The 143,728-nt window shown below is 41.5% G+C and overlaps 3 protein-coding genes and 1 long non-coding RNA gene across 10 annotated transcripts in view; 3 read left to right on the top strand and 1 right to left on the bottom strand.

Annotated features, from left to right (window-relative positions):
- The window catches only part of VAX1 (ventral anterior homeobox 1), a 3,769-nt gene extending 2,081 nt beyond the window's left edge, over nucleotides 1–1,688 (top strand). Inside the window, exon 3 of the mRNA XM_040564071.1 lies at nucleotides 989–1,688. Within this exon, the coding sequence (XP_040420005.1) occupies nucleotides 989–1,555 (567 nt within the window). The 3' untranslated portion in view covers nucleotides 1,556–1,688. The remainder of the gene's footprint in view (nucleotides 1–988) is intronic.
- Nucleotides 1,689–28,945: 27,257 nt separating this feature from the next.
- LOC121073466 lies at nucleotides 28,946–41,445 on the top strand. Its single transcript, XR_005821736.1, has 3 exons — nucleotides 28,946–29,031; nucleotides 30,646–30,773; nucleotides 41,082–41,445. It is a non-coding gene; the product is annotated as an uncharacterized LOC121073466 (long non-coding RNA).
- Nucleotides 41,446–50,348: 8,903 nt separating this feature from the next.
- SHTN1 (shootin 1) lies at nucleotides 50,349–112,048 on the top strand. Of its 2 annotated transcripts, XM_040563922.1 has the most exons (17): nucleotides 50,349–50,515; nucleotides 58,679–58,731; nucleotides 65,943–66,003; nucleotides 70,421–70,515; nucleotides 72,657–72,825; nucleotides 75,659–75,756; nucleotides 76,764–76,845; nucleotides 78,895–78,989; nucleotides 90,059–90,205; nucleotides 91,486–91,639; nucleotides 92,553–92,658; nucleotides 94,348–94,430; nucleotides 97,788–97,897; nucleotides 98,577–98,630; nucleotides 100,828–100,948; nucleotides 101,846–102,029; nucleotides 110,091–112,048. In XM_040563922.1, the coding sequence occupies exons 1-17, from the start codon at nucleotides 50,458–50,460 to the stop codon at nucleotides 110,302–110,304; spliced, it is 1,884 nt and encodes a 627-aa protein (XP_040419856.1). In that variant the 5' UTR covers nucleotides 50,349–50,457; the 3' UTR covers nucleotides 110,305–112,048. The 2 variants fall into 2 exon arrangements, with proteins under 2 accessions (XP_040419856.1, XP_040419855.1); XM_040563921.1 differs by lacking the exons at nucleotides 50,349–50,515; nucleotides 58,679–58,731 and adding an exon at nucleotides 64,181–64,445.
- Nucleotides 112,049–112,167: 119 nt separating this feature from the next.
- ENO4 (enolase 4) lies at nucleotides 112,168–132,595 on the bottom strand. Of its 6 annotated transcripts, none has more exons than XM_040563924.1 (14): nucleotides 132,080–132,593; nucleotides 130,851–130,979; nucleotides 129,495–129,685; nucleotides 127,857–127,981; nucleotides 125,605–125,774; nucleotides 125,236–125,367; nucleotides 123,684–123,749; nucleotides 122,887–122,949; nucleotides 120,318–120,485; nucleotides 118,798–118,923; nucleotides 116,391–116,586; nucleotides 115,341–115,408; nucleotides 114,687–114,804; nucleotides 112,168–112,816 (listed from the first exon to the last, which is right to left on the bottom strand). In XM_040563924.1, the coding sequence occupies exons 1-14, from the start codon at nucleotides 132,224–132,226 to the stop codon at nucleotides 112,641–112,643; spliced, it is 1,875 nt and encodes a 624-aa protein (XP_040419858.1). In that variant the 5' UTR covers nucleotides 132,227–132,593; the 3' UTR covers nucleotides 112,168–112,640. The 6 variants fall into 6 exon arrangements, with proteins under 6 accessions (XP_040419858.1, XP_040419857.1, XP_040419860.1 ...); XM_040563923.1 differs by having other exon boundaries at nucleotides 125,236–125,373; nucleotides 132,080–132,591; XM_040563926.1 differs by having other exon boundaries at nucleotides 125,236–125,373; nucleotides 130,851–130,951; nucleotides 132,080–132,264.
- Nucleotides 132,596–143,728: the final 11,133 nt, after the last annotated feature.

The following is a 143,728-nucleotide window of genomic DNA, read 5'->3' as shown; positions in this document are numbered from 1 at the left end:
CGCGCAGGCCCCGGGAGCCGTGGCGCAGGGCTGGAGGGGCAGAGCCGCCCCCGGGAGCCCACCCACGCGTGTCCGGCCGTGGGGGGCCTCGTGGGGGGGAGCAATAAGGGGAGGCCCGCGAGGATGCGCCCGGGGTGCCCCGGGGGATGCGAGGGTGGCCGGGGACACGCGTGTCCCCGCGGCTGCGTGGGGCCGTGGGGGCTCGGCCCCGCAGCCAAATCCGCCCGTGGACAAGGGGAAGAGAGGGGAGGCCGACCCGAGGGCTCCTAAATTTGGGGGGGGGGGGGTGCGCCTTCCCCTGCGGGCTGCTGGATTTAGGGACCGGTCCTCTGATGGCCGCGTCCTGCTGGGTGCCACGGGTCGGGGCCGGGGGCTGCAGGCTCCGAGCCCCGCAGGGCTGCCGGGGGGGGGCTCGCCCCGTCCCACCGCCCCCGTCCCGCCGGGCGACGCAGGAGCGGGGCAGAGCCACCAAAAGCCGGGCTTGTGCGAGCCGGTTTCATCCTCCTGCAAAATATCACCCAACAAGAAATCCCCCTGACAAGCTAATTAGCTTTTTTTTTTTTTTTTTTTCTTTCCCCTGCCGGCTGGGAGTGACAAGTTCAATAGCTGGGGGGTTCCGGGAACCTCCGTGCTGTTGGGTTTGGGCTGGTTTTTTAGGGGGACGCTTTTTTATTTTTATTTTTATTATTTTTTTAAGGGAGAGCAGGTTGCTTTTTAAAGCCAAACATTGCGCAAAAGGGCCAGGAGGTGATGAGGCCCGGGGGTGCCCCGAGGGGCTGCTCTCAGCCCAGGACCCGCACCCTGAGCAGGGCCAGGGGGGCCCTGCGGGGACCGGGGGGAGCACCGGGGGTCTGCCGGGGAGACGACCCCCCCCGAGGGCACCCGACGGGGGGGGCAGCAGGCGGGATGCGGGGCGCAGCGCCGCGGGACCCCCCCCCCCCATTTTCCCCTCTGACCCTGCCTTTTCCCCCCCCTCCCCGTCCCGCAGGTAAAAGTGTGGTTCCAAAACCGGCGCACCAAGCAGAAAAAGGACCAGGGCAAGGACTCGGAGCTGCGCTCCGTCGTATCCGAGACCGCCGCCACCTGCAGCGTCCTGCGGCTGCTGGAGCAGGGCCGCCTGCTCTCCCCGCCGGGGCTACCGGGCCTCCTGCCCCCCTGCGGCACCGGGCCGCTGGGCTCGGCTCTGCGGGGACCCGGCCTGGCCGCGGGCACCGGCAGCTCGGCGGCGGCGGCGGCGGCGGCGGCGGCGGCTCCCCCCGGGGGCTCCCCGCATCCTGCGGCCGGCGGCAGCGCGGCGGGGCCGCCCCCCCCGGGGGCGCTGCACGGAGCCGCCGCCGCCGCAGCCGCCGCCGCCGGCCCGGGGCTCTTCGGGCTGCCGGTGCCGTCGCTGCTGGGCTCGGTGGCCGGCCGGCTGGCCTCCGCGCCCCTGGCCGTGGCCGGTTCCCTGGCGGGCAACTTGCAGGAACTGTCGGCCCGCTACCTGAGCTCGTCCGCCTTCGAGCCCTACTCCCGGACCAGCAATAAAGAGAGCGCGGAGAAAAAAGCGCTGGACTGACTCCGAGCGACTCGGCCCGTATTTATATTTAGAGTATCTATTTGTGGCGGTATTTATGGGACAGGCGGCGGCCCCCTCCCGCCCAACCTTCCTCCCTCCCCTCTTCCCCTTCCTCCCTCGCCACCGCCTTCCAGCCCCGCGGCTCGGCACGGCACGACGCGGCTCGGCACGGCACGGCACAGCTTGGCACGGCTCGGCACGGCTCAGTATGGCACGGCTCGGCAAGGCACGGCTCGGCACGGCACGGCACGGCTCGGCTCAGCTTGGCACGGCTCGGCACGGCTCGGCACGGTTCCCTCCGCGGGCCGGGGCACAGCGAGGGGCGCGCCCCCCACCCCCCCCCACCCCCCCCCCCCCCCCCCCCACGGCTCTCCCTTCCCCGCCGGGCCCGGGGCGCGTCTGTCGGGGGGTCAGTCTGTCTGTCCGTCTGTCTGTCTGTCTGTCTGTCTGTTCGGCTGCTCTGACACCGGGAGGAAAGGCAGAGCGGACGGGGCGAGCTTTGGCCGGGCTGTCGGGGACCGGCTCCGGCCAATGCCGAGCGAGGGAGAAGGATTTCGGGGAGAGGAAGATGGAGCTGCCAGGTGACGCCCGGTTATTTTTATTTTCCTTTTTTTTTTTTTTTTCCCTTTTTTTTTTTCTTTTTTTTTTTTTCATTTTTTCCCAGACTTCAGTGACTCTTAAGCACAAAGGTCGGGGGGCTCCACCTGGGGCCCCGTCCCATACACACTCGCTGCACTCCGCACCGACATCCTCGCTGCCTGCCCTTCGCACCAGCCAGGAAAACGTCCAGCAACTTTTTTCTTTTTTTCATGACAAATCTTGAATGTGGGAAGGGCCGGAACGGACTGCCTCGAAAATACACGCACGGAGCGGGGAGACAGAAACCAGTGGCTGTAGAGATTTGGGATCAAACCCTCTCCCTTCGAGAAATCACAGCGTCCCTTTTTGTATTCCCACGGGTCAGTCCTGCCGACCTGTTCTGCAAAAGCAAAGCTGCAGATAAATAGTGGAAGTCGCGACTCGATTTGCTTCCACATCTGTTGCAATGGTAATTTTTTTTTTCCTATTTGATTTTTTTTCCAAATAATTTCAATGCGCATCTAAATCAAAAAAAAATCGTTAGCCTTTCTTCCTCCTAAAATAACCCTCTCGTATATCGCTCACACTTCAATTAAAACGAACGTAAAATATACGAAGCATATCTTTTCTTGTTATTTTTGTACTTTAAAATACACCTATGTAACATTTTTTTTTTTTCTTCTTCATGATCCTTACTGCTGTTTTCTCCACAGACATATGTATTTCATCTTATAGTATTCCGGATCGATTTCTTGTTCAATTTCAGTACTTGAATTTGCCAGAAAAGGGATGCTGTACTTAGCTAGTTACTCGGGAAAATTATTTCTTTGCTTTGGTTTTAAGTTTCTTTCCTTTCTTTAAACTTTAACACATGGCGTTTACAAACTGTACAAATACGTGCCACCAAACTGTAACCAAAAAAAAAAAAAATACAAAAAGTGGAATGGTTGCTGTAGTATATAGAATTAATTATAGACCAGAACTGGACAGAAAGAGCTGGACAGAAAGAAAATAGTAATTTTATTGTAAATTATTTACGTCTGAAGTTTCTAGGCAACTAGTCGGAAAAATAATGAATGAATCGAGCGCTGAGCCCTTGCTACTAACTTTTGTTCTGAATGTTTTGGATATTTGGATGTTTTGTATTTATGTGGTGAGAGTGAAATATATTATATCTATATGACGACGGAATTAGGTGTATTTTCGTCTTATATTTGGAGCACCCAACTTACCTTCATCTAATACTTGCGCTGCCAAAAAAAAATCCTATCCCTCCATAATAGTCCTAATTTTAATTTTTTATTTAAATTTATTCCTTTTTTTGTTGTTGTTAAATTTTTATTTTTTTGTAGTCGGTGGCTGTGAGGTCTGTCTCACGGGGCGGGAGCTCCTCTCCTTGCCCTGAGCAGCCGGGGTGGTTCGGGGCACCACGCTCCCCTGAGCCCTGGCATCCCCGGCTCCCACCCAGTGTCCGGGGTGCCCCCAGCCCCATCCCCGGACCCCATCCCCTCTCGGGGAGTTGAGGGGGTGCCTGGTGGGGCAGGGGCTGGGCCTGGTGCGGACCAAGGTCCCCGCAGTGTGCGTGTGCCGGCGTGTGGGGATCCCCACGCGTACGTGCACATCTCTGGGTGGGCAGAAAGGGGTTGTATGGGGTTTATCGCAGCCATTGCTCCCAGCCCGCTTAGCAGCCCAGCCCCGAGACTCCCATGCAGGGCAGCCGGAATGGGGCAGAAACCACGTTTTTCAGAGCCCCCCCCACAGGCCCTGGCTCTTGCAGGGCCGCTGCGAGGCGTCAAACTGCGGCCACCCTGCACCAGTACCACCCAGTACCACCCCACAGCACCCCATACCATCAGCCCTGCCTGGTCCTGGGCTCTGCTGGGCACCCAGCCCACACTGGGCACATGTACTGCTCAGGGAGAAGAGGGAACGGTGTGGTGGTGATGGTGATTTTTTTTATTATTATTTATTTTTTATTTTTTTAAATGTGTTGAAATGATTTGGGGATGGAAAGGCAATGTGGGCGAAGGAGGGTTTCACAGGTGACATTTGAAGAGGTGACGTAGAAATTGATGGTCAAGACTGAAAAAGTTTATGGGGTGGGGAGGGTAAGCAGTGTTAAAAAGAGCTGAGTGTGACAGCACGGACCTGCCCGGGGAAGATGATAGTTTTTGGTCTCTGCTTTGCCTGCATGGGCTGCATGGCCCCAGACAAAGAGAGGAGCCCTGGCTCAGGCTGCCCATGCCAAGGAGGTGATCCTGGGCTCCTCTGCCATGAATTTACATCGCCTCGCAGGGACCTCTCTGCTGCTGAGACAGGGCCACTTTGTCACCCAAATCTGGGGTCACACCACATCACAGAGCTGCCTTGTGTGCCTCCACCCCAAAAGAATTTCTCTGCTATTTAATTTTTTTAGCTGGAGGCAGTGGGGTGTTTCATGTCTCCTCACATATGTACTGTGAGGCCCTTTCTCCTGGCCTGAGGTCCCTGGGCTGGAACCATGTTCAGTGAAAGCCCTTTGCTCCTCACCTAAGGCAATTTAAGCCAGTGTCCAGCTAAATTGTCCACACAAACAGTAAAGCAGCAATTTTACTTATTTTATGGCTTCTCAGTATACACATGAAGAGTAAATATTTACATTATTACCACTATTATTAATTATTTCTAAATATTTCTGAATAAATACATGCCTCTAGGTGCAATGGGGACTTGTCTAAGCATTCAAGTAAAGGAACAGTTGAAGACTTTTTTTTTTTCCTTGTCCTTTTTTTTTTTTTTTTTTTCTGTCTCCTTCAAGTCTCACCCGTCCCAGCTTCCTCCTGGAGGCTGCCTTCAGCTGGAAGCAGAGCAAATGCCTCTCCACCCCATCAGGGAGGGAGGCAATTTGAAGCTTCCCGCACCTCCCTGGGCTTCCTGGGTGCCCGAATACCCTCTGTGCAGCAGGAAAAACTGAAACATGTTGGTCTGATTTCTGTAAAACGAGGGTGGAATGCCACCTGTGGCTGCTGTTGCACAGAACGAGTTAAAAGCCATGCACACACACATCCCCGTGTGCAGGACGTCTGCATCAAAAGGCTGCTGATAAGCAGTAGTCCCATTTCTTTTTTTGCCAGCTGCACCAAAGCTGTCCCGAACCTGCGTGCTTGTGGTTATTGATATGTTGAATTTCGTGCTCCTGGAGCAACAAACGCGAGCCACCTTCCTGAAACTACCTGCTGCTGAAGGGCTGTGTTGCGTCTCGTGCAGTACCTCTATTTGTGCCCATCACCGCAGCGTCTGAGCTCAAACTGGGGAATACTGGGCTCGTGCAGAGGGAGCACGAGTGAGTGTGAGTTGTGGGGGGTATATTTAGCAGGAAAGCAAGTAAACAAAATATAAACCTATCCCCAGTGTGATTTTTTTAAAGGAAATCACAAAAAGTATTTCTGCGGCCGGCAGACTTTATCAAACTTTCCTTTAACAGCAGCCACACTTGGGACTTAGGGTGGTGAAGCAGTAACAAAGACAAAGGACTATTTCAGTTCATTCAGCTGCACCCGAGGAATATTTTCACAGGTACCTGGACACCATGCCTGGTCCTGTGGCTCTCAGGAAGGCAAAACTCCCAGGATCAGCTCCGGAGCACCCACGGAGAACACAAAACAATGTTAGCCAAGTCCATGTAGGGAAAAGAGGAATTAGTCTATTTAGAGGATTTTTTCAAAAGCATTTGCCCACCCACTTAACATAGGCCCTGCTTTATTTGCTGCTCCTCCGTATCCCTCATGCCAGGGATTAGTGCAGCCTCTGGCCACTTTGTCTCCATTTGCAACCCTGTCATCAGCCCGAGATACATGACCTTGTGACATGTAAAAAAGCACACAAGGTCCCTGATTAACTTCAGAGTATTTTATTTCTTTAGAGAAAAGAAAAACACTTCAAAAGAATAACTCTTGAACAGAATCAAGTCACAGTCACTGGCAAGTGTTTAACAAAATTACCGGGGAAGCTGAAGTGACATCCATCGATGTAATGCTGTCGATGCAGCAGCCATAATACGAACCGTGACCCTGCATCATAGCCGTGGTCCAGAGGGCTGCCAACAAGAACCATCTCTGATGCATATGTAAGAACTCTCTAATAAGTACTTTATTCCCCACATTATTTTTTTTATAATAATTACTCAGAAACTTAAGCACAGTGTTTATTACCCTTCTATACGTTGCTGTTAGTATCAATGTTTTTCTTCCTATCAGTATGAATGACTCATTCTGATTCGAATGTTAACTCTTAAAAATTTCTAGTGGCAGTGAGTTGCACAGTCAATCATAAAGAGAATAAAAATATATTACATTTTGCATATCCATCTTCTACTTTTTACCACCATGACTAGTTCCATGTTCTGTCATTAAAAGCAGGCGAAACAGATGTTCACAAGCTACCTTCTGAAACCACTTCCTTTTTAATTCTCTTTTAATGTTACCTCTTCTTAGTCTCCTTTCTACATGAACAATCAAAATCCTTTCAACTTCTTTTCATACACAGTTCTTGCAAACTGCACTTAATATAACTGTTTGCTGCCTTTTCTTTCTTATTCTCGCCGTGGAAGAAAAAAAAAAAAAGTGATAAATTCCCAGAGCCTTTTTCTCTTCAACTATCTGCAGCCCATTCTTCTGTTTGATCCCCCTGCTGTGAGCAAAGATGAAAACATCACACCAGTAAGGACTCACCCAGAACACAAACCTGGGCCTGGCACATGCTGTTATGGCCAACAGAAGAGGACCAGATCGCAGGCCTCATCTTCTGTGTTGCCAGAGCCTGGGTGAATCAAATGGGATTTCTATCTTTCTACTGAAGCAGCTACTCGAGGAACCAAGTGTAGCAGAGGAGAAATAACGCAGCCCAGCCTAAACAATGTTGAGCCATAGGGTTTGTTGCAAAACAGGGTACGTTTATCCCATAGCAATGTCTTGCTGAAACACATCATGGAAAATGCATGAAAAATAGACTGTGAGATTGTCTGAAAACCAACGTGAAACTGATTTTAAATTTATCCCACCCACTCCCCCTCCCCCCGAAAAGAAAAGGAAAGGAAAGGAAAGAAGAGAAGAGAAGAGAAGAGAAGAGAAGAGAAGAGAAGAGAAGAGAAGAGAAGAGAAGAGAGAATGAGAAGAGAAAGAGAAGAGAAAAAGAGGAAAAGGAAAGGAAAGGAAAGGAGGAAAGGAAAAGGAAAGGCAAAGGAAAGGGAAGGCAAGGAAGGAAAGGAAAGGAAAGAAAGGAAAGGAAAGGAAAGGAAAGAAAGGAAAGGAAGGAAAGGAAAGGAAAGGAAACGGAAAGGAAAGAAAGGAAGGGAAAGAAAGAAAGGAAAAGAAAAGAAACGAAAAAGAGAGAAAAGAATAGAAAAGAAAGAAAAGAAAGAAAAGAAAAGAAAAGAAAGGAAAAAAGGAAAAGAAAAAGGAAAAAAGAAAAGAAAAGAAAAGAAAAGACAATGAATGCTAACACAAATTTGAATATTTTCTAAGGTGGGTATTCCTTACATATTCAGTAATTCTCTTTCAATTTCTATTGGCCTGTTTGCACATGGTGACCTCTGTGAATCTATAGAACATTTTGCAAGGAAAACCTCATGGTGTTCCTGTTTTGTTTGTTTGTTTGTTTTAACCTTTGTGGGTTTTTTTGTTTGTTTGTTTGTTTGTTTTCCCCCCGGAAAATTCCTCTCCTTAGTTGTTTTGTTTGTTTGTTTGTTTGTTTGTTTTGTCTTAATTTAAAGCACAGAAAAGGCAGAAATATAGAAAGAAACTCATGCATGTCAGGGGCTGGATCTTCAGGGATTCAGACTGGACATTGGGAAGGAAGCCAGCTAGAACAGACAAAGCTGAGGAAGGTTAATGAGATCACATCCAGGAAAAGGTTGAAGATAGCCATACAGCAAGTCAAATGAAAGAAGCCCTCAGCCTGCAAACAAAAATGCTATCAGAGAGAGAAGGGGAAGGACAAAATTGCTTGTGTACAGAAGAATAGAAGGATGTCCTCGTGGCTTAGACCCTAGCCTGAAATTAAGGACAGGAGACCAGCCATTGTTTCTGTCAGATTTTCTGTCTAACCCTAAGGTCATTGTCAGCTATTGGTCAGCTACTTTCTTGCTGTCTTTCCTGTGGAACAGGAATACCGATACTCATTTAAATGTATGTAGAAGGTAGTATCAATATGCATTACTTCAATGAAGGTGAGGCACTGTGACCAAAAATTTAACAACCACCATGGTCAGTTCCAATTCATTGCTTGCCATCATTCCCTGACACTAGCCCTGATCTTTCTTCCTTCTTCTTTTCCAGCCCAGTCTCCATAATTTAAAGCCTCCAAAGTGTGCCTACTACTCGATGGTCATAATCTCCTTGAGGCCTTTAAAGAATTTCATGAACCTAATCCTAAATGGAAATCAGAAGTAAGTAGGAGAAGAAATTGTGTCTTTCCATAAAGAGCTAAGGAGGGATAAACAGGCAATCCTAGGCATTCTGAGTGCACACTCCAAGATAATCTCTATACTTCTCTGGACACGGCATTGTGAACATCTTCAAGATCAGCTGATTACTGAGATGAATTAGTAAATAAGAACCCATTTCATCAGGTGTTGAGGAGGACTTTAATTGTGCTCAAGCTCCAAATGTGAAACTTCATACCATGGCCACAGCTGTTAAAACAACAGAGTCTTATGGAAACAGTCTTGGATTACTGGCCCCATGGAGTGAAACATTTTTAATGAAAAGGGATTATGCTTATTATTTCTTAGTGCCTAGTGTCTTCTTAGATATTCTGATTGTATTATTTTTATTTACTGAGAGAACTGATATTCACTCCCACTTAAATGTGGTTTTGTGCGTATATAATACTTTCTTTCTTGGCATAGTTTTGATATGGTCTTACAGAAAATAGTGTGAGATAAATGAATTAGTTGTTCTTTATTAAGTCCAAGATCCCAAGAAACTCGAGGTGTTTATTTCCCTCCCACTTGCCAATTCTGCTATTGATTTACTTGATGAAAGCAGATCCCTTGTCACATAGAATTTAAATAGTGTTTTGTGAGCAGATGATCTCCACAAATAATATGGATACTTCAGTCTTAGTACAGGCCCTTTATGTTCTGAATAACTTTTATTTTTCAAGTGCATTAAGAGAGCCAATAGGGGAAAAATCCAGGGAAATTATTTAAACTTTTAAGCATGAAATTTATCTCTTGCTAAGAGAAAGCACCAGACATATAAACTGTATTTCCAGCTCCTACCTTAGGCTGTATTACATTTCTAATATGAGCTCCTGAAGTTTTTATTCAGAATCATGGTAGCCAGATTTACCAGCAAAAGTTCTCCAGGGAAACTTCTTGTACTGTTTACATGGATCTTCACAGAAACAAAGTCTAAGATCTATACATAAAAGAAGAAATGTCTATATGGCTACCTCATCAGGCAATGGAAACTTTCCTATGGCACGTCTCTTAAATGTCTAAGTATGTACATCACTAACAACAAACATGTGAAAGCTATTTGAGCAGGCCAGATTAATGGGAAAAAGATTAAACTAAACAAATATAGTATTTGCTATAAATCTACTCCAAAAAACAAATAAAGAAGAAATATTTTCAGTCTAATCGAAGATGCTGAAATTCTGTTCTTCAGAATATGTCCCCAGAAATTTCTATGAACAGGAGTTCTGACTATGCAGTTACCTTTTGTGAGCTCTGGGGGACAGTAAACACTGCCTCTGTGATAGGATGGTGTTACTGTCTCAAAACTTTTTCATGCTGAGCCAAACCTTGCATCCATGTGGACATAATTAGTATGAAACCTAAGGTTTGAGCTTTATCTCTGTCTTGTCATCTGTTGGACAGCCTGTCCCATGAATCTAAGTGGGGAAAATGCAATGCAATCCTTCAGAGCGCCAGCTCAGCCAATGAGTACAGAGGGCATGACACTTTCAGACGAAGGCTATCATCTTTTTCTACAAGAGTGCCCTGAGCGCCAGTGACGCTACAAAAATAAATAAATAGCAATATCAATAATATTCCCAGGATGCCTTTGTGTATGCTCAGAGAGAAACCTGCTCCCATGCAGGGTAGCAAGCCCAGTCATGCCTGGGAAGCTGCTGAGGGTCCTCACGTTGTCTTTCTCCACAAGGAGCCCAACGAAGGCACAGACTTAACCGCGGCTGAGAGCGTGCCCACAACCTGCCATCTCCACTGAGCACCGTCACAAGAAGTGTGCCAATGAAGCACACCCTCCTGTTTCCACGCAGGGAGACAGCAGAGCCCCATGCCCTGCATCTCCAGTAGCCATCACATTCCCTGCGTCCCCAGAAGCCCCACATCTCCCGCATCTCCACATCCTGGAGCTCAGCACCGCGGACAGCGGCGGCCCCAATGCCCGGCTCTGGCTGAGCCCGGCGGGCACTGGGCACAGTCCTGGCCCCCCGGCCACCGGCCAGAGCAGGCTCACGGCCTCGGCATCGCTCACAACAGGCCTCTGAGAGCTCTGGGCATGCGAGGTCTTTAATTAGAAGTGTTCGTAGCTCTTTCCAAATCTACAGTTGTTGCACGTCTGGGAATCTTCCACAGGGAGGTTATCAAGTGTTGGTAGAGCCCGCGGGACCAGGACATGCAGGTCTTGACTGGCGTTCACTGAGCCCCAGTTCCTACGCTGTGCCCATTTGCACTCCCTACACACTCTGCTCCCACACTTGTTTAGTTTATGCTGTAAGATTTGCAGGTATAAACTCTCTCCTGCTATGCATTTGCATAATTAGGCCAGTCAGTAAGCAGTGCTTTAATATGAATAACAATAATGCACAGCTTTTCAACACCTGAACATATAGTAAATACTGAAAACTCTACAACCGGAAGTTCAAGCCCTTCAATGAACTGTAATGCTAGTTTATATTAAAACCAAGATAAATGATAATTTTCTACCTGTTTGTTTGGTCTCATGGCCTAGAGAGCAGATACAACCCTTAACAGATGCTTGTGAATACGCACCACTATAAAATACCACTATATTAACAACAACAAATAAAAGGTTTACAGAATTCATCTCTTTGAGATCTTCATTTACTCTCTGGCTGTATTTGTATGCTTTATGCTTTTGCTAAGAAGAATCCTTGAAACAGCCCAAACTTCATAGGTAATTGGTGTGCTTCTGCAGGTAACACAGAAGGCAAGATGGAAAATTGCATTGACAAATTAGCTTTTCAATGTTCGTTTGTGCCAGCCAAAGCAGTGACAATCCCAAGAGCAGAACAAATCCAGGGCAGACAGTTAACAGTAAAGGAACAAATGCACAAAGTGACTGATCTCCTGAAAGCTGCATCAGCATGGAGGGGTCCCTGAGGAAATATTTCTGCCTATTTACATAACTTCCAAAAGTATATAGATGGGAAATACTGGCTTTTTCAGACCAGGATCTTGAGATGGCTCTAGTGCAGTAAACTTTGGTGGAAAGCAGAGTATTTTTTACCTTGGGTACTCTAAACTTTATTGCTTGAGATTTAACAGCAAAGTCAACAAAACCTTTAGCTAGGATTTTCTTGACATTTCAGAAAGAATTATTACAAGTTTCATTGTAAAGGATGTGGGAGGGTCTGTAGCATTAGAGGCAATATGTCACAGATACCAGAAGAAAGAGAAAATATAACTCAGTTTATGCAAAATAAAATTCTTATATGTGATCTGCTTCCTGTTTATCAGATTCAGATTAACAAAGTGAGGGACTCTGTACTTGCAGGGTTTGATTGGGCAGTCAGTGGTGGTCAGTGCAGCATGGGATTACCCAATAGTGTGTGGGTTAATATCAAATCCACTAGCTACAGGCAACCTTTTCTTGAATACCAGCCAAATGAGATAGCTGCCTTTTAATACATCTTGCAACTAGGATAGCAAGTAATAATTTTAGTCTTGATTAATGTAAGAGTTTATCTGCTGGAGAATACCTAAAGCAATTTTCTAGAACCACTGCACTGCAAAACAGTGTAGGACTTTAATTCATCTTTTTCTGTAGGTAGAACTGTTTATTAGTTATGGACTAATTTCTCTCTGCATTTAGGATTATTTCTGGTCCAGAACTCAATGGGATTCAGTATGTATGCGTTGCTGTGCTTTAATCCACATAATAATTTTGAGAGAGATAGAAGAAACTTTGCTTCTGGAGCAAAGTATTCTATAACTTACTAATTGTAGGTCAACTGAAACACTGGACACTGTCTAAAATAGGATGCTCACTAGATGATCAGTAGTTACTATAGTTTGGTCTATGCTATGTAACAAATACACAGCTCCACGTGCATCTGCACACAGTGTGCTTTGATGGAAAGAGACAACAGCACAGTCAGCATCATTTTTTTCATGGGTCATGTTGGGACAAAGTAAAAAAGAGTCATCGGTGAAATTTTCCAAAATGTTGTAGAAAAAATAAATATCCTTACTGGCAGAATATAACTCACCAGTCTTATACGGCTAGCCATTTTTTACAGGAGAGTAAAATTTTAAAAAGAGAAGTTTGGAAATCTCTCAGTGGAGAACTTTTAGCTTGTATTGTAGAGATGCATTAGAGAAAGCCGAAGGGAAAGCAAACGATTTCAAAGCCTTGGAGTACAAATTACCATTTAGCTGGTACTTAATACTGGAGCATGATCCTGTAGCCCCATTTACCACGAATTCTTGCTGGCTGTATTTGGCAGCATAAGGCCTTGGGGGTCAAGGTGCTCAGTTTCCAGTTTTGCCCTTTCGGTCTCAGAAGTAAGGAAGTATTTCAAACCTTGTGCTTCAAAAAGAATTTAAGAAATGCACAAGAGAGCCAACTTTTAAATGAACTGGAAAGATTTTATGAGGACAGAAGATCAACAAGTGACCAGGACTCCAACTGTGAAAGAAAATGTGAGAAACAGGCACCTCTTCTAGTGTGAAATTGGTCTAATTCTTGGGGCCTTTAGAGTGGCAGTATCAAACAACTGGCCAATATCGTGTACGCTTTCCACCATCCACATGGCATCAACTCCATTACCACATTCTGTGAAGCAGTCAAATTTGCCACAGGTTTGTTTAACCCCTCATTTGAAAGTGGAGATGGAAATTTCTTCCCTCACTGAGGGCTGAATGTGCTTTTCCTAACATACCTGGGAAGCCTGTCTTAGCACACAGCTCTGTCTTACACAAAAACAACTCTCCAGAAGAAAAACAAAACAAACAACAACAAAAAGCAACCCGCAACCTTATATATCCAGGAGCCATATGAAGCAAGGATACAGATGTATCTGATCCCTGGGGTGAAACTGATTTTAGGGGGCTGCAGGACGGGCATGTGGTGTGTAAGCCCCCTGAGTACATCTGTGTCTTGAAAGAAGAAGCACCAGCCTAGACAAAGGTCCAAGGTAATTATAAGTTGCTGGTCATTGATACAGGGCTAGCAAAAAGGGGGAAGACTGGCACACTGCCTTTTATATTTAGACACAAGATGTGTTCATTTACAAGAACTGATAATGCCTTCTGATAATTTGGGAGTCTTCTAGGTGTAATTAATGAAACTGACTAGTACTTTGATAAACCCAGATGTGATCTATGGTTCACAGGTCTACTGCGTGCTTTTATCCTGTGTTTTTCTCTGCACTGTCACCTGGAGGAATAGGTGTCACTGGGTCTGGTTGCTGGCTCTGTCATCATTTTCATTCTGTGCTTGCACTGTTAGAACTCCAAATCTACCACCATGACTCTATGGTAGCAGAAAATGCAGCATGCATTTCCTCATCCCCTGAGAAGCAACCCTTGTTAGCCCCACCGCCTTTACTGTTTTATTGACAGCATGCAGAAGTAGCCTTGCAATGTGTGTATGCATGTGTGCCTGTGTGAGTGATTATGTCTCTCTCTGGTGGGCAAGCCAGGTAAAACTGCTTTGTAGTAAACGTGCAGAGACACAGAACTGTGAGATTCCTTAAACCACCGACCTGATCCCCTTAACAACACAAATTCATATCAGATCCTGGCTCACAAAGCAGTATTGATCATCCCTCTAAAGGCAGGAATCTCCACAACGATATTATTGAAGGAAGGAGGAACATTTTGTTGAGAAGCTGTATTTCAAGCAAAATAACCCTCCAAAGCGCATTCACTTTCAAATCAGTAACATGCAAGTACAGCTAACTCACAAAACAGCAGCCAGTTATGTACGCAGATTTCAATGAGGCTTTTACAAGAAACAATGGCTCTGTTTTTAAGGGTGGTTGCCCTGTTGAAGTGCATTTCTCTGAATGGATACAATGCTGTAGTGCTGAATGGATTCAATGGTGCTGTCTCAAACATGTCCAGGAGTGTCTAGAAGTGGGTGGAGGTAGAAAGAGCTGGTGGGACCCTTCTTGGGGTTGACTCAGGCTGTCTCCTCCAATCCTTTCTTTGCTCTGGCAGGGGCCGAGGTTTTCTTTCCCTTTCCCTCCACAACAAGCTTCCTTCTCTGTGTGCATATTCCCCGTTTGGAAATAATAGAATGAAATTTAAAAAATGTGGGCTTAAAAAATTCAGGCATAACTCTGCACGAATGAGGTGTCTGGGTAGCAGAAGAATCTCCAAAGAGAAGTGAGTAATATCTTGGCACCTTGGCTATTCGAAACTGGGAAGGAAAAAATACATACAGATAGAATATAATGTAGGAATCAATCCTGCCTTGGCCTCTGTAAGGAAAACAAGTGACCTTAATGATCTATTCTCTCTCTAGAGCACTCACACAGAAAGCTGTGCTCGTTCCAATTCAGCTGTGTGCCCAGCACACAGTACAATGGACCTCACTCCTCGGGAAGCTCTAAGTGCCACTGCAATACAAATAAACAAGTTCTGCACAAGATGGTGAGGGCACCAGCAGCCTACAAAAAGCAGCTCTTGGGGCCACACGAAGACTGGGAGTGGGGGGTTGTGCAGCAGCAGCGCTACTCAAGGAAATTCACTTCCCTCACTGAAGAATACACTTCAGTTCAAAATGCATGCCTCCTTTTTGCCTTTATCAAATTTCACATGCACATTCCTATGTATGTCAAAATCACAACATAATGGCTGCAAGCTTATAGGTGACGCCACCGAACAATGCCATAAAATATAAGAGATGAGGCAGAAATATATAAATAGCTGCAGGCCATGATCTGCTCTCACTGTTTGTGTGCAGCTCTATTAATACTAATAGGAGTTAAGTGTGCAGAATAAAGTGACTGCTATCGTCCCTTAGCTCTGCCAGCAGTTCTTAAGTACTGCACTGGTCCAGCAGCACTTCTCCGTGCTATGCAGAGCTGTGTCAGCCAGAATGCACAAGCTACAGCTGGACCCCAGGAAATAATATACTCCCTCTGGTCTTGCCTTATGTAGGGTGTTTCTGAGGTTCCTGCTTCCAGTCTGACCAGGATCAACTGTAACTTCTAACCAGTAAGAATAATAATGGTATCTTGGTGTGCTTACGCCTTTTCCAGGCTAGTGATTCTTTGGTGTAACTTGTAAATGAGATTGTAAATGGTGTTAGAATTGCAATTGGGTATCCTGCAAAATGGCCTTGTAATTTTCCAGCTAAGAAAGCCACAGTCAATATATGTGGCAGACCTGGCAGGCCTATGTACCACCCATCCCACAGCTGTTTTTTTCTGTGTTCAACATCGTCCATTATCCTCCAGGTCCTGAGGAGGGACGTACAGACCCTGCAGTAACAGACCTAGTCTGCTCTCGAGGCAGCACAGGAGATTACTTGTGACCTACCAAACATCCTGTGAAATAAGCAGCACAGACAGCTGGAGGAGCCACCTTCCTTCTCATTGTCTTTTCATCAACATTTCGTCTTTGGATGTAGGGGAAAGTGGTGGCTGGAGCTGCTGGTGGGAGGTCTGCCCCTGGCTGCTCTGCTCCAGCAGGGCCGTGCGGTGCAGGGCTGCGTGATGAAGGTGAGGCTCTCCTTGCTGCAGGTGCTGGACGGCCTCTGCTAGGCTGGGACGAGGCTGCTGGACACTTGCAGTGCTGGCTGGACACGGCAGGCAGTTTGTGCAGCAGCACAGCATGGGCTTCCCAAAGAAACTCCTGGTCTGCGTTTGGGATGACATTTGAGGGCTGGGGTGTGAGGGGTCCTGAGTGCTTCAAAAGATGGGCAAGTCACTCAATGCTGGGGAGGATGGTGAACAAAAAAATGTATAAAATAGGGAAATAGGGTGGTGTATTTGTTGATGCTGTTGGGTGTGTTTGTTTATTTGGTTTTGGTAGCATGTATTTAAAGAAAGCTGCTGGATAGCTCTCAGGGTGTATCACTCTCCTCTTCGCTATCTTTTAAAATTCGGGCAGCCTGGTGGCACAGGGAAGCTGGTCAGCTAACCTCCCCTTCTCGCTACTTCTCTGCTCTTAGTCCACATTTTCCAAACCATGTTCTGATGTGTTTTCAAATTCACTTTTAAGTACAGCTCACCTAACCTCCTGCCCCGCTCCCACTGTTAGCAGGGGAAGGTTTCTATTAACTTCAACATGCATTGAACCAGGCCTTCGAGGAGAAGTTACCATGTGAGCTACTCAAAGCTTTTTTTCTTCCAGAAGGGTTAAACGCATACACACGTGCTCACACACACCCCAAAAAAGCCTCCTTCTTTCTGCGTGCTCCCCCTTAGAAGACACCACCCTTGGGCGCTGCCTCCAGCACCGCAGGCACCCAGCTTGGGCACAGGGTGAGGCTGCCCTGCTCCCCCTTGCCAGCACCATGCCGTACTGCTCAGCCCCACACAGCCACAGCCCTCACGCCCTTACAGACCCCAGATGAAAAAGCAGACACTGTTGGGGGCCTGGGACACAATTCACATATCATCCTTGGGGGATTTCAGCGCCCTCGCAGGAGGGGCACACTAAGGCAAGGCAGTTGCTGCAAAATGAAAACTACAGTCAGAGCTGTGAGGTAAATTTGCTTCTAATCCACAATTTAAAGGGAGTGATTTCTCCTTCTTGCCCCTACCGTGATGCCCACTACGCAGGCTGGGTACTTAGACTTGGCTCTAGGAGCAGGAGCTGAAGCTTACTGTGCCTTTTGAAAGAAAATATTGGAGGGCCTGTTATATCTCTTTATTAATAGGTTTCGACTAATCCTCTATTCATTGATGTCCATTATGAGATTATACGGCTAAAATTAAGTTAGTACATACAGTATGTCTACAATGAATTCAATAATTGTGTGTTTCTAAAGGAAAAAATAGTTCAATAATTATGGCTGAGACCAGCAACTGGCATCACAGTCTTTGTTGACGGAGGAATATTGATAAAGTGGGGCAGCTTTTCTTTGCCTTTACACGTTAAACCCCAAAACTGAGGTGGTTCTGCTCACTTGGAAGAAATGTTAAAAAGTGTTAATAGTGTGCACAGGGCACAAACACAAGCCCCAAGCTGGCATCAGCGAGAAATCTGGTGGCAGGAGCTATTCTCCGAGGAGAAGAGATTTATTAGCAGTTACATTTGTGGTTTATTTCTGTCAATAGGATTTGTATTATGGGAAAATATGTCACATGGTCTAAATCCTTTTTGAAATGACTGTATAAGTGAAAAACTAAATAGCTAAATAGCTTTCCCCCCCGCCCCAACGCAACTAATTATATGTATTTTTAAGAGGTCTTTTAAGTGCACATATTTGCTTTAGACTCTGGCTATATCTCATAGCTTCATAGGCTGGCTTCTGCAGAACTTAGCTCCAAGGTGAGCCAACTCCATGACATAATTAAACAGAGAGGGAGGATGTCATTAATTACTCAGTCCCCAAACCTCAGCAAGCCAGGCTTTGAAGCACCAGAGGCGCTGCTGGGTTCTTGGCCCCTCACTTCTGTTTTAGGGTGTTGTATCCATGGAAAGTGCCATGGAGTGCAGCCCCATAGGTCCCCATCTTCCTCATGTCTTGTCTGTTTACATGGGACCTCTTTGAGACAAGGATTTTGTTATTTGAGATGTGTCTGCTGCAGTTGTGCCCGAATGTTGTACGTGTAGTCACCAACAAAACCAACCTGCATTACTTGTTTCCAGGAGGTTTCCTGGATCTGACACCCTCTGAAAGGATTATATCATCCGTGATCTGTGGTCCAAATTGTGAATATCAAGTTTTATATGTTTATGTGATGCCGAACTAGCTAAGGCACTGCTTTGTATTAACCACAGTTTATTTTAAATCTGGTGCTTATTATGATCAGGCTTGGATGATACAGACGGTTTCTATGCTCAAAACATGAGAAGACAAAAATAGCATACCTAGAGTGCTCTTCCTGCCTGACTACTACACACATGGACACAGTCGGGTTACAGGTGCCCACATGAGGAGCTTCCAAGAGATGCAGAAGCTCAGCGTAAAAATAAACAGCCAAGTACAAATGGTAAGTCATGCTTCCAAGAAAAGTCAATACTTTACGTTTCAAATGGCTACATACCATGCTGAGCAGATGAATTTGAAGAACTTTGCAGGACACTTGCTTCTAACTGAAACTGTTTTTATTTCTCCTGAAATCTCTCCCTTGTTTTTGGCAGTTTCACGATGTTACAGCTGCTCTTGCCCTGCTGGCTGTCCCTGCTCGCCCAACTTTGCTGCTTGCAGGCTGCATTACCCCTGGGGAGGCTGCTGGACCAGACCTCAGGCACGGTCACGTCTGCAGTCCTTAGCTCCTATTGACTCGGCCACACCTCTACTGAGCTAAGGGCTGCAGAACCTGGCCTACCCGCACAGGTAATACCTGTGTTTCAAAGGGGAATCATCGGAGGAGCAGCTCCAAGGAGCAGAACAAGGCAACGGTGAGAACCCCCATCCCTGCACCCTCTGTCTTGATAGTGAGTGAAACCCTGCCCTCAGCAAAGTCTGTGAGATTATTGCCTCTGACTTACAGAAGCAGGCATTTCACATTTTAAATGGATTTGATATGATCTTTGCAGACTCCCGAAAGAGCTACAGTGCTATCACAAATGATTTCCCTCTCCGAATATGATATATTGAGCTGACTCATGCCACTCACATTAGCTGTATTGCTTTTTAAATCCAGGCTTTCCATCTAGTCTGGTCCCTAGCATGTGCACCAGGCCTAGACAGATCTTGATTTTATTTTCTGTTGCTCCTCTTTTTGTCCTTGCATTTACTAATAGAAACTGGTAACCTCTGGAGCAATGGATGACCACTACAGTGCTCCCAGACTTCAAGCTGGTGGCTCTGAGGAAGCACTACCCACATTTTTCTCATTTAAGTTCCCCCATGTACCCTTTTGCTTTAATTTTTGGTTTTGTGGTGGCAATAGATAAGAGGCAGAGCACCCCAGGCTGGCTAAAGAAACCCTTACAGAGAGAAAGCCTCCCTGGAAAAGCAGGTGAAGCCCTTCACTCCCAAATCCCCGCAGCATCTGAGCAGCCAGCGAGCTCCCTGCCAGCCATGGAACAGCAAGGGGGGAAGGAGAGGTGTGCAGTGGGGCAGGCAGCCGGCTGGGTCTTACAGCCATAAAGTTTCAGACAGTGATTTGTTTTTGTGGAACTGCTTTAAATATTTTTTATTCTTGTCCTGCCAGTCCAAAATCTGGAGCAATGCCAAGCCTCGTGGACAGCTGGTGCCCTCAGTTCTCTTCTTTCGTACACTTGCACTTACCCGATGAGAGTTTGCACTGTGTAACTGTAAGAGCGAACACTAAATCCCTTGCTATTTGCAGTCTACGGAGTGACATTCACGCAAGACATTCACCTAACCATTCTGAATAGCAAACCAATTTGAAAAAAAAAAAAAGGAAGAAAATTCTTTCTCTCATATACCCATGAAAAGAAAAAGAGATAAAGTCCTTGAATACATTACTGGCTATAAATCAGCCCAGCCTTCATAATCATGCACAGAGACAGAGCAGAGGAGAACAAACACAAATGATGTGTGTCTGTTTGCAGAAAACTAACCTGGTGGAGTAACAGAAAAACAACTAGAAAAAAATCCATTATGAAAATATTTTTCATTCTGTCAGCTTTTGCCTTTGTCAGACAAGAAGTAAAAAGGCAAGAGAGCATGATATTAAGATGCCACTACCTAATAATTTCTTGATAATTGCCCTTCAAGAGCAAATGACAATGAAATGAGTAAGGTAGAGCTTTCACCCACTCTATCCTGATTTAGGCAGTCTGCTTTGGTACACACTTCCTTTGAGTAAACAGTACCTATAGTTATACAGGATCTATTCTCCCATTGATGTACCAGGGATTTATGTAGGTGAGTCCCATTAATGCTAATGGAAGTTATGTGTGTAATTCCCCTTTTTCAGCAATGAGAGAATAGACCTTTATGTTTCTAAAGTAATTACAGCCTTAGCTCTGGCTAGGCTGTTCTCCCCACCCTCCCCCCTTTGATAACTTCTTTGCTTCCCTCCCCAGCATTGACTCTGGGAGAAAAAAAAAGGGATAAATTCCTCCATTCAGAAAGGAAAATTGGAGAAATAGCTGAAAGGTGAAACAAATGTAACTAGATCCACTCATTGTGTGGAGGAAATGCAAATACAGGAAGCCAAGCTACATCCCCTAGGTTTGCTGTGCTTTTGGGGACAGAAGTAGATTCATTTTCCTTAAATTGTGCATTCACTGCATATTCACTATTTTCTGGGCATTAAGGTTATTTAGAGAGAATAAGTTGGTTTTCTTGGGGGTGGGATGGGGACTTGGGCACTTTATTCTTGATCTGTTTTATAAAAACGTCACCTCTTGATATTTTTGCAGAAAAAAAAAAAGAAGTAAAGAGTAAACTGAATGGAGATTTTTGAGAACGAATTAGTTGTTTCACAGAAACCACTGTCATTATCTGAGTCTGAGATGGGGGACAGCACACCCCATCTGAGAGCTTAAACAGTCTGGAGTTTCATGACACCTCCTTTACTGGGGGGGTTTGATGCCAGCAGGTTTCACTGTACATACAGTCAGACTCCTAAGTTTTAAATATGATGTTTTTCCATTCCTGATTTTGTGACAGATTATCTCTGAAAGTCGTGTGCTAGTCCTTTTATTAAATCTCTCTATCTTTAAAGCACAGGTACTAATATTTTCCCTTCAGAGTAGATAGATGGAAGTCAATCTCATTGATATATAGGGGGTGTGTAGAGAACAGCTATATTATTTATCTGTTTAGTCACTCTAGACACATCTGTCAAGAAAACCACAGGAGTTACACTTTGCATCCTTTTGGACAGACCAGGTTGTCTCTGCAGCTCCAGCACTGGCTGTTTTGCTATTGCAGCACTGTCTCGAGGACCCTCATAAGAAAAAGGGAGCGTCCCAGGTCCTGGCGTGCCTGACACAGGAGGTGGCAAGGCTGGCAGAAGACCCTTGAAGATCTGAGCTTGCTGCTCCTGGGCTCTTGGTGGCAGGGAGGGACATGGGAAGGGCACCCCTGTGCCTTTCTTCCCTCTGCCGTAGCAGATCGCACCACATGCACCACGAGCCCCCCTCCCCAGCCACAGCACAGCCACCTAGATTTTGGGTTGCTGACATGTACAAGAAGGGACGAGGACATTTCAGCACCCTGGCAATGTGCTGCCCTCCTCTGCTCTGATCTGCCTGTGCCTCACTGCCACAGCTGCATGCAGAGCCAGCAGCACTTGGGAGCTGCTCTGGGCAGGTGTGAGTGTGGCTGATGTTCTCACTTACCTGCCAGAAAAGCCAAAAAATGTAAGTTCAAAGGCAGAAACATACCTTTAGAAATTCATGGAGGTTACGTATCACACAACACAAAGTGTAGTGGTGCAGCCACAGGGGCAAGGACTCCCATGGCACACACTGCCTCCGCTGCTTTATTTCATTTAAATTCTTCATGATTTTTGTAGCTGCAACAGAAATCAACAGGCACAGACAGGACCCAGCAGGATTGTGCCCTCATTTAGGAATCCTATTTTACTAATCTGCCATAAAAAGGAGCTGTATACTCATGCGGGTCTTTGCCACCTGGCAGGGCTAACAGCAAATACCCAACAGCTTCCTACAGGCTAACCCAGAGTTTAATACCCCTCCTGCCACATCAAGAGAAGAAAGGAAGTGTGGGTGGAAACTTTTTTTAAGTATCAAATCAGTCAGAATGCTGATTTATTTTCTTAAAAGCTCGCTGGAGATTAACCCCTGTGACATTTACAACACACATAGATTAACTGGATTGAAATACCACTGGAGCTGTGACTGCGAGGGGGAGCAGAGGGAAATGACTGGAATGAGGAGAAAAAACAAGTTCAACATATGCACTCACCTCCCCGAGTGGTGTTCAGACGCCACTTCTCTCCCTGTTATTTTTTAGTGCAGTAGCAGTGAGAGGAAAACACGGCTTCACATATCTCAGGCTGGTACCAGACCACAAGCCTCGTCTGAAAGCTCACCCCTTAAGCAGCCTGAGGAAAAACAAGAACTGGTGCTCTGGAGCAGTTATTTTTCACTCGTGTTGAAAAGAAAAACTACTAATACGACTTTGTTTTTCCTTTTCCTATTTATCCAGTCTGTTTCTCAGGGAAAACCCTCGCTTTGCAGTAAACTTCTGCTGCTCTGGATCCTGTGCAACTCGAGAGCCCTGCAAGGTCCATGGCAGGCACAGGTGGGGTCACAGCAGCATTTCTTCCTTTGTCCATTCACTCTCTTCTGCTGAAACCTGGTGTGACTTCAGGCCTGGTTTGTAACAAGAACTTTTTATGTTGGAACGCCTCAAATATGCCACCCTTTCCAAGGGCAGACATCCCACTTGTAGACAGCTCCCTGCACACACCTCAGGTCAGGCACGTGGAAGCACACTGCCGCCTGCCAAAATCCTGCTCCCAGAGCCACTCTGAATTCTTTCTTCTTGCCTTTGTTTGTACAGCTAAAAAGTAAATTATAATAGAAATAAACCCACAAAGCATTCAATGTCATTACAATATACTGTGGTCCTGCGCTGTTCCTAGTATATATATATCTTACCTCAACATTTTTAAGCTGCTGGCACAGAAGGTGCCAAGCCAAAGACAGAGCCGCTTGTCTTATGACAGCGGTGGATCAGTTGTTCATTTTGAAAATGATAACCACACAAGACCACACGAGATAACCACACTTGCTATAGTTTCTTTATTTGGGGTTAAAAACCACTCATTTTTCAAAATACAAGCATGGAAAATGCTGGCAATTCTAGCTGCAGACCTTCCAACAGCAAAGATGTTTTAGGAGATGAACGTGATAAAGCATCAAATTTTGCTGTTTTGTCCAAATAGGTACGTGGCATTCTTAGGGCTGGTTTGTTTCGTAGACAGTAATCACACGACTGTTGTGTCTTTTACCTTCCTACAAGTCCTTTTCCTCTGAGCAGCCAGTCTCTGCTGGTTAAGGGATCTGTCATTTTATATGCCTCGGGTTTTTTTCTTGCATTGCAAACACTCATGAAAAAGTACATCTGAGTAGTTGTTCTTTGGTGAAAGAATTGCTACTGTAGTTTCTTTTCTGTGTACATTGATGTTCTGTGGAAGCTTTTATTACTGGGGTTTTTACATTTAACACCTTGAAACACTTCCATGAAAAGAGTCTCCTAAGTGTTTTGCCCTTGCCTAGAGCAGTGTCCAATGAAAAAAATTCATTACGAACAGATGCAGAGATGAAAATATACCAAATGTATTCTGTCTAAAATCTTGCATTCAGCGCGATTATAATAATACACACACTTTATATCTTTCTACTTTATCAGCCTGTGGGAGGCAAACTCCTTTGACCTATGAAGTTGATCTGTGAACTGTGTCAAAAAATTCAAAACCTCACGGTTGAGGTTTGTGCATTCTATTAGCATAATTTACCACCCAAGCTGTAAATGTACACTTTGTACAATGGCATGCTGAACAGATAGCATTTTACAACGTCCTAAGGGGGAGTGTTTATATCTAACATTTCTTGTGCACGTTTGATTATAAGTTTACCATAATAGCTGCCTTTTTTCCCCCCCTTTTTCATTCCTCCCCCCACCCCCAACCCCAACTGCTCTGGAAGTGCCTAATAGAAATGTCCTCTCTACTTCATGCCCTGGCTGCTTATTTGTGCCACGGAAAGGGCGAGCAGAACACCCCGGGAAGTGTGCTTCGGCCTGGCCTTATCCTGCTCCTGCGGGTGGTGGGAGCAGCAGTGTCGGGCCCTTGGGTTGCATTTGGGTCTCTCCCCCAATGTTCCCGGCCTTACAGGACACAGTCCGTGCTTCCCAGGCCCTACAGGACACAGTCCGTGCATCCCCAACCCTACAGGCCCTACAGGACGCAGTCTGTGTGTTAGCAACCACAACGTGGAAGAGGAGTCCGAACCTGGGCCTGACGCAGGCCGCAGCTTTTTGTGTGGAAGGGGCATTTGCAGAGCTTGCTTCACCACTACCACAGCTTTGTACGGCCGGCTCTGAACCAGGAGGATGATGTGTGCCGTCCCCCCTCCGCCACAACCCTCCGGCTACACCCTCCCTTTTTTTAATTCCTGAAATTAAAATGTGTTGGAATGCTCAGTGCCGCTTTTCACTCTCTTTTGAATGGGCCCTTTAGTTTTTCACACCAAGGTGTCCTTTGGGGTGCCAGGTCAGGCTACCAAAACAGCTTCTAGGAGGGGATTAGGACCAATTAACATCTTTGTACACAAAAGCCACTGGCAGCTGAACAGGCGGCCTGGTGGCCTGCTCGGGAGCTGCATTTTAAACAGGGGCCTTCTGTACTTGAGCTCAAGTGGGAAGAGGCGGAGAAAGTTTTTATTTATAATTGAAAATGCTGCTCCTGGATAAAGTCTAATGAAAGGCAGAGTGGTGTTCAAAAGTATCTAACAAATACCATTTGAATATTGGCCTTTATTGTATAATTTCCATCAAGGATAGTGTAACAATATAGTCATTTCTCCTACATATTGAGATGGAGTGATTTTTCTCATAGAGGAAAACAGCTTCATCCGCACGTTGCATTGGGCCTTCTGGTTTTCATTTCTTGTTTTAAATTCAGCTATACATTAAAGGATGGCTGTTCAGGAGTCATACACATCCATAAATTTTGGTGCTTTCTGGAGGGAATTCTGCCACTCATACACCTGATCCACCAAAGCTCAAGCCTACAGGAAAAAAAGAGTGAATTTAAGTACGTGCATTGGGATGGAGGGGGAGGGAGACCTACAAGGGAATCGCTGTGTTTTACACAAGTAAATTTGCATTTACACTCCTCGGGTTTGTGCAAAGGGGGAAAAAAAATAAAGGGCTCCACGTCCAAACTGTTGAATTAAGCCAAGCCAGATCCTCAGTAGAGGTAATGGACTTTGCAGCTTGGCCCTGGGTATTTTGCACCTGACTTAATATCTGTACTCGTGCCCTGCTTTGTTTTCAGCGCCTATCACTTCTAAATCATCACTCTTGCAATCTGATCAGGCATTAAAGCAAGGGAAAGGGAAAGAAATATATGGTGTGTGAATTACTATTGTACGAAACCCAGTAATTTACAAAGGCTTGTAAGTGGGAGTTTTGTGAATTCTAAGCGATACTATGTTATAAAGATTGTAATGAGACTGATTTCTGTATTTTGAGGATGAGTCTTTTTCAAATACAATATTTGTAATCACCACATAAACATCTCTCCTCCCCCTTTCATAATAGTAATAACAGTGCAGTTTCGCATATTTTTATCTCTTGGAATGAAAATTCATTTCTAGAAGTTTTTTTAACCGTGTGTTTGGTAGGAAAAAGACTCGTGATAGGAAATAATAGCATGAATGTAGCAAGTCCTCCAGGCAACCTGGTACCAATATCCTGATTGATATGATCCCTCTGGAAGGATGGTGCACATAAGTTTCTGTGAAACTAAATGAAAGCAAATAAGACAGAGACTAAGAGCCCAGTGGCTCTTAGTTGGCTTAGAGAGAGTTGGCTCTCTATTGGCTTAGCTGAACTGATGTATGTGAAGGATGGGGTCTGTTAGTAGAGCACTGGACATCATTTGTTACAGTGTTTATTCACTCATTTTTGGTACGTAGCTAAAATATGGATTTCTCTCTTGGTTGACGTGAATAGAAAAACCCTAATCACGATCATTTTCAACCTCCCAGTTCATACAAATAATGAGAGATTCCACTTAGTGTGGCATTCTGCAGCAAACATTAATACACTCTATGTGTGGCTTTGCCCCGTCCTACCCCCTCTTTAGTTTCAGATACTGTATTGTATTTCTTCCGACATGTTGATTCTACCTAATGTTAAATGGTAATTGGCAGTAGTATAGGTGGGGAGAGAAACATTGTTATATTTTGTTCATTTTTCACACTTCAGCAGTTATCCCTTTCTCTCCCTGGCTGTACGCTTATTAGTGTATGAAATGCAGGTGTGTGGGAAATGGCAAGCACACATTGACAGGTTATTTTGTTGGCCACTGCCTAATTAGTAGCATAGTGGATGCACCCTGCTAAGCTTTAGTGTGGTGCAGTAGAGCTGGTCTGTTCTAATTTCCTCACAGCTTTGATATTCAGCAAGAGATTGACGGTTAGCACAAAGAGCCAAAGCGCGACGGAGGCCTGCAGAAACAATGGCCCTTCTTGCTTGTAGACACCACAGATGTGAGAGAAAGCTGACTAAAAACAATTGGCCGACACTGTCTAATTGTCTCCAATGTCAGCATCATTAATGTTTTCCCATGTAAAAAGTAAAAGGCCAAGGTTGTATCCTCCCTTTATTTTGAGTCACATGATTATGTAACTTACTGAGATTCAGATTAAGTGTTAATTGTATTTGTGCAATAAAGAAACTGAAGCTACCTTGAATTTAATGAATATGTACTTAATTAATTTTGACAGCCTTTATCTTTATTACCTATTGAATAATCACAATCAGAATTAATAACATTTATAGGCAATTAAAATTACAGCCTATTTAATGATAATATATGTTTACATCTTTTGCTGAGATACAAATTATGAATACTTATTAGCAAAGAAGTTGTTTCCCTGCCAGGAGGGTTTCTTGTCTGTGTTAACAGCAACAAACAACAATAATCAGTTCAATGTGTAATAGTGCCTTTCACATCAGACAATCTCCCAAAGCGCTACACAAGGGCACATGAGAAAAGGCTTCGCAGATAAAGGTAATCACTAAATGGCAAAAATTGTAGTGTGCCTGGAACAAATGCTTCAAAATTACACACAATAAGACAAGTCCGACAATATTTTAGCAGTTTTAAAGCTTTATTTCCTCACAGGAAAAAAAAAAAAAAAGAGAGAGAGAGTAAAAAATATGAAAGGTCCATCAAGGGTGCAACATCAAATTCCTTTCTGACCCAGTAATACCTGATCAGAGTTTCAGCAGCCAGAATGGCTCTGCCGTTATCACCATGCCTTCCTAGGCTGGCAGTAGCTAGCAAGTTTTTTGGCCCCAGAATTTTATGTAGAAAGCCTAGTTCGCTGGTACGGTGGAGTGAGAACAAACACACCTCTGGTTTCACCAGTGCCTGCAGGAGTAGACAGTATGATGGGAAAAACAGTAGCACACACAAATAAGGATGCTTCGGAACTGTGAATTCTCTCTGCCACCAGCAAAGAACAGTAGGATCTCTGCAAATTAAAAGAAAAAGGATATGGAAAGGATCAGGCCTAGGTTTTGAAGGGTAAAACTAAAACCATCCAGTACATCAGAGACAACCACGTGGTGCATAAGCCCACGCTGCATACAGCTGCACACACACACTTACTGTGTTAGCCTGCATGAGTCTCTTCACTCTTTGAATGTTTATTTGTGTCTCTCCCATTCAGAAAACGGCAAGTTGCACTATAACCACACAGCCACTGTCCTCAGAGACACGCACAACATGCCAGACTCCATTATTTGTGTGTTTGTCCCAGTCAGTAGGAGGCCAAGGTGTCTAATGGCTCAGGATGGCCTCCGCTGATGAAAAAGGTGATGGTGGCCTTCCAGGTGAACTTGCTGCTGCTGCTGCATGGCCTTGGCCAGCCTCACAAGGTTACCAGCAACAGAAAGAATATGGAGAGCTCCCAGAAGGCAGCATGTTTGGTGACACCATGCAGTTGGCTCCTCGGGCATCATCCCAGCAGTCTTTGCACTCCCAAACAGTCCCACAGGCTCCCACCCCTCAGCTCTGTAGCACAACTTATCATCTTGGTTAATGCTAATTAAAAAATAATAATTGTCTAGTGAGCTGCAACACAGCCCTCATGTTATTTCAGATATTTAAAAAGTTGTAAAGGAACTCTGAAATTACAATTTCCATCTAAGGCCACAGCATGCCTAGGAGATGCCCAGAGCCACCTCCAGTGAGGTGCAAATTTGGCCTATCAAGAGCGAATGGGCTCTAAGCAGCAAGTCTGTGTCCCTTGTCCTCAGGGATGCTGATATCCCCCGGACCTCTTTTATCAGTATAGATACAGCCTCTGTAACAAATTCACACGGGGCAATCATTCGAAGCCATCAACAACTACCTAACCTGTCTTAGAAAAGCGAGTAACTGTATACCTCCAAAACACTGCCCTGTTCAGTTTGTGAAGAGAATGAAACAAAAAATCTGAAAAAGGAAAAAAAAAAAAAAAAGGAGCAAGTAGTGTGAAGTAGAGAGTTCAAAGGAAAAGGCAGATAGGGTGCTCTAGAAGTGGGTCTCTGAAAGCTGTCAGGGCCACGCTGATCTCAGGTGGTTGCCTGCCTGGGCAGATGAGCATCGGGCTCCTGGGCTGGTACCTGAGCTGTTCCAGCAGAGGCCACCTGGCAATTAGTGGGGAAGCAAGATCTTTCCCTGTCTCCTAGCTACACCTGTGGTTACTCTGTTGAGTGCCATGACTGTATTTAAAGCGGCTCCACAGAGGGGCCTATTTTCATTTGGTTTGTCTCAGGTTGGCTTGAGCATCTCCCTGCTTGGTGTCCTGTGGTTTTAGCTGGTTTCTCCCTCCCTTTGTGTTACTGGTGGGTGCATCTTGGTCTCAGTTTTTATCTTAACTATTGGGATGGCTTATGGCACCTTAGTCTTTTATACATTGCAGTTTATCTCAAATAAGTGATTTTGTATAAAAAATGCTAACTTTCTGCTACTGATTGTTGTGAATACTTGCAGAAGTAAACTGCAGGACATCTGGAGAGTGAGCTCTGGAAAGGATTATAGTGAGGCCCTGGGTGGGGGGAACTGGAAGGCCTCTATCGTCTGAGCAGAGGTCCTAAGCAGGCAGTGCCTTTCTGGAAACTAAGCATGAAGGTAAAAGAGAGGGCCTGTACTTCATGCCATGGTGATCCTAATAGCACACAGATGTTTACACCCAAGTATTTGAGTCAAGCTTAGAGCACCTCCTGCCAGGCACTTGCCAGTCATGGTGCCTATGTGGAGTGAATGGAAGGAGGTGTACTTGAGCTGTGTTTTCCTGCTAAGGAACAGATTGTGTGCTGGGAAGGAGGAGGAGGAGGGGAGTGTGACAAGTGGGCTAGAAGATGCTTGGTGAACAGGGAGCCTACAATTCAGAGAGACTAAAAGCTTTGCTTGCTCATCCTATCAAAATGAGAATGGAAAAGGAGAAATTATTGCTCTTCACAAGTATGCATGGAAAAGAGCCTCAAGGGAAAAAAGCTGCTTAAGCTATAAGGTGAGGTTGGTGTGATGAATAGCTTGTTAGATGCCTTCTAACCACTGGCTTAGTATCTGTGTAGCCTTGCAACCACGGTAAGAATAAGCAGTATCTACCTGGTCCTAAAAGGAAGCTTGATAAGTGTATGAAAGGCATAGTGTGAGATGATGCATAGGGCTGAACAGGGCATCCTGGATGTCGTCTTTTAGCTCAGGCTCCCTGTGCAGCAGATGATCAAGCCAGAGTGGCTGTGTACAAAGAGCTTTGGTGGGAGAAAAAGGAGTTTTCTGCCTGTCCTGGCTTCAGAAGCTGAGCTGTTAAAGTGGAGTGGTAAATGGTGAAGTAAACTTGGAATGGCAAAAATTAACTGAACTAATTCAGATCTCTGAAGAAATGCACGCTAACGTTCACGAGGTTTATGTAGTTCACTTAAGGGCTTTTTACCAACCATTTAAAAATGAGTTGTATGCCTGACTCCCAGGTAAGATTTCTGTTAATTTGCCTCCTGTGCAGAAAGAGATCAATATATGACCAGTTACTGCTGGGCATTGACAGAAAACAAAGCAAACAGTGCATTGCTTTATAATAGCTAAGGCGTATGAAATCATTATACTAACTTATAAAATCAATCGGTGCCTATATATTGTTTTGCTGTTTGTTAAGCTCTGAAGTGCATAAACAGTAGTTACACAGCGTTGAATGCCTGCTGCAATCTCTTGTATTCATGTGAGAGATCCCCTTCTTTAATGCTGTAATTCATCAACTTTGTTACACTTGAGACTTTGGTTTTTTGTTTTGATCAAGAATAAGGAGGAGAATTACTCATCCTTTCTGCAGCGGTGTGCTCTTGCATTGGCTTCTCTCACCTCAGAAATGCATACTTAGTTGTATCTAAGATAATTGGGAGCTCAAAAACATTACTTCAATTTGGGCTGAATATTTACCTTTTCTGCACTGTAAACAGGTGCAAGGAGACTGAACTACTTGCATACCTACTCAGAAAGTGCAAAATAGGAACAGATGCCGCTTGTATCAGAAAGTGACCTGGGAGGCCAGAGGTATGTCAGACTTCTGATGGAATGACAGCCAAAGGTAAGACCTTGTAGGCTCTTCTAGAGTTGATTATTTCCAGGGATTTTATTTGCTGTTGTAAATGTCCTGGGGCTCAGGTTTAACCATGTCGTTAATTTTTGGTTGCTGGTTGTATGAGTGCTTTTCTAACTTGTCCAGTGGTGCAATATACTGCAGACTGAGCATACCTGCAAGTGGTCCAGAGGAGCTGAGAAAGTGCCCTTGCATCAGTAAATAAATGATAATACAAGACTCAAATACAATACAAATCTGGAAGCAATGATGCAGCCTTTTTAAAATGTGGGTCCCTCCTTTCTCAGATACCATTTCCTCTGAAGCCATTCTTCCTGTAATTGTGGTTTGCATTAACAAATGAGTCCTCAGGTGTCTTTTCCTCACTTAGTTTACCCTTTGCCATGAAATTAAAGGTCTCTGAAACTTCTAGGGAATTTTCTTTTCCTTATCGTGGCGGAGTAAACAATGTGCTACTGAATGAGTTGTTCAAAGTGAAGCTCTGTCATTATAAACTGCCCTTTGCGTGCCTCGGAGCTCTAGTGGTTGCACAACACACCCCAATATAGCTATACTTGACAACAAAATGATGGAAAGTGAGCACTTATCAAAAAAGAAATGGCAGCCATACCAAAAATCACAGTTTTTTTTCTGAATTGTACATCACTGGGAAAAAGCTTCCTCTTGCTGCAAGATTTGAAGAAGTCTTTAAGTGGCAGTGCCTTCACCAACTAAACTTCTGATGTTGCTATAGGATACAGGATTCTTTTGCCCCAATGGGAGCTTCTGCACCTAGTAAGTCCCAACTTTCTCTTGCAAAATGGTTGGGGTTTTGCCTCTGGAAGTTACACTGCATTTCCTGCCAAAAGTGCAGACTATCTAGGTTTCAAAAGCCAATCCTCTGCAAGCACTCTCCTTACCTTTTTTCAGTGCCTATTTTATGTTTTTTTAGTGTTCCGAGTATTCACCTGAATGCATTTTGTTTATCTTAATAAAAGGCAGTTTAAATGGTCGTGTTTCATCCATTGCTATGGTACCCATCAGAGATCAATAAATGAAGCAAATCTTACTAGAAATAAGGAGGCCAAGGAAAAGTGTAGGTGAGTTTTATAGTATCATTCACTCAGATAATGTTAGTCTGCAGTAATGTAGGCAAGAACAACAGTATTGACTTGTAATCCATTATGAACCAAGGTGTTAGCTTTGTTACAAGGTCTTGTTTTCATTTTTAAGACTTCCCAGTGGCTTTTAGTACTTTACATCTTCATTAAGGATTTTAAAAGCAAAGATCTTTGCTTACATTTAAAATACTTTCCTAGTGCTGTGATGAAGCACAGTCACCTGCTAATGGATTTCTGAATGCCATTTTCATTATAATATTTTTATAAGACCCCTCTCTTCTTCTATTATTACATTTGCTTTTGTAAAATGGTTGAGACTGCTCATCATGTACTTTAGGTCCTTTAAATATTGTTCCTGTTTACCATTATGGGAGAGAGTTGGTGTTTTATTTATATAAGAATAAAACCATAATCCAGTTTGTATTTGGCAGCTAAGTGTGTTTATGCAGCACCTACATTTATTCCCAGGGCGGATAATAGGCCGTCCTCCTTCAGTATGAATCAGTCATGCAGTTAACTTTGAACTCTATACACAGAATATCGGCTGAAGCATTAGTCAATGCAGTCTTCATACTTGTAAGTGTCCAGGGATTCCATAATGACAAAAGTAAACTTGGCTGCATAGCATAAGTGGTGTTATTTAGGGGAGATGAAGCATCGACAGCTTGACCATCTCAAGCTTGACTGTAGTGTTTGAGTGAAGGTGAATGAAATGCTGCAGTCTTGGCTGTGTATGAGCACCTGCTGATGGCAGAGGAGGCACACAACAATCTTAGTCAAGGTAATCTGGGGCCTCTCCCTGTTCCTAGGAGGGCAGCCTGGGGGCTTTGGTACAGAAACTGCCCTTTATTAATACCCCTCTCATCACTTAAATTCTCTCCTGAACTGTATCACAACAAAGTGGAAAGGCAATTGTTCTTGTTATAATACTAGCATTTCAATAGCACTGTCACTATCCTCTGTGACAGTTATCTTGGTTATTTTCATTTAGTGGGAGGTAGAGCTGATTTTTGTTCCCTGGCTGTAGTTCTCCAAGTTAATGGCCATAGAGATGCACTTGTATCTTGAATAAGAATAATCTAAAATGTATGTGGTTCCTGGCTCCCCAGAATACTGAGCAATTCTATGAAACAATGATGAAGAATGACTGTTGTAAATATCAGTGATCTTGAGTTAAGATAGAGAATTTTATTGCAGAGCTTTTACGATGTATTTTTACTAGTGTTTTTCAGTTACTCCTGCCCCGGTATGTCAACAAGCTGACTTAGTGGCTCTGGATTTGCTCCAATGGGTAGAAGTCAAGGAAAAAAAAGAAATTCTTGGGCTAGATGAGAGTTATACTCTGCCTTAATGCATCTTTTAACTGATCTGTCAGAAACATTTCAGACCTATTAATCCTGAGAAATCTTTCAGTGCATCCCTGTGATTCATGCTGATAGCTCTCCTCTCTTGGAGCAATGATAACAATGGTTTATAGAATTCCTGCATAGTTAAAAGCAGATGCTACCCTGAGGAGGGTGATGAATCCCACATGTTGAATGTGCCAAAGCAAGGACAAAAGGCCCAGAGCCTTGAGCCCAAGGGCTGCTGATAGGCAACAGGAGACAGAAAAACGGCATCAGAGACTGTCTAATGACAGTACTGGTAGCGTTTCCTTTCTACTGGTTTCTCTTTGCATTATCTATTGAAGCTGACTTTTTTGGAGGTGGATGAGGGTGGAGAGGTTTAATTGGTATATACCATCTCCAGACATTTTTGTGGCAGCTAGGATGATGAGTGTAGGGTTTAGCTAGAGCTGGATAGGTGCCACTGTAACACCAGTGACTGGTTACTGAACGCAGCCCCGAGCGATTCCAGGTGGGGAATCCCTGTCCCAGCTCCAAAGGGTGTGCATCATGACCAGAGTAACCCTGGAGCCTGAAGGTGGCTGGAAGATGCTGCACCAGTCATGGCTTTGATCTGCTGAGCAGCTGAAAGAAGTGAAGAGGGCAGAAAGGCAGGGGGAGACAAAGTACACACTCTAAGGCTGATTCTTAATCTGCTGTTTAATATTGCCCGGCTTGTTGAACTCATTCCTACTGTGATCTGATCAGACCTTTTGTTTGTTAGATTTCCCCCCCATCAGATCCACTTCTGTCCAACTCGTACTGTTTGAACATTTGTAGGTATCTCCACCTTGATGCAGTCCCACTGAGGCAGGTGACTCTGTGCTAGACATCAGAGCTAGAGAGCGCTGGGTACTTTGAAGATATTTTTCTCCTGTATTCTTGATGAGAGGGTGATTTTTCTGATGTTTGGCAAAAGCCAGTTGGTTCTTAACCTGGAATTAAGGCTAAACATGTTTTGAGAGCATACCTAGGTATTAACTGTACAGACTAGACACAAAGGCCATAAAGTATTAGAAGCAGGAGAAGAAGGAAATTTATATTTATTGAAAGTGTGGCTGGCTTTTAGTAACTCAGGTTGTACGGGAATGTGTTTTGGTGTGATGGTGTAAGATGAGATGAACATTCAAATACCAAAGCGTTCATCTTTACATTGCCAGCTCAGACTGGGTCCAGGTTTATTTGCTAGTGTAAATAGCAAAATTCTGGAAAGGCTGAAAGGCATCAGCATCCATCCGTGCTGCTGACTTGTATATACGAGTTGAGGGTGGAATAGAATTTGTAGTGGTTTTTGAGTACAGTCCATGTTTAGCAGAAAAAGTAAGGATAGGGACTGGCTCACCATCAGTGTGGGTCAAGGACTTTATCAGGTCCGGCTGGGCTTCAGACTTCTTACTGACAGAGCTTGCAGGGAGGGGAGTTCTGAGAGCAGCGGCGGCAGCTCTCCAGGACAGGCAGTGCCTCTCACCTCAGCACGCTGCCTTTGTTCCCAACCTCTTCCTGCCAGCAGGCTTGATTGGAGGATCTGCCCTTACTTCCATAAAAACTTCCATAAAATACAGCTAGTTCCTCTGTGCGAGTCGAGTGCTGCTTTGATGGGGCAGAACACGCTGTTCGCACCAGCTAGTCAAGCTGGACTGTGTCCCGCACAGTACACAAACGCCTTTTTTTACCAACCATGCCAGAATGCCTTCTGTATCAGTTTAACAAATGCATGCTAGTTAGACGTCATTCTTGATGGAAGTAAAATATAAAAGTATTCTTTTTGCCAAGTGTTTGTTCCAAAGAAATCTGCTGTTCACTAAAGACTGCCTGTCCTTGGCTGTTCTGCCTCCAGACAGGCGTGTGCGAGGGTGCGCTCGTGTTTGCTGGGAGCAGCAGCAGCAGGGTTCTTTGTAAAAGCTGTTGTGGCTGTAGGTCAGTTCATCTGGTGTGGGACCCCAGGATGTGTCAGTGATATTCTCACGGAAGGGAAATGCTAGGCTTGTTCCACCAGCTCGTCTGCAGAGCTCCCGGAGCTGGACCAGGATGGTGGTGCGCAGCCTGTATGGATGGATGCTCTGCGGCCTGACTGCAGTGACAGCAGGGAGGGAAGCAGCTCTGCATCTCCCCCTGCTCAAACTTGCAGCTGTAACCCTGCCACAAGACAGGAATGCGTGTTGCACCAGCCCAGGCTAACTGAAGGGTTAATGCCCACTTGGCTGTGCTCCCCCTTCGCTTCCTTTTTCCTGCACCTGCCACTGCAAATTCCTGCTCCCCCGAGGAACTGCCAAGATTAGATCCTTTGTTAAGGGCTGCTCAGACCCAAATCTTTTATTTGCAATGCTGAGCACCTAACTTGGGCTCCGTGAAAGGGCAGCAATTTTGTGTTTGTCTTAGAATACCACCTAGAGGCCTTAGCTGACTTCGGGTGGCTAAACGCTCAGTTTTTTCCAGAAATCACCATCTTTAGGGTTTTTCTCTAACTGGATGCTCCAGAAATGAAAGCTGTGGGAAAGCTCATTGCACAGGATTTTTGTTTCCTCCTGGCAGAGACCAGAACAGCTTTGCCAGTGTTACTGAGCTGTGCAAACCTCTTGCAGCAGGGACTGCTGTTCTGCAGGGACAACTTTGCAGATGTGCATTATTACATCAAACATAAGAGGGAATGTGGCCATTACCCCGTGCTCTGGCTACCTTTCCTGGATGGTTTGGGGTTGAAGGGAATGCAAGCTACTTGACTACTGAGACTGAGGGTGTCTCATAGAAATATCTAAAAATCCAAATGGAAAATGAAAACGTGCTGAAGCTGTGGATCAGCATGTACAGAAGAGCGCATGGAGCACCATTCCTGAGAGTAGTTCTACAGGGTAGCCAGCAGTGAGAAATGGGTCTCTTTCCTACTGTAAGCAGTGTCCTACTGCTTAGCTGATGCTGTGGTTTTGGTGCTCAGAGGTAGCTCTTGTAACATCAGGGCCCTGTGGCACCATGCTCGGGCTCAAGTGGCTCTAGTAGGATTGAGATCCCCTTGGTATTTCTTCCTGATGTGTTAGGAAGCTGGATGGGTTTTCTGTAAGTAGCCAGTTGGTGCTTTCTTATTCTACCTGGGATTGCTTAGCTGGCATGCTTTGTTATGAAAAGTGCAAAAACTAAATTGTAACACCTGATGTACTCAGTCTTCTTTTTAATTCACATGTGCAACTGCTTGCCACTATGAGGATGGATGTTTTTAACTTGTACCATAAACCCATGCTTAAACTTAGACTTTACCTCCCTGTATTCCTGAAAAAATGTACATTCAGTGTAGAAAATGGAACTATATTGTCAGCAAACAATATAAAGGGTCTTAGATAATGCAAACAGTAACTTTATTTAAAAAATAAATTAATTGTCTTTAATAGCATGTTTCCTTAACTACCTCTTATGTGCTTTGGTATTTAACTGTATCTTCCAGTTCCTGCAACAAGATGGGCAGGGTTGCTATTAATTATGGCAGAGGAAGGAATAAGGCATGTCCCACAGGGAAAATTGTGGTCACGTAACAAAGTCTGTGTCCTCAAGTGTACAGATAAGGTAAGACAAGCCAGACTTGCTGTGACAACAAACTTGCAAGCACTTCAAAGTTGGGTAATGCTTGAGGTTATATTTCTGGATGCTATTTCTAAAGTTTTAGCATATTAAAACCTAGAGGAAGGACAGGCAGACAGGAATAGTAAAGCCAAACTGTGTGGCCAAGGCATCTCCTGGACACCACAAGCATCCCTGACTAGTGTTTAAGAGCAAGGGTGAGATGCTAGAGCTTCTCAACCAGGGGATGATATCTTTTTCTTAAGGTATCCAAAATACGTGGCAATATAAACACTGAAATAATCCCAAAATATGGCTTTAAACAGAAACTTGTCACTAAAATCTTGAGTCTTAATCATTGTATTTTTGGCAATGCTATAAGCAAAGACGTACTAGCCCTTACAATGACATGTACCTGGCATTAGGAGACCTGCTTTTCATTTAGTCTGAAAGCATTTACGGCATGTACAGAAAGGTTTTGATTCCCATACATTTTTATGTAAACATGGTGCTGTGTCTTTGCAGGGAGTGTATGTATATATATATTAATTTTTCTAAGGCCTTGTTAATTGGCAGTCCCTGAGGTTAGCCTTCTGTAAAGGTTTGCTGGTATACGCCACCCACTAACCAAACCTTTTTCAGTGTCTATAGCCCTTGGCATTACCTATGAGATCATTCACCGAATGGTTTAAAGACTGTTTTTTGTCAGTGTTCAGAGACACTTAGCACAGCACATCGGTGTCACCACCTTTGGATCTAGGCCTTAAATGAAAACAGCCATGGAAAGAAATGCTGTCTCTTCAGCTTCTTTATTTGAAGAATAACATTTTTAAGATCAAAGCTAAGCTATCTTGTGTGAACTCCTCTACAGAATTTCAGCTCAGGAATGCAAAACCAGTGTGATTATTATTTAGCATCTCAGCTGGACTTCTGCATGTCGTCTTTAAGTGGCTTTTACTGCAGAATAGGCTGATCTCCTGCACCGGCTGCCTTTCTCTAACGTTTTGTTGAACACTTCTGTACGAAGCCAGCGATGATTCAGAGTTTAACACTTGGCCCTTTGCCTACGGATGTGCAGCGGCAGCACGAGCGATGGGGAGGATGGCGATGGAAACAGCGGCTTGAAGGAGCCACCGTGGGAATTGCGCGCGGGGCAGCGCAGTGCATCCTGCGGCACGCTGCCTGCCATCGCCTGCCTGCCAGCGGGAGCGTGATGCCAAGTGCACAGGGACACGCACAGGGGACACTGCTCAGATTTCTGATCCCCACCAGTGTGTTCACTCTTTTTTCCCCAGATTTGGACTATGGGCTTGGAAATACTGCTTGGGTTGCGCTTTGTGTGTGCATTTTCTCTAAGTGTTTTCATTTTATCAGGAACTGTTTTGCATAGACAATGTAATTTACATATATCTTCCTTCAGGAACAGGAGGAGAAAATAATAGAATAAGGGATGGGGCAGTTGTTTCGGCTCCTAGTGCCAAGTGTAAGTGTCTACCATAGCAATGGGAAGTAAGTTTTATTATTTCCTGTTTAGTACATAATCAACAAGGGCAAATGTTGCAGTTTTGCATACAAGACAGCGTGGGCAGCTGATGCAAGTAGGAGGTGGAGACAGGTGATGGTGTTGGAAAGTTCTGCTGCAAGCATTGAACTAGAAGCTCAAAGTAGCTCAAGCCCTACTTTGTAACAGCTTTCCCATCTCTGCAGATCAGGGATGTGGATCAGAGGCCACAGCTGCAGGTCAGAATGACACAGTTGAGTCAGAAGCATCCAGCACAAATCGCATCACGAGCATCTCATTCTGAATTTCTCAGCTGAACCCTTTGGGGGAATGATGCAAGATGGCTATGCTGAAGGCGGCAGTGGCACTGCAAGCTGTTCCTCTGAACAAAACAGCAGAATTTCTCCATTCCTTTCTACCTTTCATCCTTGGGAATAGCGTTGTCAGTGAAACCTTTGGTTTATTAATGCTCATCTTTAAATTGCTTTTTGTCTTTCAGTTATCTTCCAGTTATTGTCACCTCATATTGTAGGCGGTGTTCACAGGAACTTCTTTCAGGGAGAGGAAAATGATGATTAACCCCTTGTTTGCCTTGCAATTGTCTCTTGATTTTAATAAGACATGAAAGGCAAAAATCTGAGACATCTGTTGTTTCTTTCAGACATTTCCACAGAGACATTAGATAGCATTTCAAGCACTCAGCTGACAAAATTCACCTTGAGAGAACACTGATTTATCAGATTGCTGCATTCCACTTTTGTATGATGTAGTGTTTTTTTCCTGAGGCTTCCTTCATTTTTGCACTAGAACAATGTTTTCACACAACTTGAGAGTATTTTATTATATACAATGAAACATATACTTTATATGCAGTACATGAAGGAAGTTAGTTAAAAAGTGCAATTAATCCCCCAAATCTTCCGATCAGCTCTAGAGATGTGGCTGTAGCATGATTTGCCATCCGCTTTACTAAGCTGTAGTGTAGGATCAGTGTACAAAGTGAATGCACTGGTGGAGTGAGATCATGCTACACACTGCTTCTGGTGAAAGAAATAGCATGTGGTGTCATCCAAGCAATATGGCAACTTCACTCCCTTAAGATGGGGTAAATAAAGTCATTTTAAAGTCAATATTGTGGTCAATATTTCAGTAAACAATGAACATTTTTTCTCTCTCCTGACCATCCCTTTACAAACTTCTTGGAATTTCTAGTGCAAGCGAATGGGTTTGATTCATTGCACAATTTCTCTGTTCATTTTATTGCTAGTAACAGTGCTCGAGGATACTGGGGGAGCTGCCCTGTGCTATGGCACATCTGCAAAGTGAAAACTTGCAAAGGATGCTAGTTTTTGTATGTGATAATGAACAGCTGGGTAAGTGGCAGAATTTGTCTGTTACCTTATGGAAGTAAACTTGTTTATTCCTTGGTCCCTTTACTTCTGCCTTGTTGAAGGACTTCCAGAAATGCTAGTTAACCTCTTGAGAACCCTTGTGTCAACTTTGAGCATTGTCTCTGGCCCTAAATTCTTACAAAGTACCTAAATTTTTGCTGTCATGAGTTAACAGAGCTCTACAGCATACATTAATGCCATGGTGATTTTTATCAGCAAAATACCTGGCATAATTATCTTAGCAGAGCGAGTGTGGTCAAGTGGTGTAATGTAATCCAACACTACCTAAAGAATGCATGTGACAGCTTTGTTTTGCAAGAAGGGAGTAGAAGGGCTTGTTGGAAGGAGAGCTCAAATGCTCTTTAATTCAAGGAACTAGCATCTGACCCTAATTATGTAGTGAAAACAGAGGTAGTGCAAGCACCAGAAAGTGGACAAGTCTGCAACAGGAACAAAAGCATCAACTGCTGTTGAGGTCTTTGCAAAGATCTGCTGAGAGGGGGAGAGAGGGAGACAAAGTGGCTCCAGTTGCACATAAATACTTGATGGAAAGTGTGCTGAGGAACAGGGCATTGGGTTATTTCCCATAAGATGTAAAATTGCTTAATATAAGTGAAATGAATTGCCCTTCATGCAGAAATTAATTATGAAGGTAACTTTACAGAATAGTGTAATACGGGTGTAAGCAAAATAACGCTGGCATTGAATTTAAAAGCTATGCATAATGAGTGGTTTATTAACATGTCTATGATCATCAGTACCAGGAGACCTTGACTGTTGTACAGTAACATACTTAAGTTTCTAACTAATTTTATTTCGTTTGACCCGATGCTAGTTGTTTTTTTCAAAGAACAAGATAGCACTATCATCTTCAGGAGTAACCTACTCCTTATAACTTTTTATTCAGTGACACTTGGTTAGATTTCAGTGGGTTTCTTCCCTAGGATTTCTCCCATGGAAAACATTTGTGCACACTGAAATCTAAGTCTATCCTTGTTCCATAATTAAATGAGGAGCACAGAGATACATGGCTAAGATTTTTTTTCACCCAAGCTGTTAGATTATTCCTTCTTCCTAGGGGGAAAAAAAAAAGGTAGCTTCTTTACTATTGTCATTTATCATGATCACACAGCCTGTCAGGTAACATACTGTAACTGTTTAGGAGGATCAGAGTAGGGACTATTGGGAGTAAATGCTGTTAAACTATGTGCAGGTGAGCTATATGCAGCCAAGATACTTGTTAACAGGCAATTATTTCCAGACAGCTGCTAAGACTGTGTGGTGTAACTTCTTTTGTACCAGGGAACATCAGATTCTCCTTCAAGCCGGTATGTTCACATGAAGCCTCACCATCTCATGTCTCCTCTTTGCAGAGCACCATGGAAGAGACAGCACTGCTATGTCCCTGATGCAGCCCAGGAAACCATTAACCTTCTTTGTGGCAAGGGCACTTTGCTCGCTTGGGTTTACCTTGGTGTCCACCGTGATCCCCAGGTCCTTCTCTGCAGAGCTGCTTTCCAGCTGGGTGCCCCCAGCATGTGCTGGTGCCTGGGGTTGTTCCTCCCCAGGGGCAGGGCCTTGCGCTTCCCCTTGCTGAACTTCATGAGGTTCCTGTCATCTCCCCAGCCTGTCCAGGTCCCTCTGGAAGGCCGCATGCCTCTCTGCTGTATCAGCCACTCTCCTCGGTCCTGTGTCGTCTGCAGACCTGCTGAGGGTGCACTCTGCCCCACCATCCAGGCCATTAATGAATATATTAATCAGGACAGGGTCCGGTACTGGCCCCTGGCTACATGGTTGGTTACTGGCCTCCAACCAGACTTCATGTCACTGACCACCACCCTCCGGGCATGGCCATTCAGCTGCTTTTCCATCCACCTCATGCATGGCCACCCAGCCCGTACTTCAACTGTGAGAACCTCATACTTCTCTGTGAGGACCAAGAGAGTGTTTAGAAACTCTCATCAGCATCCTTAACACAGAGTTGTTAGGCCTGTTTGAATAAAACCAGGGACATTTTATTTATATTAAAGGGATTGTTAAAATTAGATTTAAAATGGTAGGAGAGCTAACACATTGCAGAGTCTCTTTTATATGTCAAAAAAAAGTTTAACATTTATCAATCAATATTCAGTGTGAAATTTTCCATATGAAGCCACGTGGAACAGATTTGGGAACAGTCAGAGGGGCGACCAGCTTGGACTACAGAGCTCTTACTGGCAGAGCTGTCAGAGAGGTTTTTGGTTTTATTTTCAATGACTCTGGTCACTGGTTTAACATCCATGGCAAAAAGACGTCTTGCAGCTGCTTTAGAGAAGTGACATGCTGCTGAAGCCAGGGACCTATTCCTTCCCCTAAACTGGATTACACAGCCTGGAGTGACCACAGTAACTTAGTTTCTAAGAAGACTGCACCACTACAGGTCAAAATGTTTCTTGCCACCACATTCCTGTACAAACCCTCTTAATCTCTGCTCTAGTGGCCCATTTTATTCAGAGCTACAGAATAAACCAGGAAAGAACTCCAAAGGAACAAAAATGAGTTCCTGCAATAAATAACTACTGGAGGTTAGCACAGCCTCCCCAGTCTGATACTGGTGAAACTGGTCCCCACATCTCAGGACCCAGCTTCATTTTTCTGGCTTTCTAAGAGCGTGGTATTTGTTCCTGCCAGACTGGAAGCAAATGAGCTCTCTTGTTTTGCTGGTAGGAACACAGTGAATCACTTCTGAGCTATTTGCTGTCTCTAAATGTGTCCTCGCATGTGTTGGCAAGTGTTCAGCACTCAGTGGGAGAACCTCGCCACCTGTCTGTCCTCGTAGATAAAGGGAGCACCTATTTCAACCAAATTAAACGAGGTGAGCATCCGTAAAATAGGGTGTACTGCTCTGAAGGGTGGGTTGCAATAATTCACCTTGTTAGATTTTATAGTTGTAAATTTAATATGTGGGGTTGTTAATTACAGCATAATTAAAGCATTTTAAAATGCCGTGCTAAAAATTTAATCTTCTTCTGATTTATCCTCCAATCACTTAATGCCTTTTTGTGCAGATAGATGTATTTGCCATCCTAGAAGGGAGTAACTAGGAAAGATCATGCCAGTGTCTCTAATCAAATGGTTAAGTTTTTCAAATGAATCCATATTATCTGTGTGGGTTTTTTTTAATCATCCTTATACTCTGGTTTGAATGTGTGTTGATTAGTCAGTTGTCATCTTAGGGAAACAAGAAGTGCTTATATTTACCCAGATATATTATGTTAGTCATTATTCAACACTGATTGGTTTGATGGAAAAATATACATTACTTCAGCAGATAATCTGCTTAGTCTTATTCATAGTGTCAATTATATACTCAAATAGCTATTGCAATTTCAATTTTTATGGAGTTTATTAACAGTTGTTTATCTCTGCAGTGATTACGTAGTTCATATTTCCTTCCTCCCCTCCCCTCCAAATTATGTCTGCTCTGAAAGTGCTAAACATATGGTTGTAGTCATGCCCTGAGGGTAAGTGCAGCCTGTAGCCACAGCCCTTTCCACAAGGCAGCTCTCCTCAATAGTAGGATAACAAATCCTCAAGAATTCCTTAAGGCTTTGCAGGGATGGATGGATGTCACTGCTTCAGAAGAGAATGCCCTTCTCTCTCAGCCACGGCAGGTCCGCTGCTCCATTCTTTGCCATTCGTTGTTGAAGATGCTAGGGATATGTGGGTAAGATCGTCTTTGTGTCCATTAAACTTGTTGTCCAGATGAGGAACAGGAATAACCACATTCCAGCATGGATAATAGGTACTACCATCAAATTTACTGTCCTTATTTGGTAAGGTACCACATTGTTTCTGCATGTGCAGTTATGTACAGTGTTCTGATAAACAGCTAATTCAGGAGAAGAAAAAATAAATCTGTAAGGATGAATAGATAGGGTTCATAATCTGCACTCTCTGGATGATTCCAGGTCAAAACCACTCATTCACAAGGCAGGTGTTTCCAATGCCCTTCACTCAAAATCCAATGAATTGAGGAGATTTTATGTCAATAAGTGAATAATCACTAGCATTTGCTTCAGTCTGTCATTCTGTGAAATTTTCAACTTGCAAAGTCTGGCTGTGTGAACACTCATGAAAGTCCCATCCAAGGACTTCAGACTTGCACAAAACATGTTTTTAATCATGAAAAAAAATAAAAACGTTAATCAAGCCAATTATTAGTAAGATTCCACACAGGTACAACAGTCTGAGGTACACATTCGTGTTGGGAGCTGTTTGTTTTTCTGAGCTCCAAGCATTAGTGAAAACTATAGAAGGTGCCCAACACCTCACTAAGATCTATCCCAAAGAAAGACAAAAAGTTAAGCCTTTCAGTATTTTTCTTTACCTTCCAGTGTCTATATTTTTATCCTATTTATGCAGTTGCTGACTATTGAGGATAACACGCAGTTTCTTACCCATTGCAGCTTTGTGATCTTTGTTATTTGATTTTTCTCTTACTTTTTGTTACGGCCCCAGCTGTGTGATTCCCTTCATGCTGCCTGCTTTGAATAGCTTTTCTTATTCACCTCAGCATCTGTTCCTGTAGGTATTGCAAAGGAAGGCCTCTGGAGCAGAGCGTAGAGCGGAAACAATGATTCCTTCGGGTTTTGTCTATTTTAGCAGCTTCTTAAAACAGTGAACATCATTCGTGTTCCATCCTGTGCACTGGTTATTTCACTTCTGGTAGGTTTTAATGCATATGGATGTTATTTTGTAAAAATCTCTTGCAAGAACTGAAGCCACTCTAATAGTGAGTATTGTTTACTGGCAAATCCTGAAAATTTTCTTTTTGTTCCTATTAGCATTTGTTCATCTTTACAGTGTGTGTTTGTGGTGATCCTGGAAGCCTCTGGTAACAGAAGTGCAGGAAAGCAGTATAAGTTGTAACACGTAAACAAACACTTGTATTGTTTGCACACAACTTAAACAGATGGGGAGCAGCCCTGATGAAACGATATGCACGTGTATATCATATTAAATATCATCGGTAGGAGCAAGTCAGTAAAAAGCTGCAGTTAGCAATGTGAACCTCTGGAAAAATTCCAAAAGCTGATGAGCAAATACCTCCTGAAATATCAAAACCTGGCAGAAGCAGGAAGAAATGAAGGAGCAATGGAAGTCTCAAACTGGCTTGTGATCAGGAGAGTGAGGGAAAAAAAAAAATGGGAATAACATCAAAAGTTTCAAATGTACCTAGCTCTTTGGCACTGTCCCTCCTGGTCTCGCAGGTCTGAACATAAGACCCGCTCTGTTCTTCTGTCAACAGGCGCAGGGACAGGCTTGTGGCCAGCCTGTTATGGAAAGGGCTGAGCCTGAGAAGGAAGCCAGGCAGCAATGGTGGGCAGGGGAAGGGCAGTGGCCAAGCTCTTCTGCTTCTCACCACAAGAAGGACATTGAGGCCCTGGAGCACGTCCTGGGCTCCAAGGGCTATGAAGCTGGTGAAGGGCCTGGAACACAATTCCTGTGGGGAGCGGCTGAGGGAACTGGGGTTGTTTAGTCTGGAGAAGAGGAGGCTCAGGGCAGACCTCATTGCTCTCTACAGGTACGTGAAAGGAAGGTGTGGGGAGCTGGGGGTCGGCCTCTTCTCACAGATAACTAGTGATAGGATGAGAGGGAATGGCCTCAGGTTGCACGGGGGGGGAGGTTCAGGTTGGAAATGAGGTGACATTTCTTCTCAGAAAGAGCAGTCAGGCATTGGGATGGGTTGCCCAGGGAGGTGGTGGCGTCACTGTCCCTGGGGGTGTTTAAGGAAAGGTTGGACGTGGTGCTTAGGGACATGGTTTAGTGGGTGACATTGGTAGTAGGGTCGTGGTTGGACCAGATGATCTTGGAGGCCAACCTTTATGATTCTATGCCAAGAAGGTAATGCCTGGAGCTGCTGCCCCCACTGCTCTTGCTCAGGGATGCTGCCCCAGAAGATGCACCTAGGTTGGGACTCTGCTTGTTGGTGCCCCTCTGTGACAGGAGCTGAGCCATGGCTGTACCCAATCCCAAGTTGGGGAGCCCACATAGACCTGGGCATGGCCCAGGGAGCAGCAGGTGCAAGGAATAAAGCTGTCCTGCTGCAAGGGGAACAGCAACAAAGGGCTTTGAACAAATGTCAGTCTTATTTCCAATAAAGCTTATAAACATCATCTGTGAATAACAAGGGGTGGGAGCAGAGATCTGTGAAGACTGAATCATCCCTCAGAACACAGACTTTGCAAACCCTTCCGAATATCTGGCTTGGATTACCATGTTGAAAGATTCAGCAGAGAGGAGGTATTGTCATTGAGCTCTAGTTTTCTCTCCCATCCCTCTTGTAGCTTAGTCAAAGTCCCTCACCAGTTCCTGTGTATATGTGAACCTGCCTTGAAATATGGGATTGCTTTGGTGTGGATGATGGGAGCTGGAGGCAGAGCAGTGACATTTGCTCTCAGTCCCATCACCCACAGAGGCAGTCAGAACGGCAAAGCCCCATGGGCCTTATAAACCTGTTAGAAACTTCTGAAGATTTCATCTTCCCCCTCACTTGTAGCCTATTCCAATGCTTGCACTAACAGAACCTTTTTAAATATCCAGCCCCTCTTGTCTCCACTCTTACAGTTTAAACCTTGCACTAATTGTCAATTCTCCAATCCAATGGTTATTGAGGACAGTTTAACAACTTTGTGATAGTCTTTATTATTATATATTATTATTCTTTCCCTTAATTTTCTCTACAGCAAATAATCTCCCCAAATACACCCTTTTTTCTTGCAGACACTCCACAGCTGGCCTGTGTTTCAATTAGAAGTGTGTTGTTAGAAGCTGACATGCTTTCTCTCTGATGTCCCACCAGACCTAAGCACAATAGGAAGAAACCATGGTGTCTTAAGTACGTATTCGTCCAGTATTTCTCTTTTATTTACAGACACATATTGACTTAATTTACTCTTAACTTCCCCAAACAATGCACTCATTTTTACTCATCCCCGTATAGAAAAGCATATGTATAGAACAGTATAGAATTGTGTAGAATAGTATAGAGTTGTGTAGAATGATAACCAGCTAAAATCATTGCTCCACTTGGACAAGATCTGAGTATTAATCCCACTTTCTAAAGTGCTTCTAAACTTCACTATATTTTTTTAAAAGTTTCCTACCTAGTAGCACCTGTGATTCTCAAAACTTTGCACAGTCTGTGACAAAATTATAAAAATAACAAAAATATGGTGACTCCATCTGAATTTTCATCTCCAAAAGGATGTGGATATACTTGATGTCATCCATTGACTTGGATTTTCCAGTAGAAAGTGACTCAGTCCTCAATTTTTCCCCCAGTACTGGTGCTGCCTGTGAACTGGACAAGTTTTCAAACACATTTAGACTTAGCTTTCCAGTTTAACAAAGCAGAAATAATATTCTTGAAATGCTGTGACTGAAAACTGGCTATTTATGTTCAAAGTACAATGTTGCTTCTCTTTCTCTGCTGCAGGAAGCAATAATTACCTAATCCCTATTTAAACATTGTGAAATCCCATGTTGGATGCTTGAAGTGCCTGCGCAAACTTTTATGATCTTAATGGTTTATAGCATCGGCTATCAGATCACAATGTAGGCATTATTACACAGAACAGTATAGGCATTACAGACTCTTATTTAAAGTAACTTGGAAACAATGAACTGAATTCATAATTGGGGGAAATGCTACTGGAGGTGTTAAGTCCTTGTAGAGCACAAGGTCCATTAGCAAGTACAACAATTACATTAGCAAATTTAGTAAGAGTTCATTTCTCTGCTGTCTGCTAACTTGAAAAAGTTAGCTTGAGAAGCAAGCCTATTTGACAAAGCTTGATGAACAATTAGTTAATACCTTTGAGGAACAATGTTAGAGTGGCATCCCTCCTACTATTGCAACCAAAAGGGTCTGCAACAAGGACACGCTTGCTTTAAATGCTTACTGTAACTTGATGTAGGTCTAAATGAATAACAGCAATAAGAACAATGCTCAAGCTGCAATGTTGAAGTTATGGAAGGGAAGTCTTTTGACCCCTAATACTTTAACTTGAATAAATAAATAAAATAATGGAAGAATTGGCTTACTGTCTCTGTGAATATCAAAGAGATTTTATGCCTTTCTGGCAGCTCACAACAGACAGAACATTGTTGCAAGATGAAGATGTCCGGTGTCTTGGCACAGTAAGCAACCCTACAATGATTATTTTGCAAATCCTGCTACGGCACTGTATGAAAGAAATTGGTCTGGGAATGGAGGGGATGATATCAGCAAAGGGAAGGGGAGTTGGAATGAAACCTGTGGCTGAAGGGAAGCCAACAGGCAGCCCAAGAAAGGATGCTAAAAATGAAAACACTGGCAAAACTGCTCTGACTTAAAGTGGGGGCTATTCAAAACCGAGGTCAGCCCAGGACTCCAAAGACTTAAATAGGACCTCTGTGTTCTTCAAAATGGAGGCATTTATTGATGTGTGACTTTACTTGTAGTTTTTATGTTCAGCTTCTGGTTGCAGACACAGAATGCAGTTGAGTCTTTTCCACTAGGCTGAAAAGCCCTCAAGTACCAATGATTTCTCCTCTGAAATTAACATAATCAAATAATTTGTTTCATTTTTGCTCAATTAAAAAGACCAGGAGTTTGCAGTCTCTCATTGCAAAGTCCTCTCCTCAAACCTTGGATTGCTTTTTTCTCTTTTGCTTTCTCTGTAAATGACTCTACCATCTTTTGAAGAACTGGATACAGTATCATTATTTTGGTCTTGTCAATGTCACAGAACAATTTTTTTTTCTGGTTGAAAGCGAACATCCAGTTCTTCTGCTGCAGCACCTTACTGGCAGCATGTATGTAATTACTTGCACGCTTTGCCTCCCACGACCTCTGCAGAGCCTTTGTTTTCCAAGGTAATTTCCCATTCTTTGCATATGACTCTCTCTAGGAGCATGGATTTATAATTTCACTTTTGTGTAGTTAAACGTGTGTTGTGCTGACTAGTTCAAAACAAGTTGACTAGCTTCTGAGCTTTCCACATGCCGTACCTGAGCATATCACCCTTTGAGACACTGGTACAGCTCACATGGCTCTTTGTGATCCTTTCCGGGATGTTACACATGCTATTAACCAGCCTAGGACAGATAACACTGTAAAATATCAATACAAAGTCTCTTCATGTTTTAAAGGTTTATTAGGTCACGAAGACTAGAGTATACAGTCAGGGAAGGAGGAGGCAGGAGGACTGAGCAACAATTTGTAGTGAGGTCTTCTTCCTTTCCTTCACAGATGTTTCTAACTAATGCTGCCATGTCTGTGATGTGTAGATTTCTGACAGCCATGGTGATCTATGGGTTTTGCCAAGGGAGATGGATGAGCTGTGCCTTTCCCATGCTTAAAGAGTAAATATGAAGACTGTTGTTCAGTTCACCACTACTGTGGGCCACAACTTCAGTGTGACTGACAAAGAGTTCTTGGAGACTGAGATCTACTTCAAATTCACTCTAGTGTTGTGCACTGTGAACGGGGTGTAGCACAGCATTTGGCTAGTTAACATCAAAAGCAGTAACTTTATTTCAAACTTCTGGCTTTTGAGTTTCTGAAGTTCAACATAAAATGGGCAGAACCAAATTCTGCAGTGTAGCTACGGTGTGTATTTGATATCAGCCTTCAGATGGGCTGGCTAGGGTCACTCTTTCAATGCAGAGCTCATTGCTGGATCTTTTTCAAACTGGAGAACAGCAGGCAGAACTTCAGATGAATGAGGCAAAGGTGGTTTCTGTCAAAGCCCTCTGCCCTGATGTTGTCCAAAAGTTTTGGTCATGTTGGCCTGCAGTTGCTTCCCTAAACCTCTTGGAAACAGTAATGTAACAGTGTGTTGGTTGGTTGGTTTTTGATCTTCTTCATTTTCAATGTACCAATGCTAAGCTCAAAGAGTAGTTTTACACCCCCACCACTCCTTTGGGTGGCACGTCAATCCAAGTAGAAGGCTGTTCTACACAAACTTTACTGAAACGGTTGTTAGTCATTGGAATAGGCTGCCCAGGGTAGTGGTTGAGTCACCATCCCTGGAGGTCTTTAAAAGACCTTTAGATGTAGAGCTTAGTGACATGGTTTAGTGGAGGACTTCTTAGTGTCAGGTCAGAGGTTGGACTAGGTGATCTTGGAGGTCTCTTCCAACCTAGATGACTCCGTGATTCTTTGAAAGCGTGCAAAAGTGCTCATCAAAAGCCCCACAGCTGGGCTGTAGGATGGCACACAGCTGCTTCCCTTCTGGATGGCCGTGCTCGCTCTTCAGGACAAGGTCCCGTCAGGACAAGGCCAACGGGACCAGTAGGTCCATCTCCTCTGCCCCGTGCCGTGTGTGGGGGGTTCCCTCCTACCCCTCCATACTATCCAGACCCCACTGCCTGTCCTGCCTTCCCAAGGCTCCCACCGTCCCCTCAGCGCCACCAACCCCTCGGGGACCCCCGGCGCGGGCGGGGAGTCCCCGTGAGCCCGGCGCCCGCGTGCTCGGGCCGGGGGGAGCCGTGGGGCGGCGGGGAGCCGGCCGGGCGGTGCCGGGCGGTGCCGGGGCCCGGCAGCGATCGGTGCCGCCGCCGCCCCCCGCACATGCTCACTGGGGCGCCGCGGGAGTCTGGGCATGTGCAGAGCCGGCCGGGCCGGGCCGCTCGCCGAGCCCGCCCCGGGGCTGCGGCCGCCGCCCGGGGAAGGCGCCAGGTGCGAGCGGCGCTAGGTGCGGCGGAGCGGAGCGGGGCGGGATGAACAGCTCGGACGAGGAGAAGCAGCTGGAGCTGCTGGCCAGCCTCAAGGAGCGAGGTAAGGGCCGGGCCGGGCTCGGCTCTGGGCCGGGGGGCTCGCCCCCGGCTGGCGCTTAGGGCAGCGGCTGCTCCCCCCGGTACCGCCCCGGGCTCAGGGTGGCCGGCGGGGGACGGGGCGCGGCCTGGGGGCGGCTCCGGCCCGGGCTCCGCTCGCTTCTAGGCCCCTGCAGGGGAAAAAACAAAAAGCCTGAATAATGTGAGAGAGCTGGGGATGGAACGAGGGAGCTGGGGATTAAATGAGGGAGCTGACACGCTGTGGGTGACCCCCCCGGAGGTGCTTCGCCTGCCCGCACCTGCGCTGCTTTCCACCTGCTCAGGGTGGGCACCGAAGCGATGGGGGTGTAGGGTGAGGGGCTCCGTGCGTGGGCCGGGGGTGCTGTTAACCCGGGTTTTAACACCTCATGGCCTGCCTGGCTGTCAGGCTGATGACGCGCCACCAGCTGTGACAGGTTGGTAACCCCTGGGTGACACCGTTGAGCCTAGGTGTCTGCACCCTCACACGCAGCTCCCTGGGAGACCACCTCAGCAGCAGGGCTGGCCAGCTTCGAGAGGTGAAAGTCCAGCCGCACCGAGGGCTTCCTTTGGACGGTTACCTTCATGGGAAGCTCCTTGCTGTGTCTGAACTTTGTGTCCATCTGCGCCTGTTGTGTGTCAGGGCCTGTCACACCAACCCATCAGGCACCTCCCGTTCCAGTCCTCACTGGTGTGCAAACTTCCCGGTGGTAGCTCAGGGCCAGCCCTGATACGCCGTGAGTTTCTGCAGAGCCTTTGTAGCTCCAGTGTAAATGAATGAACGCGTTTGTCTTGGGCTGGTCAGGTTCCCCGTGTGAGTCACTATCCGGCAGAGAAGTCCAGTGCTTCAGCCTTATGGATGGTCGGCTCCACGAGTGTGGTGTTTGGTTAGAAAACTAAAACATTGTAATATTTTGTATTCCGTAAGAAGGGGTGTGGAAAAGAGCTTGGATACTCAGAAGGTAGCCCATTTTTCTACCTCCCCTGGTCAGTCTACGTCCAAACCAAGCTGGTCTGGAACAGTTTCTACCTTGTCTGGTTAAACAGGAGCTTCTCTGAACCAAACTTAAGGTGGATATCTGTGATCACTGGCCTTGGCATTTGTTTTTTTTTTTGCTTGTTCCCGTACACTCAGTATTGGAAACTCACAATTATTGGCTGCCCCAGATAGATTCTGCCTTTCAAGGATTACAGGTGGTTTAAAACTCATGGTCATATTTATACCGTGAGACCAAAACATAAGGCTAAAAAGCTGTTTTTTTCCTGACTGACTGCATCCTTCCAGTACTGTTGGCTCCAGAAGAGCTGTCCGTGCCAAAACGACAGTTGTTAAAATGACAATAATCAGTTGCTAACAAGGCAGGTTTGGGTTACTCTTCAGAGAAATCCTAGCTTCTTGAAATTGGTTAGAATTTTCTTGTTGACTTAGTGGGACTGGGGTTTCAGTTTTGAAATCTGAAAGTGTTCTGCTCTGGTAGACTGAGTCACCGCTGATGTGTAAAGAAAGTTTATGAGACTCCAAGAGTAAGTTCAAAGGAAAGATGCTGTAACTCAAGCACTGGCTGTCCTAGATCCTCTTAAGCTACTGAAACAGAAACTAACAGGCAGATCCTGACCTGTAAGGCTCTGTTCTTGATGGATGTTCCCCAAAATTAGGAGTGTTAGTAATTTGTTGTGAGACTAGCAAGCGTTTTTGTAATTGTATGGCTGGCTAGAATTTTTCCTCTGTTCCACTTTCAGGTATAGATAATATTACTCTGAAAGTAAGTGCAGATGATGGAAGGATCTGCAGTCCCTGAACGCCTGGGGTGCTGGGTGTACATTCTGTTCAGGAGTCCTGTATTTATAGCATTTAAAGCGTTACATGGCTTCAGATTACTGTAACATTCTGGCCTGTTGTCAGGTTTCTGGATAGCGCCCGTTGATTTGAAGGAGTTTGAAGACGTTCATTCCATTGCCCTTGTTCAGGTTCTCTTTCAGGATGTGTTTTCCTAGTCTTGAGAAACAACCTGGCACGTAACGCCGGGTAACTGAACGGGCTGGCAGGTGATGCGAAAGGCAGAGGAGAAGGCAGCAGCCCGTACGTGGCTGCTGGCTGTAACATTTCTACTGCTGCTTATCCTTTTCCCAGGCAAGGTCAGCAGATCGCACCTGAGGCAGGTGTTTCAAGGCAGCCACGCAATTGTCAGTGGCAGCTGTGACACTGACTGGTGGCTGGGCAAATCCACTTGGCTGCTGGGCAGGGCTCTGAGCAGCGGCAAGGACGCCGAGGCTGTCTGTGAGCGTGATGTGCTTGTCTTTCACCCACGCCGAATTTTCCAAGTCCTGCATATTAGAGTTGGATACCTGACACTGCTCCTTCTTCAGCTTGCTCTGTTACCGAGTCTGAGCTGAGCATCGTGGAGAAACACGATCTCTGTGTTGATAGTTAGGACTTACAGAACTAAAACTCAAACAATACTTTAAATAGCTTTGAGATGGCTTGATTAGATAAAGCAGATCTGCTGTAAACATTAGTGTTACCTAAAGGTACTCTAAGTGATATCTCCAGCAGGACACGTTTCCATTTAACTGGCCCATATAATCCCGATGGGTGAGACTCAAATTGAAAACCAAATGCTTCTGGAAACAAAATGAGGTGGGCAAAACCTTGCCTTACCAATGGCTCGGTGTAGGACCCAGCAAACCAGCCTAGCAGCTGCCCCAGCCGTGATCGATTTGCAGCATGGAAGGTTGCCTTGTTTGTCTTTGGTTTGATTGGCACTGCCAGAACTTTGCTCTTAAAGAAATGCCTTCAGTTGCGGTCACATCTTCGTTTGGATGAAAACAGCAGCCAGCAACCACAACATCTGGAGTTACACTCTACATAAAACTACACCTGCCACTATCACAGTCAAATTTCTGGCGACTTTGCTAGATTACTGTAGTTATCTAGTGTTAACTAGTTACTGCTGTTAACTACACAGATACTAAACATGATTTTCTTCACCTATTTGAAAGGTCTTATCGTACTTTGTGTTTGTTGACTTTTTTGATGAAGCGTGATGATTTCCCGTCTCTAACCCCACACATTGTACCTATGGTTTTTTGCTTTTTAGATCTGCTCATTCTCTTTAAAAAACAAAAAAAAGTGCCAGAAACGTTGAATATGCCTTCTAAAGGACAGACCACCAGTCTAGCACAAACATCTCAGGGTATCACTTTTACAGCATGTGACATTGACAAGCTCTTAATGCAATTTGACAAACTTGTTCTTTGTGGCAGAGGAGTAACTTTTATGGCCAGGGGAATTTCTTTATTCAGGGTAGGATATCCTGTTGGCTGCTCTGTTCTCTTCTGTAGTCACCTGCTCTGCAGATTTTATTCCACATACCTGTGTGTGCCTTTGTACACAGTAGCCATCATTCCCCAGCAAAACCCTTCCTGCTTGAACGCTTTCTTCATCTGTTAAGAGTGTACAAGCGTTTCCCACTTCAGTTGCTTGTGTGTAACCCCGCCTGGTTTTCAGAAACTTGTGAAGGCAAATCTTTCCATATGAGCTGATTAGGCTTTACCAGCCTGTAGTATGTTTAATTTCCCTTTCTGGCATGCAGGGAGCCGTAGGACTGCAGGATACAAATTTGGAGTCTCAGTAAAAAAAAACACCTTTGTACATAGTTCTACAGATTTGAGTAAAATTAAAGCATGTGGGAACACGGATGCAGTATCTGACTTAGTCTTCATTTTTAATGCTTGCCTTTATATACTTACATGTGATTTTTCTTTTAAAGAACTGCTTGGTATCTCAACCTTACAGCCTGCACGTGGCTAGTGCCACCAATGCCACGCTGCATCCTGCTGGGTTTACCTGGGTTTAGCAGAAGGGATCTTTGCAGAAGACCTTTGTGCATAAAACGGGGAACGATAGAAAAATCCAGTGCTTTTGACCTTTATTTTCACTCCTGGCAGCGGTTCCCAGGCCTTGCGCACGCTTTGCTCGTCAGCAGGTCGTTGCTTTTTGAGAGAGGGTTTGTGCAGCAGGTTTGGCCCCACTCCCTGTTTTCCAAGTGCTCTGGGATATGAGGAGTGCGGCAGGAGCCACACCGACGAAGCTTCTGGTGTCGTCCTGCTACAGGGGTCCTTCTCCCTTTAAGGATCCGTCCGAAGCTGCCAAAGGCCAGGTGTGAGTTCCCTTCTCCCAGCGAAGTGACTCCATTAGGATAGCTCACCTCACCCAGGGCACTGCAGGCTTTGGCTCCTGTCTGTGCCCGCACAGACATGCCTGCCTGCAGTCCAGGGAGCAGCGAGGGAATGCCCTGCTTTTTTGGACAGCTCTGCTTGCTTGTTGGTCAAGTGAGGTTGAAATGCTGAATCTGAGGTTGGATTATGTGCTGATTTGACACGGAAGGGACCTCAGTCTGCTTGAAGACTGCCCTGGTTTACAACATAAAAGCTAAAGTATAGGAATGCAGCATTTCTAAGGTTTTTCTTCTTCCTATTTTTTAATATGCAGCTTTAGAAGGGAGGTTGATTAACTTTTTTATTATAAAAAGAGTGGGAAGTCTGACCATCTCGCTCTGTATACATGAAGGTGTCTTTTCTGGTTGTTCGTTACGAATTATAGTCATTACATACTTCTCCTCTTGTGACCTTGTTTTAGTAATAAGTGCTTTTTAGCACAGTAAGTAGTACAGTAAGTAAGTAATATAAAAACATCTAATGGAGATAATACCTATCTTCTGTTGGCAAGTCCAGGTTCGGGAGACAGGCTGACAACTAAAAATCGGAAGACTAAGCTGTAATTAAAGGAGCTGTGGTACACAGAGCTACCTGCTTAATTGAGTACCGACAAAGTCTGCCGATGGGTGCTTCCAGGACAGCCCGTCCTGGCCAGGGAGCAGTTGGTGAGCGAGCAAGGACGTGTTAAGGAGGAGCAGGCTGTGTTTGCCCGTGCTGTCTGTTCTGTGCTTTGGTTAGTTTAAAATAAGAACAAGGTTGGCTACGAGTATGTTTTGGGTGGGTTAAGAGCTGTAGCCCAAAATATTCTGTCCTCCTCTTCCCAAATATTTTCTTTCCTTAGTCTTGAAATCAACTCGTAGCATTGCCCTCCGCCTGCGTGAAGATAGTCTGAAGCAAAGAAGTGTCATTGGGACCCTGCTGATTATTTCCGTAAGACCTCTGTGTATCAGGAATAATTCTGTTCAGGATAAACTGAAGTCAGTGCCAGAGAATGGCAGTATCTCAAGGTATCTGATGCGTATTTGGTATGCTTCTTCAGGGTTCACTGGAGACTAGTGACTACAAAATAGGATTTTTACTGTCAGTATGTGTTACAGTGAAGATTTTTCAAGAAAATGATGTATAGTTGCTCTGGAATTTTAGTAGCACCTTTGGTAAAGCATCTTCACTTGTTTGTTTCACTCACCACTAATCTTTATTCTAGGGTAATTTAAGTATAGCATAATCTGAATGAGTCAAGAGGAGATGTAAGAAGTTTTCAGATGCCATTATCAGGTGTGCTGTGTGAAAGCCTTCACAGATTAAGGAGAAATTCCTGGCTCTCAGAGGAGGGTTAGGCAAGTCCTCACACAACAGGGTATGTGGTTTGTCAGTCTATCAAAATGGGGATAACACCTCTAGTCTGCCAAAGAGGTTTTCAAGGCTAAATGATCTATTTGAAATTGGCAACGTATAAAGTGATGCCTGGTTGCTGCTGGTATTGGCTTGAGAGTGACGAGATCGTTACCACCCTTGTGCAGGTTAGTGCTTCAGTGAACCTTACCCAGGCTCTTGACTTTTTTTGAGGCGGTCTCAAAACTTCATTGTACATAAAACACTGGAAAAGCTTTCTCTAAAATCACTATAAAACAACAAAAACCCACCTCTAATATTTAAAAAATAAGCATAACAAATCCACCAGCTTTTCATTTGCCCTTCATAATTTCAAAGTTCTCTTCTGCCTTTGTGGAGAAGCTGATATACAGCAGAAAACGCGTGTGGTCATGTTTAAATTAGTATCTCAGTTTCCAGGCCTGGTGAAAACAGCAGTTTCTTCACTAGTGTTTAATAAACCAATCCTGAAAATCCCAAAGGTGGGATCTGTGTGGAAGCATCATCCAGAAGTTGCTTTCCATGACGAAGGATGTTAAATAAGGTACTGGAACCTTCCTGCTTGCTAGCTGTATTGAAGGAAAAGATCATTGGTAATGACAGTAAGGGGTGGCCGTGGTAAAAAGACACCAAAGAAGGCTGCAGCACAAGCCTGGCATGAAGCACCTGATGATTTTTTTATGCCTTGACAAATGTGTCGTGCGTTACCATCTGCAGTACGAGAGGGAAGGGCTTCCTCGACCGTGCCGTTCGGTTCCCCATCACGCAGAGGTGAGCTGTTACACGGGGTGCCAGGGCGTTGTGTAAGTTCATCTCGTGGTGTGCTTTGCGGTAACTTGTTCTCGTGCCTGAAGGGCTTACGGCTTCAGAGTTGTTGGTTTGTGGAGCGCGTGGGGAGAGCTGTCAAGGGTGGGACAAGGCTGCGTTTGCATTTTTCAGTCGTTCGCAAAGCGGTGCGTGGCAAGTAGCAGTTTGCCTTAAGAAAGGCACGCAAGCACCGACAGCTTTCAAGTTCAAAGAGGCTGTATCTGGGGATACAACTGGCATCCTTTTCTTGCCTCTCGGTGCCAGGTGCTGGAAAACTCTGCCTTCCTTTTCCTAAGAGGACCACAGAAATGGCTTAGCAGGGGGATGGTGATCGAGAGGCATGGCTTTTACACTCCTGTGCGAGAAGTAGGTCTTGTTTCACTTTATGTGCCCTTTCTTGCACAATCCCAGCCAAGGAGCTACAGCTGCCTCTGAATCCCAGATTCCTCGTACCTCACTCCTGCACCTCTAAAATGAAGTAACCTTGGAGAAAAGAAGGGTACTTTGATTATTATTTAAAAAAATAATAAAATAATTGATGTATTTCCGTGCTGGTGATGAGAGTGATAGACATGGCTAAGGCAAGCAGAGCGGCAGTGTCTTGGTCCTAGCTTTCAGAAGTGAGTTGCATTAATTTTATTTCAACAGATTTTGAAACACTGGGGATAGAGGAGAACAGTAGTGCAAAGTGGAACTTTATTTCTAAGAGCTGCTTGTTTGAAAGTTTGGATATTTAAGCTAGAAGGGAGTAGCAGGTTTTCAAGTGGCTAATCCACCAGACTCTGCATGTTGATGCCTTCAGATGTAGGGGAAGGTGTGAAGTTTAAGAGAAATATCCAACATCTCCGTCAGCTGAAAACTATATATTCCAACCCTTTATCCATTTGTAATTAAGATGGCTTAAAATAACACTGGTATAGTAGTGTAGCTTTTGCTTACATACAAGAAAAAATGTGAAGGGTGCTTAGGTTCTTTACAGTAACAATAAAATCTCTATGGCCTTGAAGGCCAAACAGTCCGTATGGGACGCGCTGAAAGAACAATAGGATCGGGAGCCTGTGGCAATGAAGGTATGTAGAAGGTATACATAAATAAGGCATGAAGGTAGTAGAATGAGTGGTTTACTGTATATTTTGGTGTGCCTTTTTTAAACTGGAAGCTTATCTGGTAGCCGATTAACTGTTTCTGCGTGTTACTTACTGGTTTGAAACAACGGACCTCCACATCCTGGAGGTTGATCCCTTCCCTGCTGATCCCTGCAGCTGAGTTCTTGTGTGATCTTGGGTAACTCATGCAGTCTTTTCATGTCTCCATCGTGGGGTGTAAAAGAAAAACGTAGAAGGTGCCTAGCTACTCTGGAGGTACGCAGGTGTATGTATGCATAACAGCGCTGCACCAGCCATGCTTTCTAGCATTGATCTGTAACCTGAGCCAGTGCGGGTTTAAACCGGTGTCTGCAAGGCAGTGCATTCACCTTGTAATTTCTGAACTCAATCAATAAGATTGTTTAACTCTCCATTGATCAAAAATTGATAGTTTTGGGAGCCACCATCTTTTTCAGACACTTTCCAATTACTTCAATTCTAAAAGGATATCCTGTGCATCCATAGGCTGTTAATGAAGTTTATGACCCATGCTATTTAAGAAGTCTGTGTAGATAGCCAGAAGAGTTTCAAAATGAATGAAATAGCTAATCTGAGTAAAAGAGAGACTGCAGTGTTAACCTTTTTTTTTCTTTATTTTTCTTCTATAGCTATTGGCGAATATGAAGAGCTTAGAGCAGAAAATAAGAAAACGAAAGAGGAGGTTTGTATCCAAGGATTATTTCTTTAATACTAAAGTGCTACGTATCAGAACACTTTATTGATGGAGAGAGGTTGTCCTCTGCTTTTGTGAGCTCAGCTGATTATTTCCAACAGCATCACTGATCAGTGCTTCTTGTTTTAGGTGATAATGTAAGTAACTCCCAGCAGCTGTTCCAGATGTTCTACTCCAGAAAAGTTGCTATAACTGTGTGTATGTATATTTAGATGACTGCTGCTATAGCTGGTTTGTGTGTGGTTACAGTGTCAGCATGGAACAACTAAAGTGTTTAGATATTCTTAGGACAACTTGTTTCCCTTAGATCTAATCAATGTTTTATAACAACTTGATTTGCACACTGGAACTGACTGAAAACAGAATAGAACAACCCCTGCCCTTGCTCAGCCACTCTAAAAATTCAGAGTGTAGGAATATGATTCCTGAAGATACTCAGTCCTCTCTCTCCACAAAATGCCTTTTAATAGGAGAGGAAGATGTCTTATCTCAGTCTGCACAGAGGTGCTGCAGCATAAAACAGATTTGCAGTGCATCACATATCCTTTTGTGAAATATGTATGCCTGTCTAACTTGAAAAGAGACTTTGAATGTATGGACTGAACTTCATATGTTACTGCAGGCTTTATTTTTTAATGTGTGTAAGTCCTGTAGTACAAAAATAACATCCACTTTCTAGGTTGTCTATTGTAATTACGATAAGCTGTCTTCCTAGTAGGGAAATTAAGCACATTCGGCCAGGTCTCTCTTCTCACCCGGGACTCTTGATCATCGAAGACGCTTCTTTTCTGTGAGGAAACCAGCAAGAAGAGAGAACTTGGAGAGAGGCTTGATGGCAGTGTTGTGCTGTGTAAACCATTGTCAACGTGCAAAAGGGTTTTAGCAGATACCTGCCAAAAGAAACTGTGGCCAGTGAAAGTCTCTTATCAGTTCTGGATAGTGAGGAGGGCAGTGGCAGTACTGCTACTCTGTACTGCAAACAGAAATTTCCCCTTTCTCCAGTATCAGTGAGCTGAAGATGGAAGCTGTATGTTAATTTTCAAATCCTTATTAGCTGCCAGGGCATGTAGGTTTAGTTTTAGTTTTTTGTCAAGTCATTTCTGAAGGGGTCAGTTTTAGCCTGCTTGTTTTAAATGTTGCAATTCAAGGCTGTAACCTTGTCCTTTAACTACTTTCTCATTATTAAAGAAAACTTGAAGCTTATCTTCACATTTGAGCAATCGTTATGCCTACATCCACTGAGCTCAGCACATTCTGCTTCATTCCCTTACCTACTGACTTTCTTGTCTCTTCTGCTGTGCTTGTTACTGCATTCCCATTCTGCTGTCCTGTACCAGACCCTCAGATATCCCAGGAAACCTGTCCTCAGTGTTCACTACCTGGAAGACTGTGGCAGTTAACTTCCTAGCGCTCAGGAGAAAAGGAGGGTGAAACTGAGGCAGACCACGAGCCCGTCTGTAAGGGCTGTAAGATCGTGTAGAATAACCTCCCCAGAGAGCTCTCCCGGCCTCCAAATCATTTGTAGCCCAGGGACTTGTTGAGCTGTCTGTGTTCTGTGTGTGTCTCCCCTCGAGCCCACGTTGATGGCTTGACTTCCATCACGTGTGAGGAGTTCCACAGCTGGACTGCCTGCTGCATGGAGAAGGAGCTCTCCAGCTTTGTCCTGAAACTTACTCCTGCTAGCATTGGTGTTTCTTCAGCAAAGCTTTCTTTATGTTGGGGAAAGGGCAGGGGTTGTTGAGGAGGGTTTCCTTGAACTTCATTTGTATTTACAAAATTTTTTTCAGAGGCAATTGAAATGAAAAAAATTGCTGCCAAAATCCAGATGAAATGTTCTGAGCTTACTACTTGCATTCTGCTTTTCTTTCTTCCTTACTCCTCTTTTTCACAAGATTTCTTTCTTATAACTGCTTCTCTGTAGTCACTCCTGTGGGTTTCTTTGGAAACCTGGTATGACGTTTTTCAAAATGCTTGCACAACAGTTGGGCATCCTCCAGCACCGAGCACGTGCTGAACTCATTTGCCCAACTAGAAGATGGGGGGTGTGAGAACCTCCATCCCGCAGGTTGGTGAGCTTATGTAAGCAGTTCTGCTTAATGGTTTAAGTGCTTGGACTCAAGTGGTTAAGTGGGAGGCCCTGGGTGCATTTCTTCTGCGTGAAAAGAATCTACTGATACAGAGTTCATGGTTATGTTTACTTACAGTGCTAATACTGGCAAAAACTATTGGAGGGCTGGGTAATCCTGAAAGCTCATTAACGCCTCTGTAACTTTATATCTTAGTTTATGCTTTGTAGGGTTAAACCTGATCTGGAGGAATTATAGCACAGGGTACCTCTATCTGTGGATCTTGGAAGTTGCAAGTAAATTCCATTACAATTTCTGCCATTGTCAGTCAGTATGAGTGTAAACTCCCTCTGTATTAGGGACACAATTGCATTGATAGGAGGAAGGTAAGATAATTTTTTAAGACAGATTTGTAGATGATTTGTGGAAAGTACCATGGAGTTAGATGATAGTCTGTGTGTATACGCTTTTGACACACTCAGTGGAATTTTTTTCTAAGTCACCAGGACACCTGTGTGGCTCTGGAAGCTGAGCTATGTCCATTTAATTAATGGAACAATGGTCCTACTTTATATTAGAAACAAGGAACTAAGCGCCTTGCAGGCAGCTAACTTAAAATCACGTGTAATTTTAATTTTTGAAAATTTTTGAAACTGTTTGCTTTTTATTCGTTTTTTTTTTTTCAAAATAGGAAAGTCAATTGATTTTTACGTATGCTACTTTGCTCAAAACGCTACCACTTAAGAGGATGCTACTAACGTTGAAAATTCAGGAGCAAAAAATCAGATCTTTGATCCACAGTGTCTCTTGCCGATTCCCTTTTTTTAAATTGCTGATTTGGAGAGCTCTGGTGGGGTCTTTGACAAAACTAGCCCAGGCATTTTTTTATCAGTATTTTTAAGTACTTAAAAAAAAAAAGAAGCAAAAATGACATCGGCAGATTACTTCTCTTAGGTCACCCTTTGAATTGAAGTAACCAACTAAGCATGTGTAATAGTTCACAAAAAGAAATAAATAGGTAACTAGTGCTCAGTTGCACACACGTGTAGTTAATATGCAGTTCTGACGTATTCAGAGTCAGATCATGAATAAATATTTGACTACTTGCTAATCAGACAGAAATGACTCTGAACACTGGTTTTGACAGTGTTTTGTCTTTCTGCCAGTAGGAGGAAAAAAAAAAGCAAGACAGCTTTCCCAAACAGTAGGTGTAATACTGTATCTCTGATAGATCATTCATGGTGTTTTCTCTGTTAAAGCACACATACAGAGTGGATTATATGTTTTGTCACCAAATGGGAACAGAGAAGGGATTCTGCCTCGATGACATGCTCATTCTTTCAAGGAGCATAGCAAATGTCATAGGATACTTTTGCACGCTGTGCCAAACTCATAATTTTAGAGCAAGCATTAAATCTGCATAAATTTTACAATTTGTGTAAAAGGGACAGAATGTATCTTGTGTTGCTTAGCAATGGCTTAATTGACGATATGGCTACCATGTGAACTTCTTGCATTTTAATATCTGGGCTGAACAGTCTCCTCCTTGTTTTTGCCCTTTGAAGGCCCTTTTCTGAAGTCAGTAGGACCTTATGTACAAAGTAGCTGGCAAAATAGAAGACTGTTAGATGAGAATAGACAAGAAACCCACTAATTGTCCCCCTGAAATCAGTGGCAGAGGGTCATTAGGTGGGTGGGAGCGGGTGTGCAGACCTGTGTACCCCCAGCCTTCCAGTTGCATTGCATTCATTCATTGCGTGGCTGCATTCACTGACTACCCGACATAGTCGTGTGGTATCAGGATCCCGTGCTGGCATGGAGCTCTCTTGGTATTGTGCTAGCTCCGAGTACACGCCGAGTCCATCTACTGCCATCACCTTGCTGTATAGGCAGTATTTGGTGTGAACACCCCTACTTGACACGTAGATGATTTGCTCGAAGTAGTCAGCATGTTAGTCAGTTCTCTGCATTAGAGCTGAAAGTATTGCCTCATATTGTGTGCCTAAAGGCAAAAATCTCTAATGGAGCTGGGCTGGCAAAGCTCCTGAAATTGGTTCTTTAGAGATGAAGAATCAGAAGGAATTAGTTGCAAAATGAATTTTGGAAACTGAACTGTGACTTGTTTCTGAAAGTACAAATGCGATGACTTTTCATTACCAAGTAATTAACAATGACTCCTGCAGCTAGTTCAGGACTGAAATGTCGTCTATTATCCTTGGTTTTTATTGGGATAATGATGCTATAAATATTAGATTAAAAAGATTGGAAGCAAAATGATATAAAAGCTTATTTTGCTCTGCAGAGAAGCTAGAACTCTTAACAGATTAAAACCAGAACGAATGACTGACAGTCTGGGAGTAGTCTGCTGTTTTTTTCCATTTGAGGGTACTCTTGAGTTTGGAGCTATCAGTTACTACTGACAAGGAGATAAATGCTTGAAAAATGTTTCTCTCCAACAATTCATGCACTTGAATGTGAAAAGTGAACAGTGTATTTTACAGGAGTATAACACCACTCTTCTAACATTTAGGATGAGTTATATGCTGGTTAATTAACAGTTCTGTTCTATATGCCTCAGACTGCTTTTTTGACATGAGGTGGCTGTGAATTTTTACAGCTCCTGTGCTTTGTTGAGAGCAGCTAGCACACCTAAATTTGATATCTGTAAATACCTCATGATTTAAAGCGAAGATCTAATTCTTTTAAGGGGGGATAGTGTTCGCTATTGTGAATCTTAATTATTTTATATGAACAGTTTACATAATTTCAAGTTTTAAACAGTGCAGGTAGTTAAAGACAATTTCAACTTTTCCTAATTTTTAGCAAAATTGGAGATAAACAATTTTTTGTTTTTGCAGGACTATGTAGTGGCCCTGCTTGCACAGGTCTGATTGCAAGAAAAAAGGCAAAGTGCTTTCCATTGATCATTTCAGCAAGGGCAACAATCTCCCATTCTCTTTTTCTTCCTGCTCTTTCATTCTGAAGCACGGTAGCAGCAAAAGGAAAATATTCAGAAAGCTGCAACTGGGAGCAGGAATTGCTCTGCCAAGCCCCAAACCTGCAGACCCTGATTGTGCAGAGAAACGTGTAGCTATCCGGAGAATAGTCGGCTTGTCGCGGTCCAAATGGAGCTCTCTGCAAATAGCACTCAAGGTGAAGTGGAACAGGTCATTTAACTTCCCCTTTCTCTGTGCAGGGAAAGCTGTTACACCTTACAGCACGTTACTGGAGGATTTCAAAAGGAGTTTCTTCTACTGCGGGGATAGGGAGCGTACTGCGTCCTGTCCGTCAGGGTTTCCGTCAGTAGGGAAGTATCTTGTTGATTTACGCAGGCAACAGATTAAATCTTTAAAATGCTATTCTTAAAATCCTATTTTTCTTTTCCTAACTGAGCATTAAAAGCACTTTCTCACTTGATGTGCAGCGGGCTGTAAGCTTGCAGAGCACAGAGAAGTCCGTGGGTGAAGTATGCCAGAGTGGTACAGTGTCTCTGTTGTAAAATGTGAAGAGGCAGCAGCAGTGGCTCACACTGCTCCCCCTTTGCAGTGCAGCTGTGCTCTGCAGGAACAGTCAGAAAAACTTCCTTTCTGGGTCTTTTACTGCCTTCTGTTCTTAGACTGTGCTTCTACTGGTAAGGTAAGACACATTTCTGCTGAGGAAGCTGGGAGGGAGGGCAGCAAGCAGCAAGATTCATGCACGATTTCCCTTCCCCACTTTTCCTATGCAGGACAACCATAACTGCTTCTTTATTAACAACCCACAGCGTCGGATGAAACAGCGAGTCCTCGTCCGGCACAGCTTGCTCCTTCTGCAGCTCTTCCTTTTTTCACAGACCTTCCCTCCTGCTCAGCCGCCGTCCCTCGTCTCATCACCCCAGTGCCGCGAGAGGAGAGCTTGCTTGTCGAGGGCAGCTCCTGCTGCTCCCAGACGGCCGTCGGCAGCGGCTTCCAGTGCCAGCGTGGAGGTTACTCCTGTGGCGACACCAATGGCATCCTCCCCCTGATCCTTCTTTGGGCCTCATCCAAAGTTCCTTGGGGCTGACAGAAGGGCTCTCTTGAATTTGGCTGCCCTTGAATCGCGCTGTCTCCCTTCTTGTTACTTAACAGCAGGCTCCTTTCCCAGCCAGCTCAAAGTGGGTCCTCATGTGGAAAAAGTGAAAATCGAGCAAAATCATTTCGGCTTTCTTCTTTTCCCAATTCTGTTCCAGTGATTGGCATCCTTGTAATTGCAGGAGTAGTTGCGCTGTAAGGAACTCAGTCACACAGATCTCTTCCAGAAGTTAGTTTATGATCTTGAACATGCACAGCCGCATGTGAGGAAGAATGCCCGGTGCACCATGAGCGTGAAACACGTTATGTGCCAGTCATACTTCCCCTTGGGTCATGGGGTTTTCACAGTGCGGTTAATCACTGACTATGGCTCTTGTGAAGTTTACTCACTTCTCTGGAATCTTTCATTTGCTTATAAGTGGGGTTTTATTAGAAAAGTCTATTTAATGTCTGTTTTGTTCCTTGAAGAAACCTTTTTGTCATAAGATCAGTGGCTGCAACCCTATGTAGTGTTAGCATTAACCTGAAAATTAATAAAACTGAGGTGGTGAGAAATCATCAAGGTATGAAAAAGAGTATCCTTCCATTCTCAAGGGTTACTCTTTGCTCACAGTGTTAGGAAACTGAGAGGGATGTCCCTATTATTGGTCTGGGGTATTTTTTTGCACATGGTAGGTATGGAAATGTATAGCATTGGCTAAATCTATTTGTGTTAAAGAAACTAGACTTAAAGCATATTCATGACATGCAAAATATTACTTTTTCTGTTGTGTGGTACATGGATGACTGTTTATACCAGTCTGGGATAAATGTGGCTTTTCTAAAATATTTCCAGAGTAGCTTGGAATTGGAGCCTAAAATCAAGTATAACTTGTCATTTTTATTGAGAAATACTCTGAGTAACAACTTTTTTATTTAGAGCTCCCACCAATCCTATATGCCTGAAAGCAAAAATGATGCTTTGATAGGCTTCTGTACATTATTGTTCAGCAGCTGATCTTTGTTGATTTTCACATGTTGTGGCTGACTGCTAATTAAAATAACTGGTGTTTCAGTGTTTCACTTCAGTTTTCTCTTTTCCTAGTGTGACAAAATCAAACAAGAACGAGATGAGGCTGTCAAGAAACTGGAGGAGTTCCAGAAAAGTAAGTTGATATGTTAGTGGAAGTTTGTTTCTACAGACTTATGAATATAGATCTGCAAACTATAAAGCAGTGTTAAGAATGCTGAGAGCGAGGTCCACTTGCTGTTTCTCCTTCAAAGCCTCGTTTGAAGCAGTTAATCTGGTAAGACTTTGGTCATCGTCAAACTGACTGGTGTCACAGCACTTACAGGTTGACCCAGGTAGCCATTCGTAAGGTGCAGAGTGGTGAAAACACAGTGGTACAAATGTGGCTCTAACTCACCAGGGTTCTGCAAGTGACATTGGGAATAATATGTGCTTGAATTGAGGAGGATTTGACCCTACTGCTGAAACTGCTGCTGCTGCTGATAATAATATTTTTATTATGAAGACAGAGAAAAATTACTTTAAGCATAGGCATACCATTAAAGGTTTTTAGGCTGCACTGATGTCCCTTGATAACTTTTCGGGCAAGTTCTGTCTTGTCTGGGCTGTGAGAATATCAATATTCAGTTTTACACTTTTATGGTAATGGTTCTATTGAAGCTGTACGGTGTCTGGAAGCAACAAAGCACATCTAATGGGAGTGGAAGTATTCTAGTGGAATAGCTCCTTAGAAGAGACAATTACAATAGGATTGTGGTCTATTATGTCTGGTTTGTGCCAGTACGGTGAACTGCACGATGAAGCATTAGAAGTGTGGATGAAGTTAATGCAGGATAAGGAAATCACATGGTCTATACTTTTGTGTGTGTTAATAGAGGAATTTGCTCACTTCTATTTTATAATTGTTCATATGATACAATTATGGAAAATAGTGTAAGATCAACAGGAATCATGTACTGCCTTAAATGATCTTAGATAACTATTCTGTGAGGCAAGAATGTTCTCTAAGAAGTCTAATTCCTCTGGAAAAAATTGCAGCCTGTTTTGTTTTTGTTATGATAAAGGAATACCAGAGTGTGGCAGGAAATGTCAAGTAGTTAAGACTTAAAATTTGAAGTAATATTTGATGTTGTAAAATTTTATAGGTTTCTTTTATCTTCCTTTCACACTTTTAAAGGACATACCTTGTAAACATAGTGATAAAATGCCAGGAATATTAGGATTTTAAGGCAATAATAGAGCCCATTATTTGAACGACAATATAAAAGGCAATTATATTGATGAAGAGCTACATCGGCTTTGTGTCTGTGAATAAACTTGGCCTGTACTCAGCTTCTATTTGTTCTCCTGGCATAAACACATATTGTGTGTGATTCCAGTTTAATGGGGCCCCGTTTGTATGCCAAGCAGCTGCATTTTAGGCCCTATTGCGTGATTTCATAGCTCTCTGAAAATTGGTTCTATTGAGCACAAGAGATAGAAGGTGGTGGTGGGGGGGAAAGCTTCAACACACAATCATTTCTTTTCAATTGGAGCCAGCAAGGTTGATGACAACATGACCATTGTGTTATAATGATAAGACCACTAAGGATCTGTACCTCTCATCAAGGCTTTCACACAACAGCAGATACAATTTAATTCACTGCTCTGTCAGCAGTGCTGATACCATTATGCCGTCTGTCTCCACAGTTATAATCACTGTCCTCCGAGAAATGCAGTTGAAATGATCTTGAGCAGTCAAAGAAACTCTCAATTAAGGCTGCCACTTCCAATGTGTCAGATTGTGTCTTATGCACTTGGTACAATTTTCACTTCCAATCCTGTTTATTTACAATGTCTACCAGTAATTACGCTTAACATGTCATTTAGTGAGGGTGCCCCTGCCAAGGAGATTGTTGGGTGCTGCAGTACCATTGAGTGGGAGTTTCTCGCAGTCAATGCCATCAGCGGCTTTTAGTCCCTGATGGGATGCAGTAGTAATGTTGATAATGCAAGTATCGTGCTCATCAAGTCATAATTAGATGCCACTCAAATGTGCCACTTGTAATAACAGTGTTGATTCATGTTTTCTCGGTGACTGCAACTACTAATTAGTTAAGTGGTTTTTGGTTGGCCTGCATTTGCTGCGGATTATTATTACCCCTGAAAAAAACTGTCAAGGTTAGAGATGTTTCAGGCCACTTAGTGCTGCTTTATGAATTTTAATATTGACATAATAAGAACTTTGGACAGACTTAGGAAATAATATATTTTTGTATTTAATTTTGAAAGAATTTTTTCCCCTGAGTTAATCATAATTGCAGGTTAATTAAGCTTAAATGAACCAAGAGTAATCTCTAGTTCTACCATGTGAGCCCGATCCTTGTTTCCCAACTTTAGCTGGCTTTGCTTGAGGGCGTTCGATTCCCGTCTGTGAAATGGGAGCAGCGCTGTCTCTCCGCTGGTCCCTCATCCCGACTGAAGCACTTCATTGCTCCAAATTCCTAGAGCTAGGTGGAATGAAAGCAGAACCGGTATGGATGTGTATGTGTTACCTGAAGCTTTTCCTCTTCCAGATTAAATGTAGCATCGTGTATGGCATGCTTGGAGCACATAACTTCTCTAAAGCCAGAAAAAAAAATGAAAATCCAAGACAACCAAAGAAAGGTGGGGTGGTTCTGCTCTTAGAAGACTTTGTGAATACGGTTTGTGGACCAAGATTTCCCAGTTCTCCCCTGCTCTATTTTTTTTTCCTGCTTTAAAGGGGAGTTAGCAGACAGCACTTGAGAGAAGCTCTGGTTTTTGAGCCCCAGGCCTTTGGATCAGACAATTTAAGGAACACCATGAAAACTGCTTATATATTATATACCTTATTTCTTGCATGGAGCTATCGATTTCATAGCAAACTCCAATGTGTTGCTGGTTTCCTGTGTCATTAACTATAATGTTCATTAATGCTGGATAAGCATCAGTAAAGCTGCATAAATAGACTTTGTCAACAGGCTGCATTTTCCTATTCAAAAGGCCTGTTTTGTAGTTATTAAGATGATCTCTGGATATCAGAGGGGGTTAAGTATCTCTCTTCAGTTTTTAGGCAAAAGTCTTAGAAGAAGGCAGAAGGCACATACTATCCAGTGGTATGAAATGGTTAGTTTTTAAACCTTATCTCCATGAAAATGGAAGGAAATACTAGAGAAAGTCCTCCTTATTCCTACTGTATTCTGCCAGCCTTGTTCCTCTTCCAAAGTGGTAAGCTGAAAATGGTCCTTTCTGCTCACTGAACTTCTGACACTGGGCTGAAAGGAACCTGCCATGAAGTGCCTTGCAGAATTAGAGTCCAGCTATCCTAAGAAATGGGAAATTTGGTTTCCTGCTTTGCCTCAGAACCGCTGTGCATCTTGAAACTTTGTCACGTAGAAGACTTTCAACACTAGTTAAATACCTACACATCGCTGAAAGTTGAGGAGAATCGCAAGCAAAAATGCACTTGTGCTTTTAAAATTCCTCTAACTTGCATCGTTCTCCTATGTTACAAAATAAGCTTTGTTCTTTAACTTCATGGTCAAGTTCATCCTGTAGGATTGTGAAGGCAGGGTGTGAGACCACAGCGCTCACTTCAGTGCACACTCAAGTGCAAAGAGACTTTAGATAAGCAATTGAGACGCTACAGCTATATGGTAATGTGGAACTTGGGTTGTTCAGCTGAAGCTGTCAAAAGTCATACAGTGCGAGCAGTGTTGAATTTCCATCAGTATTGCGTCCATCAGGGCGTACCCCAGCTACTACAGCCGGCTTCAAAGCTGATAGGGCAGAAAGAGGGGAAGGAGCAGGGCTGTGCTAGTCATTTAAACTGATTCTTTGGAGCACGTGTTGCATGAGGCATCACAAGTATAGAGGCTTCGGTCACTCCTTTCTCTGTTTCCTGGTAAGCCCTAGGTCTGTGCTGTACATCCATCCTGCAGCTTTTCTTCTACCTTGTGTTCAGCAACTGTGATGATGTTTAAAATACTATTTAAACCCGAGGACTGGAAGGTGAGAATAATATCTTTGTAAACTGAGTTAATCTTGCTGTTTCTGAAGATCAAAACATCAATATTTTTAAAGTTGCATCCATGCCAATTGTTCAGGAGAATTACTATGGCAATCTTAAGGAACAGTCCTAATGATATGACTCCACTTAGGACTACAGCTTACGACTTCCCCAGTTTAGGACTACAGTTTTTCAAGTGTTAATGAAATAAATGTTAATGAAATAAATTTTTCAGGTGTTAATGAAATAAATGAAGATGGTCAGGGAGGCTTCTGCTGGCCTTCTACTTCCTTAAGTTTTTGTTCAATTCTCCAGTTCCCTCTCTAAGGCTGCAGGCATGGCTTCAGAGAGTTGCTTAAAGCAACCATCCAAATATTCAGTGTTCAAAGCAATTTCTGTCTGTACAGATGTTCTAATTATGTACTTCCCAGTGTTTGAAATTTTTACATAGAAGGTTAACAGAAAAAGGTGTAATATTTCTGATCATGGGATGCATGTGTCAAATGCAGGAAAACACTGACTAATGTTTAAATTCTCCTCCTAGTTTCTCACATGGTTATTGAGGAAGTAAACTGTATTCAGAATCATCTTGAAATTGAGAAGACGTGTCGTGAAAGTGCTGAGGCTTTGGCTTCTAAGGTGAGAACTACGGTGATTCCGTTTCATCTGATTTCCTTTTTTTCTTTTTTTTTTTTGTTAAAACTTGATATTGTGTGCATGTCCCATATATGTTTTTGCATAATCTTGTAGATCTGTGAAATTGTTTTGAAGTGGCAAAAACTGTAAGCCATATGGGAGATGCAAAATACAGTTCCTGCCCTTGTGGGGGGAAAAATACCCATTTTAATTTAATTTCTGTTTTGGAACAGTAAGTCATGGACCATCTTGTTGATATCTAGTTTTTATATGCATTTAGGTTAAATGGAAAACAAGTTTTAGAACTGTCCTGCGTGAGATATAAAACAATAATGAGCATTTCAGTGTCTAAATCAAATGGAAAAAGTCAACCACTGCATTACATTTCAGGTGATTGTTTATGAAAGCAAAGCAAGGGCAGGGGAAAGGTGACCTCCGCTGCTCTGTTGATTGCGTCTAGTCTGATGAATTTAGCAAGTGTGTAATTTTCTATATTCCATCTCATCAGAAGTGCATTATTATTAAAGAATGTTTTTATCTCTGTGTTATATATTTTTGGTTGTGTAAAATGCATCTGAGCCACTTCATCAGAAAATGGATTACAGCAATTTTGAACCAAATTTCATTAGCAATGCTGACTGCCTTCTCCCTCCCCCCACTCCCCATCCCCTGCCCAAAGTACATCTTTAGATATGGTAAAAATCACACCAGCAAGAAATCACTTTAATTTAGATGCATTAGCAATGTACTTTCTGGAGGTATTTACTTAATTGTTTGCATAATGACACTATATTAGAATTCGTAAGATAGACAATCAGCATCTAAGTAAGAAAATGAATGTATTTATGTAACTTTTCTTCTTCTCTGCACTTTTTCTGTAATGGAGGTCGAGGGGCAGTTCCAAGAGTGGCTTTATCCCCTAGGGGTGCTTTGCCAAAGTGGATTTGTTTGTTGCCATAAACCATGTAAGGTTCCCCACACCACCCTGCCCACTTGCTCCGTTTTGTTCTTTGGGAATGAGGTGAAGTTCTTGAATGAACCTCCTGTAGTTAGGGGGCTGAGGAAAGAATCAAAGATGATTGCTCAGGCAAGAGTTCAGGGCAAGCCTAACTGTTCAGTATGTTTTATTTCAATGCAAAAGTTGGACTTGTGAACTACACGTTGACCTGGATATGTTGTATGTCATTAGTGGAAAATTGAACCTCATTCTTAGAGCTGAATGCAGATAATGCTTGGCCGGTGGGTGGGCAGACACCCCAACATCCACCTCACCACTCCTGAGATTATGCTGGGCCTGCTGAGACGTGGGGTGTCTAGATGCAGAGCAGTGGAAGAAATTTGGAGAGTGAACATTTGCAGCAATCCCCATTGTTCATTTTTTCCTGGTGCTTTGGTCCAGATGGAAATACATTATAAAACCTCTTCTGTATCAACCACCAACCAGGCATGTGCTTAAGCATCCACCCCGGAGTGGTTTCTGGCTTGTGGTCTGACACAGAAGGAATTGGTGTGTGGTATAGCTTTCATTTTACATATCTTGACTTTACGGTAGTAACTCCTGAGAATTGAAAATAATCTGAAATAATTTTATAGTAATTTTGTCCACATTGGAATTATAATTGTGCTGTGTATTATTTGTAGTTCATAAGCAAAAAAAGCTGATTTTCTGTGACCAATTGATACAGCTGGCAAAATCAGACGAGCTTTCAGGAGCACAGTCCCTTTGTTCAGGTCATTCAGTTAGGGCTCTTGTTGATACTGGTACATGCTGAAGGGTTCGGAACTGAAGCAGCTATCAAAAAGGCAGCATAGCATTAAATAAACTTGATAGTTGATTTGATTTAAATCTATACAGGGTACTTATTAGTCAAAAGTACCAGAGAGAAATATGTCTTCCCTGATGGAAGAAGGGCGTAGTTGAAGTATCATGTTGAATTCAAACCTTTTCAGAGGAGAAAGAGGGGAAGTTTCCCATCTTTAGACCATTTTAATGTTGAATGGAACATTTAAGCTAATGTCACTTTGTCTTGCTCTTTGTTTGCTAGCACTTTCAAATAAGGGTGAAAAAAGCTATTTTTTTCCTTGCACAGCAGCATAAAGATAGACTAACTAGCTTCTTACTGTTTGCACTTCTGAACTTTCAGCTGAACAAAGAAAACAAGACCTTGAAAAGAATTAGTATGCTTTATATGGCAAAACTGGGCCCGGAAATTATCACTGAAGAGATTAACATTGATGAGGAAGATCCAGCCCCAGATACAGAAGCCAACTCTGGATCATGCAATTCTGTGCATTGTCAACAGCAAATAAAAGGTAAGCGTTGTTGCTGAGCCTACAACACCAGAGCAGGAGTGTAAAGGAGCTCTAAAGGATGGCTGCATTGGCCTGAGACTAGAGATCCGTCTGGCTCTGTGTCAGGCTTCTCAGAGTGGACATCAAAGGATTTCCAGGGAGGACTGTAAGGACGTGGTAGGCCTGTAGTGATAGTGCATAATGTGTGTGACGGATGTATGTCTTGCTAAGTAAATTGCAGGATAATGGGATCTACGCAGCCAAGAGAGCTCAACGTTACTGAGTTGGTAAAAGAAACGTTTCTTTAGGTCCTTAACGAAGTGAAAGGTAAGCGGAAGGACAAGGTCACCTCGGTATTTACTTCAATTGTAGTGTCACTATTTCAAAGATTGTAAAGCAGGACTCTCCATTGATGTTGCCATTGTGTACCTTTGTACACACAAACTTTGTTCATATTCCAGAGTTCCTGCCAAACAAGTAAATTAAAAAGGGACTGTTGTACCGGGGAAAACAGCAAAGCTTGGGAACATGGAAGTACACTGCTATAAGTCTGTGCAATATGCAGAAATTTCTCATTTCTTTTTGATAGGCTATTTGTGTTTTGTTAGTAGAAAATTTGCCTTTCTTTCTAGTCTAACCCCACGGTGAAGTTATTGTGATTTTGTAGATATCTTGCTATATCACAGTGTCCAGAAAAGGGGAATGCCCACATTCTTCATTCTGATACAGAGAGAGATTAAATGGTTTCACTTAAACAAGCAAAAACATTCATTTTTTTTAATAATAAGTTACAGTAGCAAACACTGTGCAAGTACAACTGTCTTGAACTCAACCTGACCTTGTTAATTGTTGTATGTTTGAATGTTGTAGCCTCAGTGAAGCAGTACAAAGTATCACTGGAAAAAGAAAACAACAAACACTAGTATTTTAAAAATGTTTAAAAAACTAAAACAGTAAACCTCACAGAACACCCAAGAAATAAGATGTCCTATACCCTTTTATAATAAACAATTTTACGTACTACAGGTGTAGGAAAGGAGGCAGAGAATGGTGTGACCCACATCATGCAACCCATCCGAATCTGAAATAAGATTCTGGAGTTCCTCCTGTCTTTTAATGGAGAAAGATGTCAAGGATACTGTTAGAAGGGGCAGAGATTCTGGCTGCAGGTCAAAGGACAACGTTGTTAGGAAGGGTAGCAGGACCAAAGGAGAAAAATATTTGAAGAAATGCTCTGCTGTGTATGGTCTGTGCCTTGCTGAAGCATTCATTAAAGAATAAATGTGGCAGGAGTTGTAAAGGATTTAGAAGTCTTGACTTCTGTTCCTTTCTCTGGCACAATTATTAAATGTTAATGGTCCTACTTTTACAAGTGCTGAGTATTTTAAAAGCATTGGCATCCCATTTGCTAGAGGAAAAGATATTCTGTTCCTGTGCCTGGAGAAAAGTGGGTGTGTGTATGGTAGCAGAGTGATCTGACCACATGTACCAAAAAGCAACATCAGGGCTCTGTCCCCAGACTAAGCCAAACTGCGTGGCATTAGTCTTGAGAGAAAAATCTGGTAGCATCTTGGATTACCTGCGAAGCGTAAGATCACGTGCAATGAAAGAGGTGTTTTCAAATCTCCCCTTGATGCTCTCTGGTGTTACCCAAGTTGGTATGGATATGCTTCCTTCTCTATATGTTGAGGTTGATATATGTACTGTAGCGCCTGATTTAACCCAGTTACCATAAATTTCAGAATCTTTTTTCCATTAATTTCACTGGAAAGCACACATCCGTAAAACAGAAGATTTGGTTCAAGAATCTTCTGGGAGAACAAGAATTTTTCTTTCCTTTACGATGTCTGTGCCATTAATTGAGAGGAAAATAAATTTGAAGCTCCTGAACTGGGAGGGGAGGGGAGGGGAGGAGGAATTGACATTTAGGAGATCTGAAACCAAACAAAATGACATCCAGTATGTTGTCATCATCTGCAATTGATTAGCAACAATTTTCTTAACTGGTGGCTGGTATTCAATGAACAGCAGTGCTATGAAATACTGGAAGCAGGTGGGGAATGAGAGCACTTACTGAAAGCTAATATATATCAATAAATTCATATTTTGTGGTGTTTTTCTGTTAACCTAAACCTTGATATATTATGTATGCAAACTGATCTCCTGTTAAGAAGTGATTATAATCAAATGGTTTATTCCATTGTGAATTTAATTTATTTCATATTTTGATAATTAAGGAACAAAAATTCTGAGGGGAAAATTACAAGCATTAGCTCTTCCATCAGTAAAGGTTATATTCTGACTCTGTTCACATGTTACAAAGACTAAAAATTGGCAGCTGTTCAGGACAATTTCTTCAGTGGAAACCTCCCAAGTATTAACTGCCTGTTGTTTTGTTTATTTCCCTTGTGACGAGAACTCATGATCCCAAAAGAACTGAAGTACATTATTTTGTTTTAAAGGACGCCTATTAAAAATTGCTTTCTGCTACCTGAGTACCAGAGTCTCTGTGATGTGACAGTCTCCTGAGTAGGGCTGAGGACACTCTGTGGTGACAGGATTGGCCCTGTTATAGCATGAAATGCATCATTCAGAATGCAAATGAAGATGGCAGTGCTGAACAAGGCACGTTACCTCAATAGAGTAAATCTGAAACTGGAGCTTGATGATAGATCTGTTACTTGACACTTCTGCGAGGTTCCTAAATTATTGAGGATGCACCTTGAATGCATCTGATGCTTTGCATACAGTTGTTTTGTACTTGATTGTACTTGCACTGCTCTGACGTTTCTTCTGTTATTTTCTTCCAAGAATAAAATAAAAATATATTTTCATTTCCTTCCTCAAACTGCAGAGCTGCGAGATCAAATCATATCTGTTCATGAGGAAAAGAAGACCTTAGCCATTGAACTGGAAAACCTGAGGTGCAAACTTGTAGAAGTAATTGAAGAAGTATGTATTGTACCATGGAAGGCGAGACCACGTTAGCGTGTAGTTGGTACTTTTTGTATCTAATTTTGCTAAAAACACTCAGTTGTGAAGTTAATTGAATACTATCTAATCGAAAGTCCTGCCAGCCTGCCCGTATGAGGTACCACTTAGGGCACACATCTAGAAGGGGCCTTCTATGTCAGAGCCCAATCTGCTGCTGTTGCTGGCAGATGATTCTTCATAACCTGTTTTAATGCCCATATTTTCATTATCTCCCCTTCCTGACATCCTCTCACCCATCAGCCTGCAGTACAATTTTTTTTCCCCTTAAACCTATCCAAATGCAAGAAATATTTTTGGAGAATTCCCGGTTTAATCACTGTTGCTACTTCATTGAGCATATCCTTGAGTTTAGCCATTGGCAGTGTCCTGTCATGGCAATTAGACCAGCAAATTGGCTTTTTGAGCCAGCAGTTTCATTCCTTCTTGAAAACTGGATAAGCCATGTACTGATGCAAATCAGGACTTAGTGGTTCTTCCTGTCTGTGCAACACTTGCATTCAGAAAGAGACAGCTGACAGCTCTTGAACAATGAACAGAGCCCAGGGAAGGGAAAAAAAAAAAAACACAACAAAACACAAATACAACAAAAAATCCAGCAGCCTGTCTATATTAAAGGCAAGCAGTCAGGGGCAAGCTAGTAACTTTTTAACCAGGTGCTATGGTGCCTCATCCTGAAAGACTCAAAAGATTTGACATTTGTAGCTGCGGCTGGTACGTGCTGTGAGAATGGACCACGGGAGCACTGTGTGAAGGATTGGTTCATAACCTTTTAATGCTGTCTGTGATAGGGATCTGTAAATTAGGGTGAAAATTCTTCCTATCCCACAGGAAACTAAAATCAAGCTAAACCTAAGAAACAAAATTACCGAAAGCGAAATGTTGCTTGCATTGTGTAATGTGTTGTATGCCTCATGCCACTAATTAAAATAGTCTTATTTTTTAATTTGTTCTTTATAATTTTCTAGGTGAATAAAGTGAAAGAAGAAAAGGCTGTTTTGACAACAGAAGTTAATAAGCAGCAAAAACTGTTGGAAAAATGTAACAGAGGTGTGTGGTCTCAGCAGGTTTTGTAAATGTTTGAATATTCTGCAAAGGATATATCAGAGTTTTTATGTTATAGTTCAAAGGACATGTTGCAGAACAGTGACTATAGTCCAGATCTGACACTTGGTCTCATTGCTATAGATGCCGGGTAAACACATGGACTGTTCTAGACTGTCTCTACTTCAGGAAAATATGCCAGTATAAATAGCAGGTTGAATGGGAGAATAGGAAGACTTTTTGCTCTGTGGCAGAAACAGCAGAATAGGGCAAACACATTCCCACTGCCTGAAATCGTTCTGATTTATTTTCAAGTTGTTCCTCTGCAGTTGTGTTCTACCTGCTTACCCAGGGAGAAAAATAAAGAGCTCTTAAAACTTTTCCAAGGGTTTCTGAAAGTTTTGTTGGGTCAAGGGAACTGTGCCAAGGCTGCTACTGGATAACTCGCACAGAAGAATGAAATGTTTTATTTTTTCTGAAAAAGAACAGCCCCTTGTTTTATGTTTGCCTGTTATCCAGAAAAGATGAGTTACACAAGGTTAGGTCCTAATGTGCTGGCAACATAAAGCAAGATTTTTTTGTATGCTTGAAAAGAGTTACTGAAGTATCTTTTTGATACCTACTGTATTCTGTGTCTATGTGGTGCTGTCTTGGAGCTATGCAATTGATACATACAGTCGGAGTTGGTGAATTTATCTTAAATGTAAGTGTGGTGGTTTCTTTTAACCATCATTTTGAGAGTCAGATGGGCTGGGATGTGTATCCTACTGTCTGACCTACACTTACCTTTAAAAATTGTTACACTTGCTTCTAAAGAAGCAAGGAACTTATGTAAGATACTGTTAGAAATCCAATGGCATCACTCTAGACTTACTGTCTTTGGCCAGTAAGAGCTAAAGCTTATTAGGAAAGTACAAGCAGTCAATGAGACAGAATTTGTATATGATGCTTGATCTGGACTCAGATGTATTTGGAATAGTTTGGGGAAGCATGTCCCATAGTTAGCTTTAGCCACCCATGTGAGGCTTGCTTTTGTGAGCACAGTTTAAATATAGGCAATGCAAAATTGCACGGCTTTCTTCTTCAGGCCCATTGAAATCTCTTGCAAAGGGATGTGCCAAACCTCCCTCAAACCAGGTAGGCAAATACAGTTGCCTCCGAAATACCTTGGTAGGTTGAGCAAGGCTCTCTTGAGACTTTGATTGCTTTTGCCCAAAGAGGAAAGATACTATCTGTGGTACCTTTGTGTCTGTTACTGGAGTTTTGAGCTTGAGCTCCACCAGAAGATGGTCTCTCTACCTGTAGTTATTCCTCGACTGGAACAAGTAACTTGATCCTTGACTCATAAGTATCACTCCATACAGATGAAAATGTTACTTATATGTCATGTCAGTCTATTCACTAATAAGAGTCAACAACCCTGGAGCAACAGGAGAGGGAAGAGGAGAAAAAGTGAACTTTTATGCCTGTCTGGATTTCTTAGGATAGAGAACCTGTTCCCTTTTCTGGGTAGACTATTCTAGACACCCAGTTGTCACATACTCTTTTATTACACCTCAAAGAGCAGTGATGAGAAATAGTAATTCTGTGAGAGTTATCTAGAAAAAAATATAGATATTGTTTAATTCTCATTTTGCAATTGTAAGCTATAAATATTCTTGTGTTTTTTTTAAGATGGTAGTAGGTAATATGTAGCCTATAAGCTTCATAAGAAGGGGGAAGAAAATCACATCCTATTGTAAAACCATTATTGAAAAAAACATTCTAAAAGATTTTTCAAGTGTTAAAATACCTGTATGTGCAGATGTGCATGGGGTGATGACGTGCATGCACAGGTATAAAGTAGTGTGTACGTATAGTGAGATTTAAAGCAAAACAGATAAATATTGCAGTGTGTGCTGTATGCAGAAATGTAAAACTATATCTTTATTCAAGGATTCACGGTACTGGGGAAACACAGCCTATCTGGATAAATCAAGCAGTACTTTCTTCTTATTTGATGGTTTGTTATCCATTCTGCTTCTAATTCTGATTTTCTTTCATTCTTGTGAACAGTGTCTGTGCTGGCCGTAGAGGAATATGAAGAGCTTCATGTAAACTTTGAACTGGAAAAGAACCTACGGAAGAAAGCAGAGTCGTTTGCCCAAGAGGTGAGCAATTAAGTAAAAGGTATCTCTGGTCAAAACCCTACTACCAACATAGTTGACTTGATTTCAATTCCTCGCTCTCATAGAAATCATAGAAATGATGGCTTTGAATTTCCACGTACTACTTAACTAACATACATACTTCATCTGTGAAATGGATTTACTATTTCAACAGAATTTATAAAGCTTTACAGAATTATCCGTGTACTCTTACCTCTGTCTTTTTTTAAAGTGAGGCTTTAAGTTTATTATGGGCTTAATCAGCTACAACATTTCAGTAGTGATTGGGTCTGGGAAAGATGAGTTGCCTTTCTACTGATACAACTTAACGCATTTTGTTTTTCCTGGAGAAAAAAAAAGTGAATTCACAAAAAAAAAAAGGTTAAAAAAAAAAATGGTGCAAAATACAGTATTGTTTGAGGTTTATGCAAGTTTGGCTACTTATTTAAAATGTGCTTTTTGAATAACCTATTGCAAAGAACATTCTAGTTGGGGAAAAAAAAAACAACCAACCAACCAAACAAAAAACAAAACAAACAAAAAAAACCACAAACATTGCTTCTGTATGCTAAAAAAGATATGAACTCCCAAGGAGGAAAAGAGGTGCTGGATAGCATTAGGGAACGGCTAGCAATTCCACAGATGAATTCTAGCTGGCGATGCTGTTTGCCTCAGAAAATGCTGCCAAACTCTTTCATTCTGTTGATAGACCAAAGCCTGATAAAATTATAAGGGTGTTGTTTTGTTTTGTTTTGTTTTCTTCCTCATGCTTTTTCTGTTTGCAGTTTGGATTTTGAGAGCTCTGTACTTGGGTTATGTTTTCAAGCTTTTCTAACCTGTGCCCTGTGTACAATGTTTTCCTTAGCAAAAGTTGGACTTCCTAAGTAATTGCTTTTTAAGGAACTCTGTTTTTTAAAGAAAGCCATTATCCATCAAAATTACAGGTAATTATTATTGAAATACTGTAAATAAGGAAAATATCTGATTTCAGATTTTGAAACCAGAGCTGCCAGTAAACAGATATTTAACCTTCAGGAAGTCAACTTTGTCTGTGTAGAGAGCTCTTGTGCTTTCTGTATTTGCTGCTGCTGTTTTTTTTTTCCTCTCTCTCTTTCACAAAAAGATATTTATTTGATTACTCCTGTACATCTAACTGCATTCAGTCAATGACAGTAAGCAAGGGCATATATTCATTTGGAAACTCTACAGAAAACACTGAAAGTGTTTATTGTGTTCTGTTAGTCTTGTGTGTTGTGCTGGCTATTTGATTTCTTCGGGTATGAATAGAATAATATAGCAACATTTTAAACAAAACATTTTGTGGGTTTGAGATAAACTGTATACAAATTAAAAAATCTGGAAGCAAGGGGTGAGGAAGTCAACCAGATGTTGCTTGTGCTCGCTCGCTCTGTCACCGTGTGCTCTCTCTGACTGTGCCATGTACAGAGGCTGAAGAACTTCACGGCAGCTGAGCCAAGGGTACTGCTTCTCTTTCTCCTTATTCCACCTATTGCAGCACTTCCCTGTTCACCCCTTTATAAGGTCACTGTGGTGACCCTCCAGGAAACCCATACCTACAGTCTCCTGCCTGTTGTCAGTATCTCTGCCATGTGTTGAAAATAGAACTGTAGTTCAAGCAAAGCTCAGACAGCTGACGTATTTTTTCCCCAAGAGGAGAAGAAATGACAGAAGTGAAAATAATTTACTAGTTATTAAAACTAACTGGAATTTGGGCTATGGAGGTGGACTTTGCAGAACACTGTTAGAGTCAAGTGATGTGAGAGAAAAATCGCTCAAGAGCAGTGATTTCTGAAATCAGAGACTGTACGTACAGTCTCCTCCAGACCCCACTTTTACAGAGCTCTGTGAGATGAAGCCCAAATTTATCTGTGCAGAGCTGGACATCTCCCTTGGCCTTGGCCATGGCTTCAGTGCCCTTGGGGCATTTAGATTTTGGTCAAAGGTTCACTGTTTTTTTTTTTTTTTTCAGAAGTAAAAAAGAGACCTGCAAATTTCAGTGAAGTTATTTACTATAGACACATTTATTAGCAACTAAACGTTTTTAGGCAAAATGTTTGTGTTGTTTAAATATTCATTTGTTTTTTTTTTTTCAAGACTGTTACTGGTCTGTGCAGGCATTAATTTTTTAGCTTTTGTTGGCTGTGATGTCTGCAGACCTGCTATTTTCAGAAAATAAATTTCTAAGAATTAAGCATGTTCGTTTAGCATGCATTATTACAATATCTATTTTACATCTCATACTGTTGCTTGGCTTTTTCTTCTGAAGTAGGGAACAATGATGTGCTTCTGTTCATTAACTGGCAGTAGAAGATTGTATGTAAAGGTCTTACATCTCTCAGAAACGAGTAATTTATAATTGCATAGTTAAGCTGGTTTTCAGGTCATAAAAGAATATTATCTGATACTGCGGGCCCAGAATGTTGCCTTTGTTCAGATTCATAACTGCAATATTCAGACAGCTACACATTTTGAAAGATGATATTTAAGGTATTTTTAGTATTTGAATAACAAACCAACAGGCAAACTGGTAAGTACAATGCCAAAGAAATCCAGGTTATTTGTGAACAAGTACATTTTTTTTTTGTGCCATTATTTATGGATGTGGAAATATGCATAAATGAAATATGAAAATATGGGCTGCTGTTGTGGCAGATTGACAATGTAGCTCTTCAGCTGAGGCTTTTCATTCCTTGAAGTCCTTCCGGAGTCTGTTAGGACAGTGAGCTTCAGGCCTGCATTAGTCTTCCCTTTGTGTACCTCTTTTCCTTTTGTGTCATGCAATTCAGAAAGATTTTTGGATTCTTTTTTTTTTTTAAATACAGAAGCGTGTGACTACAAAGCCACTGCTCAGTTGTGTTTGGGGAAATGGCACTGTTTCAAATTAGTTTAAAGATCTGTGATCGTTGGCCTGGCTTCCCAGTGGAAGGCTTTCACTGGCCTTCTGTTTTCTCTGTCCGTATAAAAAGTTTCTTTGAAGCACAAATCCTGCTGGATTTTTTGCTTGAGTTGTACAGAAGGCACAGCGGTTTGTTGGGATAAGCCGTGCAATGCTGAGGGAAGGGAGAACTTTGAGCAAAGGGCAACACCCTGGGCTGAGTGCTTTGTGCTTAACTTGCTCGGAGTGCTTTGAGAAAGGAACCGATCCCTGGATAATGCGCATGCCACTGCAGTGCTGTGGCGTAGTCTGTAGGATAGCACATTTTAGCATGTCGCATTAGTTCAGGGTATCTCCAACAGCCTAGATATGGACTTAACATCTACAGAGGGTCTTGTTTGGTGGGGGGCACGCTGACTTTTTCAGGGCTCAGGCATCTGAAGCCTTCCCTGCCAGGGGTGTTGGCCCATGGGTTCAGAGGGTTCAGATCAGCCCCCTGCTCCTCACTGTGGCCTCCTGGGCTGCAGCTGGAGGAGCCCACGCGAGTGGCTGGCTCAGGCTTTTCCAAGGGATGCCGTTTCCATCCTGTGCTTCTGCAAGAGATGAGGATTTGCCCCAGGATGTGAGCAACTGGGAGTGCAGGTGTGACAGAGAACAGAAGGTGAGCGTGTGCAGGAGCAAGTGCAGGCGGGGGGAAAAGACAGGGAGAGAGAAGGAGCAAGTGCACATGGGAGTGAGAGAACACTTGAAAATCAGAGCTTTTGATTAAAAAAAAATCAAATACAGCTTTAATTATAGTCATGCTGCTGGCACCACCATAATATATATTTAATTAATCAAAAATGATCCAACTTCAAACATTAGAATTCATGCTCTTTAGAGGTTCTAAAGAAACTGAGTAAATATTGTCAGCCGTGGTGTGGAGAGGGGGAAGGAAAAAGAAAGAGGGTTTGAAGTGAGTCACAATCCATTGTGAAAGGTACAGGAATCTGCATAAAAGAACTAAATAAATAGTGTGTGTAAGGGGCGGGGGCATGGAAAAATCTGTACCTACCTGAATAAAACAGGGTTGTTAACACAGGAATCTTGGCAAGCTTAACTAGAATTCTAGTGTCATGTTTTAAGAGACACTTTAAGATCTCTCAGCTCTTTGTAGAGCAGTTTATAAGCAAACAAAGGAAGGCAGAGAGTATCTTGAAGGCCATCGCAATAATATAGAGGCTAGCCCTGAAAAGCACTCTTCCACAAAGATGAGCAAAATACAATACATTCAGCCAAAGCAAGCCAAAAGGGGTGGAACACAGTGCAAGATGTAAACTGAAAGTCTTAGCGATGTGAAAATCCCAGGAGTTTAACAAAAATAATCTGGCATAAATGGTTTATTAAGCATACAACCTGCCTTGCAACAATATTTTGTAAAGTGAACGGTTTATTACTGTCGTGTGTGCTGGCATGGGGACAACCCCTGCACCTAAAATTCCTTTGGAAGCCTCCCCGAGAAGAGGCAGCATGCTCTCAAAGTTAGTGGTGAGCCCCTGTTTTCTCTTCCCTGCATCTCGGGTAAATAGAAATGGAGTGTTGAGCTGTTAGATAAAATTTTAGGGTTCCTCTCACTTCTGTGACTAGCACAGGCTTTTTTCAAATCACGCAACTTGGAAAAAATGAAGGGCTTCCCAAGTGTTTATGGTTATCTGTGAAATATTTTGCGGGTTGAGAGGTTGCATTCGAAGGAGCTGTCATCCAGATGGATTGAAAATGAAAGTGAGTCTGTAACGTGCGTTGTTCCATCTTTCCCTGACTTCCCTCCAACTCCTAGCACTTAGGGATACATACAAAAAGTAGGCTATGCCTAGGTCTGTGCTTGTACGTATCTATAACACAGTAACATCTTTGCATTTCACTTGTTTACCTCAAAATGTCTCTATCCCTTACCTGTGCCAGTTCACAGCTGACGTATTACTGGGACTGAATCTTCCAGTATTGAATGATAAAAGGTGGCTGTTATTTTATAGGAAAAATTACTGCCCTTCTTCACAGATGTCTGCACTGCTCATGGGGTTGTGTGCTATGAATTTTGTTGTCTCAATGACTTGTGCTAGACATGAGCTCTCAAAGAACTCTTCATTAGATGCATTTGTGACCTTTTGGGTTAATTTGTGAGGACTTCTGCATTAATGCGCTACATCTGTGAGAGGATACAGCAAACCCAGCACTCCTAGAGAAGTCTGTGCTTACAAGTACTGTGCTCTGTGCATTACCAAGAATAGTTGGACAGAAACTGGTGGCCGAAGATAATTAATTTGCAGTCCAACTGATTGAACTGGAAATAATAATTAAAGAGACATGGTAAGTGGTTAGTACTAGAATTCTCCTAAGCTTGAATGTAACCACTTTTGAAGCATGATGCAACACTAACACATTTCATCAAGCTTTTTCCCAAGAACAGGCTTGTGAAATGGTAACAGATGTACACTCTAGGAAACTCTCTCTTTGGTCTTTCTCTCTCTTTGTGTGTCTGTGTCTGTTCAGGCACTTACTCTATCAGGGAAAAAAGTGAAGAGGTTTCCTCCTCTTTCATGTGGTGTGTGATCTATTTCTGAGTATATTAGATGGTGTCTAAATGCTGTAGGACTCTGAGCCTTACAGCTTGTATGTCTACACTTGTACCATGGCAAAAAGAAAACTGTTAACTATGGGAGATTAGAAGATGAATAAATAAGTAACATAAGTAAGAAAAGAGAATCTTTTTTTCTTTTCCTTCCTTTATTTTGAGCCTTGGGCAGTTATAGTTCATAAGCAAATAATGGAAGAGTGTTGTAGTTTGACAAACCCTCTTCTATGAAGCAGGCTGTGCAGCAATACTGTATTTTTTAGGAAGTCACAATGCTGATGAGGATTGTCTTCTCACCTTTAAAATACATGATCCAAACACCTCTTTGGTGAAAAGCAACTGTTGGGCATCAAATAGGGTTAACTCACCTACTCCAGTTCCCGCATTCTGAGTAAATTAGTTAGACCTCTTCTTTTCAGCCACAAAACTTGATAATGCTCTGTCTTGTAAAAACAAAAACAGGTCTTAACAATAACTATTTTGCATTATCTGGAAAGAGGGGAGTGGCTGTTGGCTGCTGATTACTGCACGTTGCTTATACTTGTGTCCTGTTTCATGATCAAGTTGGTCAGTTTTCTATGGCAGTTTGAAAATCTAGTGTTAGTCTTTAGCACCGCTGAAAATCCCGGTCTATGAAGGTCACAGCACATTGCTAGAAATGCATCGCTGTGGTTTCCCATACGTCACATTGTTTTTGTTAGCTGTTGGAGCAGTCTTGTCTTTGTCTGACATCTCGTGATAGTTACTCTCTATAGAAGCAGATCTGAGGCAAGAATATAAGCACCAGATACAAAACTTTCAGATCAGAGTAATGCCACGTGCACTTAAAGCTAAGCATGTGCTGAAGCAAGTTTTTTGGATTGTATCCCAACTATAGAACCCATTTATTTGGTGTAACTTTTCTCCTGAGTAGCACTTCAGAAACCTATGAACACACTAAAACACAAAGGCTTTGTAACTCCTCCGGGCAAATGTCGTTGCTTGATATGCAGCATTGAGCCTGAGTGTAGAGAGAGCATTTCTAGGTCAATGTCCAAACTATGGTTGAGTTTCTTAATGTGTTTTAATGAGATATGTCTGTTTCTCAGCTCTTCCATCAAAAAACACTAGCCATTGTTTCCTGCTGTAAAATTCATATGCAGTGAAGCTTACAGGCCCAGATGTCCTTCGTAGTACAGCACGGTTAAGCAGTCGCGAAGTTGAAGTGTGTGTGTATATATTTTTTTCCTGATTAGCCACTGAACTAAAATCCACAGCTGGAATTATATTTTGAACCAGAGTACCTCCTGAATTTACAGCCACGTAGTGCCATGTCAAGCCATAATCTGTCACACTCTTTCTCCCACATCACATAAAATCCTGCAGACAACCTGTTCCTTTGGGGAGATAAAAGTGCCTTGAGCCTTCCTCTCCTGGGGACTTACTTCACTTCTGGACACAGGAATATAAGGCTTCAGGGTATCCATATTGCAAAAGACGTTGTCTACTGTAAATTATGGCACATGTAAATGGATGCTTTACCCCTCCATGAGGATGATGTGTTGATTCCTCACGAGGGGATGGAGCAGTGCTGCTAGGGATTTGACATGAGGACCAACTGGTCAGTTGACTGATTTTGTTCTCTTTCCTATTTGAGGCTTCCAAGGTTTGACTCTGCCTTGATACATACCTGTGTTGGCAGTGCTAGGTTAAAGGTTGGACCAGATGATCCTAGAGGTCTTTTCCAACCTAAATGACTGTATGATTCTATTGGTACTGTATTTATAGCTGATAATGTTTCCTGTTGATTTTTCTTTCACTTTGTGCTGCCCATGATTACGTTGTTATAGCAGTGCTGCGGTATTTGGACATTATTCTTCTCTTTCAGGCTGGAGCTAAGCCAAAAATGTTATTCCATATAGTGAGTACTCGAATGATTTATAGGAATGTAGCAACGTATGGATATTGAAGCATTTCCTTTGGCCTCATTTTGCTCCTGGGAGAAGTGGTAGTTGGAAAGCATCCAGTTGTACTCTGAACGTTACTTGAACAAGGATCACAGTTCCCAGGGACTTGACACCAGCAGAGTTGCTTTCTAACTTTTCTTAATGAGGAAGAATTCCTTTGGTAACTCTGCTGTAAACAAAAACCAGCTGCAGCAAACGTTGTGTGGGTAACGGTTAGAGCAGGGCTCTGAGAACGAGGTGTGGCCTCATTGAGGTCAAGGGAAGAGCTTTTATTATTTTCAGGACTTCATCCCCCCTCTCTTTCTCCCTCCCCCGGTTTTTGTGCAAACCCCGCCGATGGAACGTAGCCAAGTCCCAGATTTTCTGCACTTCAGAGCTTCCGTTTGTGAACTCGCAGAAAGATGTGCAGCTGGTTTGTGCAACACTTGGAGATTTTTAAAAAGATGATGATAGGTGTAAGTCTTTTGTGATCTGCCTTTAGTCGCAGTCATGGTTTCAGTAGATTTCCCCAGCACTGACTGATGTTTCTAGCCTTGTTTGGGATACTCTGCAGGTAATTGTCTAGCAGGTGCCAGGGTCGGAACTAATCCATCAATTGGTTAAGTTCCACCTGGTCTAAATAATCCTGTTAGTAGCTTTTTTGCCCTTTCAGCAGTTGCTTTAATTAATATTCAGGGTTGTGCAGGCAGACAGGTTCCTACCCTGCTGAAGCAAGAAGTGACTGTTGTAATTTTAAATTTGAATTGATTTGAAGGGTCTTTTTTTGTCCCATTTCAAACACACAGAGCAACCTCTCAAAAACTTACGATCGGCTCATCACCAGCTCTCTTTCTGCTTTATCAGCCCTGACCATCTTGTCTATTTTGTCCTTTCCGTTTAGAATATGCTGGTACTTCAAGTTACAGGTGTGTAAGTAACTTCTGGAATGGATGGGACTCCCCACTAGAGATCGGTTCCCACAGGTTTGATTGCAAAATTACATTAAAAGATATTTGGGGTTTTTTGCTGGTGAAGACCCTTTCACATTTATTGTAAGCAGTGACATATCCACCGTATCATGAAAGAAACTTACAAAGTGAATGGAAAATGCAGGACTTCTTGTGAAAACTTCCCAATGAAAAGGTTTCATGTAGTTCTTCAAGAGAACTTTTTAAATTTCCTTCTAGAAAAGCTTGTAACGAAGTGAGTATGTGTTTTCTGCACTTGGTGAAGTATCTGCTGAAGTCATTATATGCGATTTCTTTTTGGTTTGGTAGGTTTCTGCTCCTTCAGGCTGGAGCAACCCTGTTCTTAGTGACAGAAACATAGGGAAAAATCTGGAATTAAGGCCTCAAAACACTTCTCCAGTTCAAAATAAATAAATAAAATGAATAAAACTCAGGTTTTCATGTTGCTTTGAAAGTTCACTGTAGATAAACTGTCCAGTTTGCACAGAGGTGGCTTATAGAGAGATGTTGATTCTTTCAGGGTTAAATGACTTTTTGACTGATTTAACAGGAGACAGGAGGCTTTGATACAGCGTTGAGTTCTGCAGTGAGGATTAGAAAACAGGACTTCTGAGGAGTAACTGAAGAAATTGGGGTTATTTAGTCTGGAGAAGAGGAGGCTGAGGGGAAATTCTACTATTACCTGAAAGGAGGTTGCAGTGAGGAAGGTGTCAGTCCCTTTTCTCAGGTGACAAGTGATAGGACACGAGGAAATGGTCTCAGGTTGCACTGGGGGAGGTTAAGATTGGACGGTAGGAAGAATTCCTTCAGAGACCGTGGTCAGGCATTGGAACGGGGCTGCCTGGGGAAGAGGTGGAGTTCCCATCCCTGGAGGTGTTAAGAGATGCATGGATGTGGCACTAGGGGGCATGGATAGTGGTGGGACTTGGTGGGTCAGGTTGATGGTTGGACTTCATGATCTTGAAGGTCTTTTCCAACCTAAAAGGTTCTACAGGTCAGAGGTGTAGTCTAAAGCATGTTTTTTTTTTTTTTTTTTTTCAAAGAGCAGTCTCTTTTAAGAAGATAAGATGTTAAACAAATAGCAGAGTTGCAATACCAAAGCAAACCCTTAAAGGTTGGTGTGGGTAGCTTTGATTCCAACCTTTTAGCCTCTAGTGCTAGAGCCTGTGTTCATTGTTTCCTTTTCACTGAATGCTTCCAGTTCTTATTACTTCCCTCATGGCACTGCTTTGCCCAATGAAGTGTTCACTATTGGTTTTATTAGTGTATAGACATCGAGTCAACATCAGTTGACTCTTCTTGGCATGCAGGGTCAAGCAGGATACGTTGTGAGTTCAGCGCAGGCAGGGGGCTTCTCATGCTGTACCTACTGTTAGAAAAAGAGTTGCTTTCTAGAAAGACTCAGTTAAAGTGTCTGCAAATCACAGGGCGGAGTGCTCACTTACAAATCTGAATCAGATGATGTTTCTTTACAATCTGACTATATTTAAATATCGGCTGGCAGTGCAGTAGCACTGGGCAGGAAGAAACCATTCATCAGCATGTAGTGTCTGTAACTTTGGCTTGTGAATAAGTAGTGTGGGAACCTGGAAAGATCTCATGGAACTGTTGTGTTTCCAATATTTGATTTTAAAACCATCTTCATGCTTTTGCTGTGCTATAGGACAGTGTTTCAACAGTCCGAGGGAGTCTCTGGCTGTTCCCAGTTCTCCTGCCATAAGTGGCATGCTTTGCTGGCCTGTGCACACTCATCTGCAGTCTCGGCGTGGCCCAGTCCCCGTTGCTGCTGTAACAACAGGAACAGGATCCTGTGGAAGCTCCTGTTGCTTGGTGGGCACCCAGAGACAGCAGGATGCAAAATAAATTCACTGAGTAATTTTTGGGGCGGGAAATGGTTGTTTTTTTGTTTTGTTTTGTTTTTCTCCAAGTTCCCAAACATACTGAAAGGAGCAGATCTGAAGGAAACTGCACATGCTGACAGCCTCTGCACCTCTCAGGTGAAGCCTAGGGAGAGGTGTGATATTTGTGTCAGCGTCATGCTTCTAGACTGTCGGATTTTTTTTTCCTAATGTATCCATTCCCTGCCTCAAAAATATAACTGGTGAAGAGAAAAGAACACAAGCATCAGAAGTAGAAGGCTGAAATTGATCTGAAATGCCTTTTCCAAGGGCGAGTCTATACACTGATTACACAAACATGAGCTGAAATTCATTTCCCAAAGACACTTCATCGTTCACATACCCAGGTAACAGTACAGTAAGAGGGCTTTATGCCAAGGCTTGCAGATGTGTATGAGATGTCTATGAATTCACAAGCTATTTCTTTCTTCACCCTGAGTTCTTTTAATCTTTCCAGAGCTGCAGAATTGGATTATTCATGTTTCCAGGAAACAAAATTCAGATGTATTTAAATTATTTACACTGCCAGCATGCAGGTAATAGAGGTGCTGCAGTGCGTTGTTCTGGTTCCTTTCAGTGTGAGCTCAGCTCGTGTAAATTTTATTCTCAGACTCCCTTTCCCCTTCCTTCTCACCATCTTCCCCTCCACCCCTACCATATTAATACAGCATTAACTTCTTCACTTTTTTCCAGCTGCCTTTTTTTTCCCCCAAGGATAGCTTTAGACTCTGCTTAACTATTGTTTTTGTTTGGGGGTGGGGTTTTTTTTGGCAGATGTTTATTGAACAAAACAAGATGAAAAGGCAAAGTCAGCTGCTTCTGCAAAATGCTGCTCCTGATCAGCAGCTTTTGAAGGCTTTGGATGACAATGCTAAGCTAAGCCATACATTAGAAGAAGAGAGACTTCAACACCAACAAAAGGTAAAACTAGATTGCTTTTCACCTAATGCAGAAATCTTTGACAGCCTTCTGAATTTAAGGACTGCTATGAATTGTCATGGATTTGTGGTTAAGAATTGTTTGCTATCTTGCCCCGTGGAAGAGTTTACAGTCTAAAAATTAAACTTCAGAGAAGATCGTGATTCCCTCCTTCTGGGTCACTAGTAAGACATGAGTATAACAATTGAAGGTTTTTCAGCCTGAATGCTCTGGGTTTGGGAAGTATTTTTTTCTGGATGCCTCTACAGCACAAGCTTAATTATAAGCATTAAGTGAAGTTTCTTGAAGTGGAGAAGAGGTGACAGAACAGGTGATGTAACCTAAGACAATCATAGGTGAGAGGTAAGCAGTTCCTGTTAGCAGTCTGGTCTCTTGCTAAAGAAATTCATTGCATAGAGCAGCCAGACATACTGGAACCAGGGAAAAGCTAGGCTGCAAAATGTCATGATAGGATCTAAAGTGCAAGGATCTAAATAAATATAGTCTTTGAAACTGGATGCCTGGATCAGTCTTTAACTGGGATAAATCATCATTGCTTCACCAAAAGCCTGAAATTGAGTTTCCACTTAGCTGTGAGGTCCGTTCTTAAATCTCTGGTAATGGAGTGCTAGGAAGAAGTACACCATTCCTGGGCTTTTATGAATGCAACAGTATTAAGACTATGTAATCTCATATGCTTCTGAGTTAGTATTTTGGAAGAATAGTTGCCTGTTTATAGAAAACCTCTCTATCTTTGTCTCCTTGAAGTCTAGAGCAAATTGTATATATTTAAGGAGTTGGGAATGATTGCTGCGCTGCACCTGACTGCTGCCTCTAACGCTGATGTTCCACGCTTCACCCACTGACATCTGCGTGAATTGAGACAAGGGAGTTTAAATAGCCAAGCTATCAGTGGAAGCAGTCAGTAAGAGAACAAAAATGGTAATATTCTCATGCTTCAAATGAAGAAATAGTCCAAAAAAAAATTAATGTGTTAAAAACTTCTTAAAAAGAAAAAGGGAAGGACTTACAGCTGAAGTACTTTGGTCTAAAAGACGTATTTTAGGAAGGAGATGAGAGAATTTAGGGTTAGAATAGAAAATTCTGATGTTTCTCAGAAAAATCTGTCTAGCTCTTATTCAAAATTTGTCCTCTGTCTAGGGGTTGTAGTTCATTCCTATACTGCAACGTCGTGTTCTCAGGAATAACTGTGCCTAATTTGTTAAAAGGAAGGACAAAACCCACCTTTTATTGTAATTAATGCTGTTGTTTGTCAATTGTAGATCAAAGAGTTGGAAGAGCAGCTGGAAAATCAAGCACTGCATAAGGAGATCAGTCGTCTTAAACAGCAGCTAGAACTTTTAGAGGAAGATAAAAAGGAGCTAGAGCTTAAGTGTCAGAGCTCTGAAGAAAAAGCAAGAGACTTAAAGCATACAGGTAAAATCATGTAGTAACTTTCGTTTTAGAACTACGATCAGGTGTGTGAGCGGTGCATGTCTAAAAGAATTACATGTTGGATTTGAGACCCAAGAAGCAACAGCTTCTGTAGCTGGGATCCAAATCTGTGCTTCACATGAGAGTTTTAGCAGTTGCCTTCAACCACAGAACAATCATGTCCAGAATGCATGTGAAAGAATAACCTTATGAAGTTCAGTAAGGTATAAAAATGCTGTTCTAAGCCTGCCCTCAGTCTTCTTACAACTGGATGTATACATCTGAATGGGTTTCTACGTGAAAGAATCATTCATATTCATCCAAAATGTATCCTCCTTCCTAGTTTTAAAAATCAGCAAAATGGAATGAGGAAAATTATTTATTTATTGCTCTGTATTTAAAACTGCTTTTAAGAAGGGCCCCTGGTGTGTGTGCCTCACTATAAGGAGGGCCTATTTTTTATTTTGATGTGCCTTTGCTTTTAGCCTTTATTCAGCTTAAGGGCTAAGCAGGTCCTAGTTTATGATAGCTGGTGAGGAAAGCATCTGAACCCCTGTCAGAGAAGACCAAAACCCCTGTCCTTAGATAAGACTACATGTATAACCATGCTTTTCTGAAACATATCCTTAAGAGCAGTATTATCTTTTAAGCTTGTTAGCAGTGTTGCTTGGAAGAGCTGTTTTGTGTTGGAGCTTTACTTCAGCTAGCCTTAAAAATATGTCTAGGCAGGCCTATGAGTTCTTCTCAGCTGTCTTAGAAAAGATATTGCCCAAAATAGGACTTCCTAGCAACTGAGTGGTTTAGTTTTTTGGTTAATTAGTAGCTTTTTTTTGGTGTAAGACATCAGAATCGCTTTTAGAGTAGATGTCTGAGAATCAGAGGATTGACTCTTATTTTTTTCATTTCTCTTGCACAGTGGATGAACTTCAAAAACGAGTACACCAGTCTGAAAATCCTCCCCCTCCTCCTCCCCCACCTCCGCCGCCTCCTCTTCCTCCTCCGCCTCCTCCTAACCCTATAAGGTAAGTGTTTAAGTCAAGAGTCAAGCGTTAATGTTCTTTGCTAAAGCAGAATACATCACATGAGCTTGCATGCAAGGAAGAAACGTGTCTTTAAATAAAAAAAAGATTTTCTCTGTCTGCCTCGGACTTCATTTCTTCCACTTTGCCAGCAGGACACTCTCCTGTCCCACCTGCTCAGATTTGCACCCTGACCAATTGCGAACAGTGTCTGCCATCACAAGCCTAATCAATTGTCTAGACTGTGACTTTGGAGGAGAGATACCTGACTCCTCTAAATTTAGGAGTTTTTTTTTTTTCCTGTTCACCTGATAGCTGTAATTACAGACTTGTGAAGTGCTTGTCTGAATCTGCAGCTAAGAATATCCCTTTGAACCAAAGGGTATGTTGGATTATTAGTGTGTGCCCCTTCCTGTCAGATACCAGTGATGAAAATGCAGTTTTCAGTTCCAACAATTGTTTTCAAAACTTAATAACAAAAACAAACAAACAAACAAAAAAAAAACCACAAAACAACAACAACAGCAAAAGAAAAAAAAAGTAAGAGAAAAACCAAAAACACCCCATCATTAAGCAGTTTGGGCAAAATTATCAAAATTAAGACTGAATTTTTTAAAGGACCATAAAAAAAGCTGACCAATATGATGTATCGGGCACTAGGCCCAAATATGTGGAGCCCTAAATAAAATATTTACTACAATGCACTGCTGTAATAGAGCGTACGTACAGGAGTCTTGCTAACTGCTGAGTTAAATAATGATTAGTAGGCAGAATTCAACTCTTTGTGCATGGTGCTCTGTTTCTAGAAATCCAGTCTAAACAACTTCTGAACAATTGTGTTCCATCTTTTGCTCCTTTTACCTTCGTTAACTCATTTGATTTGCCTGCTTCTTTCTCACTAATAGAATGAATTAGCTTGGGGGTGGTGGTGGTTTGCTTTTTAAGCTTGGGTCCTTTACTAATTGGGATGGATAGCACTATCCATTTTAAGCGCTGTAGTAGCTAAATCAGAGTATTTCTTTCAAGTACTGTGAAGTTTATGTGAGCAAAGGTTGTTTCAAAACCTAGGCACTGGATGCTTTTTTCCTGGGAGAGCTTTGACCCCTTATCTTAGGGAGCTCACTGGGCTCTGTAAGGAGCACTGGGGAGGGATAGGCCCCACTAACACCTTCGTTGCACATAGGAGCTTGTACTCGGGCTCTAAGATGAATCATTTCCTCGTATGGACTTTTACATTTTGACTGTAGTGAAGGGATAATTATTTGACACTGTAAGAAGATTACAAACTTGGAGTTGGTGAGGAGATACTGATCACCATATTTAAGTGTCCTCTGGAGAATAATACTTCACTTCGACATCTACAGCTCTTCCTTCCTTTTTTTATGCTGGAACAGCTTCAGTTTGTCATGTGTCACAATGAGACGCTGTCTTTTAATATTCAAATCTGAAGTGTTTTGATTTGTGCCTAATGTCTGTTAAAAAGAAATAGATTTCTCTGGTGCGGTTTGATGGGAGGCATTGTGGGGGGTAATTCAGTACATACATCTGCGTTCAAGAACAGTTAAATGAGTCTTTTGTAAGTAGCTGTATAATCAGGTATAAGCAAGCTGTTTGTGTGTCATGTTCAGGGTTCATTCTAGCAGTGTGTAACAGAGGACAGAATGACAATCTGCAGTTTCATTTTCCTCAAAGGTCTCTCATGTCGATGATTCGCAAGAGATCTCATTCCAACACCAATGTGAGCAAGAAGGAGAAACCTCCTCAGCAGGAGTCAGGTATGGCTCATCCTTTCTCGAGTTCTGTGGATTGTTCACTAGATAATACAGACCAAGCTAGTGAAAATGAACTTTGGGTGCAGATAGTTGTGCAAATGCTTGCAATTGTCAACTTAACAATTACTGTCTGTGTCCCAGCATATTCATCTGCCTTGCAGTCCAGAAGTGTGGTTGCAGCCTAGGTATTATGAGCTCTGAGATTGCAGATAGTAACTTTGGCATCATAGCTTTGGTCATGCAAGCTTCCTTGAGATCCTGAGTGAATTTCCGTAGCCCTCTTAAGCTATCTGTGCTCCCACAATTGAGCTTGCAATCAGCATCCAATTTGTTTTTTCCAAACGGGTTTTAGTATGAACAATCTTTGAGGCTGCAGATCAAAAACCTTAGGGGAAGACCTAGTACTTGCGGTAATCATGAAGAAGTTCTTATCTTTCTGCTTCTCGCTGTCGTGCTTGTCAGATATGTTGGAACACTGATTTCACTCACTGATGTGGCAGAAACATGTATCTTCCTTCCTTTTTTTTTTTTCCCCACTGGGGAGAGGGTGGTCATGTTTATTACAGACTTGCAGAAGGACCTGATGAGGTGAGCACTCAGCTGGGTACGCAGATGTGTTGTGTGAAATGGATGGGGAGAGTTTTTGGGTTCAATTTAGGCTCCATGCTGTTGGTATAACTAGCATGACGCCACACAGCTTGAGTTTCACCCTAGCAATTGCTACTGCCAGTAGCAGTTACACTACAACAGCATTGAGAGGCTCGACCAATGTGTAGTGGACACTACAGCATGTAGGTGCAGCCACAGCACGTCCACAGGTTATCTGGAAGAAGCAGAAGAACGAACCTAGCAATCATTAAGCGAAGCACAGGCTATACACTGGACAACACAGGGGAGTTTCCAGCTTAGAATGGCTTCTTTTTTTGTGAGTTCTCCCCTCCAAAGCCTTTCCAGAGAGCTAGTTTAAATGCTTCAGTTTTCATCCCTCGATTCATATCTTCTGAAATTACCACTCAAAGCTGACCGCAATGCTAATCCTTTAATAATACTGAAGAACTAAAACAAAACAGTCTTGCACTGGGGTGGCTCTGCATGCCAAGTAACAGCTGAAATTGCATTTTATTGTTGTTAATGGAAGCTGGAAACTTATTAGGTTGAGAATGGGAGTTAAGTACAGATTTACGAGTGATCATGCCTGCCTGAAGAGTCAGAGCTAGTCAGACAAGTGTTGCCAGTTAAATAGCCAAGGTTTTCCTCTTTGTTTCTCTCTTCCTTCTGGAACAGCAGGAGTTTGTTTGCATTGAATTGCTTAACTCGTTTGGTGCCACTTAAACAAAGAAGGGGCCTGCAGAAGGGAACCAGGCTGAAATTATAGGTATAGGGTATGACTGTTAAGGAAAAATCGCGTTAGCAGATGGCAGCAGTGTTGCAAGCACGGCTGGATTATCGGATGGGACCGACAAGCAGGAAGTGGGGGAAAGGAAGCGTTACCACTCCCGTTAGTTAGGTGAGGAAACGAGGAGTGGAGTGGATTTGGGCAGGTTCCTTGGGGAACCTTTGGGAACTGGTTACCAGTCTGAGAGAAATAAGGTTGCTGGTCTGGGAAACATGAGAGACGTGACCTTGTACTGAGGTCCTGATGAAGAGTCAATCTTATCTTTCAGTAACAGTTCAATTATGTTGCCTTCGTTTATCAAGTTTCCTTACCTTGAAGCATCCTAGGTGTTTTGATTGCACCTCTTTGTTGAGACTGCTGCAAACAGTGATTGCAGGAAATATTATGAAATTTACAATGAGTTCTCAAAACCTTATTCTTTCATTATTAGCAAACTTTAGCAGTTCTGACCTTTCTTCAATCATATATGAACTGCTTCTTCTCTTAATAGAGCTTAATAGTTCTTAAAATAAAAATAAAGAAGGGGAAAGTTATTTGTTGATCTAGTTATTATGTTCACCCTGAGGCTTGTTTTGACCCTTGTTAAGGACTTAGAATGAGTGGTTTCTATCCTGTACCACCAATTAAGCTTTTATATTTGAAACAGCCCGTTTGTGAAATTAAAGCCTGACATTAAATTGGATTACAATACAGAAACTGCATTTCTATGAATCATCAATAGTACTCTGACAAGTGAGAGAGCAAAAGTCTATTTAAAATTCCTGTTATATAAGGTACAATATTGTAGCTTTGAATAGCATCAACCATATTTCTCCATGTATTCTGTTTAAGTAGTCTTTTTTTCCTCTTTTCAGTATGTCACATTAAGTGTCTTTTGTTATGTTACCCAGAGGGCTGATAAGTTAACAGGTATTGGTTAGGTTCATCACGCAGCCTCTAGTTCCACCTGAGTACTTTGCAGTCCTGATACAGAATCTCTTGAAAATCAGACAGTTTAAGTTTTGCCCTTTAACTCAATATTATTAAATGTGTGGTTTTAGTTTGGTCAAAGATGTTGGTATAGCATTTCAGCAAAGTTCTTAAGCCCATGTGAAATATAAGCAATGTGGTGGCCCTGTAACGGGCTGCCTGTAGGCCCTGTTGGGCAGGATCAGCTTGTCCTGTGTTAATGAAGCTGTGGAAACATCTCCTGAGCCGCAATGAACACAATCAGTGGCAGTGGGGCCATATTCTGTAGTCCTTGGTACTTCAGCCTATGGCACTGAGCTTTTGCAGTTCCCACACAGTTAGTGGAGTTAGGGCATCCCTTGAGTTTTTGGGGATCTGGGCCCTGCTTCTGTCCAGACCATGTGTAGGCTCTGCTCTTTGGCATCTGAGAAGTCCCCAGCTGCATCCTCACCATGTGTAGACTGCCCTTTTATCCTTGAAGAGATTGCAGTGGTTTAGCTGATAGAAAATACCCCAAATAGCCCTGAATCCAGTAACTAGAATTCCTGATAACTAGTGGTAAGATGGCTGGCTTCTGCCATCACATAGAAAATGGGAACGCTTTTTAGGTGTATATAGTGTAAGTTAGCCCCTCGTTGTGGGGAACACTGAGGGTAAGACAGAGAGAGGTCTTTTAAGGAAGACCCTGTGAACAGCCTACTTATTCAGAGAAAAATAAGGTTATATATTTATGCTTATCGTTTATGTTTTTAATAAAATCAAGCAAAAAGCGTGGATTTGGATAGTGCATGAGCAATAGGCACCATACATGCAGGCAGGAAGGACTGCTGCAGGTAAATGCCAGCTCATCACTGAAACTAATGCATGATTATGGTGACTGGCTGTGTCTGGCAAACAAGCTGTCTTGTTTACAGAGGCTATCTGTTTAACATGTTTTTTGTTTCTTTTTTCTTTCTTTCTAACATTCCTCTGTAGTTCATATTTGGAATGTGATATGCTCTTTGATTTTGGAACAGGTGAAGAAGTAACAGATCTGAAGAGACAAGCTGTTGAAGAAATGATGGACAGAATTAAAAAGGGAGTTCACCTGAGACCAGTCAACCAGACAAGCAGACCTAAAACAAAGGTTTGGAATAAATTGCAAAGCAATGCTATTAACTGAGCATAGTAATTTATACTGAAAACAAATCAGATTTTCTACAAAGCATACAAAAGAATACATTTGCCTTGCTTTCCTCTTTTGCTCTGCTTGATTTTGAATAAAACAAATTAGGGCAGCATATATCTGAAGGAAAAAAAAGTGAGACCAACAGTACATAAGTAGAAGCCCAGTTTCTTTGACACAGAAAGGAACTGAAAGCAAACCTATTGTAAACAAATGGCTGCAGAGAAAAGAAAAAGCACAGAGGGAATAAATGAATTGGTTAAAGGGAAAGATCAAGAAGTATACTGTATCTAGCAATATTTTTATGCAGCACTCCTAGCCATATTCGTGCACCGATGCTATACAATACTGCTTGCTGTCTTCATAAAAGTATAATCTTTCTTTAAAACGTGTGGGCTGGGATTTACCACGTTAGTTGTTGAGCTGAGACTCTTCCCTTCCACTATATAAGCAAATAGCTTGAATGTTAGCCACGGACTTGTGAGAGGAGAGAGCACGGGAGGGTGATACAATTGCATGCCTGTGCAATAGATCCTTGTGCGATGTCTGTTAAAGTGCAAAGTCTGTCACGGTCCGTTTCAGCTGGGCCAGATCAGTAAGCGCATGTATTTTAACATATGTTTGTTATGTTTGTTTACAGCCAGAGACACCAAAGCCTTCTGAAAGTGCAATGAAAGAATTAAAAGGGATTCTGGTAAGAAAACGTGCAATTAATATTTCAGTGTTTTCTTCACATTGAGCTGACAGACCTGCTGTGCAAAATAGCTAAGTATTTGAAAGTTCTGCGTTAGTATTTTGGTTTGAAGCTGCAGTTCTCTAGTGAATCCCCTGAACATCTCCACTTTTGACTTTGGTCCTACTGAAAAAATGTTTTTTGTCTTGTTAAGAGTTTAATTTGGAGAAAACTAACTTGTTAGTCAGCTCCAGGTATGTACGTTCCTGCCGCTAGGGGGGCTGTTATGTTCTGCACCTGCCTTAGGACCTTTGGAAACTTTCCAAGTACTCACAGTAGGGATACTTAGGGAGGGAAAGGCACCTGCATAAATGTAAGTCCAAAGTAACGTCCCTGGACTGCACAGGTAGTAGTAGATGGAGGGTTCTCATCAAATTTCTTGTTAGCATAGACATAGCTTAAATGGAACAAGAGCTCTATAGTCTATCTGTATTTGTATGCAGAAGAAACAGATTCTGAATAGCTCTCCAAATACCTGTTTGTCAGTAAACAGAGATGTTAGGCTTGTGTTTGGTCCTGCTCAAGTAATGTGCTTAAGCTGGCTGTTGTTCTGTCCTTAACTCATACATTGCATTGCTTATCTAACTGGTCGTTTCTTGTGCACAAGTGCTAACGTTGTATGAAACAGTCAGAAGTAGCCATAGTTCTTGCTCCCTGATTTTTGTAATCCCAAAGCTTTTAAAGCTGAAGTGCAACTTTGGTGTGTCAAGTGAAATTTTGCCTTTGTAATGTGAAATACTGTAAAATTCTGCCTATATCAAAGCAAAACACTTCAAATCAACTCCACAGCAGGTAGGACTGTTTATCTGATCATCCATTATAGCACCTAAATATCCCTTTTAAAAATTAACTTCAGTATTTTTTGGGATGATGCAAGATACAGCAAAGGAGTACAGCAAAGGGAGTAGCCCCTGCGATGATAATAACTAACAGTGATTCTAAATCGTGAGTGTGGGACCAAGGACGTGTTAAACTGACTGTTCTCCAGTCACGTGAAAGCAGCAGAAGAAGGGAAGAAACGATCTAGAGAGCTACCAGACCTTAATGCCATGCTGTAATTAGAGGGACACATAATTAAACGTGGAGGTAAATAGAAAAGGAATAAAATGTGACGTGGAGGTTGTTTTAAATGGAACTCCATAAGTATACCCATGGTTTGCTATGGTGTGCTATTTGGACCTGTGTGGACTCAACAGCCCTGCTGAAGGTCCTTTCGTTTCCTAATAGCTGTTTTGTTTCTTTGACACTGTACCACTGACATCAGGGGAGACTTGATTATGTACTTCAGAGGAAGCAGAAAGAGACCTACAGTCACTGTACTTCTGCGTCTAGCTTGCTGCTTGTGAGCCCTTTAGGATATTTGCAATATACATACTATATAAAATCCAGTTCCAGTCTGTTCTTGAGACCAGTCATTATGCACAGTCAGACAACAAACATGGGGGTGGGATGTGATGGAGTAAACGTTTGTTGTTACTATGCTAATTATGCATTTCATGTAGACCTCCATATAATTGTTACAAACAAAACATTTATGTTCTGTAAATTGCAGAGTTGGAGCAACTCGGTTGCTCAAGTTGCTTTCAGATATGTATGTTTGCACAGATAGGGAGCACGCTGCGCAGTTAAGTTTCCACCCAGTATATGGAAATAGGCCCAATTTTATGCCAGATCAGCTAGATTATAGGATATAGTAATGTTGCAGTTGCATCTAGTACGTGATGACTTCTTCAGATGTGTGCGCACCCAAGCACAACACAAAAATGTACTCAAGTGCAAAACATGCTGGAACAGTGAAATATGTGGCTTTTTGCTAATAGAGGCAATGGACAGTGTTTTAAGATCTTTTAAGAGGGAGGAGGGTGGTAGTTCTCTCAAACACTGAAGTTTGTTCATTGGTGATCCACAGCATCTTTAAGCCTCGTATCAACCCCCTAAGGTGGGTAAGTGTGGTTAATCCACAGATAGGGAAAGCCCAGATAAGGGGAGGAACAGTAGCCAGGGCCACGATGTTGTGCTAAAGGGAGAGCTTTGCACTCTAATTTAGAGGTGTAGTTGTTTTCCCAGAGTTTAAAAGGTTCTCACATTGGGCATATGGGGTGTTTGGCAGGGCTCAATATATACTCAGAGAGCTCTTCATGCCTATTTCTTGCCATAGGAAACACTGAACAAATCCACTAGTTCCCGAAGCTTGAAGTCCCTTGAGACGGACAGTGGTGAAACAGAGCTAGAACGAGTTCTGCGACGCCGGAAAGTGACTACTGACCAGGACAGTGGCGGTAAGTGGCTTGACTGCTTCAGAGGCCTCTTCCTACCCCTGCATTAAGTGACTCTTGAAGCTTTACTTTCTCTTCCAGACCATTGCCGTTTCAGCCATTATGGAGAGCCCTGCCTACTTCTACATTGACTCACGTTCCCATTATGCCTGTTGCTTTTCACCCCCATTTTCTCCAAGAGATGCCTCTGTCAGGATTTTCTGTGTATGCAGCCACATACGCACAGATGCCTCTGTCCTGACGGAGCTCTGACAGTGTTACTGGAGCATTACTAGCCTGAGCTTCCTGTGAAAATGTTCTGGAAAGTAATGGTAACCAGAGCAATGGGGTTAGGACTGCTGTTTTGAATTAACCTCCTCTGCAGAGCAAGGGCTCTGCAGTTTTTAAGATATCTGTATCACCATCTCTAAGAAACTGTTGATGTTCTGCATGGCTAGAAAGGCCGTCTGTGCAAGTGTAAGTCCATGCCATCGTCCGTGCAGATGTGGCTGGTTTTAATGTCAGTGAATGGTTTTAGCTCGGACTTTGTAGGTAGACAGTTCACTGATTACTCATTAGTATAAGAACATATCTTTTGTAAGTGGGCTACCTCTCTCCCCAGCTGCACTTCAGGCTGGGAGAGCACTGATGATTAGTGACTTCATAGTGCTGTGTTGACAGCAGGACGTAGAGCCACGGAAAGCAGGGGGATCGAGTGCACAACAGTGTCAATACAGCAGGCCGTGACAGTGGAACAAGAAAGGCTTAATTTTAAGGCTGAGAGAAGAGAAGCTGCAGATAGGGTGTGTTCATGCTCTTAAAAAATCCGTTTTGATTTCTGCAGGTGACTTGAATACTGTTCTTCTTACCTGTTGTTTCTAGAGCAATCAACAGAAGCATTAAACTTTCTTTGGGTTTTAGGTCCCACTGGAATCTTGGCCACATCAGAATCAAAATCTGAGCCTGTGCTAGGTTCAGAAGCCAGTGCTGCACAAACGGCGTTGAACAAGAAAGATCTGGAGACAGAATTCAGTACCAAAGTATCCGATTCAGGTCCTGTTTCTAACCAGCTTAAAGGTGTCGCAGGTTCCAAGGCTACGTTACAGTAAGTAGCATATGGTTTTCTAGGTATATTTCAGTACCAGATCTGTTTAGCTGATGTGTTCTGGAAGTGATTTTACATCAATTTTGGTTAATAGGATAAATGTACTATCTATAGCTGTTTATCAGTGACTCCTCAAATAACTCACAGTCTCACTTGGAGATAGGAGATGAATTCTATGTACAAAAGCTCTTTTCCTGTAGAATCTGTGAACATTGCTCATAAAAAAGTTCATCTTCTCTGCCACAAAAAAAGAACTCAAGAGTTTGAGGGATAGCAAAGTTGAAGGTTTTTTCCATATCCTGAAGAGAAGAGGGAAATTATATAATTAACTCTTGATCCAAGAAAAAAAAAGTTCTTGAGCACAGTTTTTTCAAAAAGAGAATCATTTAAGTCATATTGGTCTCTATGCAGCTGTGCAGTTTGTTGGATCAAAATGAATGAAGACTGTTACTCTTAAATCTCAAGATAAAGATTATTCAGAGGAAAAAAAAAAGCAGTTAGTACAGTATTTGCACAGACAATGTCACAACAGATCGAAGATCCAAGGTGCTAGTTAAGCATCAAAGAGTTAAACCTGCTTCAGAAGTACTTATTTCAGATAGATCCGGTGGAGAATTGGCTTTCTTTGTAACAATACCAAGCTGCTTTTGAAATGAGGCTGTGTGCTTGCTTCAGTTCCAGGATGTCTGTCAGTTTGTCACTTCAAGAGAAGGAAAGAGATGAGACAGACCAGCAGCATATTGTAATCTTGGCTAATTAAACCTCTTATTTCCTGTTCTATCAGTTACAAAATACCACCAGTATCAATTCTAGCAAGTCCCCATTACGTAGTTCAGAGGAGTAAGTCACGACACATGAGCTGGAAATTCAGTTCACATCTATTTTTATGAACTGATATTTACTTCACTCTTAAGTACCTTTATGATTTAATTTTGAATGTATAGAGCCCAATTTCCTTCTTATGCCCTGCAGTCTTACTTAATTCACAGAGTTCTAAAAGCAGACTGCTTTTTCCAATCATACGTATTTTCCCCTTTTATTTCATTAAAGTATCTTTAGAAGAAAGATGATCTTTGTTTTAATTTAATCAGAAAGAAGATTTGTTCAACAGGTAATTTGACAGGAATGATGCCATTGCATTTTCTTGAACTGCCAGAAAGGTTCACCCTGACAGAAAGGTGAGGTGGTTCCTGAAAATACTGTTTGTAGTTTGTGGATTTTGACAATTTTGAACAGATAACCTTAATCAGAAAACACAGCAGCTCCTACCATCTTTAGTCTACCTTTTTTTCCACCAAACTAAGTGCAAATTGCATTTACAAGAAAGGAAATGAAATAATTGCAGGCCCCAAGGTCTTGCAGAATGCGTGGTGAATTGACAGTGAAAAGGATCTTGTGTTGACAGTCACAGTTGTTATGTGTTATAAAAGCATATGTGAAGCTCAATTTATTTCTCAGCTTGCCTATTCAGTGACATCCTAAAAGACGCGTTTCACTTTAATTTGTCTGTTTAAAGCATTAAAACAAATGTGAAGGGCCAGATTTCGCAGTGCTGAAGGGCTTCTTTGCACCACGTCACTGGTGTAAACCTGCTTAATTGGAAAGGTTCATCACTGAGGATGGTTTTCCAATGAGAGGAGGTGCTGGGGCTCTCACATGCATCTGCTGGGCTAGCAGGGAGGAGTGGAAATAACCAAGATGCTTCACACCGTGTTGCAGTGCAATTACTTTTCTTTTTCTCCTGGGTACTGTTTGTAGCAGAGGTTAGTAGGGGCTGCCTCCCGACTCCAGGGTGCGTAGTGCTGTGTTGAAATGTGGCTCGTTTGAAGCAGCCGTCAGAAGGAAGTTCATTTGTCTAACACGTCTGACAACTTAGAGTTCTAATTAGGCAGCTTTCTAGACTGGGGCATCTGTGCAAGCAGTTCAGGTTGGATCAGCAGTGCAAATCTCCCTGTTGTCCTATTTGTTATGCTTTCATCTGTGTTCTGGAGTGGTTTCAGCGCACAAACCAGATCCCTGGATTCACTGGTTGGGAAAACTGTTCTTCTTGCGCCGCACTATTCCCTAAAGTTGCCTGTGTTAACGAAGCAGTGTGCAGCTTTCAGCAGATACCCGTAGTGACAAAGGCATAGCAAGGATTTGTTGTGGAACTTCTCCTTATTCAAACCGAGGTAAAACAGTGCGGCTGTCTCATCATTTGCAATTCCTTGAAGTCTGACAAAGGTGGGACCTCCTTCCGCTGTTCTCAGCAGCTAAACAAACCGTTACAGCACCGCAGAGGATTGCACGTCTCACAGTTACCAGGGGGCTCTTCCAGTGCAGTATTTACTCTTTTTTGTTCAGCAAGATGTTAAAGTACAGCTTCTTATACAAAACCTTATAGGTAGTTATTCATGAGATATTTCTATTTGCTACACTGTCCGTTTACTAAGCCTTGTAATCTGAAGGAGTAACACAGATCGTTAAATGCTAACAGCCCTGTTCATCTTTATTCACTTTGAGTTACAGCTAAGCACACCTGTCCTCCTGGAGAAGGAAGGGCACGTGTTTGAAAAAGACACGGCCTTGAAAATAAGTCTGTGAACAATACTCAGAAGTCAGCTCATTGAGTAAAACCCTGGTGTGCCCCCCAGGTCAGTGGCAACCTAACCTAAACAGCAGTGTGAGAGCGGAATTTGGTCTGTGGCTGAAGCAGGACGCCCCACACAGGGCGGTTCTTGGAGGGGTGAAGTGCTCGCAAGGCACCAGCCAGCCGCTGAAGTTAGTTGCCGAAGGAGGGGTTGTGGAAAAAAGCTGTAACGTGAACAAGTGGAGGTGGATTCGGAAATTTCCGGGTAACAAAACTGATTGATGACACTTCGGCCACAGAAATTAATTCAGAAGAAAAACGTAGGGTTGGACCACAAGGCTGTGCGGTACTTCAGGACAGGCCATTGCTAGAAGAAAGGCCTGCAGCCAACGCAGCTGACTTGGAATGTGTGCAGTATAGCTCAGGTGGTGGCGAGGGGGAAGACGCAAACAATGTGTGTCCTATCGGGAAATTGAGGCCTTACCTCCGTATTCAGGTAACTTCCTCTACAAATCTCTTCCCAAACGTTTAACCCAGCGTGAGTGTAATTCTGTGACAATTGCTGAGAAGAGCAAGGTGACAATTTAGCTCCCTCGGGAGCATAGGGAGCTTCCGTGACTCCCCGCGGTGTGCAGACACAGAAGGGAAAGGTGTGTCTGGCTCTGCCCCTAGGTTGTTGTTTTTTTCTGTTCCTCCCCCCCCGAATTTTGTAAACATTTTGTTTCTGGGCACCAGAGATCTCCGTTAACAGAGGGAACCACAGAGAGGGCTAGTCTTAATCTCATGATTTTATACAATTAAAGGATTTGTCGTCCTCCTCCTGGCTGTAATCTTAGTAGCCCTGAACCACCTACCAGCTCGGCGGGAAGCAGCTCAGCCCCAGCTAGGCAGAACTACAAAGGTTTTCCAGGGCAGCTCAAGCATGGGCAATTTAGTTTGAACAACACAGGAAGAAAACAATGGGATGTTCTGGAAGTTTGGGATCTCCTTGGTTTTAAGAGCTGTAAAAGCTCCCATCACACACGTTTCTTAGACTGTACTCTCCGTGTGCTCCAACTCTCAGCGCAGGCAGAAGCTCTTCAAGATTCACCACAGAAATTAATTTGCCAATCTTTTTGAGCATTTTCCAAAAAGTACCTAAAATAGGAACAATTGCCCCGACTTGATCTGCCATACTAAAGATCTACAAACACATTCTGTTCACTGCTGTGTTGACCACTTCTACTCAGCTGGGTTTAGCAGAGGCATTCCTGAAATGGAGAAAGTTCCTTGTGCTTCCTTCAGAAATACCTAGCATTATACCCTGTCGTAGGAGGGAACCAACAGGCTTGTTCACTAGTGTCATTGTTTGTGTCCCGGCAACTTGCATTTGACAAATGGATGGATTTTTTTGTTGTTGTTCCTCTAAGAGTTTTCAGGCTTGTAATGGGTGTATTCCTTACCAGTGTTTGGTTTCAGCTTTTGGGCCTCTCGCATTCCGATGCTGTGTTAAAAATCCCGAAATATTTAATAAACACATCTTCAGCTTTTATTCTCAGTGCAAGTTTTTGAGGAGGACAAAACCAACTGCTGGTGTCTGGCAGGCTCCTGGGGTGGTGGTGGGGTGAGCAGAGTCTGGAGCAGTGCCCTGTGGTGCTGCACCAGGTCAGAGGCTGGTGGAGATGAGCGTTTCCACTGTTCCTTGTAGTAAGTGTAAGTGCTTTGTTGCACGAGCGGTGTTTGTCTTCAGCTATGGGGATCTTGTAGGAAAACAGGAACGGTGGGGTCAAGGCGGGCGGCACTTAGCCAGATAACAAGCTGCGGTTGGCACGTAGCCCCGGTTTTTAAGCTTTATTGAAGATGCAGCTGGTGGTGAGCAAGTGACAAATTAACTTAATGCCTCGAATCTCATCTTTTGGGCAGTGAGGAACAGCTCTGGTTGCGTTTTATTTGGGGTTTAAAAGCAGCTTGGCTTTGAAGAGAGATTACAGGTATTTCAGTAGGGACCTTGCTGAAAGGCAGAGTACTGATTTGATGGCATGCTAATGTTGGCTTTTCTATCCGAAATTACCTCATGCTAGCCTAGGTTCCAGGCAGAGTACCAGCCTCCAGTTCCACGTGCTTAACGGTGTACTTGCAAAACCAGTCTTTGCTGAAAAGGATTTTTGCCGCTATTTTCTATATATGGTGTAAAAAACAGATTTTCCTACAGTGTTTTCTTTGAATGGTTTCCTTTAGCCTTCTGCTTTTGCACATTGCTAGGAAATTGGATGAGACTTCATTCAAAAAATGTTGGTGAAACTTACATGAAGTTCTGGTTTCTGATGGAAATATGTTCAATGATTTCATGAATAGAGCACCAAGCAAGGTTAAATAATACTAAGGTTATAATATTAACCCGAGAAAACAAAGGAAATCCAGGTCTCAGTTGACAATCCAATCCTTAGTTTGTCCTTTTGTTCTCTTACTATAAATTATTTACAAAAGGCACAGCAGCACGAGTTCACAGGTAGCCCGTTGGTCATAACCCTCTATTTTTACATCTTCTGTAACTGTGTGAATGGAAAATAATGCTTTTGATACTCTTACATCACAAGCAGCCCTTCTCAAAGCTGCATGGGACTTTGCATATCCTATACAGTTGATCTCAAATGCATTTATTATCCAAATCTGGATTTCACAGTACAGAATTTTGTATTTAGTCATAATTGTTTGTAAGCCTGCATATATTTTTATGTATGAATGAGTACCATAGAACCAGGGTCTCAGTTTCTGGCTTAAATCTATAGCTGGACAAGTAACAGGAGTACTGATAACAACGTCAACAATCTTAATGAGGGAAGAGTTTTGTATAGAGCTCGATAGAGCTACCTTGGCTGGACAAATTTGTAATTGTTCAGCACTGTGGCTAACTCCATCTATACTAATTGCTTTTGCAAGCTTTATTTGTAGCAGCAAAAACAGTTTTTTTTTGAAAGAGGGCTCCAAAATTATGTTCATTCTTGCACTGAAACTTTATTATGCCTGCATTCTGCTCTTGACAACTATAGAAAAGGAGCTATGAATACCTGATAAATAGGGTTAATAATTTTAACAATACCTCAGCTCTAACAGGAGCACTGTCAGGCTGGTGCTGCAACAGTGTAAAGGATTTGAAGAAGGGAATGCTAGTACAACCAAGTCTGAATAGTAATTCTTATTTTTATGCTTGAAACGCTGATTTAATCACTGGTTTTCTCCATTAAACTACTTTATATCGACATCTTTCATTTTTCTGTCCTTTGAAGGTGGTAAATATGATTGCCGTTTTATCCATTTTTGTTATAACTGAAACAGACTTCAGAGCGCTTGGCTGTGCATCAGTTGTTGGAATGCTGCCATACACTAATGCAGACTCCCCACTGTGAGCCCAGTGAAGAATTATACTTTGATTCACCAGATTGTATTAAATAGTCCAGCTGTTGGGATTTGAAAGATAGTTACCTCCAAAGTGAAATAAAAATGAACTTGGCATTTATGGCTTTGACCATTTTTATAGTGTTGGGCAATCAGCTTTTCAGAGGTAGCACTTTTTAAAATAACTCTCTTCTGGTTACACTGCTTTAAAAAGTTTAATTTGCTGTAACATTCAAAATACTCCACCTTGTATTTTCCGGAATGATTGGCAACTTTTGCATAAAATAAGCATTATTTGCCGTATGAAATCACTAGCTTCTGATGATAATCAAATGAGCCTGAAACTGTATCTATTAGCGCCAATTTCTGAATTAATTAACTTATACCAAAGTTCTAATGTTAAGAGACAATTCTTGTAATTAAAGCTTGAACGTGGAATTTCATTTGATACATCCAGTACATCTCAGCAGCAAACTGAGTAAATTCTTTCTGAAATGGAAAGCGCAGCGACTGTGGTTTCTGTGATCATTTACGTATTTTTAACCTGTACGTTTACCCTCTCCCACTCAGGTAGAGAGAGCCAGCACACTCTCAACCCCATGCTCCAGTTGTTGAGTGGGGTGACCTCTTTTCTCTTTGTCGTTTTCTCTAGGACAAAGACTGTCACAATAAAGGGCAGTTCACAGCAGATGGATCCACTAGATGAATTTCTTTCTTTGGCCTCCAGTTGATTCTACTTTTTCCTTTCAAGAGTGTTATCTTAGCAGTATGGAAGGTCATTCCTTATGAGTAAGCATGAAAAATTATAATTAAACAAAAAAAACCCTCTGAACTACTAAATACGGTTGCATTCAGCAACTCTTCAGTTCGGCTTCCCATGAGAGCTGAACCACGTGCCCGTGTAGGACCTGTCTACGCTAAGGTTTCTGCACCTCTCCGTTTCGGTGGCTGTAGCCGCGTCAGTGCAGACGTGTCCTGTACCCCTACCACAGCGTAAGGCCCTACCTGTCTGAAGAGGTGCTGAGTGTGCAGGTGTCACTGCCCTGCGGAGTATCTCCGAGCACATCGGGTTACGTGCCCACAGGTATACAGGGCCGACGTGCCCTGAAACCATGAGGAAGGGCAACTGTAAGCCCACGCGTGTAAGCTGTCTGCCTGCCCGAATGGCAAGGCGGGTCCTGCGGGCAGCCTGCAGGTGGCGTGGGGAACGCCCTGGCTTGTGACACGTTCAGGTCAGGCTTTCCCTGTGTTTGCCTTGCTCTGCGTTGGTGTATTCTGGCTAATCTAAGGGTTTACCTGCACATTTTCAACACTAGTACAAAGCTTTTGAATATAAACAAATGCTTTTTGTGTTCATGCCAGCCTCAACAAATAACCCTGGTGCCTCTGACCTTTCCTTCCTCGCTCAGGGGGCTTTTCTTCTGCAAGAACTTGTGCTGCAAGCAATCGAGACAGCCCCGTTCTGAAGTAGGGAACGTAGGTCTAAAGCCCCTCTGTATTTCAGCAAATCCAGTGGTGAATTTTCAGAAATGGTTTGCACTCACTCCCAGTGAGACCACTGGCAGCCTGTTGGTGCTGAGCTGCAGCAGAAAATCTGGTTGTGCTGCCTCTAGCTCCCTGTCATGCAGTAGGGTGCAGGCTAGTGAGCGCCTGTGCAAGCTGCTCGGGGATGCAGGCGTGGAGAAGAAGCCGTGTTCTTCCAGGCTGCAGGACCAGTAGCCTCTAGGTGACAGAAACTGGTAGCATTTTCGCTGGGTGCAACTGCTGTGTTGGACATGGGCAACCTAAATGCAGCTCTGAGATGAGCAGAGTGAAAAGAAATTCTTAAGATTATCTTTAAAATTACTCTTTCATAGTCTAAGTTTGTTTCTACTGTTAAATATCTTACAGGGCTGGCTTAATTGATTCAGGAAATGTGAATGTTGCGTTTTGTGCACTGCTACCTGTATGTAGGGGCTGTAATGTGTAATAGATTTATAATCTGTTCACTAGGCTAGTGGACCAATTCTGGTCACATATGCTACTAATAATAGAAATGCTTTTCTGTATATTTATATTGTTTCTCCTAAATATGTGAATTGTTATCTGTATTCATGTATTTATTCTTTTTCCTTTAGATCACCTAGTCATATGGAATCTACAAGAAAAGCTTCTAGTAGTGAAAAAGGGACAGAATCCATTGTAGTTTTAGATCCTGTTGCCACCGGTGGGGATCGGATGTCTGAAAACACACCGCATCAGAACAAAACGAAAGAAGAAAAAAGCAAGCCACTGCCGAAAGAAACTAACGTAGAGAAAATAAAAGAGATAGACGACAGTTCTAACTGTTGAAACCTGTTCTGAAAAAGGCCGTAACTTTGGGGAATCATTATCTGGACATGTAAATTGCTTAGGTGTGTTACTAGGGGCTACAGTCTGTGCTCCAAAGTTTTCAGTAATGCAGGTTGAAATGGTCTTTTGTATGCAGCTTTGTTACAAGCATTAGTGTTAAACAACTATGTATCACTCAAACTCCCTTTCCCATTTTAGTTTTGCAGGTATGGTTAATGTTTTCTTAGATATTGACTGTTAACCTTCCTTTTTCTTAAAACTGTGTTTGAAAAAGGCTTTTTAAATTATTCTTTTATTGAGAAGATCCTTCGTTAAAGGACCATTCCAAAGCTTGCCGGAAGCCCCTTGCATCCCTCTTGAATTGGTCAGGCTTTGGGTTAGACCTTACGAAGGTGATTACACTCACCTCAGCTTTAGTACAGGGGTATTATTAAAAAAAAAAAAACCACAAACAAACAGGTTTTAGACACGTTGCTTTAGGAATACTTTGATACCTACCTAAAACAAGGTCTTGTAGGTCTCCTTTCTGCCTTCTCCACACAGGCCACTTTGATGAAATTGAAAGCACAAGCGTAACACTTCTGTTTCAGTTTCCCCAGCAGAGAGCTAGCCCACAGACTGAAAAGCAGAGGCAGTGCGGCATGTCTCTTTGGTACCAAGACTTCTGGTAACAACAGCCAACGGCAGAAGTTTGTGGATAGAGACTGGTGCTCTTATTTGGATTAGCACCTCTTCAAAGGAGGATTTATCTCCTGGTTTTTTTTTTTTGATTTTTTTTTTTTGGTTTTTGTCTGATGTAGCAGTTTGGTACTGATGCAGCTGGAATCTGCATGTGCTGCTGCAAAAAGTAAGTTATCCTAGGCTCCCGTGAGTGTGGACTTTGGAATCAACGTTTTTGAGAACTCCCCGGTAAAACCCAGTAGCATTAATACAGACGCCTTTGCTTTGAACCTAGTACGGAGTGGTGGCATTAAGATCTTCATTTGGTAACACTCTAGATTTCTGCTAGATTTCTGTATTTGGTAACACAAATCCCACTTTCCCTCAGCCCTTATTCCCTATGAAGACAGTGAGATAGGTACCTAACTGATCTGCTGCACTGCCAGTTCACCTGCCATTGTAGTTTCTTTTTAAATCCAACGTGGTATCGCATTCTTTTATAATGAACAAACAAATGTAATCAGGGATTTACCTAAGGAAGATCGGTGTAACTGAAAATTGGGTGGTCACGTACCTGAATGCACTTGGGTTATTTTTTATTTAATGAATTGAAACATTGATAGTATTGAAGGATGAATGTTCTGAGTTTGTTAGTTTGGCTCTGCATGCAGCTGTCTGGTGCTTTTCCTAAAAATAAAATGATAGTAACGAATGTGGTAGTTTCACATCTTTTTTGGTGGTTTTGCATGTTTGCTAAGAAAAATCTTGGATTTGATCTAATTACTGAATATGTTTAATTCCTAAACTTAGGGAAATTTGTCTCCTTATTTGATACCTTGCTTTCTGGAGGGCAGCGGTGGTTTTGGTGGTTAATTTTTCACTTATGTATCTGTTACACTGAATTTTAAATGCAACATTTTATATATGTATTTTTCCTCAAATTACTACTGCTGTATTATATGTTCAAATTTTCAAATTATTCAAAACCAGAAGTTTCAAAAAATTCTTTTAAACTATTTGTTACCTACGATATAAATTATTTATTTATCTTTTCACTGTTGCTTATTAAAAAGACTACTGACAAGTTTCCCAGACCTTGTGAAGTTGACTTGTTATTCCCTGCCTCAGACTGAAGCAGGCTTCCTATTGATGCAAATTACAGCTTTGTGCCCTACATTTGGGGTTTGCACTGATGCACTTGTATTGATAGCTAGCTAGAACTGGAGCAAAATTTCCCTTGTAGGCTAGATCTAAGAGCAGCATTGAGGTTGTGCGGGGGGGTGGGGAGGGGCTGGAGCAGCAAAACAGTCAAGGCCTTTGTTTTTTGTAAAATGTGTTTTTTTTACTGTTTGTCAATAGCTTACTCTTTGTGCGGAGAGAGATCTCTACTTTCTCAAAACAAACATTTAGTTTTGAAGTTAACACAGAAGTATTTGTTTGGTCAACTTGTAAATACAGCACAGAATTTTGCAGTATTTTCAAACTGTAGTCACTGTTCAGTTATCTTGGTTTCAGCCGGAAGTAATGGTCTCCTGGGAAAAGAAGCTAATATTTGAATGCTTAAAATTTTTAGCTGAAGTACGTGAAAATAAATTGATTAAGTAGCAGTCAGTATATGAGTTTCTTACCAAAATTAGTTTTCAGAAATTTACCTAAAAGTTAATTTGGGGGGCAACCTAGGTTAGTGTGTTGTTATCTGGGAGCTGTGCAGGCAAACTGTGAACCTGCAGGGCTGGCTGAGAGAGCTGTGGAGGCAACGAATCCTGCGCTGGGGGAGGAATTACATCAGACAGTTCTTTTTCTGGCTGTGTTTCTTCAGCAAAATCAGTAAACTCAAAATTTGCTTCAGACCCTGTAACAAAAGAGAAAAAAGAAGCCTGTTCTTATGTTTGCTGAAATTCAGTTTCCTGAAATGTTCTCTGATGCACTCAGAATTTTTTTTTAGAAAAAAACTTCCACACGATGCTTACACAAGTCTCTAAACACCATTAGAAGTCTGGGCCTAAGAAACAAGGGAGCAGCACTGCTGCACTTTGCGGGAAGAGGACATGGTGCAGGCCAGGTTGGATGGGGCTCTGGGCAACCTGGCCTAGTGGAAGGCAGAGGGTTGGAAACAGATGGTCTTTAAGGTCCCTTCCAACCCAAACCATTCTATGATTCACAACAGCTTGAGCCGGGTATTTGTTGTGTTCCCATCTTTGCTAATCATCTCACCTTGCTGCTTACCACCTTGGCTCTTGCTGCCCCCCTTTCTAAATTTCATTTATTTATTTATTTATTTATTGAACATCCTTCTTCCTCTGCACCTCCTGCAAAGGTTCCCATCGGCTGTCTGTGTCTGCGTGGCAGCAGGCAGAGCTGAGGGCTCCTGTTGTTGTGGTGCTCCTGGGCCCAGCTGCAGGCCTGCTTCACTCAGTCCTGGGGGGACTCCTGATGGGTCAATGTCACCTCCCAGCTACGCACCACTTACAGAGCCCTCTACTGCTCAGCTCTCCAGTGTATTTTGTAGCTCGCAGCCCAGCCAAATGAAGAGTTTGGTATGCGGCTCAGACATGCCGTCTCAGTATTTCCCTGCTGTCGATTTAGTTATTGGATTTTATTTCTGCCAAATGATTAACGGTCTCAGGCATTGATGCTATTTCATTTTATGAGATATAGTTTTAAATATTTGTCAAACTCGAGCTCTTTTGTTTAGCCTACCTCCATTTGAATAGGGAATATATTAATATTGTTGAGGCAGTTCAAGGTCACAGTTGTTTATAATTATCTGTCTTGCTTTTGAAAACATTCTGTGAAACTCATCAAAATGAATTTTTCTATTTTTTTTTATAATGACTATAAATGAGCAAGTGGGAGATTTCCAAAATTCGTAATACTTTTCAGTATTTTATAAAAAATACTTTGTTATATAATGTTTGCATGTGAAATGCTGATATGCCACTCATAGAACACAAAATGATGAGAAACAAGATCAAATGACTTAATTCTCCTTCGTTTTTCTTTTACTTAGCCATAATAAATTTGTGCAAACCCTTTCCTTCATTTCTTCCCCTCCTTCCCCTCAAGGCTGTATTCCTTTATTCTGTCTTCACTGATACCTGAGCAAGGGAGAAGTGGCTCTAATGACCAGTTAAGTATTTAACAGCATAGAAAATGGTGCATAAAGAATATACAGATCATGAAATGCAGACAGATGCATACAAGTGGCTAAGGCTGAATGTGCATCCTCAACTTGGATTTTTCTTGGGTTTTATTTAGTGCTTACCCATGCAACTGTAGCTTTCCAAACACATTTTGCTGGACATGGAACACAAAGGGGTTGTGAAATGACGTTTTGTTAGCAATATATGTTTAGGGGCGTGAGGGAGGTGGGGTATTTGGCCTAAAATTCCATTTTGGCAGCTTTTTGGAGTTATATGCGTGGTTTTTGTTTTGTTCCTTTTGCATCGTGGGCTTCAAGACTCCTACCAATTAATTCTGGAAAAAGGCTTAATGTAGGCTACTCCTCAAGAAGGGGTCTATTTTAACATTCGGTAAACAGATAATCCATTAGGACAACAATATACATTGTGGCAAGTGCTATCCTAGGTTTTTTTGTCAGCGCTTATTTATGGTCTTTTGATTTCGCTTCCCTCCTGTGGTGCAGTTTCAATCATTCTCCCTCCAATCTTTGTTCTCGTATTCATTGCAAGCTGAAAACAAAGTAAGAAAGAAGCTCATACGTAGCGTTCTATTCTTGGCCAGTTCTTCCTCTATAGCAAGAAGGCGGTTGTATTTGGTCACCCTTTCTCCACGGGAAAGACCTCCCAACTTGATAAACCTGGCACCCAGTCCAACAGCCTTAAAACAAGAAAGTGCGTATTTTAAAACTATGTGGTTTGGGAAGTGATGTCATTTGTAATTATTATACACGGTATCCTACTTCTAACTTAATCTTGTATTTTTACAAATAATAAATGTCCTTGATGAAAGACTTGCTGGATACAAACAATAATTTTCACTGGCATACAATAGGAAATTTTATTTGTAAATGTAGCTTTAATACAAAAGACTAAATATTATCACTGTTAAAATTTTTTAGATATAGTATTATTACCATTCAGAAATGTTTTAACTCACTTTTTTTTTTATAAAATGATGCAACCAAATAGATTCTATGCACTTTTGAATATACTCCCTGATTTGGCAAATTTACTGTGTTCTCTTCAGACTCAATTAGCTCTCTGTGGGGGGAAAAAAGCAACTCTAGAAAAAGCCCATTTCGTAAAATGTTGTTTCTTTCTCACACAGAAACAGGCTTTCTCCTAAAAAAAAAATAGTTCGTGTTAAAAGCAGTATTTTGGCAATTCTGCAATTGAACAGCTTTCAATACTTACCAGATCCACAAGGCTATCATCAGAAGATTCTCCATCTGGACTTCCTAATATGGTAATATGTCTTTGACCTATATATAACAGGAATGTAAAACCTTCATTAGTATATATTTTATAAATTCGACACATAAATTGGACTTTTTTTTTTCCTCCCCCCTTTGGGCATTCTGTGGTTAAATGCGAACAGGAGTAAAACCAATGAAACCCATCTCATAAAAATGTAGACTATATTAGTTTGCTGCCACTATGGCATTAACAGTACATTTTGTTTTATTTTCAGCATGGATAAGGGAATATCTAACATGCTATCCTACATCTTATCTCTAGCTGATGTTTCTGGTAACGTATTCTACAAGCCAGGAGGCTGTTCTATTTATTTTAAATATGCTCTTTACTATAGTAATGATTTTTCTTCACTATAAGTTTACCCTCATGACTGCATGAAATGTTTAGATTGCTATTTACTCGCTTTGATATAGTTATTTTGGGCTTTTTGAAGGAATAAGGAGAAGGAAATTATAAAATTGGATACATTAAATTTGTCCATCTATTCCTTGGCTATAAAGGTAAATAAAAAAAAAACTACAAAGAGAAATCTTACATATGAAACTGCACAAGTACTGTTACCACAAAGGCTCAATAATATGTAGTCAGTAATCTATGTAAACTGCAGTTTTAAACATTTTGGACTTGTTTGGGTTTCTTAATTATTACTGCTAATATTAGTCAAAATTCAGATTATTGTTATTCAGATCATTTGTTTTATTTAAATTCTATTATCTAGCTGTACAACACTTATCTGCAGTGTCAAAGGGCATCCACATTCAAAACATCCACAATATATTAACTTGCTATAGTTGAAGCCTGCGTCCTGTTTTAAGCTCGCGAACACAGATTTGTGAATCAAAACATGAATTTTAGTTTCTTCTGACAAACGCTTTCTAAATTTGAAGTGGTGATTATTAAATAAAATTATGTAATATTTATGGATGTACCAACACTATTTATTGACTTGTAGGGTTAGAAAGCAAGCATTTTAACTCCTCTACTCACCATCTAGAAGTCCAGTAAATTCTATGAGGTCTGATACCTTGGTTTGATTAATATATTTTAGGACAACACCACTGCACATCGGTACGTTCGTGCTCTGGTCTATTTTAAGTTTGGAAATATTTGCAGCAGCATCTTCAGCAATCAGGTAACATTTGGAACCAAGGGCACAACAAATGTTACTCCATTGTTGTCTGTCCTGCATAAACAATCAAGTAAATATCTGCAGTTTAAAACAACAAAATGAATGCAAATCCTAATTGAGATAAAAATTAAAAAATAAAATACAAAATTAGTTTGGCTTTAATGATAAAGATACTTTCCACTATAAGCATATATTTTATATTTTAAATCTGTCAACCAAACAAAAATAAAATACAGGAATTTTGTTTGAATTTTAAGATTTTGCTGGAAAACAATTCTTCTAATCTGGAATTAATCAAAGCTAGTTGCACACAGGCACAGTTTTAAATATTTCAAATCAATTGTACGAGTTTGCTATTTTAATTACCTTTCCTGAATTGTATTTAATTTTCATGGACTATAAAATAATTTTCCATTGCTTTATTTAAAGGTCTCATTATTGTGATAATATGTGAAGTGTCATAATCTTTATTTGAATATAAAATAAGGAAACAGGAGGCAGCCATAGACTCAGTGACAGATATGAGGAGAGGATGATCAGACCTACAGGGAACAGCTAAATACAACACTCTCTTTCTAGCAAAGCTCCATTTTTTAGGGTCTTTGTTTCTTGATTTTAATGCACCGAGATTTAAAGAGAAATAGAGGATAAAAATATGTAAATAATTTGAAATAAGAAATTTACAAATTAATTTTTCTTTATGTCCACAGCATGCAAAGTTCTCATATTAAAAACATTAATTTTCTAGTTAATAATTCTGATAGGGATAATTCTTGGTGTGTGGATCACAGAAATTTGTACCTATATACTTGCAATCTGTATGAAAGTCCATTCCTATGAAGCTTGCAAGCCCATATATAACAGAAAATGAAGTTTTTGATGCATGGACAAATGCTTAAACTTAAGCACTAAAGTGGTCTGCTGTCTGGAATTGCTGAACTGGTACCAGGGCTAATCCTCAAGGACCTAATTATCTGTGGCAACGATGTGGCTTAGGTAAACTGCAGATTTCTGAGGAGGGAAGGAGAGGCGTTTTCCTTAACAGTACTCTATTTCAAACTTTGCTTCACTATCTGTTGCAATTCTTCTGCAGATTTTCCTATTGCAACTATATTTTTTCATAAGAATTTTCAAGAAAGTTTGCAGCCCTGGCAGGAGTGGGGAATAATCTGGTGTTTTGGAATATAGGCGTCAGTTTGAAACAGTGCAGGGAAGCAAGGCTACCTAGAGTAAGGTAACAACATACACCGATATTTGAAAAATAAGCTTTTAAAGTTTCAGCTAAAAACTGGATTTTGCAGATCATCTGTTTCAGAATTATTGATTCAGGCACTTGGCAGATTCATAAAGACACTTTGGTTCCCCCTTCATTCATATTCATCATGTTATTTTTTTTTTTTTTTTTTAAGAAAAACAAAAGTCATGTATTTATGTTTAAAAAAAAGGTGTACAACTCCACAGCAAGAATAAGTTTTTATTAAGTTGTGCAGCTGTGGAATCTAGGTCACAATTGTAGCTTCTGCTTCAATTACATTTTTATCTTCTTGTGTAATATATGGAAGCTGAATTGTATGCATAAATGCTTATATTTGAGGTTGTGCAATTTCTTTCATCCATCAATAACCTGGTAACGTGCTTAAGAGTATTCTACTTTATTGTTGTAATCTATTGCCAACACTTGATTAACCCATCGAACTTTGATCACAGTGATAAAATACACTTTTAAAATTCTGCTGAGCAATGGTGCCAGTTACAGGTTTGTTCTGGCTTCGGGTATAAATCTTAATTGTAAAGAATAGCTGTGATGTGAATTTTTTTTCAGTTGTTCTAAGAAACATATAACCATGTCCAAATTTTTAGTTTCTCCTGTTTAATGTAATAACATTTATATATTACTTGAATTTTGTAATTTGATTTTACAATACAATTTTAATTATTTACTTAAATAAGAAGGAAAATGTAATAAAAATGACTGTGGTTTAGCAAGCAGAATCAGTTAAAAAAAAAAAAAAAAGCATTTTCCTGTTATTCCTTAAAGTATTTGTACTATCCATATTCTGTTCGTGCCAAGATTATTTTCTATCAGGAATTAGGTCAAACATATTGAAAAATGTTGTTGCCAATTACAGATATGCAAATGAATTATTACCTACCCTTTTTTATACTGGTATTTCTGTACTTAAACACTCTATAAACAGAAGCTTCATATTTTGTATGTTTTGTAAAAATGTGAAAAATTCACTGGTCTCACATAAACTATCTTACCTCTTTCCTTAAGGGATCTACTAATGCAATAATAGAAGGAAATTTATTAATCAGTTCCACATACACGTCAACCATTTCATCAGGACTTTTGAATGTTCCAGTAAGTATTTCATATTTTCCTTTAACCTAGTAAAGTAAAAAGTGTAAAAGATAAGAGCGGTAATACTTCAAAAAACAGATTAGTAATGTAAGCTTGCAGGTCTTGTAACACTAGCATCTCCATGAAGGCAGTGGACTGTGTGTTCTTCAATAAGTGCATATTCACTTGTGTACTTTATGTCTGTGTGTACATTGTTACAGAAATATTTGCCTAAAGTAACAGTACATTGCAGTGGTCTCATGCCAAAGGTATCATTCCCGAAACAAGGGAGATCTCTTTCAGCATTTTCTAGGCAACGCTGACAGTTTTACACAACTTTGTCATAAAATTGGCAGTACTTGATAATTTTATTGTATCTTGTATGAGAAATCTTTGTGTTTAAAAAAAAAGTTAATTCTTATTTCTCATTTTCATTAAAAATATTGCTGTGAGAATGGAACATACCCTCAGTACTCAAAAATAAGACAATACCTTTCCTTGCTTCTTTGTCCTCTCAGAAAAAAAAAAAAGTTTTCAACTAGTCTAATCATTAAGGGAAGGATAAGCTGCAAAATATGAGGATGATTAAGGGTCACTGGCACCATCAAATTATGCCAGAAAAAACACTGCTTTACTGACTTTAACAGTACAATAACAAAGTTACAGAATTGCTGATAATTATTACTGATAATTCATTAAGATTTCGATCATTCTGAGATAGGATTAAGACATCATAAATTGTCAGGAGAGCAACACTGTTTCACAAAATATACTACTAGTAGAAGATTTGCTGATACAGTACACCTAAACATGCAGAATCTCACAAAATACTAAACCAAATAGAATAGCTAGTTTCTTTTTCTGCTTAAGAAAAAAAAAAAAAAAAGATTGATCTTGGAAATAGGGGCAAGAACACGAGGACTTCAGCTGGAGATAAATACACTTTATCTTAAAAAAAAAAATCTTGATAAATTAATAAACAGAGAAAAGGAGTAAAGCTGGCTGATGCAGGCAGAGCTTACGTCACTCGAATGTAAAGGTTAAATCATGAAAGTAACAGATTTTTGCAGGCAGGACACAAGGCATAACGGGGGGTTGCCTTGGTCCACTGAGCCTTACTCCAGGCAAGGTGCATCAGTATGCTGGTACAGCTGCAGAGGAGGAATGCGTGTCAGCGTTCTCACAGCTCCCACTGCACTGGGCGACTGGAAGGAGGTCAGCATGGCTTGTCTCCTTGCTCTTACAATCCAGTAATGTATCTGCTACGTTTGTAGGACTGATTCAAAGACAATTTATAAATGCAGAGACAAAACTTTTGGTTTGCTTGTGGAAAACAGATTTGGAAGCTTCTAAGTGAGTTTGCAATACAATAGTAAATTGCTAACAAATAACTGTATTTCTTTAAAATAAACCAACAAAACATATACCGAAAATAACTTACGTAATCCATTAATTCATGAGCAGCACAATTTATTGCTAAATACATGTCTGTTCCTAGCTCCAGACCTATGTTGTTGCAAGCTGTTTGCATTAGGAGTAGAGGTTGTTCTAGATTATCCCATCCTGTTATTAGGCAGCCTAAGTGTGATACTCTTTTTAAGGGCGGTAGCTGGAAATAAAACAAAAATAATCTATTTATTTACACATAAATCATACTTACATATGTATTCACTGTCAGTACAACCTGCCTTCAGTCATCACAATATAAATCTGTTCTCACAAATTGCATTAGGAACTTTAAGGACAATTCTCTGTGAATGAGGGGTTACCAAGCGCTAATAGATAGAAAACAAATCATCCTTGGAAATCTGTCTAGTCATGTAGTTCCCATTTTTATATGGCCAGTACTGGTTTACAAAATCATTTTAAAGGCACACCTAACAATCACGGAATTGTCGTGGATGCTGTGGAAAAGCTTCTGGTGCTATGGAGCATCCCTTTACCACAGAAATAGATTCTCCAGTTTTAAACTGCTTTTACTCATTTATCCTCAACGACAACTTTGGTATTGCCTTTCTAGGATGCTCAAGAAATACTGGAATGTTCCAAGTATTCTGGAAGGAACAAATTTCATAGAGGGGAAATACCTCTAGCACAGCAGTATTGAGTTGTCTGCCTCGAGAACAGTATTCCTGTAAAAAGCCATGATCAGATTTGCATTGAGCAAATGTTTCATGTGTTCTTCTATGGTGTTTTTTTTTTTTTTTTTTTCCCCCTCTGGAAGTTTTCAAACACTGATTTTGACTGTGAAAGTCTGTGGATTTTGGATTATAAAGAATAACACCAAGTTGCCCAGAAAGCAACAGGGTAAAATCCTGTGTTTGTCTGGAGAAGTCATTCGGAAGGCACCAGTTTTGACAAGAGCTAAAGAACTAACTAGAGTGGACAGAAGAGAGACCTTCATATGAATGTTCCGTCATATAAAAAAATGTAGAAAGAAACCTCTGGTCAGATTGGTATGAAATCATTCTGTAGCAATCTGCAAGAAGGGAGAAAGAATCTATTTGACTTGGAGCACTACATTGCTGCAATAGACAGTAATAGATGGTGTACTCTTCCTGCCTTTAATGTGACATAGCACTTAAGTTTGCTTTTTTATGTGATTTGTCCCCATATGATGCACCTTGTTGCATTCTATTAAAAGCACTGTTTATCTTTACAAAACATTTTTCCACAGTCTTGACTTCTATAACCTGAACAACTGCTTTCTAGCATTAAATATTTAAACAAGCAAAAGGCCCATAGGTCATCAAACAAACCAACAAAACAAAGAAAAAGATTTAAGATATGACAACTATTTTTAAATGTGCTTTTAAAAAACATATTTAAACATTTCATATATGATAGGGCTGCACAGTAAATGCTCAAAACATCAGTTATTCAATTGCTTCAGCCTCAAAGTAAGTCTGACTAAAATGAAGTTGTCACTATTGTAAAGAAAAGCCTAGGAAACTTTAGTAAACAGTCCTTCATTCTAAGACACCAACATACTGAAAAAAAAGGTGCAAATTCTTGTTTAAATGATTTCTTTCACTGCCTATTTTGTCATTTGTCCTTTTTTTACTCAAAAAAAAAATCAAATTAGCATGATGTTTTTATCACTTTAAAATTCAGTCCCACTTCTATCTCCTTTAGTTTTCTCCTATTGAAATAAATTCTTTTTTTCAGAGAATCTAATGCATCGCTTCCTTAGGTTTACCTTAAGAAGTACTTTAGCTTGCTACTGCAGTACACAGAGAGATAAGAATGTGGAAATTAACCACCAGAAAAATAGTGGCCAGCTGATTAGCGATGACAGATTGTGTGGTTTAAGCAACAAAACTGTTTGAAAACTTCTGCTCATCCTGTCTTGTATACTCCACAAACGCAACAGTTCTTACCTGATAATATTTTAATTAGCTCAGAAAGGAAAGCAAAACCAACATGGCATTTCTGTCTATTTTTTTGAAAACTTATCAATAAATTACAGATTTTAAAGTAAACAAACAACAACAAAAACAACAACAAAGATCATTTGAATCAGATAAAATAATGCCCTGCCACTACTGCAAGTGCTGCCCTTCAGCTACTTGTTCCTATCTGCCATTATCGATAACCTCACACAGGAACTGGAAACTTAATGTAGCGTGACTAAGATGGGAGTTGCTTCCAGAGTTAGCAAAGAGCACAATATGCAAGTCTTACAGGTAATAGTTTCAGGCTTACAAGAACAAAGGGCATGTATTCTGCTGGTGCTACAGGCCCACATTTGGATGACTTAACAAGGTAAGAAAAATGTCTAGGTTCCAGAAGAATTCCCTTTCTGTTAATGTTCTACAGGAAGGCAAGGTATATAGTCAGAGGCATCTAAATTACCATGTAAAATATGGCCATTTGGAGTATTTAAAAGTCTTGCCTTGACCTTTCCAAAGTGGTAATGTAGATTAATGTTTCATTTCTTAAGAACATTTTGGTTCCCTGCTGTTGTTAATACCTTGTTGAAGGCTTAAAATGAAAATCTCTTTTCTTACCGGAGCTTTCTTCCCTGTATTAGGTGCTTTGCCTTTCTTATTGTCTGCTAGTTGAGGACTGGGCTGTTGGGAAGGTAGGAAGAAAGAAACAATGAAAAAATGCCATGGAAAAGCCCCAAAATTACAAAGAGATATCAGATTAAAAAAAAATCTCTATTTTTTAGACCAAAAGTCTGAATTTTGGTCTAAAGAGTTTGCAAGTATTTAATTTAGGATATAGCATTCAAGACAAAGAAACTATAAGCAACTATCTGGTTTTATTTTGTGGTGGTAATTCATTTCAAATGCTTATTTCTATCCTGGCATTACCCTAACCATCATCTGTTTTTCAAAATACTCCCACCTACCTATCAGTAATACCAGGGTTCTAGCAAATGAAAATCTAGACTCTGTACTAGGAGAAATCTAACAACCTCACTTTGCAAAAAGCATATACAAGTACCAAGCTTGGTATTCTACTGCAATAATAATAATACCTTGACAAAGATATGTTACGTGTGTGTGAGCCTTAGCAGGATCAGAACCATACGTTCACTCTGATACCATTCTGAACCTTTCCTGGTTCAAATAATGAAAGTCTTCCTATGCCTAGAACAATGCTTTATTCTATCTTCATTAATTTAATATCACTAAATGGCCAATGTCTTATTCATCTGTCAGAGAAACAAATCTTCTATTCTGTGCCATAAGACTAAATGTGATAACGTGCTAAATGTTCTATGTTTAAGCTTAAACAGACAATAGTAGTAGAAATGTCAAATGAAGTACATCACATTATTAACACATTTTTATTGTACCACTTTCCCTGCAGGTTCCAACAGTCTCATCACTTCTTTCTGTATATCCAGAACTCTTTCTATGCCCTGAAATGAAACGACGGTATTCTTCAAAAGAAAGATAAATTATTTCATTCTAGCAGCTTAAATCAGAAAAGAGAGCACACTTCTAAAGGCAGACCTCAATATAAAGTCTTAAAAAACAAAACAAAACCTCTTATAGACTTCCATAACACTATCTCCCACCCACAAGTGCAGTCCAGTGTCCAATGATAACGGGTTAGTAGCAGTGGAATGAACAGAACTATTTGATTATGCTGCTGAACAAAAAAGTAAGAGAAGTGGTCTCTTGGCCAAAAAGAAGTAAACTTTTCTGGTCTATCTAATATATCTATCTATAGATCTATCTATCTAATATCCTGGTCTACCTAATATCTGAGAAGTGAAAAGATCTTAATCACTGTCCACGATTGAGATTTCTCTAGGAGTTCCTAACTGGAAACTCTGACAACATTTCCAGGAAGCAGGAAAAGAATCGCTGTCTTCGTTTTTTACGTTGGGGAATGGAGGAACACTCCAGCTAAACGAATCCACTGCTTTTAACAAAAGGCTGTTTTTCCTTTTCCACTGAGTTAGGAAAAGTTTAATGCTAACTTTGTAAATCAAAGTTCACGTTTTCTTAAACTGTGCCAGTAACGGCAAACTGAAGGGGGCAGAAGTCAGTTACAGCTGACAACATATCAACACAGGAGGACCTGCTACGCTTACTGCACTGCAGCAAGCAGCTTGCTACTTTCCCATGAGCACTAGGAGGCATTAAGTCTTTGAGAGGTACAGAATTGGTAACCTTATTAAGAGCTCTTGGTGACAATTCTAAAAATCTAAAGGAAAAGGAAAAAGAAAGAGAATCGAGCTCAGCTATTTGTTCAGGTCACCAGCATACAAAGTAGAAATCACAGCCCTAATGTAGGCATCTTGTGCAGATACATTCTTTAATGCAACACATGGCTAAACAAAAAGAGGGTGTTGACCCAGTCTGTCTCATCCATCCTTCTTGCCCCTTGAATAGATTTTGTTCTGCTTTGTATTCCTGTCTATCTTCACAATTTCATTTTTAAAGAAATTTGTTCCCAAAGATTTTAAGCTCTGCTGTGAATTTGTTGAGTTTTGTTGTTTTGTATGCGCTGCAGATCAACTCATACTATTTATAATCTACTAATAAAAAATCACATTTTAAAAGACTAGTCTGTTATTGTTGTATAACAATTCTTTTACATCTTCTTCAGTGCACCGATTTTTCCTGTATACTAACACATGCATTTTAAACTTAAAATCTTTGTGTATCTTCATTTAAATCTTCATCTATTTACTTCTTTTAATGTTCCTTGTGTTAGAACTCTGCACTAACATTCGTTAAAACTTTGACCTTGCGAGTAAACAAAAAAATGAAAAATATAGATTCTAAGGATTGTATTGAAAAGATATATATACTCACATACATATATAGTTTGTGAAATTTATAGAATATACATTAATATTTATTAAAAAAAAACGTAAAACAACGAAACAGGACCTGCTTGAGTGATAACTGAGCTGGTGGTATGAGCATAACTTCTTTCACTAATTTCAGTTTTGCAGGTGAAAATTTTTCACAGTTCAACAGAGTAATCATTGGATGTGGCAGAGTCATTTCTTTAGGTGAATCCTGTAATTGGGAGTACCGTGTGAAAAAAGTGTTAAAAAACAGAATCATTTATATGTATATAAATGTTTATCTTAGTTATGGCACAGGGCCAGTTCAAAGCCTGCTACAGGCAACTGTCTTATGGATGTATTTTATGAGGTATATTTAATCCTACTTTCGCGAGGGACTCCTGACTTCAGAATTCTAGAATTGTGGTAATTGGAATAAAATAAACAAAATGACAGAAGTCCCACGTACCTGATTATATTTCAGCAGTGCTATATGTAAGTACAATGGGATATGATTAATAGTGGCACCAGCCTTAGCTACAGCAAGTGATGTTCCCCCAATAGCTAAGCTGCCACAAAGCACTGGTTCAATGGGTTCTGCAGGCGGGATTGTTCTCTCTGTACTTGACATCTTCTTCCCTGTGAGACACAGAGTAGCAGCTAAACATTTTATTGGTTTAAAACATGTACTTATGTACCGTGGTTGTGCAAGTAAATAAAAAGTCACGTTTTGGTAGTGCAGTCAATATGTAACAGAAGAGTCAGTTCATTTTTTTCCTTAAACTTGTCATTTGCTTTATACGAAATGACGTTACAAGTAAGTAAAGTATCTGTCCTCACTCTGATTTCAAATGTGATTCAAATCTCCTTCAGAGATCTTTCAGCCACTGAAATCTATGTTTATATGCAGTAATGTCATACCATTTTTCAGGTTCTTTTCATCAACACGTTTTCAGTAGCCTTTATTGGCCTCCTTATATGCTCAGCTTTTGCATAAACATCTTGGAATATTACATTATAAGCTGACTGGGAGTACGCATACTTGATTTCTTCTAATAATGAGCGTGAAAAAAATTTAGGCCTATTACAGTTGAGTTTTCCATAAAGAGAACAGATCAGGTCTTTTAAATATTCCATACACGTAGTCTTGTTTAATTTTCAAAAGAGCTTACTTCCCTTTCAGATACAGTAGCATAACTTTTGTCAAAATGCTTGAAACCTTGCAGTTCCCACTACTGTACTTGTTACCTACACTTCTTACCAGTAAGCACCTATGTGAAATAAGATGTCCGATTCTCAAAAATCACATGCATTGGGTACTTTTTTGTAAATCTGACCAGCTACTTTGGTTCCTAATAGGAGTGACATACACACGTTAATTTGCTGTGGAAGTTTTCAATAAAATATAAATGCTGCGGGATACAACTCTGATAGGCAATAAAATATGCCTAAGGACCTTAAGCGGATATGCAGATTACACCATACATCATTCACATGCTGCACGTAACTTCCGCACCTCTTACATTGAGGATAAAGAGCTACACACACAGTACACTGGTAACCTAGTGCTGAGCAACTCCAGTAAACTGCTCTGTCTTCCAGAGATTCCTTCCACTACACTACTTTTTAACCTGCAAAAATGGCAACATGGATGCTATTTCTGAAAGCACCTGCTGCTGGAAGTTGCCATCCGTTACCGCTCTCCTGTCACAACACGAAGCTACAATCATTGACTCCTAATACTCAGATATTGGTTCCAGCAGTAGTATTGCAGTCAATGTCACAATCAAATACAAATAAATTAAAATGAATGAAAACAAGTAATATAAGTACCAGTAGAACCTTAACTAAGCACACAATATACAGCATGATGATATCTGGATGGACCTGACAGCTTCAGATGTTTTGTTTCAGATGAAAGGCGAACTTAGAGTACGCATATAGAACATATTATTTGGGAGGTCTTACTAGGATTTTATGAGAGTTCAAACTAAATTGGTAAGTAGATGATAATTTGCCAAAATTTTATGCCATTCAAATAAATGACAACAGGAAGATCTTTTTTTTCTGAGGATAATGCATACATGGAGGTAACACAGCATGCTTTTTTCTTTTTTTTTTTTTTTGCTATATATAGTAATCCTTTTTCTCTACTCTTGCACCATTTTTTTCTTCAGTAGCATTGCCTGCTTACTTCTTTTTTTCACTCTATTTCCTGTCTTCCCCATGTCATCCCCTTCCTTTTTTCTTTTTCACTTTTCACCTTTATTTCCTCCTTTTGTCAGTGTTAGCCACAACTTTCCCTTCCTCCCTTCCCCTTTCCATTCTTCTCGACTTCTATCTTCATTCTATTTCCATTTTCCTTTTCAGTTCTATGATTCTTTTCTTTCCTTATCATTTTCATTTTTATTCTTCATTTGCATCCTCCTCCATTCTTATTCCTCACTCTGAAGAGTAATAACCTCCTGTCTAAGACAACTGTAAAACAAAGGCAGAAACTCTGTTCAACAAATGCAAGCGAATGATGAGAAAATTGTTTTTTCCTATCATCTCATTCCTGAAGGAGAAACTGCTGTGAGCAGAAAGATGATTTAGGACAGAGTAACTGAACCCCTGAACATGTGACACTACTCTTTAGTGTCCACAGAAGTATTTTAGCATCTTTATCAATATCGGTATTACAGGTCTTACAGAAAATATTAAAAGGAAATAAACTAAAACCTGGTTTTGCTGCTTTTTTTTTCCCAGATAGTGCCACTGCTGATGGAGCACAGGAAAGAGGGGCTGTTGCTTCTTCTTCTTCCTTTTGAATTTTTTTTTCTTCTACCTTTTTTCTAAAGTATTCACTGAGAGAAAAGGCATAAAGATTATTGGTTCAAAATAGTGGTAGGCATGTGAAAAGTAGACACACTATACTTGCTAAAGATGCTGGGAGATGGATTAAGAGCATCTGCTTGAGTTTCTGCCACGGTCTCATTGTGTGAAGCTGAGTAAGTCAATAAATGACTATCTTTTCGTAGTTACCTGCATCACTGAGTAAACAAAAAGAACCCATAAGCAGGTATAACAAATGTTAGTGTGAAGAATAAATTTGCATTGCATGGGTAGTAACAGACAGTAATCCTGTCATAACTTTACGACATATAACAATTTAGCCTAAATTGCTAATCCAAGATGTAAGTTGTACGCTGTCATCTGGGTGGTTGCAAGCTCAGAGTGGCTGCATTTCAACTACATGCATGAAATGGAAATTGCATACATAGTCACACAGACACCCAATTCAGACAAATGGAGCACATAAGCTACGTAAGGTAGCGTTAAGTAATGTATTAGTCTTATTTAGATTCACTTTAGATGGAAGAATTTCTTTCAAAATGAGTCCTTATTCTCTTGAGAAAGGTTTCCGGCTAATCCACTTGGAAGGCAATTAGGTCTGTTTGCCACAGTTTGTGTTAAGTGTGGCAACCCAACAGCTACCCCTCCAGGAAAGCATCACTGCATTCAGCCAGGCAGCTGACAGAAACACTTCCAACTAGAGACAGAACAGGATGACATGCCACACTACTGCTTCCCGGGTGAAGGAGGCCGTAACATCGCCAGGTAGTTTCTCTAAGGCTAGTAAAAATACATTCAGATACATGTGATGTTTTTACTGCAGGGCTTTTTTTCTTATAAACAAAAATATTTCTTTGTAATGGAAAAATACAGCCATTCATTTTCACTTGAGATTCCCCTATGAAATATTTGCATGAAACAATACATACGACTGTTTACTAGAAAAACTTTGTTTCCAAGAAAGAGTAGAATACCAGCTAAAAGAAACTAATTACTCCAAATAAAAATCCCTTAGGAGTACCCTGCCCAGAAAAAACACTCCAATAGATCCTGAAAACACTATCTATCTATCTATCTATCTGTTCTGTGGATCTAGCTCAGTGCAGAAGACATAACACAAAGGCCTTCCATACCATTTTTCTTCTGCAGTGCAATGAACAGAACAAGCAGAATTGCAATCGGAAAAAGCTCCCACCCTGGATTAAACTGGCACCGAATGAGTTTCTTACACTCATTAACATGTTCAAGCATTTTTTCTCAGACTCCTAGTTCCCCCCCCCCAAAATCTAATTCCTATAAATTTTATTAAATAAGGCTAATTTTCATATCATAATTATGAAGCAGCAGGAAATAATATACTGTAATATATCTTAAATGCACTTCATATTCTAAAACTATACAAAAAAATAATATTAGAAGCATTATTGTATATGTTTTTCATTTACCTATAAATTAACAGTATTTCAAATGCAGTAACTTGTTTTGCAGTAACATAAAAGAGTAGAAATCACATGCAAGACCTACCCAAGCATCTTATCAACTTCACACTGGTCAGTAGGCTTCAAGTCCCTTAACACTGCGTTCAGGGATTCATTCACCCATTCCACAGCAGTGGCAACACTGTCACTTCTTTCTTTCTCATCACCTTCATTTATTTCAGGTGAAGCATTTTCGGGTACATGAGAATGAGAAGACATTATAGCAGAACAAATCCTCTGCAAAATAACGTAAAAAGACTTAGAGCACTATTTCATTTCTAATTTGGAAATTTGAAAGAATAAGAAGTTGATGTCCTTACCAGCTCTACAAGCACCCATCTGCAGAACTACTGTTTGTTCCACTGAACTGATCTCTTTTCATCCAGCACCTCCTTCCTGGTCTCTTACAGTCTGGTACTCACAGACCTTATTCAAGTTTCTCCATCTAAATTATAACTACTTAGGCAAAAACCTTGTGACAGATCTGCTTTACATATGCCATTTGTTATCAGAACAGAACGGAGTTATTTTAAAGATCATACTGTCATTACGACATCTTCTATTGCAGTTGTTGTTAGCTTGTTGTACCATGATTCATCAGCATTTATGTTTAATGCCATTACTCATGATCACTTACTTGTTGTCTTATTTAGGTATTTTAAGCTTATCTTTCTGTACCACAGAAGGATGACCAATACTTACAAAACTCACCCAATGGAAACATCATTTACAGATATCACAGAGCTGCCTGTATTAATAGTATTAACTTTACATACTGTGAATATCTTTGAAATTATGTTTAATTTCTTTAAATTGGCTCCTTTCAGGGATCAAGAATGGAATGAGTCATAGTTTAAGTGCAGGTGAGATATATGTTTGACTTAATTATCACCCACATCATCTCAAAGTAAAAGTTCCTTCACCTACACCTTGTTGACACTGTGCTATACTTTTCTTTAACATTGCCCAAAAATAGAAATATAAGGATCTGAAAACAAAAACAAAAGAAAACTGTAGATAGTAAATGAACTTACAGGGCTAGACATGGCTGTAAGGAAAAGCAACACGATGCATTGTTAAGACAGACAAAAGTTTAACGTAGAAAGATGCTCTGTCACATTACATTCATGAAGTAAACAAGTATTGTCCAAAAAGTATTGTCTAATTCACAGAGCATAAAGTTTTCATAGTTGTTGTCAGTGGCTAACTTTTCATGGCTTTTCTTTTCATGGCATTTTTTGAGTACATACAACATTATGTACTCAACTGGTGAGTCATGGAGATTCATCTTTTCACTAAAGATGCAAACTAAAACGTTCACTAGGATATGAGTAGAATAGTACATCTCCCTGATACTGTCTTATTAAATAAAATAAATAAAACAGGAAGAAGGAGCTCATACCTTCTCGTAGTTTTTAACTGTGCAGTATATTTCCACTTCTAATGTTGGTTTACCAACTCCATCAAGAACTTTTCTTCCAGCTAGTTTGCATATTACTGGAGCTTTTGAAAATGTAGAAAAGTAGTTAGCCTTAAATGAAAGAGAAAGAACCCATCAGAAGTCAGTTGCTATGCAAAAAGGTTTTTATTCCATTAAACAAATTTAGATTATATCCACCATTGCGCAAATCTATTTTTATGTCCCAATCTTCAACATACTTGTGTTACACTGCACATTTATTTCTACAGCATCTGCTTAAGAATCATTCCAGGGAACAGATACAAGTTATATGGAAAGTCCAAAGTCATATCCAGGTTAGATGAACATGTGTTTTATTTTACAAAGCTAGTGATGGGTATCATCAAGTATCTCCTTAGCCCTCCCAGAAAATAGGCATTTGCCCAAAGCTTACTTGGATTTACACTATGTAACAAAAACAATCATTGTGCTTACAATTCATGTGCTACCCATCTTCCCCTGGTGATGGCAAAACACTTGGAGACGGGAAACAGTGAAATGCTTCATTTCCACACACTTTCATATACTATTTTAAAGAGTTACACCCTATTTGTATTCCTTGTAGTTGCTGTATCATCACTACCAGATGTTTCATTAGTAGGACTCCCTACAATATTTTGTCAAGTTGATACCAGATATAACTGGTGTGAGGCCCACACTCTTTCCAAGAAGAGCTGAAACATGCCCAGTCTCTTTTATTGCAACTGGCCCATGGCATCAGTGTGCTGACCAGCAGTTTTACTAGGGATGCCCACCAACAGCCTCCCAAGGCAAAGTACTCTCCCTTTGCACCGAGACCAGCAACCAGCATATAACAAAAAGCTGTGATGCTGCACAGAACTATATGGACCAGCATCATCGTGCCACTTGCCCCAAGAGGCAAAAATGAAAGAAAATTGCCCGAGGCAGTGGCAAGCCCAGTGTTTAAGTGTACTTTTAGCCACAGAAACCTCGGGCTCCTCTCATCAGCAGCCACTGGGCTTATAAGGGGCACCAGGGCAGGTCACAGCTAGGGCTGCCAGAAGACACCCGAGAGGGGCCTACGGGCAGGTGGGGGGCTGCGGGGAACCTCGGCCAAGCCTCCACCCGCCCAGAGGCGGCAGCAGCCCCGCGGCCTCCCTTAGGAGCAGCCGGGGCGGGCGCCTCACGCGTTGCGGCCCCCCTGGAGGTACCAAGGCCCCGTAGAGATCTGCGGGGCATAGCGGGAAGAGGGCGTTGAGCGCCTCCTCCACCCGCTGCGGCACTCGGTGGCCCCGGTAATACTCCGCCGCCTCCCGCCGCAGCTCCCCGAGCCGCCCGCCGCCACCACACGGCTCCATGGCAGCGCCCGCCGGCCGTGGCGACAAAATGGCGGCGCCCCCCTTCTCTCGCGAGAGACGAGCGCCGTTGGCTCTGAGGCGGGAAGCGCGGCGCTGAGGGGGAATGGCGCCGGGCGGGCCCCGGGCCGGAGGGGGTGGCAGCGCCGTGTGAGGGCGGCAGCGCCCCCGGCGGTCCTGCGGCTGCCCCCGGGAGTCCTGCGGCTGCCCCCGGGGGTCCTGCAGCTGCCCCCCGGCGACAGGGAGGGGCGGTGTTTGTTTGGTGTCTTTCCTTCGTGCCGCGCTGGCTCTTTCCTCGGAGGCTGGTTATGATCCTCCAAGTCAGAATGCCTGGGGCAGGCGCTCTTTAGTTTTAAAAGTCGCCGAACAACGAAATTGTGTAAGATTATCATCCTGAAAGAGAGACAGATTATGGTTTGTGAAATGTCTAGTGAGGATAACGCTGCAAAATGCCCCAGTAACTCTACTTCTGCATTTAAAAGCCCTTTACTTTCAATGAAAAGAAACGTTTCACAACCTAAATGATCATTTTTAGTCTGCAATTTCCTACAAAAACTTTCACTTTGTTACACTGTTCATTGGTAATTTTGTTGAAGTAACTGAAAATGGAGATACTTAAAAAGCTGTTAGCTGCACACTTCCTCAGCTCTAAAATCAATATGTGTAGACCTTTGCTCATTGTATGTTCACTTCTCTGGGTTGGGCAATAATGAAGAAAAATCCCTACTGAATCATTTTCTTTCCCTTTCACATCCTTCAGAAATAGCACGGTACCTCTCTAGAGAGTTAAACCCTCTTTTTTTTTTTTTTTTTTTTTTTTTTCCCCTCCTTTTCCTCCGAAGAAGTTTTTAAACTGACACTAGCCGTGCCTTAAAGAAGGGAAAGAGAATAAATATCTGGTGAGGTTTCGCTGGCTGAGAGCAGTTCAGTGCGGTGGGCCGCTGCTCCTCAGGGCGCGTTGCTCTTCCTGAGGGGCTTGTGCAGGCTCTCAGCTGGGTGTTATGAGAGGAACGGACTCAGACCAGCATTGCTCTTGCCCACAGCATTCAAGTTTTAATTACATAATTCTTTACGAACGTACTTCTCAAGGTGATGGTGCTCATTCGGTGCTTTCCGGGCATCATCTTCTAGACCATATGACGTGATTTGGCAGAGGTACCTGCTGCTAAATTTCAGTTGCCTTTAACTCACTTTCCCACCTTCCGCCTTTCAAAACGTGTTGTGGAGAAACAGCATTGTTTGCTGTATTGGTATTGATCAATAGTCTGGGAAAATAAACTTGTCAATTTTCCCTTGCTAGTTTCAGGAAAACAAAGAATCAAAGGAGATTAATACTCACTTTTTAAAATTAGCATGCACTCCTTTTTTTTTGTTAACCATTTGAAATTCTAGTAAGGATTCCCCTCCAGATTTATCGTTTTAGGTTCACAGTCAACTGAATGTTACATGAATTATCTGCAGTCGTCTAATTTCCATTAACAGTAATAGGAACTGCAAGCATGCAGAAAGAGGATGACTTATCCTATGATCCTACCTATTATGAAGTATTTAACTGATTAAGGTTAGGGTACTGCAAGCCACTTCATACCATCGGTGAACTCTCTGCAACCCCATTATCTTCATTAGGCTTGTGTGGGTGTAATTAATTGGTGTTTAGTTAACAGTTGTGTTGAATGAAAAGAATTTAGTTCTATTTCTCTTAGTTCTATTGGCCCCATAGTGCTAACAGGCTAAAGTGTAATTAAAAACTCACTAATCAAAGTATATGTAGCGAGCTCCAAGGAACCCACCCAGTGAGCAAAAGCATGTGACTGGTGTGGATCTGTCCTTCGAGAAATGAATAGGTGCAAATGATGCCCTGTAGTAGTTCTTTTTAATTTTTGAACAATAAAGATGACTCACTTATATCAGCATGTACATTTAAAAGGTACCAAACCACCAATGTTGTAAGCTTGCTATCGTCACTTTCCTAGGGGTGGCCAGTAACACCATGTTCTGTTTATATGTTTATATTCGTGTAATATTTCGGGTGGATGGAGAAATCAGTTTTGTGTTTCTTTCCAGAGAAGCTGTACGTCATTTTTTTTAAAACTGCTTTTGCCTTTGCTCTAACTCCTTTGCCAGGAAATCAATTGTTATCAGCTACTCCTCATTTATGATACAGTACTGTTTGCATTACTTTTTTCCCAAGTTGCTTTATATCTCACTTGAGTCTTTATGTGTGGTGCCAATCAACATGCTATTGGGCACTCTAAAACCAAGTATACTATGGTGTGCTTACGTGTTGCATAAAGGATCTGATTTTTGCCATTCTGAAATGTTGCTCTAAAGACATAAAAGTGCCCCTTAAGTCAATTAAGATCATGGTCTCACTGCCATCTGTGTTCTTGTAGGATTTCACAGGAGAGTAATGTGTGCTCATTCCACTGACAGGGTCTTCTTTGAAGTCAAGTCTGAGTACATAAAAACTGCATGACATTTCCAATAAAATCAGGATTGCCTTTTTAGTTTGGCAATACAAATACTCTTACACAAGTATATTACTATTTTTGAGGCATTCTAGTTTTTTGAAAAGGCTTTTAAAAATTCTTTTTACACACAAAAATACTTGTGTAGTGTTTTTTCTTTTTTAATTTTTAATATTTTATGTAGGATAAACATCAGTAACAAAGTTCAATATGGTTTTACGTAAAAGACTAAACCAAAGCTTTGGTCCTAGAATGTGTAACATTTAGATTGGACTTTATGTCTAGATACAAAATGTACAAGAACTTGGGTAATGTATATACATAATGAATATTTGGAAATTTCTGATGACTATTAGGTCATGTTTTTTTCTCTAGTGTTGTTAATTTCCAGAATACTCATATAAGTGTTCATTTGCCTTGAGTAATCATTCTCCGCTCCAATGGTTACTTCAAGTTGAGTGGATTTTAATACTAATTTATTTCTAAAGTTTGAGGATTCTTCCTGTGGGTCTGTTCGGCTCATGCTGAGCGAGGGTGAGCCCAGCCTTCCCACAAGAGGCCGCAGAGCTAAAACATGAGAGCTGATGGGCTTTGATTTATCATTCCAATTCTAAAGGTAATTTGGAATGTGAAGTACTTAAGGTCAAGTCTTTCAGCTGATTTTTGAGTTTACAAAAGATTGCCCTCAAATTTCTGTGATGCAGCTGTTTGTTTGTTTGTTTTTTTGTAATGCACCAGTTGTGGAGGAATACTGCGATAGTTTTAGTCTAGGATATCAGGAGTTTATTACATGATTTCTTTGCACGTGCATTTTGAAGTATCTTTTATGAGCTTTAAAACATTATTGAAGCCTACCTAGTTTCGGGATCTTGACGTGATGGATTATAAGGATCTTTGTCAGGATCGTTTCAACAGGATACTCTGAAATGTTAATACACTTATAAATATATACAGACTTAGAATGTTACCAGGCTTTGTGACATTCATGTTAAATATTTTCTATGACATGAAAATAAGAATGTATTCTCATGCATCAGTTACAATACAATTTTAAAGATCATGTGGCAAGGTGGCCATAATGCATTTGCAATTTATACAAACCAGCAAGCAAATTCAGAGATGAGCATGAGGTAGAAAAGCAGGAACATGTACCTAAGTTTTCTAGTTCTGATGCTGGGTTATTGATTCTAGGGAAAAACTTTTACGTAAATCAGTGGAATTTATTCTTTTTCATCATCTCTTTTTTATGGTCAGAATGGTTTCCTTGGATGTGCTAGTTTGAACCTGCGGTATAATGGAAATCATAAAAAGCAACATATTAGAAGGAAATTACTCTTTTTTAATTTTCTGGTCCCAGTTTGTTGAAATGAGATACCGCGATGGGAAAAGGTTATTTGATACCTTTTAAAGGTTCTGAGCATTAAAACATATTTATTTATTTATTTATTTATTTATTTAAAATCTTTCAATTTCCAAAGAGCATTTCCAACATTTTTTTTTTTTAAATCTGAATTTATTTTAGTTTCACACTTTGGGCTTTGGGTCTTCCTCTTACCTGTTATATTGGATTAGAAATGCAATAAATTTGGAAATTTGGTCAACCATTTGAGAAGCAGTACTTGCAGTTCCAAGTACGGAAACTTTGGGGATGGTTGGAAGTAATCTGTAGTTTATCTGCTACTGACTATCTGTTACTGATCAAAGGCTTACACGACTAAGAAGTGAAGCTGGATTGGTGCAGATGATCTGTTGATATGTGGGATACGTAAAAAATAAAGTTTGAAATCAGAGTTATTTGGACGTGTGTAATAGTTGAAGTGAATGTTGTGATGAGTGAGAAATAAGGTTAATTGAGTTCTCAAGTCATGTAACTTACTCAAGGATTTTAAGAGAAACCTTTCTGTTTCTTTCTAGGAAAAGCAAAGCTGGTAGCAGAGGGATTTAAGGAGTTCAAATAAAAAGGTAATTTTTGCATTACTGTTCAGAATTGGGGCTTTCCTATGTCCTGTAACTTTTTTCTTAAACACATTTTTTGGGACAAACTGAGTATGGAAGAAACGGAAGAATGGCATTTTTTTTCCCCATGGTATATCTCCTGATTTTTACAACCCTAATCGCTTGGGGCATGTCTTGAACTTTTAACCTTCTTTCCCCAGCACTGATGCTGTGAATAATGGACTCTCCTGCTTGACACATAACTAGATTGCAGTTCAAAGTGGATGTCACAAACACTATTGCACCATCTGGAGCAAAAGCTTGACTATCATTTTGGGATTAGCCCATAAGATTACATGAATTTATAACTGACTTTATTATTACCATTGCACTAGTTTTGGTATCTGTAATACAAAATTTTTTTTTGGTAGCAAACTTGCCTCCTGTTGCTGATATTTTTGCACAAAACCCCCAGATTCTCAGATCTCAGATGAAATCTGATTTTTTTTCCTATAAACAAGATTTAAATAGTCCCCTTGAGGCTAGAGAAATACTGTGTGAATTGTGGTACTAAAACTCTCTATTTCCCTCTATTTCCATGATTTCCATTGTTACCTTTAATAGTTTTTTCATTTCAAAACTTGTTTAGTAAAAAGCGTGAGAGAAATATTGCTCCTACACTTTAAAGAAAAAAACAAACTTAGATGTAAACTGAAAAGCTTTTGAGAATATGCCTTCAGAAGAATATGCAATATTCACAGTTCCTTGTAAGATATTCAACCATATGTTTGAATGACATCCTGCTGATACAGTGAAATATACCTTCTTTTGAAGAACAACAGATCTACTGAATTGCATTACTATTTGAGAGTGTATTCATCCACAAAATACTGTTTTTGCAAACTTAGTGTATTGCTAGAATTATATTAAAACATAGTTCTTTGGCATGTCTGAAAGCACAGATTTTGAGTGAGCTTGAACATGTCTGACTTTCCTCAAAAGTCAACAAGACTTGTAAATCCATAGCATTTCTTACAGAATAGCTTGAAGTTAGGTAGATCTATGAACATGAGGTCAGTCTGGTGGTTTTGAAGTGTTTTGGAAAAGATTGGAGAAATACTTTGTCGTGGTGCATTTGCACAGGGGGGTTTAGTTCAGATTTCAAATATTACTATTTTCTAAAATTAAACAGTGGCTGATACAGACATAGAGATAGTGGCTGTTTCTAATGCAAAACCTCCCTTCATTTTCTGCTTCAAGAGTTAATAGTTTTCAAGAATGATACATGGAGAAATATGGAGGTGCTTTACTTCTGAATGTGACTTCCTTTAGTAAAATATTTTTGATTCAGATTTTTGATTCAATATTTCAGATTCCCTAGAGCAGAAAGGAACATCTCTTAAACAAGCTTTCACAAAACTTGATCTTTCCTTCTTGAAGCTTTACTGAGACATAAATTACAAAATCACAACTGCTTAGGTTGGAAGGACCTCCCGAGACCATCTATTCCAACCATCCTGCTCAAGCAGGGTAAGCCCAGGACTGTGTCCAGTCGAGTTTTGATTATTCAAAGCAGGGAGACTATACAGCCTCTCTGAGCTTCTGTGCTGGTGTTTGACCACCCTCACAGCAAAAAGCATTTTCTTGTGTTCAGACTGAATGTCCCATTTTTTAATTCGTGCCCATTGCCTCTTGTTGTGTCAGCGGGTGCTAAGGAGGCTGGCTTTTTCCTCTTCATTACCTCCCATCAGGTATTTATACAGATTGATAAATAAGGAGAGAGCCTTCAAGCTGAAAAGTTCAACTTCTACTAATATGAAGGGTGCACCAGTCCTTTAATCATCTCTGTGCTGAACACACTTCAGTAAGGTCTTGCATCAGTTGCACTAATGGAAATTGCATTATGGTGTATTGACATAGCATATTTAATTATGCTAGTGTATGAAAGTTTATGGCTTGATAGTGCATAACTGGAACACTGCTTAAGAATAGAGTTCATTTTCAGGCTCTAGATTTCTATCAGGATTTGTATATTTATTAAAAATCATGTGTGTAACCCCCAGAAAATATTACAGACTCATTTATTTTATCTTTAACTGTGATACAGGACTTCTGTTTTCTAGTCTCCGTTTCTTAGAAAAAGTTACTGAAAGCAACATGAGGGCAGGAACTGATAGAATTGTTTGACAGAAAACCCTCTAGAACTGGAGAAAGATATTGCATCTGCAACTGTGCGTTTTGTGAAATGTATCAAGAGCAATGAAAAGGACAGTATGTAAAACCCATCAGGCTTCAGCCAGAAAGCAATCAGTATACATAATGTGTCCAAACACCCATCATAAAAATCACCACTTTCCACAGCAAAGAAAGAGGGTATATTTGTTGTTAACTGTTGAAGTCTCTTGAGCAGGCTGAGAGCAAAACATGCACAACTATTTGTCAGTGTCGTGTAATAAATGCTTCTGGTTCCTGACTTTGCCAGTTAATTGGTACTCAGTTACTTGCTCCATTCATGGGGAGGGAAATAGTCCAACACACACAATCTCTGGCAACGCAGGCTGCGTTTCAATGCAGTGAAATTATTTTGAGAAGTGCCTGATGCTAGTATTCTATTTTAAAGTTAAATGAAATCCTAGCAGTTGGGTTATTACAAGCTTAAATCCACAAAGGACTATCAGATCATTTACTCTTGACCTCCTGCGTATACCAAGCACTGTGTTGTTTTTTGCATGTGATCTATAAGATTAAAGGGTTTTAGGTTTTAATTTGAGAATAATTGCTGCCTGCTTGCAGCATAGTATCTTAATAAAGAACACAGCTCTTAATTAACAATTTTGTATGTTTTAATTCTCCTGTATTCTGTGAGCATAGACTGTAACAGGCAAGGAAATGAGCACAGGAACATCTTAAATTCCCCGGCTACTTGTCAAAAGATAGTAGAGCTTTTCTTTTGTGTTTCCTACTTACACACAGTCATTTTTCAGGACTGCCATGAAGTGTTTGTGAAGCTACTGCACCAGCCCGCCCCGTGATGGGAGTTCATTCAAAGGCCATGTTGTTTCAGGACAAGCATGAGTAGCAATTACCACTTCCAGCTTTCTCTAGAAGTGTGAGGTTTTTTTGTCAAGGGCTCCAGAGTCAGTCTGCTAGCCTAAGCTTCAGACACAAAGGAAGATCAGTTATTCTCAATTTCCTGTGTCACAGTTCTTGATGTTGAAGTTTTAGATAGAAATTCTACTCTCTCTGGCAACTTGTGGGACTGTATATTTGAAAAAAAAAAAAAAAAATGAAAAGAAAAGAAAATGAAGCTGTTGTAATTACTGACTTTCCAAAAATACTTGCAAAAAGAACAGGAAGAAACTGTATTTCAGACATCTGTTCAATCCTCTTTACCTCTTTGCTATAAAGCATTGTATCAGCCAACAAAGTAATTCTGAATAAGTTATATAGCGGACTTTACAAATCACTGGTTAGTTTAATTGGATACCTGCACTATAATTCACTCAGCTCATCAGCTGAGTTGTATATAACAAAACCTAACTATAACGTTAGTTCCAATATAGTAGTTCAGTTTTTGAAATGCTTAATGTATAAACCTCCCGTGCATTTTATTCTCTGCTTCATGTAATTAAACTAGTGTGAGTCTGGTTCAATTACATTGCAAGATTAGAACCTGGCTCTTTCCAGGTATCTTCAGTCACATTAATTTGTGTGCTTGTAATCTTGTGATACTGCGTAAAACAACCATCATGTAGCTGCCTATCTTAGAGTTGCTCACCAAAGAATGAAGAATTTGCCTGACTAATTTGAAGGGGATTAAATTCATGGCACTATCCAATAACTGCACCCACTTTTTCATGCCACTCTATGCTTTCCTTAAGCGTCTTCTGTATATAGACAATATTTTAAGAATTAAAAGAAATTGTGTTAGTTTGTTTTTTAAGAAATGGAATAGGAAATGGGGAAAAGGCAAAAGAGGCAATTAAGTAATATTATCTCCCAAAGGTAAAATTAGTGACATGAAAATCCAAACTAAATGAGAAAAAATATCTTTATGTGAATTGTGTGTGTTTGTAGTTTAGCTTCTTTAAAAAGTCATGGGAATATAAAATATGCAGAAATTGGTGCTCGTAAAGCACGATCATCCAGGAGAGCTGGCCACAGTAAACTTGCTATATATACACACAGATACATCCATATATAGGAGCTGCTTCTTTTTGCCTCCTTGTTCTTGAACTTCACTAAGAGCTTTCAATTGCTCTGACATTTTCAGCCAAAGAAGTAATAGTTGTTGCCGAGCCGTATTCTACAGGCAATTATCTTATCTGATCGTTGGAGCAATCTCCACTAGAAAGGAACCAATACGATCAAGTTAAATCATTACAGAAAGGCAAGAGAAACAGAGGGAGGAACAAACCGAGAAAAAGGGGCTCATCTCATTAACGGGTGCCTGTGCTGCAGGGTTCAGAACAGCAGACAATGAATTTAGCATGTAAGACAAAGCTGTGGAGTTGCCTCCTGTAGCTGTTGACAGGTCTGAATCCTCTCTTCCAGAGCCTATTGTGGCTACAGTGTGAGGCACCTGCAGAAAATGTGCCAAAACTAGGCGGGGAGCACGAGCTTTTCAATAAGCTGTCATCTCTCTCTCCCTTCAGCCACCCCTCTGGTTTCCAGCGGGAGAAGAGAAGCCATACTGGAGAACTAGACTGGAAAACAGTCATGTGATGGGAAAAGGAGTCAGATATAGACACCTTACTGTTACCAACTTTCTGTGCCTTGTACAATTCAGCTTTTTCGACACTTCCTAAAGAGCATTTATTCCCTGTGCCTAATACTGCTTTTAAGCTAAATGACCTCTGAACAACTGCATCGTGGGGATAGGCAAGCCACCGTCTGATTATTGTCAGCAAGTACGTTTTTAATGTTTATGCCTTCCTATTTCTGCTCTAGAAGGAAAGATACAGATTTTGTTTTCACTAATAGAGTGGTAAGCGATGATTTGAATACTGCCAAAGTTGCCACTCTTGCTCTTATAGGTGGGTCAAGAGATCACACCAGGCTTCCTACAGGGATTTTAAGACTTGGTCTTGTGCTTTAAAAATCTATATTTAGAAATCCATGTTGGTTTAATGTTTCTAGAGTGGCCTTGAAGCCTACACATACTTGTTTAAGAAGAGAATGATTGCACTTGTTTATGTTCAGACACAGCAAGAACTTATATGGAATAATCTGTGGATCCTAAAGCATTTACTAAGGAAGGTTTTTTATTCATTCTGGAAAAGGACAGTTCTTATGTGTGTGAGCATATTCATGTATATACCTTGTGCCTGTGTGCATTGGTTGCATCTCCACCAGCATTGTCCAGATGTGGGGTACACGTGTACTGGTATAACTTTATTTTGGCATTTTGGATACAAACTTTGCTATGTCTCAGTCACAGTACGGGAGATCTGTGGGGTATCTGAGGTACTCTGAGGTATGATCTCCTGGTTATCCCTGTCAGGTGGTATGTAGGAGTGCAGTGCTTCTTCTTTTGTACTCAGGTCAGGGTTGAGGATGGGGACAGGCTTGTTTAGCAAACTGAACGTACAGGAGAAAGGTGCGTAGCCATGTATTTTTCCTGGTATGGCACTGACATGGCTTGGAATGCTCAGGGACCAGATCCTTGGAGTATGCCAACACATGAGAAAAGGAAAAAGCTTCTATTTCAGTTTCTAATACGTGAAACTGAGAAAGAAGATAACCTTCCAATGGCTGCAAAGTAAGTCTGATGAGTTGGGATTTGAACCAAAATCTTCATCCCAAGTACTTTATTAGAAAGATCTGGTTTATTTTGATCTGATTTAGAAGGTTCAAGTAATAGTCATTACCACTACAACTGTTTCTGGTAACATACGGCTACTACAGACTGAGGGAACAAATTCCAAAACCAGAGGTAATATAGTCCTTATCTGGCCCAAGCAGTCAGCCCCAGTGCTATATTTTGTAGCCTCCATTGGAGGAAGGAGGAGTCTAATGGGTTAAGGGAAATAAAGGATTGTGGCATATTCATGGAAAACAGGCATAAAATATCTGAGGACTGGACATCCTTCCACATCCTGTCTATTTCTTTCTTCAAAAGTGTGTTTATGATTATTTCATTTTCTTGTGCCCCTTATCTCCAAAAAACAGTGCCAGGATTTTGGTCAAGAATTGATATGTTATGGAAGCTCTTCCATTAAAGAACCTGCAGGAAAAAATTAAATACTAATAAACTCTCTCAAGGCTGCATATTCATATGTATGAATAAATAACTTTCCACATACAGATTGCTGCCAGTGGTGGCTCAATTAAGGTAGGTCATTAATATGCCTGAGTGGTAATTTTTGATAATGTTTTATCAAAGATAAAGTGCAGTAATTTAAAGAAATGATAAGGAAACAAGAAGACAGTATATTCCTAGACATTCATCCTTTTATTTTGCTGTAGCTTTTGATAGCTCCAGCAAAGTGTTGCAAATTTACTGGATAGGTGCCTATATTGTTATATGTAACAGAAAAGAGCAAATATACAAGGAATGTACTTAGAGCAATCAGATGAATATGTGATTGTGCATCTCTTTATTCCGGTATGGGTTATGCATCCTTTCCCTTTCAGATGTCCCTTTAGGCACGTTGCAGGTAAGGTCGCATTTAGTTGTTTGTTCACTCCCCAACACGCTCCCCAAAAGGCAAGAGTTTGTGCCTGATTGTTTAAGACCTTCCCTGTGCTTTGAACACGTCTAGTTCCCTTGAAAAACATTCTCTGCATCCCCATCCCCCTTTAGAGAAAACAAGTGAACTATTCATGCAAAAAAGTGTGTGTGTGGTTGGGAGAGTGGGGGGGCGTGCAATGCCACCGACAAACCCTATTGAAATGCACTGGCTGTTCATTTACATTCACACTTTTTTTAATAAAAATGTTAACTAATGATGTTAAATGCTTTGCCAAAGGTCCTGGCGGGTCAGTTGCCGAAGTGCCATTTCTGCCTAATTAGGGCTCTTGTGGCAGCCCAGGGGCCTCCTGATGCAGTGGGTGACAAGCCGGGAGCTGACAGCTTCAATCGGCTCCAACAGGAAGGTTG

The sequence above is a fragment of the Cygnus olor genome, chromosome 7, assembly GCF_009769625.2.
Source record: "Cygnus olor isolate bCygOlo1 chromosome 7, bCygOlo1.pri.v2, whole genome shotgun sequence".
Taxonomy (NCBI): Eukaryota; Metazoa; Chordata; class Aves; order Anseriformes; family Anatidae; genus Cygnus; species Cygnus olor.
This window is presented reverse-complemented; position numbering and strand designations above follow the sequence as displayed.

What these genes read in the sequence shown, in the direction of transcription:
- ENO4 (XM_040563923.1), bottom strand. Translation starts at nt 132,226, where the DNA reads ATGGAGCCGTGTGGTGGCGGCGGGCGGCTCGGGGAGCTGCGGCGGGAG. An exon ending in ATACAGGGAAGAAAGCTCCG is followed by an intron (nt 120,486 to 122,886) that starts GTAAGAAAAGAG and finishes TTTTATTTCCAG; the next exon opens with CTACCGCCCTTAAAAAGAGT. An exon ending in TAGATCCCTTAAGGAAAGAG is followed by an intron (nt 116,587 to 118,797) that starts GTAAGATAGTTT and finishes TTGTTTATGCAG; the next exon opens with GACAGACAACAATGGAGTAA.
- SHTN1 (XM_040563921.1), top strand. Translation starts at nt 64,278, where the DNA reads ATGCCAGAGTGGTACAGTGTCTCTGTTGTAAAATGTGAAGAGGCAGCA. An exon ending in GACTTCAACACCAACAAAAG is followed by an intron (nt 90,206 to 91,485) that starts GTAAAACTAGAT and finishes TGTCAATTGTAG; the next exon opens with ATCAAAGAGTTGGAAGAGCA. An exon ending in GGTTCCAAGGCTACGTTACA is followed by an intron (nt 102,030 to 110,090) that starts GTAAGTAGCATA and finishes TTTTTCCTTTAG; the next exon opens with ATCACCTAGTCATATGGAAT.